This window comes from Antechinus flavipes, chromosome 3, assembly GCF_016432865.1.
Source record: "Antechinus flavipes isolate AdamAnt ecotype Samford, QLD, Australia chromosome 3, AdamAnt_v2, whole genome shotgun sequence".
Taxonomy (NCBI): Eukaryota; Metazoa; Chordata; class Mammalia; order Dasyuromorphia; family Dasyuridae; genus Antechinus; species Antechinus flavipes.
In genome coordinates, this window is record NC_067400.1 from 157,071,502 (window position 1) to 157,210,307 (window position 138,806).

Here is a 138,806-nt window from a genome sequence, read left to right on the forward strand (position 1 = left end):
TTTTCCTGTCATCTTAGTCAATCTGAGCGGTGTATAATGATATCTCAGAGTTCATAAATACATTCAATAAACTACAGTGACTATTTATTACCTGCAGGATCAAATATACATTTCTCAGTTTTAAATACCAATCTGACAAGCCATTCTATTTCCTCTGTCCATGCCTCTGTACAGACTGTTCATGGAAGACTCTCATCTCTATCTTCCTGGAAGATTCGATTCAAATGTCTTCATTTTCAGGGTACTTCTTTGGTGTCTCCCAGATACTCAAACCTTCTCCTCTAAAATTACGTTGTTGAGATACATAATGATCTCCTGGTTCTGCTCATTTCACTTAGGATCAGTTCATGTAAGTCTCTCCAGTCCTCTCTGTATTCATCCTGCTGGTCATTTCTTACAGAAAAATAATATTCCATAACATTCATATGCCACAATTTACCCAACCATCCTCCAATTAATGGGCATCCATTCATTTTCCAGTTTCTATGTGGCAGCCCTTCAACAAGGAGAGGATCCAAATCAATTCCAATTGATTAGTAATGAACAGAACCAGCTACACGCAGCAAAAGAACACTGGGAAATGAGTGTAAACCACAACATAGCATTTACACTCCTTCTGTTATTGTTTACTTGCATTTTTGTTTTTCTTCCCAGGCTATTTTTACCTTCTTTCTAAATCTGATTTTTCTTGTGTAGCAAGAATGTGTATACATATATTGTATTTAACATATGCTTTAACACATTTAATATGTATGGGACTACCTGCCATCTTAGGGGAGGGGGTGGAGGGAAGGAGAGAAAAAGTTGGAACAGAAGTTTTTGCAAGAGTCAATGTTGAAAAATTACCCATACATATGTTTTGTCAATAAAAAGCTATAATAAAAAAGAAAAAAACCACAGCTCTAAATTCTATGATCTGACTGTAATAACCTCTAGCAAGGAGTTGGTTGGCCAGAAAAGCAGCAACTAAAATTAAAAAAAGACAAAACTTGGCATTTATAATTCTTCTCAATTTGAGAAGAGTAGAAACTAAGATAAGATTAGCCCTCAGACAGGAAGCACAGGCTTTTCACCGGTATAACAGGAGTTTGGGGGTATTCTTGAGGAGAGGAGAAAGGAGAAGTGGTCACCTCCTACTGCTTTGTGAGCTATAGTAGCCAATGCCCACGAAGGCAAAAGTAGTTTTTGTTCGTTGGTTTTTTTTTAGTAACATTTCATCTACCATAGTATACTAGAACAAAATCAGCATTGAAAAAACCTTAAAAGATGAGTCTTATCATTTAACTTTAGATGAAGAAACTCAAACTCAAAGAGCTAAAATGATTTACCTTCCAAATATTCTTTCAAACTCTTATTCTTCTGATTTGTAGCCTAAGAATGTAGTCAGCAAACTATTAGCTTTCTTTCATGAGAATAGAATCACTCTTTGTGCATGATCTATCTACCTTGTGATGAACAATTATGAAAGACTTGGTTCTTCTCTGTTTCAGTGATCCAAGGCAATCCCAATAAACTTTGCACAGAAAACATCAAATGCATCCAGAGAAAGAACTAGGGAGACTGAATATGAATTAACACATGCTGTTTACTTTTCTTCTTCTTTTTTTTTTTTTTAACCTATCGTGGTTTTCCCCTTTTGTTCTGATTTTTCTCTCCCAACGTGATTTATAAAGAAATGTGTATTTTAAAAAATCAATGTACATTTAACCAGAAAAAAAATAAATTTAAAAAATGTAAAATATTTATGAAATGTTTTATGCCAGATAAGCTCCTAGGCACAATGTCTTTTTATTTCTTATATTAATGTTTTAATTTGAATTAATTTCAGTTTATATTTCTGAAGAAAAGACTCTTATAAAAAATGAAAAGGAACAATAGCTCCCCCTTCTGCTTAGAGATCTATTTTTACATAAGGGTAAATTGAAATCAGTTCTCCAGTATTGTTTCAGATGTTTATGATGTCCCTAAAATTCCACACTATTGGGGGTTTTTTTTTAATAGCTTTTTATTTACAAGCTATATGCATGGGTAATTTTTCAGCATTGACCCTTGCAAAACCTTTTGTTCCAATTTTTCCCCTCCTTCCCCCCATCCCCTCTCCCAGATGGCAGTTAGACCAATTCATGTTAAATATGTTAAAGTATATATTAAATACAATATATGTATACATATCCATACAGTTGGAGTTTAAAGTAAGTTTTATGGGAGCCTTTATTTTTATATCACAGAAATTTTTGCATATATACCCACTCTTCCCTAAAACCATGGTTTTACCAAAAGCATTCATAACAAAGATAGGATAGCTGGGTGGCTCAATGGATAGAATATTGAGCAAGAAGTCAGGAAGACTCACCTTCTTACAGACACTTACTAGCTCTGTGACCCTGAGCGAGTCACTTAACCTTGTTTGCTTCTATTCCTCATCTTTAAATGAGCTAGAGAAGGCAATAGTAAAGCACTCCAAGAAAACTGCAAATGGAGTCATGAAAAGTCAGACACAAATGAAATAAGTGAACAATGAGTCACAAAGGTAATTGGCAAAGCCAAACAAAATGATATGTAAAAATGTAATATGCAGTTCCATATTCCCTTGACTATCAAAGAAGGAGCTCTCATTATCTGCTTGCTAGGATCAATTTATTATAAATTATTTAGATTGATTTTTCTTGTACAGCATGAAAAATATGGAAATAAGTTTATTAGAATTGTACATGTTTAAGCTATCTTGGATTGGTAGCTATCTAGGGAAGAGGGAGAGAGAGAAAAGTTTAGAACACAAGGTTTTGCAAAGGTGAATTTTGAAAGCTATTTTTGCATGCATTTGGAAAAAACAAATTTTTAAAAATTATTCAGATTTTGAATTTTTAATGCTGTTTTAATGCTGTTCATAATTTTCTGCTTTTATCTTCTTTATTCTGCATCACTTCATATAAACCTTATCCTATTTCTCTAAATTCTTATTCATGAAAATACTTTAATGCAATAGCATAGTAAGAAAAGTAGCGATGAAATATTTCCCCCAAAATTGGACACATTCTCCACAGATAAATTATGCTATTTCTAAAAAGGGGAGACATATAGGTAGAGAGCACTTATAGCCAGGTATAACCTGGGCACACACATCTGGAACACAGGTGGTTGAAAGGAGCCACATGACTGCTGATGTCTATTCTGGATGGGCTTCCTCCACCAATAATCACAAGAGTCATGCCGCCTATTGGTCCTATCATTCATGTAGTATCATTTACCAGGTGTGGCTTCTTATACTGTGCTTTCATAGACACTGTTTGATGATGCTCACGGGTCCTATGATTGCTGCCAGGAACAGATTAACATGAAGGTATGTAGTTTTTTTTCCAGCTTTTAGTTTTAGTTGCCATCTTCAACTAAAATGCTACCCTACCATCAGAGAGAGAATAGTTTCCTTCTTTTAAAGCCCAGGTGCTTTTTGTTAGCAGGTGTTCTAGTTGAGTATTCATGAGCCACAAAGTAGAATGGGGCGGGGGGCAGAACTTTTAGGGACTTTTCTCAACAGATATGAGTAGAAGAAATAAGAGCAGAGAGGGGCAGCAGTATCCCTTCTCAGAGCTTTAACAGTAAGGGGTATTTTCTCTTCAAGAGACACTCCATACAGCAAACAAACTCAGGAACATATAGCAGCCCCAGCTAAGTAATGCCCACAAGCTTAGATCTCTAAAAGCAGGGTCTTTTGTCAAAAATCTCACTTTGAGACTTGAAGTGACGCTGACTGAAGTGAACGGAACCAAGAGAACCTTGTACACAGAAATAAGATTATGGGATGATCAACTGTGATAAATTTTCAACAATGAGGTGATTTGAGGCAATTCCAATAAACTTGGGATGTAAAATGCCATCTACATGCAGAGAGAGAACTAAGACGAACTGAAAGTGGATCAAAGCATAGTGATTTTGCCTTTTGTTTTTTGCTTGTTTTTTCCTTTCTCATGGTTTTTTCCTTTTGATCTGATTTTTCTTGCACAACATGACAAATATAGAAGTACGTTTAAAATAATTCCACACATTTAACCTTTATCAGATTACTTACAATCTTGGGGAGGATGGAGGGGAGGGAAAGAAAAAAAATGGAACACATTTTACAAAAATTAATGTTGAAAACTTTACATGTATTTAGAAAAATATTGAAAATCTCACTTGTCATCAAAATTTTTTTTGCAGCTTCCTCCACATCTTATTGCCAGTGTAACCAGGAAACAATGGAATCTATGGGAGTGTTTAGGAAGGACTAGCACTTCTGGTGTGAGGGCTTGCCAGTCCCTTTGTAGGGCTGTTCATCTATCTTTGGGGTCCATTTGCCAACTCTTAGCTGTGGCTCCAAGTGGGAAATATGTTTGACAGCCACACCCTGGTAAAATGAATTTGACAAATAGGTTAAAAGATTGAAGGTAACCAATGACCTCAAAACCATCAATAAATTAAGGGGATGCCCACTACAAACATGTAGGGACTTCTCCCAGTGGGTGGAAAGGGCTGATGAGAACAAATTGTTCCAACTGCCATTATGGTGACTGAAGCAAGTGGGGAGCTTCAAGCTTGGTCAGACATTGAAAACATCAAAATCACCTGTTACATCCCAGGACATTCCCATTATCTTTACTTTTATCTTGCCTTTGGACTTCAATGATTCTGGAAGGCATAGGTCAATGCCTTGTGTAACTCTGCTTTATTTAAATTTAAGTCAAGGGCAAATGAAGACATCACCCCCATGATGTCATTCGTTCTCTTAAAAAATGGAGGAACAATAGCCAGTAAGCATCATTTGGGAGGTTGCCCTTAGTGCAATCTTCCAAGGTCTCCTTTGGGGTGGGATCCTCAAGTGTCTCAATTCTAAAATTCTTTTTTGATTTCCTAGGCAAATAAAAGAGGGAAGGGCATAGGAACAAACATTAAATCCAATGGCAAAACTAGTCATTCTTCTTTTATATATAAACTATATTTTATAACATATGTTTATTATATATGGTCAAAGGCCATCACTTCTAATCTTATCATGCAAACCCAAGCCTTGACTGACACCATTTCCCTCTGGTTGGAAGATTCAAAGATGAGTACTTTTTCTTCACATTTCCTCTGTCCACTTCAATCTTCCTCCCCTATTCCTTGTACACGAGGGTCCCCCATCATTATATTTTAACTCTTGGAGGACAGGGTGTGTTTTTTCTTTTTATTAATTGTATTGTCTCAGCTTGTTTTGTCACTCAAGATTCACTCTTGCTAAGGCAAAAGGTAAACCACAAAATGGCTACTTGTGATTTAAATCAGTTTTTAAAGATCATAAACTTCAAAAATAATGCACTTTGGAGAGCAGCTAGAGGGTGCAGTGGATTTGAGTGCCAGGTCTGGTGTCAACTTCAGAGACTTACTAGCTGTGATCCTGGGGAAAAAACTGTCAACACGCCTCCATTTCCTCATCTGTAAAATGAAAATAGCATCTTCCTCCCAGGATTGTAGTGAGGATTAAATCAGGCAATTGTAAAGCTTTTAGTAAGCACTATACAGTTATCCCTTCCACATCATGATTTTCCCCATTGTAGTTTCATTGTGTCATGGTCAGTTTAAGAAATCAAATGGGAATTTTGTAGATGTTTTGTGGAAGCTGCAAATGACACTTGAATGCCAGCAGATGCCACAGAAAATTTAGTAACTTAAAAATGCATAAAATTTATGTATCATACTTTATATCAACATATTTTATCTTTTAATACCATAGTTAATTCAGGCTTCTCTTCTGGTACAAAGGGAAGGCTGCCAACTTTTTCTTGGATTTTTCAAATCCAGGGGGTGCCAGACCCCTACTCCCACAATGTAGGACAGATATTAACTATTATTAACCCTGATAATGAATGCTCATCAAATTGATATGAATATTCACACATATTTGAATTATGTACCTCATCTCCCTTCCACCATTCCCCACCAATCTCTAAACCCTTTTGGTCTTATATTGTATTTAACTACCTCCATATAACAGTATGAGGACCCTCCCAAGAGAGAAAGTTTGGTTGGGAAGCTCCCCAGAACAGCAACAGCTCTACTGTTTTGTTTTTTTCCTCCCCAAGTTATGAGCTCATAGCAAAACAGAATATCAGAGTCAAAAGGGACAATTGATACATAACCAAACATCTCCTTTCAAATATACCCAAGTGGTCATTCAGTCTTCTCTTCAGGGAACTAGGGAAAGAGAACGTCTTCTGGAACAGCCATTCCAATTTATAGTAAATTATAGAGCTAAAATCCGATTCTCTGTAACTTACATCTCGCCATCCACATCCAGAGGGAGAACCTTGGAGACTGAATGTGGACAGACGCATAGTATGTTCCACTTATTTGCTTTTTTTCCCTCCTTTTTCTCCTTCTCTTTGGTCTGATTTTTCTTGCATGTGTCAAATATGGATATATATTTACAAATATTATACACGTATAATCTATAGCAGATTGCTTGATGTCTTGGGATAGGGAGAAAAAATTTGGAACACAAAATCTTACAAAATGAAATGTTGAAAAACCTATCTTTACATGTACTTGGAAAAACGAGGGGGGAAAACAACAACAACAAAAAAAAGCCCTTTCAAATTCTTGAATGCAATTGTCATGGTCTTGCAAAATCTCCTTAAGTTCTTTAAAATAATCCTCAGAGGGAAAAATCTGAAGGGAGGTCTTACACCATTTTTGGTTGCTTTCCAGAGGGCATTCTAGAGCTTTTCAATGTCTTTTCTAAAAGAAGGCATTGAAAATATTCCCAGATGTGAGCTACTTAGGAAAGAAAATGAAAGGATTATCATGTTTTTATTTATTGGACATCGTGCTTGTCTTAGAAGATTTTTAGCTGCCATATCATGCTTCCTCAAATTGTACTGAATAATACACGATGAATGACTATTTAGTCATATTTCGTGTTTGTGAAGGTAATTTTTAACCTAAATAGAAAACTTTAGGTTGGTTTCTTTTGCTTATAGTTTTTGGTATAAAAGTATAAATTTGGTCTAAATTTTTGGTATAAAGCTATAGCTGTTGGCATCTTGAATGAGGAAGTGGAGTCATTAAAAATTGAGTGATATGAAAAAGAGCATGAAATAAATCTTAAATTTTCTTTATCTCTGAACTCAGTCTAACAAGATTTAATATCAGCCTATCTGGATCTTCTGGAATCCTGTTTAATCCAAACCGATAGCTATAATTCATAGTTTTGTGCCATTTGCAAATTTTATAAGCTTGTAATTTATACCTTTATTCAAGTCACTGATAAAAGTTAATTCACTTTGGAATTGTAAATATCTTTAGTTTTTCACTTTGAAGAAATGTAGTCACTATATTATCATTGTAATGTCTATTTATTGTAGGGATAAATAAAAGGTGACAAACATTTACAGGGCAATTTTTTTTTATATGTTAAGTAATATGAAAGTGACTGCTTTTTTCTTCCTCTATCAGAGAAAGTATTAGTTATATGCTTACATGACTGGCTTGCTTTATTTGTCCAACCATGTAATTTCACCAATATAAGGTGCCAGACTAAAGGATAATTTTATTTACTCTAAACAGCAATACACCAAATGTACTATTGTAGTTCAGAAAAAAAAAAGAAAAAGATATTTCTGAAGAAATATTTGGCAATTATCAAATTATTTAACAATAGCATAAGTGAGAAAAAATAATTTTTTGAAAAAGTAGATTTGCCTAAAGCTACTTAAATTATTATAATTAGTTTCATATTTCCTTTTTAAACAAGGTTAACATTTGCTTTCAAAGCATATTCATAAAGATATATTAAACAGGTCTAACATGCTCACAATTCGAGAGATTTGCTGTTTTTCTTATCAAATCAAATATACAAATTCCAAATGACACATGGCTTTTAATCAATGAATTATTTCTTGTCCAGCTCAATGATTTCTTGGATCCAAGAAAGAACATGTGAGTTGATTTCCTTCAAAACATCTTCTGCAGATCGTCCTTTCACGGTCATGGAATGACTGGCTTTTTTAACCCAGTGTATTTTAGTAGGGGCTTTCATTGTCTTTGCTACTTTCTCCAGCAATTTCTAAAAAATAAAAATAAAAAAGAAGGAAAACAGATTCAATACTAATTTGCAATTATGCTATCTTTTATCATCTTATCTACCAAGTGTTACTAGGCCATTCCCCACTATTCCTCTCTTATGCAAATTTATTTATCGGATGTCTAAGACAGTTTCTCTCAGATCCAGAGGAACAATTTTCTGAGTATTTATTATTGATAATTGTTCTATGAGTTATGGGGTCAGTTGAATTGTGTATGGGTAGTATGTTATTGCAGCACCATTTTATATTTTCAATTAATAAACATTTTCTTTCCCTCTAACCTAACCCACTCTCCCTGAAAAAAAGAAAAAGTCAAAACAAAAATAAATTATTGCATTGGAATATCTAAAAACTTGTCTCTTATTCTTCACCATGAATCTATCATCTGTCATAAAATGGGTCAAATTCTTCATCATTGGTCTTATAATTATTATAATTAATATAATCCACCATGAGTCTATAAGTCCTTTAAAAAGATCCATTTTTACAATGTAATAGGATAAAATCAGTATATTCAATAGTTAACATCTTGTCAAAGTATATTATGGTGTGAATAAATTTTACAAAGAATATATCTCAATACTAAAAAGTTGAAATAGCTTATCAAACTAATACAGCGGCTATAATAGTAAGAGAAAAAAGCTCTCCACAGACTCAAGATTTAATTTTTCTTGTTCCTGTATGTCAATGTTCTACTCGGTTAATTGGCTCTTACCTCACCTATAAAATGGGGCAGTGTAACTATGGGATCTATGCTCTCTATTTCTCTCAAGTCTAAGGTATCAACAGAACATCAAGTCCAATAAACAAGGTCAGCTCTTCTGAACCAATTCTGAATTTTCCAAGTAAGTTGATTTCTTCCTAAAGAACCTCACCAAGTAATGCTCTAAAACCATGGTTTTTACCTTTTCACACATCTCATCTGCTGAGCCTGAGACAAAGAGCACAGGGCCTTTGATAAGCAGCAAATTTTCATTCCTGAGCTTATGCTGCTGCTTTGGACGGTGCAAGGGATAAGAAAAGCAAATGAGACCTCGGATAAAGTCATCAACATCTTCTGGTTCAATCTGACACATCACAGAGGCGGCAGCTCTAGAACCCATTGAACGACCTAGAACCATTTTTTAAAAAAATCAAAAGTTACCCAATAGTAGTCACTACTGATGTATATAGTCTATTTTTTTTTAAGAAGGTCTAACTTTAAAACTAATCTCCCACACATGGGAAATCATACATTTTTTACTTTGTTCTACATATTGAATGTGGCAGTTAGATAAGGAGATGCCTTGAAGAGTCTAGAAGAAATGATAAAAAGTTAACAACAAATCATTCCCATACAAATATCAAGCTGTCATGATTTTCTGAAGGTGTGGGGCTCACATATTGAAAGCTGGAAGGGAAGAAGTTATCTCCTCTAATCTTTTCATTTTATAAATGAGGAAATTAAGGCCTTAAAAGTTGTTAAATTGACTTGCCCAAAGCCACATAGATTAGCAGTAGGCAGTAAAGCTGGAATATGAAACGCAGATGTTCCTTCTTTAAATTGTGTATACTCTTTTTACTGATTATCTTTTAAGGACAATACTATCAAAAGGATCTCTGAACAATAATGGATTAGGGAAGATGTCTCATTTTCTTCGTGTTATTTTCTAATATAGACAGCAAATGCAAAGTTAAAGTCAGAAAAGTGCTTTATGATCCTATTAAGTTATCTTTCAAAAAAAATTTTTTTAAAGATCCTAACATTGGCATTCTATTCAAAGAAATTTTATTTCTCTTCTATATTTCACCAATATTTTAAAGAAATCTTTACTTTTTTTCAATGGAAGCTTCCTTCCATAAAAAGAGAAAGAAAGAAAGAAAGATCCAAGCACCTCTATGCTTTTAAAAATTTCTTGATGAGCTCCTATTATCACTCCAGTAACAGACTGCATTTGTGTTAAAAAGAAAAAAAAAAAAAAGAGGGGGAGCTCTTTCAATCACAACAAAATTCAAAGACCAGCAACTTACCTCCAAGGAAAATACCTGCAAGTCTGTATTCATCTGAAGTCTTTAGGTATTCCTAAGAAAAAAGAATCCAAAATGGAGGAAAAAATTAAGGCTAAAATTGTTTCTTGTTAAATAAAGTATTTAGTGTACTTCTGAACTTGAGAATAATTGGTATTTGCTGAACAGTATTTAAATGTGTAACTAAAAAACTTTAGCTTAAGTCTGGTAATTGATCACTACTGGAGATAAAAATTGGATGGTTACTTGTTGAAAATGTTGTAAAGAGCTATCTTATTATCAAATATGTTGTATATCATTTATATCAAATACATGTATATGTAACATACAATATCAAATACATGTGGGAACCAATGAGTAGTTATATTTAGACAGAACATAAAGCAAACAGTCAGAACTAAAGTTGGAGAAGTAAAAGGCAACTAATTAGATGTGGGTAAACTAATGAATTTAGATTTTATTTAACTGGCAATAGGATCCTACTGAAAGTTTTGGAGTAGGGGACTGACAAATAGCTGTTCCTTATTTAGAAGCACAATCTGACAAATAGTCCGAAAAAGAGTAGAAAATGCACAGAAGCAGGGCCTTCAACCCCCATACTCAAATATCAGATGAGAATTCCAGGCTATACCAATACTTCCATGAGAATGAGACTCCATGCAAAGGGCATAGGGCTGTAATTGTGAGTCTGGTTATCACCATGGAAACAACTCTCCCACTAGCAAACAGAAGAATCTGATAAAAGTTTTAATTTGCTCCCCAAAAAGTTATTTGTAAGGCTATATATCTTCCATGGCCCTCCATTTTCTACTCAGTGAGTCCCAAACTCCTAACCCAAATGTTCTTTTGGGCTTTCTCAACAATATTCCACACTCTCACTATTCAGCCACTTCCCTCACATCCTTCCCTGATTCACCTCTGGCCTGAAATGATAATTCCCTCCAGAATCTCCACAATATTTTGCTTACACTTCTCAGATAACACATAGCAATTCTGTATTTCAGTGACTGGCATATTCTTCATTATTATTCTTAATTTTAAAAATAGTGAATATTTGAACAGTACTCAAGTTTCACAATATGCCCAATTTACATGCAGTTATTTCATTTGATTCTTCCTTAACTTAATGAAGTATTATTGTTATCTTCTTTTTACCGATAAGGAAACTGAGGCTGAGAGTAAATGATTTGTCAAAATGATTTACCACTAATAGCTACCTGAGGTAGATGTCTGAAGCAGGACTTGAAAGCTTTCCTGACTCTCTTGATTGCAGCCCTCTCATCTATACCAAATGCCCACATTTGACCATATTTTATTTATCTTTGATTGCCTTGCCTAAAAGTAGGTTTTCTATAAGTGTTTGTTGAATAAATGCCCCAGAAATGCTTGGTTTATAAAACCTAAACCAAATGAATATATTCCTTTTTACTTCATTTTCTTCAACTTTTTTTTTTTTAAATGAAACACAGCACATGATTTATCTTACCAAAACAGCTTTATATGCCTTTATCCTGTGTGTAATATTGAGGCCTTTGCAAGTAAACCTCAGGCACAAGATGCCATGAGTTGCAAGATGGCTTGCCAGTGATTTCAATTGAGGAAAATTCATATCTCCTGCAGCTCCATGAGTAAGAATAACTGCGTATATTAACACTTGGTCAGTTAATATCTTGTCAGGGACAGAACAAACAGCATCCAGGCTCTTATTTCCAAAAGGTATTTTCACTTTAACCTACAAAGGAACAGACCAAAAGGTTAAAATAATTACTTCTTAGACCGAGTAATACTAAATATTTTATTATTATATATCATAATTAAAAGCAGTAGTATTGTTTAGCTCTGAGTAATACTAATTTATTTTATTATTATAAGTAGTAGTATTGTTTAGCTCTGAGTAATACTAGTTTGTTATATTATTATACATCATTATTAAAAGTAGTAGTATTGTTTAACTCTGAGTAATACTAGTTTGTTACTTTATTATTATACATCATTAAAAGTAAAAGTATTGTTTAGCTCTAAGAGATAGCCCAAGATCTGCCAAAAGATTACAATGTCAAAACTCAAAAGAGAACAAAGATATGAACAAGAAAGATTATTACTGGAGGCTGAAATTGGAAGGAAAATATGGCCTGAAGTTAAATATCTTGGGGTGGCAGAATATAGAAGTACATATTGAACACATACATTACCTCTGAATAATTACTCATTTTCAGGATCAATTTAGAAACTCAGCATGTATTTCTTCGACACAAACACCTCTGACCTGAAATCAGAAAAAAAATATACTGAAGTGAACACGTTAGACACAAACACATTAAAAGCCACTTGTCATTCTGAATAGATTGTGATCACGTTGAATCTTAAGTTTTGAAGATTCTTTTTATCATTTTCCATGGTTCCCATGGATATTCGTTATTGGTTCTATGACCACGGGGAATAAATGAATGACAAATAGAAGAGAGTATGATACCAAGGCAACATAGCACAATGGGGAAAATTCAGGTTTTGCTAGTGACCTTCAACCTGTGAGAACTTGCTGATGCAAATTGTTTTAAATTGCTTCTCATTTGTAATAACTACCACAATGACAATGTTGGTATAGCACTGACCCTGTAAGAGTGAGGGCACTAAAATTATCCTCTGAGGGTACATTATCCTCATTTTACAGAAGACAAAAATGAGGTTGTAAGAGATGTCAAGTAATTTATCCAATGTCACACAACTAGCAAAGTTGTGAATTCGGGTCTTCCTTTATTTCCAGTTCAGCCAAGCTGCCAGCAAAATGAGGGAAGTGACTTTGATAGCTTTCAAGGTACTTTCCAAGGCCAAAACCATGATCCTATGTTATACTGTTTTGAAAAATCAACATGGAGGCTTAGATCAGATGGGCCAGCTGGAAGAGGCCGCTGCTTTTCGAGAAGAGGAAGCAGAATCCCAGAGAAGTGAGAACAGGTCTCTCCCAAAAAGAACCTTAGACTCTAGTGAAAGCTCAAGACAAATGTAATGAAACTGGTACCAGAGAGAATCCTACATAAGTGCTGCCATCTTAACATTATAGAACTAGAGATCTAGAGATGGAAAGGGCCATCTTTCCCCTCAGAGGCCAACTAGTCCAAACACCTATTACTTTTAAGTGAGGTCCAATAAGGTTGGATGACATGTCTAAAGTCATAAGAGTCAGGGAAAACTTTTATTTTTAAACTACATCCTCCAAATACAGAACCATATTCTTTTCATAGTAATGCACAGTATATTTCTTCTCCAATCTTTGACTTTTGGAATCCTTCACTTTCTCCTCAGCAATTTAATACATTAAGAATCTAATTTATCACAGGCACCACACTCAACCAGGGGCAATCACAGTTGAATAAAATGGGGCCCCTTCTCTCAAGGAACTTCAAACTACCTTCTCCAGGAAGCCTTTCCTAAACAATCTCTTGTCTTGGGTTTAAAATATTCTCTTTCTTCCTCAAATTTTCCTTAGAAAGAATCTGCCATCTGGTTTCCTTTGGCCCCATCACTCCCAACCTCGTATTATACTTAATTCCCTACAGCTTATAAAACCTACCTCAAAACAGAATATAAGCTCTGAGATCAGAAACAATGTAATTTTTTAAAAGTCTTAATATTTCTACCAGTTACACTATGCCTTGAGTGTAATATAATGAATGGTTGCTAAACTGAAATGAATAGGATTCTATATTATTATTCCCAGACACAGCCAATCCTGACATAGGGTTACACTATCTTAACTCCATTACTCCATCACTCTCCTACCTGTCAAAGCCTTGTATTATTCATACCATAATTGTGCCGTCAAGATCCCTACTGCTCCCTGGCTGATCTAGCTCTTATCTTTTCCAGAAATTTAGACAGTTCCTTTCTCTTATTCTCCCCACTCCCATCCCCACCCCCACCCCCCAGCCTTTGAGAACTCACTATTTGCTGTGACAACGGTTAAAAGAAACATTCTAGAACATTTCAGGAATGATGTTAACTGTAGGTAGGCAAAGAGAGTCTGTACAATCTTTAAATTACAACACTGGTCTAGTTGGCAGAAAGTTAACAGGTATTCACACAATTAACCAATAATCACGGAGACAGACCAAGAAGACCAGTCAGTACATAGATTTTGGGGAAGGGAAACTGGGCTTCAGGGGAAAAAAAAAAAAAGACATGTTATATCCAAGGTCATACATTGTTCATATAGATACACAGGAAGGGGTAGCTGGCTAGATGGCCCAGTGGACAGAGCACTAGTCCTAGTCAGGAAGACTCATTCCTGAGAGCAAACCTGATTTCAGACATTTAACTAGTCACCTAATCCCATCTGCCTCAGTTTCCTCGTCTGTAAAGTGAGCTGGAGAAGGAAATGGCAAACCACTCTAGTATCTTTGCCAAGAAAATCCTAAATAAAGTCAACTGAAGTGGCTCAATAACTCATAAATAAAAAGGAAAAAAGTTTAGAATGTAGTCAACAAGCATTCTTTAAATATTAGGTGACAGGCCCCAATGCTAGATGCCTAAAACACACCAAAAGGCAAAAATAATCTCTGCCTTAAGTACCTTACATTCACAGAGAGAAAACAATTTTTAAGTTAATTTAATATTTTCCCAGTTACATTCAAATTTTTTTTTTATATTTGTTTTTAAAATTTTTGAATTCTAGGTTCTTCTGCATCCCCACCATTAAGAAACCACATGTGAAGTTATGTAAAACATTTCCATAAAAGTTGTGAAAGAAAAAGTATATCTCCCACCCTAATGAAAATAAAAACCCTCAAGAAAAATTATGTTAAAAAAAAAGAGAAAAGGAACAAAACATATCTTCTACAAATATATATGCTGCAGAAAGAAGATGGAAATTTCACTAAATTTCTCCCTTTATGACGCTGGGCCAAAAAATGGAAGACTCAGTTGAACTGTCCCAAATTTCCCTCCAAATAACTTTCAAATAACACTTCAAATAGAATTCTCAATTAGAACTAATTTAGAACATAAGGTTGTAGTACAATAATTTTTTTAGCCCCAAACTTAACATAGGAGATTGGCAGGAAAGTTCTATTTCTCATTGGCGTGATGGTTGGGTCTGTAGCAAAGTACAACACTGGTCTGATAAGCCAGCATTGGTCTCAGAAGTGGCCATATAGGCAGCAATAGCCTATACACAATTCCAGGTCACCATCCCAGGACAAAAGTGCTTCCTGCTACAGGGAATCAAGGGCTCTGGTCACAGTTCTACAGCAGAGAAAAGTTTCTGGGGTCACTTATAAAGGTGCAGGGCCCTGATCTCAGATCCATGGTGAACACAACACCAGCTCTTGCAGGAGAGCAGGAACATAAGGAGAAATGTTCCCACAGGGGAGCAAGGGCCCTGGTCAGAGGTCTTGGTGAAGAATGCTTTTGGTTGCTCATAGACTGGCCAAGGGAACAGTGGCTACATCTTTCCTTAGATCATACCTCCTTGGAAGAACCAAAAAATGTATAAGCCTCCCTGAACTAGTTCTGAAAACAGAAGCACAAAAGTCCCTGAACCTCGGGACATTGTCCCCTTCAATTGGGAGCAGAGCCCAGTTTTAATGTAAAGTTAACAATCAAGAAATAGGCTAGAAAAATGAACAAACAATAAATATATTCATATTAGAGAGAAACCCTGTCAATATAATAAGTGTGGAAAAGGCTTTAGCCAGAAGGGAGACCTTCATAAGAGAATTCATATCAGAGAAAAATCCTGGAAATGCAAGGAATGTCAAGAAGCATAAAGAAATTCATACTGGAGAGAAATTCTTTGAATGTATTGATGTTGGAAGTTAAGCATAATTTTAAAAAAAGAACTCTCTTGAATGTCATGAAAGTAAGAAAACTTTCTTTAAAAGCTCTAATCTTAAGAAATATCAGATAATTCATACTGGAGAGAAATCATCTAAATGTAAGAACTGTGAGAAAGCTTTCAACCAGCAGGAGCATTTTAATAGATCTAGTAGAATTCATACTGGACATAAACTTTTTTCAATGCTATTTTACATGAAAATAGCTTCATGGGCTCAAGCAGAAACAAGGCATAAGACAGTCCTACTGAATGAGCAATAGATTCCTGGAACATAATCTTTTATGGCTGGGGGACACAGAAGGGTGGGGTCAGGATCTAGGGAAAAATGGATTGATATGTTGAAACTGCCTGGATAAAAGATGTTTAAATATAAAGGCTGGACAACATCAGAGGGTGGAGACAGGATGAATTAGAAAATTGTTTAGAAAAACAATTAAATATCTGTTTGGAAAAACAGGTGAAGAAGTCCTATCAAATTCCTTTTTTTGGACACAAATAGGTGCTGATAACTAATCCAGGAAGAACAAAAACAGAAAAAGAAAATTATAGACCTATTCCTTAATGAATACTGATGCAAATTTTTAAATAAAATATTAAATAAAATAATTACAACGTATCACAAGGATCATATACTATGACCAGATAAAATTTGTACCAGGAATGCAGGCTTGGTTAGATATGAAAACTATCAGCATAATTAACTGTATTAGTAACAAATCAACAGAAATTATATGATTATATCAATAGATGCAGAAAAAGACTTCCTATTGAAAACACTAGAAAGCATAGAAATAAATTAAGCTTAAGTGATAAGGAATATTTGTCTACAACTCAGCAAACATTAGCTGTAATGGATATAGCTCAAACTCTTCTCAATAAGATTAGGCAAGCAAAAATGCTCATTACCGCCTTTATTATTCAATATTATACTAGAAATCTTAGCTGTAGCTGTGAAGAAAAAGAAATCAAAGGAATTGGAACAGGAAATAAGGGGGGCGGGGAAACCTAGCCTCTTTGAGAACGAAAGACTACTAACAATAACCCTCAGAGGAAGCAAACAGCAAATTTTGCTTTTAAACAGATTTACCAAATACTCAGCACGATGGCACAGTGGACAGAAAAGGCTTCAATACCCGGAAGAACTGGGTTCAATTCCTACCTCAGACACACTTTTCCTGTATGATCGTTGGCAACTTACTATCTCTCAGCATTCAAAAACCAATAGTTCCCCAACTTTTTGGTCTCAGGATCACTTTGTATGCTTTAAAATTACTGAGATTATAACGCACTTTTGTTTATATGGGTTATAGCAACTAATATTTACATTATTAGAAATTAAAACCAATAATTTTAATAAATTATAGCAATTCATTTTAAAATAATGAATCAAATGCCAGTTCCAATGATCTTGTGATAAAGAGAGCCATCTCCAAAGTAATGGGAACTGAATGTGAATCACAACATAACATTCTCACTCTTTTTTTTGTTCACTTGCATTTTGTTTTCTTACTCTATCCTTTTTGATCTGATTTTTCTTGTGCAACAAGAGAATTGTATAAATAAGCTTACACATATTGGATTTAAAATATATTTTAACATGTATAACATATTAGATTGCTTGCCATTTAGGAGAGAGGATGGGAGGAAGGAGGGGAAAATCTGAAATACAAGGTTATGCAAAGGTCAATGTTGAAAAATTATCAATGCATATGTTTTGAAAATAAAAAAAAACTTTTAAAATAAAATGAATCAATGATGCAGTAACATAATAATGCATATTTTAAAAAATAATTGTTTTATACATTTTATAAAATATTTTATGTTTATTAACATATTTTATATAAAACAGAAAGGAGAATGGCATTTTTACATATTTTTGCAAATCTCTCATTTCTAACTTAATTATAGAAAGTAACCTTATTCTCCTATCTGCGTTTGCATTCAATATATTGTTTTGGTTAAAGTAAATAAAGAAAATTCTGACCTCCCCCCTCCCCCCACATATATGTGGCTGTTACAATATATCAGTCTTATTATGAAAATAGTTTTGACCTCAAAATGGAACTCTTTGAAAGGTTTACATGCCGCCTGGGGATTGTTAAATAAAGTGCTGACTTGAACCTGACAGTTAACTCAATTAGGAATTCTAATTTTAATGAAATCAGAAGCCCAATCTTATCACCAAATGTTTGTCATCTGATTTTTTTTCTTGTATTTCAGTCACTCACATGATTTGTGCTATAGCCAAACTGGCCTAGTGCTGTCCTCTATCTAAAACGATCTTTACATGTAACAGGAAAAAAAATACTATTGACATAAGAAAGAAAGAGATCCCAAAATGAAAATTCTTGGAATGTCCATCTGGGTTATTTCCATTCTTTAAAATAGAACAAACCATAAATGAATTTCCAAAGGAAAAAAACAAAAGAGGATAATATTAGAACAAGATGAATTCACAAGTGAATTCTATCAAATACTCAAAACACAATTTCAATATCACATAAACTGTTGGCAGAAATAGCGAAAGAAGAATACTACCAAATTCCTTCTATGACACAGATTTGCTTGTCAACCAGACCAGATGACTCTCTAACCCATGATGGGTTAGGGAGCAACACAAAGCAGGCTAAAGCCTAGATTGTCAGAACAAAATTGAAGTTTAATTAATTTCAGAGTGAAGAAACCAAATTCTGCAGGCTGAATCAAGGAGGATTTAACCTGCTGGACCAAAGGCAGGTCTTATAATACCTTAGCACCTTAAACTTTGGTTTGTGACTCATGTGGGAGTCACAAAATTATGATTCATTCTCAGTAATTGTTTGATTTGTATGCCTATTTTATGTACCTATCTACACAAAAATTTCTCTAGAGAAAAGGGCTCTAGAGTGGAAAAAGTTTCAGAAGTTCTGTTACATACCACAAATAGACTAGATCATGACAATCATTTTTAGGTCTTGAGACCCTGTGACTTTAATCCAGAGGGACTAAGGGAACAATATTGTCTGAAGTCTTAGACTTCATACCTATCTGGTGGGGCAGAGAACTAAAGTTCCCTGCCAGAAGAGGAACAGAGTCAGTGACAAGGATGAGGGACTAAATATGTGATAGATGGCCCTGGGAAATTAGGGAAGCTAAATCCCCAGTGAATCCAAACTAGACTTTGCTAGAGTGATAGCATCCTGAGGGCAAAGGATTATTGTTAAACCAAGCTCAGACAGCAGAGGCTCTATGCTGCGAAAGCACTAGCTTTTGATATTTTGAAATTCTTATATCCAGGGAGAGTGGAAACAAAAAGAAAACTATAGACCAATATCCCCAATAAACAATGAAGCAAAAAATTTTAATTATTAGCAAAGAAGTAAATATAGCAAACCCAAAGATTATATACTATAACCAAACTAAATTTACACCAGGAACACAAGATTAGTTTAATATTAGGAAAATAATCAATGTAACTATTGATATCAATAATAAAAATAACAAAAATAATGATTTTATCAATAAATTTGGAAAAAGTTTGACAAACTTTTATATAGTATAAAAAATAAAATGAAGGGATTAGAATTAAAAAAAAAAAAACTAGAAAACATAGAAATGAACCTTTTCTCAAAATGATAAACAGTATATATTAAAACCAAGCTACCATTATAGGTAAGAGGGATAAGCTAGATTTCTAATAAAGTTAGAGGTGAAATAGGGCTGTCCCTTGTCAACATTTTATAATACCATGGTACTAGAAATTCTGGCTGTAGCAATAAGAAATGAGGAAAGAAAAAAACAAAAACAAAAAACTATGGCTTTTTACAGATAAAACAATGATGTACTTGTAGAATCTTAAAGAGTCAACTAAAAATTAATTAGAACAACTTCAGCAAAATACAGAATATAAAATAAATCCACACAAATCAACATTTCTACACAATACCAAAAAAACTCAGCAGTAACTGAGACGGTAAATGAAATTTCATTAATAACCACAAAACTCATAAAATATTTGAGTTGATAAACCAAGTTCTGTATAATAGCATAAATACAATTGCATACCACCATTTGCCAAAATATTGACCTAAATAATTGGGAAGATGCTAATTGCTCATGGGTAGGAAAAGTCAATGTAATAAAAATGACATTACTACCTAAATTAATTTCCTTATTCAAAAGCCACATCAGTCAACTAAATGATTTTTACAGAACTTAAAAAAAAATCATAAAAAAATTATGGGTAGGACAAAAGATCAAGAATCTTAAGGGAAATAGTGGAAAAGCTTGGGAACAAAAGTACCAGATCTTTAACTGTGTATACTATTAAGTATTAAAACAATGCGGGGGGAGGAGGAGAGATTAGAGGAAAATTAGATTTTATCACTAAATTTAAAATAAAAAAACATCAAAAGTCTACTAACAGTGAGTGCTAACTAGAGGGCCCAAGTTCAAATCCTCCTCTATGATTTCCTTATCTGTAAAATGACGACCTTGGATTACTTGACAACTACAGTTACGAGACAGCTATAGGGCCCTTCTGATGCTTTTCTTCTGTCTTGAAACTGTCTTCTGTCCCTTCGCCTCCACTTCTGCCCTCCCAGAGGGTTCCCCACTCCAATCCAAACAAACAAGACCAAGACAGCAAAACAAGCTAAACGCCAAGATATTTTGGAGGGCGCAGTATGGGGGTGGAGGCAGCGGATGGCTGGAACGCAGAGCCGATAAGCGGTCTCAGGTGACTATTGGACCCCCCTCTCCGCCCAGTAAACCAATCCCTGAGCTACAACTACTGACCAGCCACAGATCAGGGCACTGAGGATGGAAATAGCTAAGAACTACCCATTCCTGCCCTAAGGAAGCTTACAGTCTAGCTGGGGAAAGCAGATTACAGTATGGAATGAAACGTAGTTATCTAACGGCTCTTACTCTGCGAGCCACAAAATGAGTTGCAATTAAGCGCCGAGAACTTACTCCCAGATGACAATTCCTCCAATCAGAGTGCGATACGCAGCACCTAGCGCACGGGCTCAGCAACTCACACATCAGCAGGAAGGGGTGAAGGGCGGGAAGACGCGCTTAGGGAATTGGTTAATTGAATATGAATGCACCAATCAAGCTAGCGTGGGGGCGCGGGGCGGGGAGGAGGATTCCTTTCAACGTTAGCACGCTGGTGCAGAAACGTGCACGTAAGGACGAAGGACGGGAAGACGCGCCTAAGTGAATCTGAATGCACCAATCTCGTTCCTTTCTCCGTTTGCACGCTGGTCCAATTGTGTGCACGTTGAGGTGAAGGACGGGAAGACGTGTCTAGGCTATTGGTTAATTGAATTCAGATGCACCAATCTAGCTAGCGTGAAGGTTGCTTTCTCCATTTGCACACTGGTCCAGTTTTGAGCATGCAGGGGTAGAGAGCGGGAAGATGTGCCTCGGGGAGGCTCCTTTTTACCTTTGCACGCAAGTGCAGCTGTGTGCACGTAATGGGATGAAGGGCGGGAAGATGTATTACCTTTGCACGCAAGTGCAGCTGTGTGCACGTAGTGGGATGAAGGGCGGGAAGATGTACGCTGGGAATTGGTTAATTGAATTCAGATGCACTAACCAAGCTTGTATGCAGATTCCTTTCTACGTTTGCATGCAAGCGTAATTGTGTGCAGGGAGGGGTGAAGGCCGGAAAGACACGCCTAGGGAATTGATTAGTTGAAACTGGATGCACTAATTTAGCTAGTGTGGAGGTTCCTTTCTACGTTTGCAAGCTGGTGCAAAAAGGTGCAGTTGAGTACTGGAGCGGGATGGATGTCCCTTGCTTTGCTTCAAAGCTTGCTTACTTGGAAAAGCCTGGAGTCTACGGACGGGGTTTTTGCCGCCTCAAAACCCTTCCCTTCCCGAAGCTAGAACCCGGGTCCGATAGCTTGTGTCCCAAGATAAAAAAAGTGTTGCTTTTCTGTTCTTTTAAAAGTAATTCTCAATTGGCCAATTTTAATTGTTTACTTTGAGGGAGGAAATTCCAGAGGTAACATTTGAGACAACAATCTTCATGACTTAGATGATACAGCCTCTCTTACTACTGCTTAGGTTAAGTGCTCCAACAAGTTAAAATTCTATGTACCAGATTACAACAAAATTCTCATACCATTACAAATATAAATTCTTTATTACAAAAAACCCCACAACCTCAAGATTGGCAATCTACTGTACAGAGGAATTACATTTTCAAAATATGTCCTCATCATAAACATTTGCTATTGTCATAACTCCTTTTGTATTCTTTAGCTATCTGTCTTGACAATTAAATGCATCTCCTTCCCCATGGCCATGTGTCATGCAACACACTGGGATTTTGGAAAAAGAAGCCTGAAATATTTAAACTACAGTTGCAAGATATTTTAATTAAAAAAAAAAAAAGCTGAAATAGCCAACTTTATCTATTATTCTGATGCTTACTCTGTTAACCAATTAAAGCAATCTAAAATTACAATGCTATACTTGTTAGTCACTGCTTAAAACAAAAGCTAAGACGATCAAACTTACACAAGAGATGGGCTGCTTAGGTTTTGGTTTTTTTTCTTTATGCTTAATTAAGTACAATAAGTGATGTTTCAAAGCCTAATCTATTTGGGGAAATGGCATAAAAACCACTATGTAACTTTAATACACTTGCAGTAATGATTATCTCTGGAAGCCTACTTATTTGAGTAATTAATATTTTTCTGCAGTGTTTACTGGTAGCTAAATTTAGTGAACACAAGATAACTTGGCATGTTATTCTGAAGTAAAGCAATAAGGTGACTTAATGCACTGAAAATGTAAATATGGAGGCTTCTATTTACTAATATCTCTAAATAAGCAGTACAGTTAACATTTAGTGTTTGCTAACAGATCTATTAAAATAGTTCACTATAAATCAAAACAAATATATTTCCTTTTAGTTACTTAAGGCTGGAGTTAATTTTCTAGTAAAGGTTTTAAAAACCTTTTAAAGGATGTTTAGTAGTGTTGATAGGGTTACAAATGATAATTTCTGATTATATTCCCATATAATTCAAGCATACCTCTAGAATGCCAACTGATTCAGTCTTGAGTTCAATGCCTCGTTGGTACTGTTTAGTATGAAATGTAATGTATTTTTAATCGGCAAAAGGAAATGTTTCTAGATTTGAAGAGTAAATCTCTCATTGGATTAAAAAAAGGGGGGGGAGGGGAAGGGAATGCATTTATTAAGCACCTACAATGTGTCAGGCACTGGTGCAAACCACTCCACGATGATGAAGGGATGAATCTCATTTGGAGGTTGAGAAAACGCACTTCAAGAGGTTCGGTGCTCTATTCTAGCACAGACATCTGAGCTCATGCTCACTGCTGCCTTCCCCAAAGTCTGATATACATAGCACGCCCCTTCCTTGCAGGCCTTCCCCTACCCCATAAGGTGTCGCTTTGGATCTTAATACACACACACATATACACACGTATATATATGGGGGAAAACGTATTTCTTAAGAGAGATGGTTTTGTACTGTCGTGTTTGCTTTTGTGACCTTATCGACTTTTGCACATTGTGTTTTCTTGCCATTTCCTTCTCTAGCCTGTCAGAATTTTACAGATGAGGAATTGAGGCACATAAGGGGTTAAGTAACATGCCCAAGGTCACACAGCTAGTAAGTGTCCTGAGTTTGAATATGAATTCAGAACTGCCCACCACAACATCTATCTGTCCTCGTAAGATCTATTAGAGATCATCGAATCCAAAGCTTCTCAACCTGGAGTCCGTGAATTTTAAAAAATATTTTGATAACAGCATTTCCTTTATTGTCATACATTTTATTTTAAAAATATCATTCTGAGAAGGGGCTCCATAAGTTTCACTAAAGAGATCTGTGACACCCACAAAAAAGGTTAAGGATTCTAACTAAAATCTATCATTTTGCAGATAAAAGAACCTGTTTTCTCAAAGCAGGGAGAGGGTAAATAGGCAGTCATCCAAGTAATCCATAGCAGAGCCAAGGATCCAGGTTGGGGGGCCATCTTACTCTCTAAACTCAAATTGATGTGTTTTTTTTTTTTTCTTCCCCATATCCCCATGTCTCCTAGTAGAAATGTCCTATTCTCTAAGCAAACAAAACTACCTTTCCTCCTGTTTCCTGGCCCAGGTCCAAATCTCTTTTCTGTTGCATGCAGTATATATAAAGAAGAACAACATTGCCAAAACATTTTGTTACCAGACTTTTTTCCTCTTCAAATAGCACTCTGGAAAGTGACACATGATTCCAGAGTATAAATTTGGAAGCACACTGAGAAGCATTCATTAGTCTCCTTTAAGCATGTGCTAATTGCCTTGATAAGTGCTTCCTTTTAAAAATTTCCTCAAAAACTTGCTAATGAAATTTCACAACAGGGAAAATTTCACAGTAATCAAAAGGTAAAAAGAGTTCATTTTTTTCTTTCATGAGACTCTCCAAGCCTGTTTCAATTTGTAAAGGATTTGGGGCAAAACAATGAGAACATTTTCAGCATTTGGTAACATTTAGTAGGTTAAATGTTCTTTAGCTACTCAGTAATCTCTCTTGAGCTTCTTGACGCTTAATTGTACATAAAATAACCGTAAATCAAAAAAATTAATAATAATGTTGCTGAAGGTTTCAAGAGAGATTGCTTTATCTGTCAAGGTTATAAGAGTTAGTCCTTAGATAATGTGGTACAGACTGTACATAGTCCTTCTTTCACATCAGTATCATTGGAAGAGATCAGAAAATCTCAAAAACAAAGATCAAAAAGCACCAAATAATCTAAAATGGTTTTTATGGGACTATGGAATGAAATAATTGCTACTTTTTTATGGTATTTAGAACAGTGTGTGACACATAGTAGATATTTAACATTGGCACTTTAACAATTTTTTTTTATCCATTTACTTATTCATTCTCTTTTTCATCCCACTTTCTTCAATTCCCCAATAAATTTATTTTCCTAGTTATGTTTGAGTTGTTTAAGATGAGTCTGTTTTCTTTGATGCTGACAACCATACCATATGTTACAAAATTGCTTTGGATAACTCATTTTTATAAGCAGTAATGCACATGATAAATAATTGACTATATTTAAATGTCTTTATACATATTTTTTTAATGAATAGGCAGCTCTCAAAGAAAGATACCAGGTTATTGACAATTACATAAAAAAGATGCTGCAAAACACCAATAGAGAAAAGTAAATTTCAAGCAACTTTGAGGTTCTAACTCATGCCTATCATGAGTTGGCAGAATTGACAAAAAAAGAAAAAGAAAATTGACAAAAAAAGAAAATGGCAAGTGTTGAAGGAGCTGCAGAGGAAACAAACACCTTAATAAATTATTGGTGGAAAAAATGAATAGGAATAACCATTCCAAAAATTATTCTCCAAAAGTCACTAAAATGACTGCACTCCTGTTTCTCTAGATGTTATCTCCCATTTCTCTTTATCTTGAAAGCTCACTGTACACATGAATTTCAAAGATGGAAATACCATCCATCCCTCCAATTGTCTGTTACCTCTCATGGTCTCTATTTTAAGGGGGATTCCCAAGTCAGTCATTTCTTCATTTCTCTCCAAGATGTATTCCTAAATATTTGCCATTCAACAATCATGTATCTTTATCTCTCCCCTATACTTGCTTTTCAGCTTCCTTTTTATGTTGTATCTCACCATTAGAATGTAAACTTCTTGAAGGCAGGTATTGAATTTCTTTTTGTATTTCCTGCCCTTAGCATAGTAAGTATTTAATAAATGCATTTTGATTTGATTTATTTTAATACAGTATCATTTCTATTAAGCCTATAGTCCAAAGAGGTCAAAAGAAGAAGAAAAGGATCCACTTGCATAAAAATATTAAGAGCAGATCTTTTTTTTGTGTTGGCAAAGAACTGGAAAATAAGGAAATACCTATGAATGGAAGAATGGCTGAACAAATTATATTATAGAAATGTAATAGAATACTTTTGTTGTCTAATTGTGTTCAACTCTTCATGATTCCATGGACCAAAATGTCTTTTTTTTTTTTTTTGACAAAGATACTGGAAGGTTTTTGCCATTTCCTTTTCCAATAGATTAAAACAAACAGAGGTTGTGACAGCTATTAAGTTTCTGAGGCCACATTTGAATTCAGGTCTCCCTGACTTCAGGCCCAGTGTACTAGCCACTGAATCATGGAGCTACTGGAATGGAATACTGTTATATTATTTTATAAAAAATGGTCAAAGGAATGAGAAGGAAAGAGGGTTTTATGAACTGGTACAGAGTGAAGAGAAGAAAACCAAGAAAATAGTTTTTACAATAATCACAACATTGTAAAGACAAGCAATTTTGATGGACCTACTCAAGAATTCTGACCAATTAAGTACATATGGATTGAGACTTTTTTTGGATACGGCTAATTTTTTGCTTAACTATATATATATTTGTGACCAGAGTTTTATTTTTCTTGTTTTCTCAATCTGGGGTTGGAGAAGAAGGTCGAAAGAGAATACAGATTTGAAAATTAAGTAAAAATAAAAAGAACTCTGACCAATTCAGCAATCAATTATGATTTTAGAGAATTAATGATCAGCTATGCTGCCTGTTTCTTGACAGAAAAGGGATAGACTCAAGGCATAGAATGAAAGATATATGTTTAGAAAGTAATACTTTAAGAATAGTTTTCTGTTTGATTATGCATATTAAAAAAAAAAAACAGAAATGCATTCTATTTTTTCCCTCTTTTAAATTAGTGGTATAAGGTGGGACATACATACATATTCCTTAGGATGTGAGGACAGGAAAACTTTGTGTTGTTGTTCAAAGAGAGCAGATGTCATTTTTGTTCTCATATTTTCTCTGAACCTTATATTATCTCTTTAATCAATTTGATCAGTCACTTAAAAAGCATTTATTAAAGATCTCTCTTCAATGCTTTTATGGATCTGTGATGTCATTATTATAGATCAGGGACCAAAGTCTCTTAAGTATACATCACATTAATGACTTATTGTATGGGATTCTTATCTTTGAAATATGATTTAATGGAAAGATCCCTGCATTAGTATTTCAAAAAATGCTACATTCAAGTCTTACCTTACCTGTCTGATACTTTTCTAACTGGATTTTTAATTAATGATTTTGATGGAAAATGTTATATCTCCAAAAAAGAAATACATTTCTCTACAAAATCAAGGCTATCAAGGGAATAATTTAATCATGGCAACAAAAAAAAATTGTATAATCATCTGAGAAAGGAGACATGGAGAGGGAGGGAGAGAAAAGAGAGAGACAGAGACAAAGGGACGGAGGGAGAGAAAAAAGGTGGGAAGGAGAGGACAGAGAAAGAAAGCAGGCTTGGTACAATTACCGACCTCCCCCCTTTCTCCCCCCCCTCCCCACTCACACAATGAGGAACATATATAATGATTCTGTAAAGAACAGGAGATACCAGTGACACTGGTAATTTTGTAAGGAAAGAATATGCAGGGATGGGTTGGTCCCTAGTATCAACTGATGCTAAGGACAAGAGTTGATAAAAGGCAGAAGTCAATTTGTCAATGATAATCTGGTACTTTTAGGAAAGATAGTCTGTTTTAAATAATACAATTAACATTTCTGGGTAAATTCAAATGTATTTGCTTTTCCCCAAAGAATGATTCAAAATTCCATTTCTTATTTATATAGGTGGTATCCATATTCAGCCTGTTGCTTCCTTATATTGAAGTATTCAAGGCCTAAAGTTTTTATTAAACTAACAAATGGTTGGACTAAAGCAATTAACAGGATTAATTGGGATACTGAAGTAGGGCAATATGATGGCATTGAGAAGTCTAAGGAGAAGGTAAAAGAAATTATATAGGAAAAAATTATTCAATCTTCCTTTCTAGGATTATTTCTTTATTTTTCTCTTTCAGATATTATAGATTGTAGCCAAATTGAATTACTGGCTATTCTCTGTCTCTGATATTTCATTTTTGCATTTATACAAGTCATCCTTCCTCCCCCCAATACCTGAAATCCTCTTGTTTATCTCTCAGATTTCATCACTTTCTTTAAAGTGTAGCTCAGTGTCCATCTCTGCCAGGAAGCCTTGATCCTACCTGCTCAGCTGTTTGTAGCCTTGCTTTCTTCAAGTTACCTTGTAAGCATTTCCCCTCCAATCCATTCTATAGCTGCCATTGTGACATTCCTAAAATCCAGTCTATACATGTCACTACCTTGCAGGATAACCCCAGCTTTATATATATATATATATATATATATATATATATATATTCCCTATTACATTTGGATTAAATGCAAATACCTCTGTTTATCATTTAAAGCCGTTCACAATCAGGGTCCAACCTACCTTTCAGGCTTAATATACGTAAAAAGCTCTGAGGGGGATGTGAGTACCAAGTTATAGATTTAAAAAGATCCTTATTTGGTAGAACCATTGAAAGTCAGGAGAGCTAGGCAGAAGATAGGAAAGACTCAGAACAGAACACAGAGATAGCATAGTTTGAACAGTTAATGCATCTCTGGATTGTCTTTGCAACAGTAACAGAAGCAGCCTGAGACTTGGAAAGGCATATAGGTGGAAGGTAGGAGGAGGAATATAGGTGCAGGGTTAGTCTAATTGTTCTGAACTTCTCTGTTAGAAAGAATTGCTACCAGAAACAGATTAATATATACCTCCTTGCTTCCCACCCCACTCACTCTTCTCTCCTTAGAGTAAAATCAAGTCTCTCCATTCTCTAAAGTTTACCTTTATGTATAATTAGTTTGGGATGAAGGCTCAAGATAAAAATTTGATTGTAGCCCACTTCTAGTTGATGTATTCACTTTGTGAAATGGAAAGCCAGAAAGAGGAACAGTGATAATATAGACTGTTACAAAAATGTTTCCCTGGATAGGGTTCTAAGCTATATGAGAAAGAAACTTGCAGATTAAAAAAAACCAAACACAAATTGTGTGTATATATACACACAATTATTTACGTAAAAATAAACAAGCATTTTGAAAATTTGCTTTGTCTTTAATAAATGGTAAAATTCCATGGATATAAAAGAATTTTTTATTATAAATTTCTTTATGATTTATTATCAGTAAATGCTTTATTATAATAAAATGCTATTTTATATACCTATGTGCCTGGGGTCACATAAAAATTGCTTGGATGAAAAGGGGTTGAGAATGGGAAAAATTTAAGAAGCCCTGCTTTATACATATCTCTCTGTATAAATATTATCTTCATTTTGGAGGAAAGTAATTGTTTATTTTTTGTTCCACCAAAGTGTTAGATATATAGTAGAAATTTAAGAGATTTATCTGGGTCTCTATTTTATTCGGCCATTAGGCCATAGTTCCTTAAGAGTAAAAACTATTTTCTTTGTGTCTTTATGAACTCAGGATCCAGCACAGGGCCATAATTCTGTGTACTGGGAGGCTTAATAAAAGTTTGTTGAATTGAGTTAAAGTGGTCATTGTTCTAGAAGAAGAGGAGGTACAAGCTAGTTAAACAGAAACTTCCAACCCCATCTCTAAAACAGGGAACAAAGTAGAATTCTCTCTATTCTTCTTCCTTCCCCCCATCAATTACTCTGAATTTTCACCTGCCATTGTGGGATGACTTACTAATAAAGATAGAAAAACTTGGGGACATTTTGCAGAAATGGACTCAGAAATAGATTGTATGCTGGGAGGGGAAAGCTTAGTGATGTTATATTTAACATTTGTCCTTTATGTCCTGCTTTTTTTTTTTTTTCTTCTGACCTCTTGGTACTCCTAGTGTCTATGTCTAGCCAAACTGGGTTTCCTGCTGTCCTCCCTGAATAATATTCCAAACCCTATCTCTATGGCTCTGCCTTGACCATTCTCCATGTTTGAATATATATATCTTCCTCACTTCCATCTTGTAGATTCCCTTGTATCCTTGAAAACTGCTCAAGAAGCAAAAAGCCTTTCCTAAAACCATCTTCTCAATTACTAGTACCTATACTCCATTCCATTCCTCCTCTCCCCTTCCCCCCCCCCCCCCTTGTTTTTATTTTATTTGAATGGGAATTCAGGCAACTTCTGTCATGTACCCGTGTTTCCCTGATACTAAGACACTGTCTTATTAATTTTTTGGACAGAAAATACACCAGAGGGCTTATTTTCAGGGGAGGGCTTATTTTAATGCTCTCAATGACGCCAGCAAGCAAATCACTGGGGAAGAACAGGATGACGCGCTCACTGCTGCAGCTCTGATTGGATGCAGCTCGGAGCGCGGCATGCATTTCACCTGGGGGGGTTAGGGGGAGACGGGGACGGTGCATACAGAGGGTACCGTAATGTAGTGTGTAGCGCAGGGGATCACCTTCACTACAGTAGCAATCTCAATAGGGCTTATTTTCGGGGGAGGGCTTATTTTAGAGGAATCTTACACAGTAAGGGGAGGGCTTATTTTTGGGATAGGTCTTATTATCGGAGAAACACGGCATATCCCTCCCTTGTGTTGAGATAGTTACATGAATCAAAAAGTAAATATCAGAAGTAATGAAGTATTCTGTTAACATTTGGAGATCTCGTTATGGATGAACACTTCTTTGAATTAAAGGGAAAAATTCAGTGGATAAACTAAGACACTGAGGTGTGTTTATCTGTAATTCTCTGTGCTTAATCCTGTGACCTGAGAAGAATTGAAAGGATTGTAGATATCAGCCCCAACTGAACAGTAAAATTTCCTGAAGCTACTCTTGCTCTTCAAAGTTCTGCTTGTATTAACTTCATTCAAGAATCCATGATGTAGATGAAAAGGGCAATACTTTCCATAGTACAACAGACAATCTTTACTATGGCTGGAAATGTTATAATATGGTGGGTAACCTTAAGTGAAGATCCACTTTAGGATAAATCCTTAGACAATATAGACACAGACTATTTCTAAGCTCACGTATTAAGTCTTCTCTGCTTGGTAGGACCTCACAAAGCTTAGATTCCACTAGCATAGCTTTTGAGATCCCAAGCTCACTTGTAAGGCATGGTGAGACATGGACAATGGAGATTTTAACTGGGTTTCCTTTTTTAAAAAATAAAAATAATAGAAATCTCAAATTAGAGAAGGTCATAGAGATCATCTATTTCAGCTTTCTTCATAATGGAAGAATTCCCTCTACAAAACTCCCTTGAGTATCATCTGAGCCAGCAAACTCGTTCTCATTCTATTTTTTAAAAGCCAGTATTACAGTGTCTGGAGTATTATTAATGCTTGAAGCCAATTCAGGCTTCAAAGCAAGATAGAATGGGAGGTGAAAGAATCAACTAAGAGATGTGAACCAGATTAAAATGTAATTGAGAAATGTTAAAAAAAAAATTAATAAGAATACAAGCACAATTTTAAAAATTAAATGAGTGAATCCATTTAAGTTTGGAAAAAAATTATTGTGGATATTCTACTTATCCTACCCTAAGATCAATAAGAAATTGGGGGGGGAGGGGCAGAGAAGAAAGACATTTCCATTATCATTCAAATGGACTTATTGACTGATTAACACTTTATAGCCCCTCAGATTACAGAGGTCCTCTTTAACGGGGATATTGATCATTGAGCATTTGTTAAGTATCTGTGATGTTCCAGGGACTGTTGCAAGTATTGGGGATGCAAAGACAAAAAAGAAAGAGCTCTAAAGTACCATACATTTAATCAAAGAAACATGTAACCATTTAAATAGATTAAAAATATATGTGTATGTATATGTGTGTGTATATATATATACACACACATATACATATACATATATGTATATGCTAATTTTGGAAGGGAAAAGCACTAGCAGTTTTGATGTGAAGTAGGAATTGAGGATGATGATGGAAGTAGATAGAATTAAAGAGAAATGCATTTAGTCCTTATTTTTTATAAGAGTTCCCTCCTCTTGAAGCAATTAGTGGATAGAACACTGCTCTTAGAGTCAGGAAGACCTGAGTTCAAATCCTACCTCAGACACTTACTAGATGCGTGATTCTGAGAAAGCCATTTAACCTTTCTTAAATTCAGGTTTTTCAAATATAAAATGAAGATAATAACAGCACCTATTTCCTGACATTATGATGAACATGAAGGGAGATAATACTTGCTAAGCACTTTATCATAGTGCCTGACATAGTAGATGTTTAATAAATGTTTGTTTCCTTTCTTTCTTCTCTCTCTGTCCCTGCACTTTTTTTTTTATAAAATGAGTGTAATAGATTTCTAAAGGTTTTTCTATCCCTAAAATAGTATGATTGTATAATCATACTGTTATAAACAACCAACAACTAATTATAACAGGGACTTATTATCACCTATAGAAAATAAAATATATTTTCAGAAATTCAGTTTATAACACTAGTCTTAACTTTAAAAACAACGAGCTAAATTTTCCTAGTAATTACTTACAGGTACTAGATTAAGAATTTCTAGATAATAGATTAATTCTCTTAACCCACTGAGATGCTATTAAGTAGGCATGAATTTAGTAAATTACTTCTTTCTTATATTAAATGCCAACCCAATAATGGGAAACCAACATAGCTTCTAAAGTTGTCCAAGATAACAATTTGGTAAACCATATTTATTTGTTAGAGGAGATATTTTCTTTTCTTTTCTTTTTTCTTGGAGCTGTGGTGATATTGGATAAGAGAGTAACTACAAGAATGTAGTGACATAAGAAAAAAAAGAATATATTAAAATATTTAAAAAATACATAGAAGAGAACAGTAAGAAATTTAGAAGGAAACACAGGAAAATACAACAGTGTTGGAACTAATGTGTTTAATATGTACTTAAAAACATAATTAGAAATATATAACAGATATTTTCAATTATTTTGTTCTCAGAACTTAGTATATTCTTAAAACTGGAGGACTCTAAAGAGCCTGTATTTATGTAAGTTACATCTACTGATATTTCCTACGTGTGTGTGTGTGTGTGTGTGTGTGTGTGTGTGTGTGTGTGTGTTTTAGTGCCTGGCTTAATGGAAGATAGCTAGATTCTTATAGCCTTTTAATTTTATTTGTGGTGATATGCTGTTTTGTTTGAAGTACAAAAATATCTGGCTTCACACAGAGATAGATGTATTGCATATATCCACTTCTATATATCTGTACACACAATATATATCCTTGGGGGTCCCTAGATCACATATATAATGAAATTTCACAATGTCATACAATTCAAATTTCCTCTTCTTTCTATAAAGAAAGCTTGTTTAGTAATTATTAATATCTCAGAGAAGTTAAATAAGATCACACAGCTAGCACATAGTGGAGCTAATATTAAATACAAATCTTCTGACCCCAAGTTCAGCGTTCTTTTCACTCTGGCATTTTCTTTTTTTTGAAAAGAAATGTGCCACATATCAGTGGCACAGTGTATAAGCAATTCCTTGCCATTACATCAAAACTCCTCAATAACAAATATTGTTTCCTGATAAATACAAAAAAATGTCTTCCCAAAATACACCAAGGGTGTCTCAGTCATGCATGCTTTGCAGTTACATTTAGACATGGGGAGCACCTGGTTTATTTAACAGCAAACACGTTTAATGGTAATACCCGAGACACACAAAGTTCCCCATTCATACAATTATATTAACCCAGGTACATAGTATCCTATTAAAAAAGGTTAAGAGATTAATGACCAAGGCAACTGAAGAAGTTTCAGTGAGGTTTAACTGAAATGTGAAAGTTCATGAACCTGTCTCCAGCAGACCATGACTTTCAATTACAAAATAAAAACAAAACAAAATGTATTAAGTAAATACTGTGTGGCACTAGAGGGCAAAACTTGAGCTAATGGATAGTAACAGGAAATCAAAAAAGGAATATTAAAGGGATAGAAGAGCTATAAGAAAACCCCAAATCAACAAAATGTGTATATCCTTTTACCTATTATTATACCGAACAAATCATGACATATGTGACATAAGTGACAAAAAGGTTGATTAAGAGAAATCTGGGGAAAACTGTATGACCCGATACAAAATGGAGTGAGAAAAACAAGAATAATTTAAACAATATCAACATTATAAAGAAACAACTTTGAAAGACTATAATCAACACAATGATCAAGAATGATTCCAGGGGGATCTCTAATGCATTCTATTACCCACCCCGTGACAGAGAATTTAAGAACTCAAAGTGCAAAATCAGATATATATATATATATATATATATATATATATATTTGGACATGGCCAATAAAGAAATTTGTTTTACTCAATGATACATATTTATTACAAGGCCTTATTAAAAATTTTTTTCCCATTTATTTTCTTTAACTAATGTAAGGACTGTGAGGTTTGAGAGGAAGAAAAAAATGAATGTTAATTGAAAAAATTAAATCTGATTTAAAAATATTTCTTTCAATTCTAAGATTCTATTGTTTAATTATCTTTTAATATTTGACATTATATGAATCACTAGTGACTTGAAAGAATGAGTGTATCTCCTGAAATGACAAATTCATTTTGAGCAAAACTCTGAATTTATTCTTTGAAAATGTTATCTAGGAAAAAAAAAACTTTCATTTTATAGATATAATAAATAATTCACTCCATGTAACACAAGACTTTAACATAATGATGATTTTATTCTTTTATTACAAAACCTGTAAAAATGTGTTTTAAACAAAATTCTGGGATAACACTGCATAATAAAAAAAGTGTCTTTTCATAATTTGAAATATTGCACTGCAATGTACTTTTTGTTCACTTAAGTGTTAAAATAAAAATAATCTTTTTTTTTTTCTTTAAGGAACTAGCTAAGCACCAACATTCCAAGAAAAGACATTTCTTAACTTCAGAGTTCATCTTTGGCCTGAAATTATAAAGAACAAAGTTATTAATATCTATATAATATTTTATTGCTATTACTGTATTTTTAAAAATTATTTCTTAGTATATAAAATAGAAAGAAGAGATAGAGCTGTCACTATAGGTTTTCTAGACCCAAAGTAAATAATGTTGTGGGCTCTCCTACATTTTATATAGGAGATGTTGGGTGAAAATGAATACTAAGAACACTCACTAAGGAGAAGAGAATATAGCAGAAAGAAAGAAGAGAAAGAAAAGGGATTAAGAGTAAGCTTTTAGTGCTGTCTTTAATTATAATCTTGTCAAATACTTCAATATGAGATTTTAGGCAAATAAAACTCTATAGGATTCCTTTTTCCCACCTGAAAAAAAAAAGGTCTCATGCCTGATAATCTCTAAGATTTTCTGTATTTACTTCAAATCATAAAAAAAAGCAGATTATGGGAGAGAGGCAGCTCTACTATCTAGTCCTTACTTTACCTAAGTGATGTGATGCACAGAGGGTATAATTATAGCCTGATTATGTAGAATAGCTAATGCCTTTCTTCTTTTCCTTCATTGCAGTAAGCTATCTTCTTTCCTACCAATTATCTCCTGGCTCTTTGCCTAGTTATCCACTAGGGTAAACTAGGAAAGGGTGGGGTGGGTGGTAGGATAGTTTATTCAGTAATAGTTACCAATTTTAAGTAATGGATTTCAATAATCTTACATCTTAAAGTCATAACCCCCTCTCCCAATACTGAATCCATTATGCTAGAGTAGAGAGATGATTGACTAGTCAACATGAATGTGGGTACCATAATTTTTTTATATTATTATTACACTAGGGGAGCTAATGGGAAACTAATATTATCCACATAAAAAATGGAAGACTCATTCATAAGCCACCGTGGCTTTTTCAAACATAGGTTCTAATTCTATTATTATTCCTAACATCTTGTCCAACTCTTTCCCCTGCAGACAGATGCACTTCCCTAAGAATGAGGCCATCTATCATGAACATTTTTATTGCCTTTCATCTACCTCTCATCTTCATTTATTCTCTTCTTCTTTTCTCTGGTGTCTGAGATTAAAGTATGCCTTTTCTCTACCAACATTACCCTTCCACTTGTGCCTTTCAATATCTTGCATTATCAATCATCATTCTATCTTGCTTTAAATACCTCTAATCTCTCTCTTTTTTCTGGTTTCCTTTCTATATTTTTTTTTTCTTGGAAAGAGGCAATCTCAGCTCATGAATCCTTTAAAACACACAAATATTTTCTTTGACCACACCATGTTCTCAAGTTATCTTATTTTTCTTCAGAGAGATCTCTGTAATTAACTAGTTAAAAATGAACCTGAACAGATTTCTCTCCACAACATCCCTTACAAATAATTAGCCAGTAGCTTGATAATATAATGGATAGAATCTGAAAGACCTAAGTAAGAATCCCATACCAGACATATTAATTGTGTGACTCCAGATAAGTAAATCATTAACCTCTCCGAGTTTCAATTTCCTCAATTATCAAATGGGTAAAATAAACGCATCTACCTCACAGGGTTATCCAGAGAATTCAAGAGAATGACATATGTATTTTGCCATTCTTAAAGCTGGTTGTTATTATGTCATAGCTATTGTAGTCATTAAACTTCTTTAAAATCTGGAGTGATAAGAAACCCATCATTTTCCCCAAACAGCCAATTATGCTTTTAGACAGATCTATTGAAAAGACTTTTCTCTCTCATCTGAGAGATGCCCTTTTGGGAACAAGAAACCAAAGCTAAACTTCTTCTACATGACTTTTATGCCATACTAACATTATAGGGTTACTAAGACAGATAGTAGGGGAATGCTATAAGCATGATATAACTGAATTTCTACACAGTATTTGACAAGGCATCTCATTCTGCTATTTCCTAGATGATCATTTACTTAGGGCAAATTCTGAACCAGGTCTTAATAGTAATTAAAATGTAATGATTAACACATTGATACCAAACTAGAGAGTGAAGTGTTCTAAGGATTCATCTATGAAATCCCACACTAGGATAGTAACTGGAATAAAGAGGATGGGAAAGGTATGAGAAAATATTGTGGAGATATAATTGAAGGGGACTGGCACATTGGATTTGGGAATGAAGAGTCAAGAATATCACTAATGTTTCAAACACAGAAGACTAAATGAATGGTAGTATCAGTAATAGTAAAAGAGTAAAGTTAGAAGCAAAAGTTTGGTGAAAGAGAATACTAGCCAGACTCACCTTTTTTCTATGGCAGTTACAGGGAAAGAGATCCTCTTCAGACTGAGATTCCACCTTTTCCATGCCATCTCGAACTTTGGGTTCAGTCACTTGTAAACTAGCATATTCCTAGTTAAAGAAGAAAACTTAATTTCCATTCTCAGATAAAGAACTTCCAATACCTCATAAAGAACTGAAAATGCTAGAGTTTTATTTTTATACAATAAATGTGTGCCAAATTGGATCAAATATATCCTAACAAGACCTGTCACAAATTTCTGATATGGCAAGATACCTCACCCTCCTTAGCCAGTGTGAGAGGTGCCAAATGTTCTGGTGACGCCAACAGTACTAGTTTCCAATTCCTTGTCACTCTGTATAGCTAACACCTGATTTGCATTATTCTTTGTTTACCTCTCTGTATGTTTTATTACAACCCCCTTCTCTCCCCCCACCCCCCAACTACAGAATAGATTCCATGAGGGCAAAGATAGTACTTTATCTAAACTTTGTATCTTTCTTAGCTGCTAGCACAGTGCTTTGTACATAGTGGGGAATTAATTTGACTTGTGTAATAGCTAAGTGTTTATCTCCCCTGTTTGAGTATAAGTTCTTTGAGGGCAAGCACACCAGTTCATGTGTATTTGAATCCTACATAGTAAATAGAAACATGTCTTGTATCATATCTATGAATGAATGTTTTGCTCTGGCATCAAAGCTAGGTTAGAGACAGAAGAAATACAAGCACCAGTTTTTCACAAGCCATAATAATTGGAACAATGCAAATACAGTGGCTCCTTGACCCCACAGGTGTGATATGCTATCTTCCAAGGATGTTGGAAAGCATATTGTTACCGACCTTTGCTATGTCAAGATTTATGCTATACCAGGGCACATTAGAGTGAAGCTACATTGAATTTTTCTTTTTCTTTTTTTTAAATAATAGTTTTTTATTTTTAAAATATGTGCAAAGTTTTCAACATTCACTCTTGAAAAAATTTGTGTTGGAATTTTTTCTCCTTCCCTTCCCCCACTCCCTGCCCTAGATAGCAAATAATGAAATAGTATATTGAATTTTTCAATCCTAAAACATTATTTCAATATTTCAATCCTAAAAATTATGAACACACACTTCCTAGCTGTGTGACGCTGGACAAGTCACCCTCAATTGCCTCAACAAATAAAAAAAAATTTGAACACAGAGATCCATTAAATTCAAATTATTATTTCTTTGTTCTACAGAAAGCTTTTCGTACTGTCAGTTTTTATTTTCAGTTATGTTTGGATTAGTAAGGCTAAGAAAACATGTGTGGCAACAATTTCCTAAATTCCTTCCTGATTTTTTTTACAGAAGCTAGCCACAGTTCAAAACATAATTTGTAATGTTAAAAAAAAGAAACCTTACTATAACAAATATTTCATAAGGAACACATGAATCTATGCACAGTACTGCATGATTATAGACCAACTTGCTGACAAATTGACCACCACCTATCTATAAAAGTTGCTACATATTATCAACTCATAGTGAACTTTTCCATTATTTGTTCTTTGGTTTTTGTTTATTTACATTGTGTCTATGATTTTTTTTATCATTCACAATTACAAAAAGCTATATTTACACAATTATGTATGTATACGTGTGTGTTCACAAATTATATAGCAAAGCATCATCTATATCATGGAGGCATTTATATCCACAAGTTATGCTTACATCACCTTAGCAAATACTGACCTGGAAAAGCTTGAAATAATAGCAAAATATGTTATCACCCATGAGGTTGTTTCTTGCAAATTCTTGCCCTGCTTTTGCTATTGCCTTTGCCTGGGGAAGAAATGACACGCTTCAGTATTATATAACTTTATAATGGGGCTTTTAAAAAAAAGAATAAAATCCTCCAATTTCTGAATGTGATATGGCAGTAGGGTATTGAAGTCAGAAAAACAGAATATGACATGGATGGGGGTTCTTATCTGGTAAGGGAGACTTTTAATGGAGGCCAAGTAAAAGCGTATTATAGCAAGGTGATTTGGGAATTCAAATTCCAGAAGAAAGAAAAGTACAAAAAAAAAAAAATTGAAAGAAATAAGTAAGTATCCTCCTTATTGATTTCAATCCTAAAAAAAGTATAACAGCCCAAGGATGTATAAAATAAATGAGGAGACAATAGTCTCATGACATGAATAAGAACCCAATTTCAATTTTATACCTTTCAATGAGTAATTATTTTAGAGACTGTTTTCTAAAACCCTTCATTTCAATGAAAAGTACAATTATCCCCCTAAGAAAAGAGGAGTACCTATTGACCCCTTCATTTTCTTATTGACGCTGGCAGTGATTCATTTGCAATATTAAGTAGCATAGCTGCTACTGGTTATGACAGTCACTGATAGGTAGAAGAACATACAATTTAAGCCAAGTTTTTCAGCTTCAAATATATAACAGGGAGTTAAACTGAGCATCTTCTTCTGTGAAAACTCTGTGGCTGGAAGAGGAAGAAAATTAAAGTGGCTTCCATGGGGGAAAATTGTTGTTTTTTTCCCTAGAGTAAGTCTATACAATATGATCTTAAAGTCTTGCCAGATTCAGATTATTTAAATAACCAATTTTGTAGACATTACCTTTGGACTTCTCTATCGGGCTCCTCTGCCAGGACATTTCCTTCTCTCCATCTCTCCCTGCTCTTTCTTTTTAGCTTTCTTTTGCGTGTTGTCTTCCCTCATTAAGTTGTAAGCTCCCTGAGGTCATGAGCTGTCTTTCTTTTTCATCTGTGTATCCTTAGTACTCAGCACTGTGCCTGGCACATATTAGGCTCTTAATAAATGTTAAGTGACTGACATCTTAAGGACATTTCAAATCACCACCTCCTCACCTACCACACTGTTCTGCATTCAGTCAATGCTTAGTACAAATTGTGTTGATGAAAGTTTTGCCTTACCTCTTCATCATGATCTTTAGCCCATTGAAGTTTTTCCAAGATATCACTCAGGTTGCTTTTCACTGGTATGTAATGTTTCCAGGGCTGCAGTTCTTTGTAAAAGTGTTCATAATAAATAGAGTCTTGCTTTAGTACAACACTGTTGCCAACTAGTAGATAAGGCAGCCGGTATGCTGCAACAGTACCATCGATATTAATCTGATATTTGTGCTGTAAAACAATATACACCAGTCAGAATTGCAATTAGGTTTCCTTCTCATCCCCTGAGATAGTTTGGGCAGCTGGTTTTCTCCCCAGCTTTCAACATTTAGTTAATGTTATTGTGTTAATGTTCAATTGTTCCATGCAAACTGAATGGGAACTAAATGTTCAATTTAGTCCTGGAGATCAAAAATCAGCAACAAGGCTAATTTTCAAAGAATTTTTTTAAACTGAAGATTTTATTCTGAAGGTGACAGCATAAGGAACACTGTGTTTATTTGTGAAAGTGTAATGGCTGTGGTCCTTTATTTACTTCACTTGTATTCCTAATGAGATCACGTTCTGTACCATGTTAACTCTCTTTTTTAAACACCAGATGGCTACACAAATGTCTTCTGGGAATAACAAGCCTTGGGACAAAAGAGCTTGAAAACTGCAACATTTGTAGAACTGTTATTCTTGGTAGCTTCTAATATGTAGAAAATGCTTTGGATTAAAAAAAAAAAGAAAAATGTAATGCAAAAATAGCAAAGACCTTTGACAACATCAGAAGGAAAGTAAGTATACCAATATGCTACTGTAGAACTGTGAGTTGGTTTGATCATTTTGGGTCAAAGAGACTATACAGTTAGTGGCTTTTTAAAAAAATTTAGTATAGTTACTTTTTTTCTATATTAAAAAAAAAGCCACTAAATGTATAGCCTTTGATCCAGAAATACTAATTATAGGGGTACATTTCTGAGATCAACAATAGAGAGAAAACATCTATATATACGAGCATGTATTCAACAACATTTTTTGGCATAAAAAATTTGGAAAATAGAAGCTCATCAACTGGAAAATGAACAGAATAAAAAAAGTTGCAGCCATAGGAATTGACAAACATGAATTCAGAAAAACAGGAAATTTGTAAAAACTCTTTGTATTTTCAGCACTTAGCATATACTTTAATCTAAAATGCCTCACAAATGTTTTGTATAGCTGCCCAAGGTAGGAGATATGCAACAAACATTTAATGATTAATATATGTAGAACTAAAAAAGCAAATAAAAAAACCAAATCTATTTTTAATTATGAAAATGAACTGAAGTGAAGTGAAATGAGCAAAACAAAAGAACATTTTACATAATGGAAACAAAAATAATGTCAAGGAAAACAACTTATGGAAGGGTGTTCTACTGGGTTTAGTTGACTAGTAGGTAGTGATAGATATTTAAAAAAAGAAATGCCAGCAAAACATTTTTAAAAAAATGCACAAAATAAAATACAAAAAGTGCAGAAAGGGATACAAAAAATGTTTATTACCTTGTTAAATTTAATATATATCAAAACAAACTGTTTTAATTTAGTTTCTTATGTTTCAAATGTTTTAAATGTTGTGTTTATTGATGACTGATAATTTCACATACTGAAAGAAATCTGATAAGACCTAAGACCTGCTGAGTTAGAAAATTCAGTATGCATGCAAGGTTTACCTTGGCTCACCTGCTTCCCCACATCTACCACAACCACAGAATTTTCAAAGATTACTCAGAGATGGAAAAAGGGTTCAATGGTCAAGGACTATTCCCCAGATAGTAAGAGCAATTCACATAAAAAGCCCCCTAAGATCTTAGGAAAACAGAGGAAAAGTAGCATTTGGCCAGAAGCTACCCATTGGATGGCTTAGGAATAGTCGTGTGAATACCAAATATTCTTGTCCTGAACCAGTGATAAACAATATCTATAACTTTTGGGGGAAAAAAGGATGGGTTAAATGCTTTATGGAAAAAATGCTTTAATTAAACAAAATATAACATTTAAATAAGGGCAAACACTTGGAAGTATACCAGTTAGTTACAAAAATTAAAACCCTGAAGAAAAATTATAAAAACCACTGATATCTTACCTTAAAGAAGTCAAAAAATGAAATGTGTTTCACAATGGGGCCATATAAGCTTTCATCATGTTTAAAAAAGAAAAAGTTGGTAAAAGCAGCATCTATGAGTTCTGGGTGTTTTCTACTAAGTTTTACAAGCTCAAGTCTTTCTTTCCGGCTGTCTCGCCCTCTCCAGAGTGCTGTAGTATTTTTGCTCTCCCATGGGGGTCCTGTGTTAGCTTGCACAGACATCATATCCAAACTCACTCTGTAGAAGATAAAAAAAACCAAAAGATTTCCCCCTCTAAAACTGTCATATCATGGATTCACAGGTTTTACATATTAGAAATCATATCATTACATAATCCTAAGTAATTATAAAATTGATGGCTCATAGGTCATAATTTTATTTGTATAAAAGCCAGCAGAGAAACCAAACTCTCGCTCTGAGTTTATAAGTGACTTCTTACCGGCCCATAGTTTCTAAAACAGAGTCAGTCAAGTCATAAGTTGGCATCACAATATCTTTGGAATCAGTAGATCCACACCAGGAAAATATTGGATGGAGGTTTGCATTGGATTTCCTTTTCTCCAAAGGCCAGTCTCCTAAATTAACAAAAAACTCAACATCTGGCATTTTCACCTAAAAAAAACCAAAAAATATTTCTGATGATTGGCTTGCCATTAGAATAGTTAGGTGTGTCTTCTTTCTTAGAATAATATTTATTGGTCAAATCAGAAATGAAAATCCAATTAAATGATGGATTGCCAGGCTAGGATGTGTGAGCCTAAGCAGGTTTAATAGCAGCAAGGATGATTATACCCAGCAAATATAATCTGTGAAAGTACTTTGAAAAGTGTCGCACACAAAAGAGTATATCTTTTGTTAGGTAGAATTATTCTTATTATTAAACTTGCTTCAGCCCATATATCATAGTCTTGGGGGCAGAAAGGCCCATCATTTCACTGAGTTTCCATTACTACTTTTAATTGATGAATGTTTCTCTAAAAGTGAGATACATTTTTTCTGCCAAAAAACCCCCAAACAAACGAGAGTAGTACAACAAAGTAAATTGTAAGAGCATTTGTAGAGGGAAAAAGAGAGAGAAGGATAGAGAAAGAAGCAAGAAAAAAAGAAAAGACAAAGCAGAAGGAAAAAAGGAAAGAGGAGGAAAAGGAATAAGTAGAGAGGGAAAGAGAGACTATGATGGGAAGAGAAGTACTGAACCCATAAGTATCCCTTTGAAAACAAGTTAAAACTTTAGTTTTTGAACTAGAGTTTATCTTGAAATCATGAAAAATACAACCAGTTGATATTTTTCTACTGAATGAAAAATAAGTCACACTTGTTGAATCACATAAAACCTATTTTCTCTACCTAAATAATAATAATGAGGCAGAACAAAATGAAGAACTTGGATCACAAGCATCTTGAAATCTCTTCAAAACTGAACTCTTTCACTTAGCTTTGTAATCTTAGACAAGGCAATTAACTTCTTGTGACTCTCAAGCAAGTCTCTCAGACTTACATACCAAATTTTAGAGGGATTGCTGTTTACATTAACGACAAATTTAGAGGTTCTTGCTCTTTTGATTTTTCTTAATAATAAACATAGTTTACCTTTATATAATGTTTACTTATATAATGAGATAATGTTATCTCATTAGTTCCATAACACAGCTTTGTGGGATTGATAGGACAGATATTATTATTCCATTTTCAGTAGATCAGGAAACTGAGACTCAGAAATCTAAATAATACATCTAATTACCTGCTTATGTAATTTGTAAAGAAAGTTAATTTCTTAAACAAGATCTGCATTGAGTTAGTAGGAAGGAACAATTGAAACTCAACCCTGTGTTCAATGCAAGGAAATAGAATATTGGAGTTATGGGTATTGTTTTGTCTCTGTTTCTGTCTCTCTGGCTGATTCTCTTATTGTGCAAATAATTTACATTGTTTCTTCTATAAAAAAAGAGAGAGGAATTTTTCCTATAAGGCTCCATACATGCAAAATATTTTCAGAATGCTTGTAACCCTCTAATCTATTTGTCTAGCCCATATAAGGTGCTTCATAAATGGTTGCTGATTGATTATGTTTCATTTATATTCTGTATTATACAACAAGGAAATCAAACAGGACAGGTGTCTTTAACTCAAATACTTGTTAATATTGAACTGATTCATTAATTAATTGAACAAGCATCTATTAAATCTCTATTATCTTGTAGGCATAGTATAGGTACTAGAAATAAGGAGACAAAACAAAATGACTCTTGTCCTCAAAGAACTTATATGGGGAGGGGTGGGGGAGGAGAGTGGAGCATCATTCAACATAAAAGTGATACATTCCAAGGAGATACAAGATAATTTTGGGGGGATGCTAGCTGCTTAGGTGTTGTGCCATAGTTCTCTTTTATTGTCCTGACTCAGTTTACCTAATTGTTCTGCCTCAGTTTCCTGAATTGTTCTGCCTCAGTTCCTAATTGTTCTGTTCAATCCTGCAACACCACCCCTTCCTCCTCCTCATATGATCCAGATAAGGAGAAAGACCTTCTATCTTACACATCATCAGAATGTCTGCTGCCTCTCCCCCTTCTATAATCCCAATTTATCAGAATGTCCCCTGCCTCCCCCCCACATCAGAACTGGATAGTCCTGTTCCCTCTTTCAGTGCCCTGACTCCGCCCCTGGGTCTACCCCTGTAACTGAGCCACTGGTATGTGTAAGTCATAGAGAACTCACATTGGTTGCTAGATGCTTTGGACATCAGCCCTGGGGGCACCATGCCCCCAGCACAATCTCTCCCTTTCAAATAAAATATTAAAAATCAAATATTAACTCTCTTATCTCTATCTTGCCTCAGTTTCTCAGGCATTATAAGGGAATCAGCAGTGGTTTCTTGTGAGAAGTGGCTTTTTAGTTGAAAGAAGTTAATGATTCATAAAAAGGTGTTTGAAGTGAAGAGCCAGTTCATTTTAGCCCTGGGGGGATATTCTGCTCAAAGAGAAAGGAGATAGAAATGCATATAAAGAACAGCATGTAGGCCACTTTAGTTGGAACACGGAATATTGTAAGGAGAAAAAATGTATAATAAGCTTGAAAAGATTAGGCAGCAACTAGAATGTGAATAGTTTAAAATGTCACAGGCAATGTTGTTTTTATCCTGGTGTGAGAAATACTCAAAGTTGGGTTTCTACAAGCTGTTGCAAGTTTCAAGGAAATGTAGGAGAATAAGCATTACTGACCAGTCAGCTTTCAGAAGAAACTACCTTACCACAAAGTCTTGATAAAGGGGACTAAGCTAGAAACTGGCTTAAACTGGCTAGGTTCAAGGATGAGGAGCAGGCTTTTCTACATTGCGTTTGTTTAACAGGCTCTTTGCATGTTATCTGACACACCACAAGGACAGAGATAGTTGTCATTTTTGAATAGTGTATGTATGACCAGGGAGGGGGAATATGTCTGGAAGCAACATGTAAAGGGTGGATGAGCAAGGCTATAAACTGGAAATGATGAGGGGATCCTTGAAACACACACACTCACACACTCTCTCTCTCTCTCTCTCTGACTTTGGGGGGAAAGCTTGGGAAACTCCCTCAGAAAAGCTCTCCCTGAGACACCCGCCCCAGGGAATCAAGAAAAAGTGGTTTCATTCTATTATCTGGGTGGGATTAGTTGAGTCCAGCATCACTCCTACTAAGCCTGAGCTGGAGATTGAGATTTCTATCCAACTCTACTGAGTTGGAGATTAGTCCAGGGACACTCATTCAAATGGAAAATTTCTATTCAATTCCCAAAATCTTTGTCAGTTTCTAACTAAAACTGCATCCCCCAGCCTCCAGCCAAAATTTCAATTATAAAAAGAGGCAACTTGGGGCTCATTCCTTGCAGAGGACCTAATCATGCCCAACCTCTCTCTCCCCTTGGTTTAGCTGAAACCCTCTGCCCACTGAAAAGGTTCTCTTTTCAGCATCACTCTCTCTCACCTATTTCCCTAAAAGCACCCTATTTACCTCTCAGTCAGGATTTCTCGGATAGAAACTTTCTCTGCTAGATCTTTACTTCTCTGTCGGGACTTGCCACTAAGGAAGTCAGCTTGTAAAAGCTGACTCCTCAGTTCTAAAAATAAACTTCTTTTGCTAGTTTAACTTTTCAGGTTCATAAATTCATTTATGAAGGACCTGCGCTGACCAGAACGGGGTTCCCACAACTCCCTGCCCTGCACCGAACTTCATCATTTTTGGCTTCCCTGACTGGGAATCAAAGGGAGCCCAACCTCATCAGAAGGGCTCAGACCAACCAGAACTCTGAACAGAGGAATAAGCCTAACCTTAAGTATAAAAGCTTGTTCTCCTCTCTATATCAGTATGTGAACTCATATGGAGTTTTTATACCTGCTTCTGCAGGAGCATATTAAAAGTTTAAACTGTTCCACTCATTCTGAGGTCACACATTCATTGCATCCTTTTTGGGGTTCAGAATTTTATTTATAACACTGGATAAATTTGGTGTCACTGGAGCTTTCTGAACTGGAGAGTAACATGGTGATTGTGAATTTGAGTGATTAGACAAAATTTTCTTTTTCTTTTTTTTTTTTTAATAATGTCTCAATCTTAATTCAAACATATCAGTTCCTTTTCTGGATATGGGTAAGATTTTTAATCAAGTCCGTTAGAGTAGTCATGGATCATTGTTCTGCTAAGAATAACAAAGTCACTTACAGCTGATCATTCCAGAACATGTAAGCTTTACATACTGACATAACCAAAATGCTTTATTCTAAATTCTGTTTAATCTATCATGTTGTTTTCTGATTTGGACTCTAAAATGGCACTTAAACAATCCTATAAATAGAACATCACTGATGTTTAATAGAAATTATAAATACTGCATAGGAAGAAGCTTCAATTTGAGATGGGTATTAAGAGATAAAATATACTTACTTTTCTGGTCAAGGAAAGGAGTATGGCATCCATGAAAATCCTAAAACCTACATGTTCACCATGAGTCTTGATATAAATCTGAAAGAAAATTTGAATCATACCAATCAAAAAGTATTACCTTTGTTAAGAATAAGCAATAAGATCATTATTATGATTTTTGATAAAACTGTAACTAGTGATATATATGTATATATAATACATACATGTGTACACACACACACATACACACATATATATATATATATATATACATTTATGTATATAACATATAATGATGACAAAAAGAAAAATTGAAAACAATTAAAAATATTACTTTGGCTATTGTTGTACCATTAAAAAGTCAGTCACTAAGGTGAAGTCATTTTGGAGTGACTCCATAGTTTAACCTTGCTTGACTTTGGGGAGGATAGTCCTGCAGAAGAGGGCAATGTACATTAGTTCTAATAATATTTCCTTATTGCTAATTTCATCTTCTTATAATTATTAGTGGCAGGTAATACTCATGCTCAGTTATCCCACATCTTCATTAAAACCCTGGACTAATCAAAATACCCAGAGAAGAACTGAGACAGCACTAATCTTACCTCCTCACAATTGTGTGAGCCAGTCAAAATACCTTTGCTCTTATGTGGAAGATGTTTACTCCTGTCTATAAAAGCTGGTTGCCCCTTAAATCTTGATAGACTTAGTACTGATTCACTAAGCATTCTGCCTTGGTGTTAATAAATTCCTTTTAAATCTTTTCTTGCTAACTTTTGTCTTTTTTAATCAGAGTGAAGAACTGAACAAATAATTTTCCTTTTAACAGTACCTTGTTGTCTTTCAAGGTGTAGTGGCACAAACTCTGTCTTTGTCCAAACCTCTGTGGGATTTCCACAGCAATCTTATCTGGATCCACTGTGGGGAAAGGTGCAAGGTCTCTCTGGATCTGAGGAATGGTTTTGGGGCAGTTCATCTCCTCTAGCCAAGTAGCACTGTCTTCAATAGGACAGTTACAATTCTCATGGTAGACAGGCCCTAATTACATACATATCAGATATTAAAATGTAGCAGCAATAATGTCAGTATTTTCACATTCACAGTAGATTATTATCATTACATATAAAGTAAAAACTTTTGGGCAGATTAGAAAGGAATAAGAGACTATTAAGATATCTCATTATGCTAGAATATTTTTAGTCCCATTTCTTCTAGTATGATAGAAACCAAATTTATCTAGATGTCAGACTATATACTATACAATGTAATTGTATAACAATATACAATTTATAATTGTAACCGAATTTAGTATATGTCAGACTATATACTAAATTCGGTTACAATTATAAATTGTATATTGTTATACAATTAATATTGTTATACAATTAATATTGTTATACAATTAATATCCTGAACTGAATTTGATTCACAGAGTGACTGGAGAAATTAGAGATCTAAATTTATATAGTTGGCATACAAGGAGTAGAAAAATGAATCAATAGAAAAGCAGTATAACATAGCGAAAAGCATGGAAAACAAAGTCAGAAAACTTTGAAATTATCTTAGCTATATGACACATGAAAGGACTTTGTAAATTTTAAAATGCTTTTAAAAAGCTAAAGAATTACTGCTAAATATTAAAAATTCTCTTGCTGAGAATTTAAAGCCTTGTACTATCTCCATTTCTCCATTTCTTTGATCTCTTTTAAATTTATTTTTTAATTAACAAACATAAATTTTCTCTTTTCCCATTAAAAAGACAAGAAGAAAAAACCTTGTCCTTACTTCTTTTTTATGTAATCATCCAGCTTTGAATATTTACTTAATAAATTGTACCATCACCTCCATTTAACTACAATCTTATTTTGATATGTTATTAAGGCTTGAAAGTTACTCTATGTCCTAAAAGGCTACAAAAGGGTATCACAAACTCTGTTAGTTTCTACCAAGTTAGAAAAGCTTTGAGTACAAGCACAAGGACAAATTCCATTTCTATTGCCCAAGGAATTGCACAGATAAACTTGGAGCACAGGGACATACAGTTTTCTCCAGCTCACCCCAAGGTAACTACTTTTTTGGCCACAAGATTCAAGGTGATTGTCTACTAAGGTGTGGAAGGGCTGCCAATTGCATCAGCAAGAATATCCACATTAATGAAATAGAGATCCTTAAACTATTGAGGTAAATACTCTCTCCAACTTTCTGACTACAAACTTAGAGTCCTAGACTGTTATAGTTGACTGTTTTCCATTCTGAGCTTGAATTTCCCTCTGGGAAATACACCATTCTTTTCTTATTTTGTGTGTTAAAATAGATGTTGTATTTGTCTCAAGAACTGCCAATTGTACCAGCTCTGAGAACACAAAGTTTTGTAATTGTTCACTTTGTAGGTAGCCTTGACACTTTCCTCATAAGTTTAATATGATATTTTATTTCCCCAATATTGTTTAACCTCTACTAAGTGATGTGGATAAAATAAGTTGTAAATAGATTGTAATCTTCTGGGAGACAAGGAATCTTTTTTGTTTTTATTCTCTTTAGTATCTTATGTAATGCTCTGAATATCACTTAATAATGAATGAAATAGTAGGTAGAAGAAAAAAGTTACCACATTTATACTTTTCCATGAAAACTTTTTATTTAAAAATGATCAAATGTCTAAAAAGCTATCAAATTGTTTTGTAATCTATAAGCATGCCAAATTATTGCAAGAATATTTGGTTTTCCTCATTTGCCTGACAAGAACAGGCTAACTAGGTTTAGGGAAGGTTATCCACTCATCAAGTAGGGTTTTTTTTGGGAGAGTCACAAGATTCCATGAAGACATTCTGATAATAGGTGAAAGGCTTGTTATTTGAAAACTTAATAGTATCCACCCAAGAAATAAGAATGGATTGTCTAAGAAAAACAACATCATCAACAACTGCTTATATATCTAGTTTTTTCTAATAAGTTGTATTTTTTCCTATAAATATTTATTCCTCTTTATTGAAGCTATACATTCTTTTCTGGTCCAATGTTGAAACACTTTTTTCCTTTTTGTCAGGCTTCTGAATCACTTAGCTTCAATTTTCTCCTTAGTGTCCTTATCTCAATCAGGTTATGTATTACAAAGTCCTACACAGGCTTGATATCACTATTGACTAGCATGGGAATTTTCAACTACTCTGCCTCTAACTCGGGCCCATTTGTTAATCTAGTAGAGTTCCCTATCACAGGGCCCACCAAATGAATGCTGACTTAATACAGATACCCAGTTACCTATAGTCCAGGACTCTGAAGCTCAAGCAATTCACCAGTCTCAGCTTTTCCAGTAGCAGAAATTACAGAAAGTCATTGCCACACTCAACTTCTCCTTATTCCTTTACTCCCTTAGGGCCTTCAAAATATGATGTTTATGAACTGATGTAAATTTTTTTTTAATTAAAGAATGGGAAATTATTATTTGCTTCTGGGTTTTCAAGAAATATGCTATTCAAAAAGTGCCACAATTAACCATTTCTTAAATTACCTTTCAAAATATATGGAGATTTGGCCACATGTTGACCCTGTACTTTAACTTCTATCTTCAGATTTTTATAACTTGCATACATTCTGTATCTCACAATGAAGGATCCATCCTTCCGGTCCAAAACCTGTACTCCAACTCGTGTGAATTGTTCATCTGGTGCTGAAATCTTAACTTGGAATACTTTTTCACCTGGAGAGGAAGTGAACCTATAAGTGGAATTAGGAAAAGTTATAGGACATAAAAAATACATTTTAATAAAGTTCTCCAAATGTTCTCCAAATTGTGCTCACATGAAATTTGTAACCTGATGTGATCTATGTAAATAGCTCTTATTACTCCCCTTTGTCTTTTATTTGACATCTGCTTTTTTATTTTCTGCTATACATTTCTGGTATAGAGTGGCAAAGATATACTACAAAGGCAGAAAAATGAAGAAAAGGCAATTTTTGAGGTATCAGTGATAATACTTTCAGTAGAAAATTGTCCAAGAATATTGTTAGACATGTCTATGTGAACAGGATTAATTTTGTGCAAAACACATTTTAGTAAACTTGATATATTATTATATCCTATGATCTGTAACTTCCATGCATATACTATGCCCATCCCACTAACTATTTCAAATGAATAGAGGTGAACATCTTAAAAGAAACTGAGCTCTGTGCATATACATCAAGGCAACAATTTTCCTGAATGTTTGAACCCTAAAGTTATCTGATGACCAAAGTAATCATCATTTAATTTTAAAAACAGAAAGAGAATATTTGTTTCTATCTTAAAATAAACTTTTCCATGTCTGTATTGACTGTCCAGTTCCAAAGATTCTGCTTCTACAGAACAGTTAGTAGAGCATCCATTAATGGGGCAAGGCAGGAATCAGAAGTATTTTGTTTAAAATAGTACTTAAAGGTATTAATTAAAAACACTTTGGAAGAGTTGAATCTCTTACAATGCTAATATTTCTTTTTTAACAACCAACTCAGGGATTTTATATTTTACTACTTCTATGTAAGAAATAATGTTGTAGTTTTCCTTTGAACATTGTTACAAAATATGTTTTAACTTTTTTTGAATGGAAGGGAACAATTTAAGGAAGAAAAAGGGGAGACCACTAGATGGAGCTGAAATGTTGCCTGTAGTCTAGGATAAAAGTTGGGTTGAAATTGATTTCAGATGTTTAAAGCCCTCAAGGATCACATGGTCAAAAAGTATTAAGCACTCAAGCACTGTGGGTAAGCACTGGGGATACAAAGAACGGGACAAATCTGATCTCTATCTTCAAGAAGCTCACATTCTTATTGCTGAAAAAGTTAGAGATATGAATAAAAGCGACTCTCAAGCAAATGAGATATTGGAGGCCTGGGGCAGCACAGATGGTTTCCAACCTTTTGGTTGTTATTATCTATCCCATTTAAGAAAAAGTATCAATGAAAGGCTGGGTGATCAAACCTTCTTGATCAATAAAAGATAGAAGATGGGAGAACTGGCAGTTATAAGATAAACACCACTTGCAGTAGGAGAATTCAGCAAATTTCTTTTTAAAAAAAGGTTAGATTTTTAACCATGCTCAAAATTAGTATAATGAGAAGCTGTCTTACTTACTTCTGACCTGTGGAATCCACAGCCTGAATATAGAAATACCGGGCAGGCAGAACAACATTGGCTTTGAGGCCAGGACCCCATATCAAACACTTTTCTGGATTTACTCGTTGCTCTTCACCAGTCGCAGCAAAAGCTGGAGTTGTTCCCAGAAAGAGGTAGCAAAGCAACAAAATGCTAAACATTTACAAAATTTACTGGTGAAACAACACACTGACAATGAAGTTTCCAATGCAGCCAGCACCAGCAGGGAACGTGTCGCTTTGTCTGTAAAAATCTGTTCATTCACAAGTTATAGCTGCAAACACATCTGCAAATTGCAACAGCAAGTACATTTGAAATTGGTTTTCCTTAACAATAATAAATCCAAAGCTTGAATACCTCTACTTCCTCCAGCAGAGTTTCCAGTAGGAGATAGAAATTCTCTTTAAAGTATGCTAATTCTAGAGAGTATTCAACCAAGCACCACACTATTCGTTTTGCAATAGATAAAATGAACTTTTCTTTCACACTCTTGCAGCTAGAGCATCACCTCTGGGGAGTCGGCCTCCAAGACCAGCCAAAGATGAAAGCAAAAGTGATTGGTTCTTTTCTCAGAGACTTGCTAAATAATCTCTTTTCCAAATGGATGTAATTGTTAAATAGCTTTGGCTTCAGGGGCATTCTGGGATTTGTAGTTCATGTAAATGAAATAGCGGAAATCAGAATAAATTTCATTAATTCAACACATTACCTATTTTCATTGAGATGAAAAATTATCATTCATAGTAATTAATACACAGTATATAAAGCATTGTAGTTGGAGTCACAAGGAACCTTGTTAGCTTTCCCAAAATTCAATTCTCTCAGAAATTTATACCTTACTGGATATCTCTATCTTCACAGATCAGAATTTAAAGGTGAACAAAGCATCATTTTGAAATTTAATGATTCTTAACTGAGGTCTTGAACTCTTCGGGTATGAATATCTTTCCCTTCCCTTACTATTCTCAAAAAGGTGTGGGGGTGAGTATTGAAAGGAGAGGGTTTTTCTGGAGATAGGAAAAGAAACTTCAGTTCCCAGGGTCCTATAGGACAGAATTTGAGTGAGACGTTGAGAGAGGGAAGGAAGGAAAGGTTGCATTCTGGAAGTTGTAGTATTTCTAGACTGACTTGGGCTATTGTAGTGACCAGAGATCTCCATTAGACATGTTTGGGACTAAGGGAAAGAGCAGAGATCAGAGTTGGCCTTAAATATGTGTACTGCAGGCCCCCTCTCTCTGGATACAGACTAGGGATCATGGTTAAGGTATGTCTTTATATACTTAACTTCATGTTATAAGACCTCACAATAAACAAGAATCCTTAGTGGTACCAGACTGCTACTTACTTTAGAAGGGTAAAATCTGTAAGAGTTTATTGAAAAAAAAAAAGTTGTTTTTTTAATATAATAATTAACTTTGTTTCTTAAACAGTAGCCTAGAAGGTAGGCCTGTAATTTGAGCTCAGGGGATAAGAGAAGAAATGCTAGAGAAAACTAGATAATAGTTACATTCATCAGACTTTATGGAGGTTTTCCTTTAGCTGCTTTCTTTAGGATATTGTTTCTAGCTAAGTACAAAAAAAAAATAAGCCACATAGAATCTAGTTTGAGTTTTGAGGTTAGCATACTTTAAAGACAGTAATTGATTCTCCCATATAAAGGAGACAATGACATTGAGTATTATTGTGTTCCCACTTGGGTATCAGTCTCTTCATTAAATCAGGCTTTGTTATATATTTCCATATGTCCCTTTAAATCCCACATATAGCACTGTATTTGGCATTCCTAACATTTATTAAGCACCTACTATGTGCCAATACCATACAGGTTTTTCTAAGCAGCCTCCCTAAATACCTTCTTCACTATTTAAAATGGGAATGCAAAATTAGTATTAAAAAAAATAAAACTGCATCATGGTCTAGTGAAAAATCACAATGAACTTAGAATCATAAATTCCTAGGTCCAAGTCCCCACTTTACATATTAGGCAAATCACCTGATATCTATGCATCTCTATTTCCTCTTTTACTTTTATTTTGCTAGTTAGAAAGCATGGAATGATTGTTAGAGATGGTTAGAATCAGGAAAGATCAAGTCCTATCTTTGACACATATTAGATATGAGACCATGTATTCATCATTTAAGCTCTCAATATTCCCAGGCAACTTGTGAAATACATACAGGCTGGCTTTGAAAGAGGGAGTTTACATACTGGGTATCCCTGAAAGCATGATGAAGTGGAAAGAGTGATGTATTTAAAATCAAAGGATGTGAGTGAAATCCTGGATGTGCCATTTAGTACTTCTTTTGACCACAGGCAAGTCACTTTATTTTTTTTGAGCCTCTATTAAACTAGATGACAATGAATGTCATTAATCTTTAAATCTTTGATCTCATTTAAATGAAACTATATGTCTCATCTAAGAAAATATAACATTAGTACTTATATTGCCTGTTCCATTGGGAATATCAGAGTTGGAAAGGACCTTAAAGGCTATTTTGTCCAACACAAACTGAAGAAGAATCCCTACTATGACATTCCAAGAAAATTGTTATCTGAAGGATAACGATTAGATGCACAAGGCACAATAGTCAATGATTATAGTAATTTGATGTTTGATAAACCCAAAGATTCCAGCTTCTGGGATAAGTATCATTGGCAAAACTACTGGGAAAACTAGAAAATAGCATGGCAGAAACTAAGCATTGACCAACATCAGACATCGTATACCAAGATAAGATCAAAATGGATACATGATTTAGGCATAGAAGGGGATGCCATGAGCAAACTAGAAGAGCAAGTAATAGTTTATCTGTCAGATGAATGGAGAAGGGAAGATTTTTATAATGAAACAGAATATAGAGAATGTTATGAAATGCAAGATGAATAATTTTAATTATGTCTAATTAAAAATTTTTGCACAGAAAAAGCCAAAATGTAACCAAAATTCGAAGGGAAGCAGAAAGCTGGTATATAATTTTTACAGCTAGTGTTTCTGAAAAGACCTCATTTCTCAGATATGTAAAAAACTGAGCCAAATTTATAAGAACACAAGTAACTCTCCAATTGATAAATGCTCAAAGGATATGAACAGGCAATTTTCAGATGAAGTTAAAGCTTCTATGGTCATATGAAAAAAATACTTTAAATCACTACTGATTAGAGAAATACAAGGTAAAACAACTCTGAGATAAAACCTCACACTAGAAAAGAAAATTATAAATGTTAGCAAGGATATGGGAAAATTGGAACATTAATGTATTGTTGGTAGAGTTGTGAACTGATCCAACCATTCTGGAGAGCATTTTGTATCTATATCCAAAGGGCTATTAAATTGTGCATACCCTGTGATCTAGCAATACCACTACTTGGTCTTGTGTCCCAAAGAGATCATAAAAAGGGGGAAAGGATCCACATGTACAAAAATGTTTATAGCAGCTCTCTTTGTGAACTACCATGGAAATTGAGAGAATGGCCATCATTTGGGGAATAGCTGAACAAATTGTGGTATAGGAATATAACGTAACACTATTGTTTCGTAAGAAATGATCAGCAAACTTAGATGAACTGATGCTGAATGAAATAAGCAGAATCAAACAATGTACACAATTACAGCAATATTGTACAGATGATCAACTTTATTTTTTTATTAAAGCTTTTTATTTTCAAAACATATGCATGGATAATTTTTCAACATTAATCCTTACAAAACATTGTGTTCTAAGTCCCCCCTCCTTTCTCTTCACTCCCTCTTTTAGATGGCAAGTAATCCAATATATGTTAAACATGATAAAAATATGTGTTAGATCTAATATATGCATATATATTTATACAATTATCTTGCTGCACAAGAAAAATCAAATAAAAAGGGGGAAAATGAGAAAAAATAAAAGCAAGCAACAACAAAAAGTAAAAATGCTATGTTTGATCCACACTCAGTTCCCATAGTCCTCTCTCCGGGTGTAGATGGCTCTCTTCACAAGATCATTGAAACTGTCCTGAATCATCTCATTGTTGCAAAGAGTTACGTCCATCAGAATTGATCATTGTATAATCTTGTCATGTACAATGATCTCCTGATTCTGCTCATTTCACTTAGCATCAGTTCACATAAGTCTCTCCAGATCTCTCTGAAATCATACTACTGATAGTTTTTTTATAGAACAATAATATTTTATAACATTTATATATTATAGCATCCACTCAGTTTCCAGTTTGGATGATCAACTTTGATAGACTTATCCCTTCTCAGCAATACAATGATCTAAGATAATTCCAAAGGATTTTGTGTTGGAAAATGCTATTCATTTTCCAACTCTTAATGCAGATCAAAATATATTATTTTCCCCTTTTATTGTTGTTGTTGTCTTCCCCATTCTGATTCTTTTTTTTTTTTTACAACATAATAAATATGTTTAATATGATTGTATATGTATAACCTATGACATATTGCTTGCTGTCTTGAAGAAAGGGGAAGAGAAAGAGAGAGAAAATGGAAATCAGAATCTTATAAAAGTAAATGTTGAAAAACTTTCTTAAAAATAAAATATGAAAAAAAATTAAAAGAATGAAAAGAAGAAACAAGAAAAGTATTATCTGGTCTCCACTCCCCAAGAAATACCTGTTTTAAATCTAAACCTTCACAATTCTCGCAGCAAACTAAATCCAATTTAAACTTCCCATCTTTAGAATAAACCTAATCCAAATGTATTGTTCATATCAGTGATCTGTGGACTATATTGTTCATGGAGTTTTCCTGGCAAAGCTACTGAAGTGCTTTGCTATTTATTTCCTTCTCCAATGGATTAAGGCAAACAAAGTGATGTAATTTAAGAGCACCAGATCATATGTTTGGGTTTAGCCCCAGATGATGAGATTGAGGTTCAGGCATTCAATAGTGGGGTTCAGTCATGTGAAGAATTCACAAAGGCCAGTCTCTTTGGTAAAAGGTAGGGTTTTTTAGGAGAGGAGATTGTAGATAAAATTAAGAGATGCATTAGACACTAGAAATGCTAAATATGAAATAGAATTGGGAGAGCATATAACAATTAACAATGGGAAAGACAAGTTCCCTAGTAAAACTCACATTAATCAGGAGAAATCCGATCATGAAGCTAGAGTATGCCCTTGACTGTCAGGCTAAATCCATAGAAGAGTTTAAGCACTGTAAAACAGTTAGCTACAAGGAGAAAGACATGAGTCTTGGTGGGGAGGGATGAATGGAATGAGGGAAGACTGATGGGAAAACCACCTCTGCGAAGATAGAGTGCCTGGCAGGCTATAACTCACAAGTAGTTTAACAAAGATGGTGTGAGCCATGGACAGATTTGTAATGGAAATTTAACCTCAAGGATTTGGCATAACTCAGATTTCTGACTGGACATAACAAGGTGGGGGACCACATAACCTCCACAAAAGGTGGGACTATATTGTTGAACTGATCCCCATCAGTGCCCTTCCCTGCTTGCTTCAGGGAGTAATTCCCTAAATACTTCAGTTGTTCTCTTATCAATCCCACCTAGTTACTCAGGATCTCATCAAAAGGTTAAATGAATTGCCCTGAGATCAAATTTAACTCAGGTATTCTTGACTCCCTGCCCACCACAATATCCACTGCACGACCCAGTTGCTTCCTTTAATATTTAATCTCTGTCTCTGCATTCTTGGGAAGTGGCATATAATAAGTGTTTAATAAATAATTGCTAATTGAACAATTGATTGATTTTCCAATATTTTGAAATTTCATGTTGTTCGGCCATGTTTCACAACATGTGACTCCATTTGGTTTTTTTGGGCCAAGATAACGGAATGGTTTGCATTTCCATTGCACCACCAAACCTAAAACTTTGGGGAATTCTAAGGTGGGCCTGGCTGGCTAAATTTCCAAAAAGGTGTTCACAAAGAAGTGGGGTACCAGAAATTTATTTTTTAGGACAAAAATGACTTCAGTGGTTGATATTTATAGCTTGATCTTATTGGATCCAGTAACAATAGGGTCTTGATAATTTTTGTTAATGTAAGAAGTGCATAGAATTCCACCAGGGCCATTAAAGGCCTCCCTTAAGGATAACAAAAGGTCCATTTAAGGACTAGATAATTCTCTCGCTTCTCCTTGCTTGCCTCAGGCTTGGTCTCCAGATGCCATACAGTCTTTCAAGCTCTCTCCTGTTAATGGCTTTCCCAATAAAGCAACCTTATTCCCTACATTATGAGCAGATCAATTTATGAAGCAATGCTGGTCAATTGCCTACTATATCAGCCCTGAATTGAGGAAGGGAGTCTGGTCCCAATTTGTTAGGCCATTGGGCCTGCATTGCTTAATAAATCATTATGCTTTGAAGATGAAACCTTTGCTTTCCTCAGTTATTTATTCTTTCATGCACCATAAAAAAGGATCTTTTAAAAAAAAGCCATGAGGGCCTGCCCTATAAAATGAGCCTTTCTGTCATTAATATTGTAACATGAACTTCAAAACAGGAAAAGGGACATGATTTAAAATTCTTTGCAGTCTGACATGTCAGACTTCATGTCAATCCTAACTTCATAGCGCAGAGCTTCTCACATAGTAAAGGTCTAATAAATGCTTGCTGAATGGCTGACAGTTCCTTCGATCCCTTTAAGATCTCGGTTGCCCCATTCTGGGCTTGCTACAGCTACTTAAGTAAGAAATTGAGGAAAGGACTATAAATGCTACTCAGTTCTATTAACCCCTTTGGGGACTTTCCTCATTCCAGTCTGCTCTGGCCTCCTACATTTCATTTGTCCACGTCTCTTTTCAGGCTCAGTCCCAGAAACCGGCTGCTACTTTTGTCTCTCGCCTCCTCTCTGGCTGCCACTAGGCTTTTAGACATGATTGGAGAGTAGGGTAACCGGCCCCTTCGAAGCAAGGCCAGAATTCATTTTTGCTTTAGTGAATAAATGAATACGACGCGTACAATCTTTCCTGCGGCAGCTACTGTGACCTTTCCCCCAGGACACAGAAGCTGGCAGAAAAAATAAATGCGAATCCACGGTAAAAGACCGCACATCGTCCTCCCTCCCGCTCTCCCGCCACCCTTTTGGGATGGGAGCCCAGAGCTTCCGGTGCTGGGGACAGGGCGGTCTATCCCTGCATCCTCTGACAGGCTGTGCCTTTCTCCACCCCCTCTCTTACCTAGCCAACCCCGGGGAGGTAGAAACCACATCTCCGGAGGGGAGGGAGACGGGCTAGCCGGGGCTCGAAGCGCGAGGCTGCTCTGGCTCTGCTGCTGCCCGGGGTGAGTGAGTGAGTGAGTGATTTGCGTGCGTGCTTGCGGCCGGTCCCGGGGGTACCTCTCTAGCAGCTCGCTTCTTTCCCTCACCGAGGCCCTGCTGTGCAAACCCTTAGCCGCCGCCGGACCAGCAGGCAACACTGTCTTGTCGCTCCCCGCTTCTCCCGACCTGTCGCGGTGCTACTTCGACCCGGAGACAAGGTCTGAGAATGATGACCCTAAGTCTCCTACCCTCCTGCCCCACTTCCCTCCCCCGCTGCCGGCCTCCGAGCTGAGCCCAAGGAGCAAGGGACCAAGGGTCCCTGAGTTGCAGGAAAAGAGAGGGAAAGCAGTGTCGGGTCCTCAGGCCCCCTCCCTCTCCCCACAGCGCCCCAAGCAAGCAGGATGCTTCTGCCTTATGTACCCCTTAGCAGGAGCCTGGCGTTGGAAGAGACCTTAGAGGTCAGCTGGACAGTCCAGGCTTCCTCTTGGAGATCCTGAGCTCGGATTTTGAGTTAGGAGGGAGGAGGGGAAAGAAAGAATATGGCTTTAAGGATAGATGAAAACTGAGGTGTACCGACGGGGGAAGGGGAATGGAGGGGAGGAAGGCTAGGTGCAGTCCTGTGGTTCGTTGTTGTCTAATAAGACTAAAGCTATCGAGAGAGGTAATATACGATCTAGTCCTGGTTCTGCTGTTGACCGGATATTTGACCTTGATAAAGTCATTTAATTGCCTCAATGCCTCACTTTCTCCCTATGAAAAAACTGGTACACGACTGAAAGCTTGAGGGGTCAATATTGACTTTTGGAGCGCATCTCAGTGCATCTCCCTCTTTAAAATCGAGATCAAACAATCACAGCTCACAAAACAGCAGGGACAAACAAGTTAGGTGGTTTTCTGCTTTGTATAGTGTTTTTTGTTTTTACTGGTTTTAATGTGATTCTTTTAAACAGTAAATTTCTGCTTTTAAAATATTCATCTGAGGTTCAGTTTACACACAACTTTTCAGGAATGACTCTAATGCCTAAGGTGAGGAGCACTTGTTATAAATGTGTTTATAAATAAATTATGAAGGGCTTTCTTTTAGAAGAAACCAGAACTGAGCTCACGGTTTCAGGTGCATTTCATTAACTCTTAAACGGCAATGTCTCACATAACCAGGCAATCTGTCAGGAGTGCCTTTGATAAATAGAAGGGAAGAAGCTTCAGAAAAAAAGCCTAAATAGATATAATGAAGTTAATAATAACAATCCATTTATATAATGCTTTCTTATTTATAAAGAATGTCCCCCATAGCACTCCATTAGGTAAGTAGTGAAATTATTATCACTATGTAAAACATGAAGAAATTGAAGGTCATAGAAGTTAGGTGACATGCTCCCAGAGCTAGTCATTTATCAGATCCAGGATTTGAACCTAAGTTTTCTGACTTCGCTATAAGAAACACTTTATTCTTATTTTAGGTATAATTTGAAGAAGTTTAGTTATTTGTTTTCATAGTCTTTGTCAGATTTCAAACAGAAAATTAGGAGGTGCTTCTAGAGATATCAGAATGGAAATTATTACATGATTAATTAATTAATTCATTCAGTATCTATTAATGCCAGTTATGTTCAAGGTACTATATTGGTTAAAGAGGATACAAAGATAATAATTAAAACACCTATTCCTTTAAGGAAACACTCTATACTGGGGGTAAACAATATACAAAAAAATGCTAATATTAAATACAAGAATTAGAGTATCTGATTTGGATTTTATGTATAGTTGAAAAAAATTTACTTCTAAGTAGCATAATTCTACTTTTGGAGGGAGACTACCAAGACCTGGGGGATCAGGAAAAATCATAATTGTTCTTTAATTGAGAATGAGGAAAGATATTGAATATTATAAAAACAGACAAATTATATGTTCATATATAGCAAGTTATTCTACATACTTCAGTAGCCCCTGAAAGAATCACAATTTTATATTATTGTACAACACTTGATACTTAAATGTATGACCTTAAATGAATGGTGAAGAAAAGTTTCAATTATGTTCAATAGATTAATTTGAGAAGAAAGAGAAATATGTAATAAGTCTTAGAAAGTCTTCCATCAATGAACTGGGCAAGTTATTTTTTCTTTCTGACATTTAATCAAGGAAATTTTAATATCAGGAAAATAAAGCATTATGTTACTTGAACAGCATAACAATGTTAGGAAAGAGATAAAAGACTGACCTCCTTGTCTTCTAGATTGCTTTCTTTTAGACTTCAAATTACAAGAAAAAGTTGTTTAAATACATATGTACATATATGTATATATAAATAAATACATGTCTTTGTTTATGCTTGTATATGTGTATATGTATGTACATTTATATATTTACCTAAAGATTTAATCTCACAGTTGATTTTATATTATTTGTAATAAAGGAGAACGAGAACCGCATGGATAATAGAACTCTATACATAATATTTAAATCTTAGATAAACCAGAATTTTCATCTTTTTCCTGCTAGTCCAGAGCTGGTAACAAGTACAAACACGAGAAGATTGGTATTTAATACACTTCCCCAAGTGTATTGGAGCTGTCAATGAACAAGGCAAATATTGAGCATCCAAGCTCAATTAGAAGGCACCTCAGGAACCATCTTGTCCAACCAAACATCAACAGGAATCTTTTCTCCAATATCCTCACCAATGATTAGTATACTTCTAATTGAAGGTCTCTAGGGATGGGCACCATGGGCATCTGTTTGAGATTTTTATAGAGCTCTAATTATTACAAAACTGTTTCTTATACTTAAGTGAGATTGGAATGAAATAATTTGGAGGCAGAAGGAAGAGGAGAGAGGTCAGACAATTCATGGGCCTCTCAGGAGAAAGGTCAGAGAACAGCAACTGCCTCTCAGTCTCCTTGTATTATCATCATCTTCTCATGTGAAGAGATCCATACTACAGGTCTGGGTTAGACATCTAGCAGCTACTGGCAGGTGGCTCCCATGTCACAACATTTGCTTACATATGAATTATTTGACCCTGATGAAAAAATATATTACAGTGTTTTAGGGCACAGAGAAAATTATTATCTTTTTTACTTATTGGACCAGAGTACCTGTAGTTCCATTGCTAACTAGTTCTCATGGCTAACTATCATAGCTAACCACCATAGCAAACTTCTGGTCATTGGATAGGGAACTGACCAGTGGAGTTTCTGATTTGGATCTGTCTGTGGTAGAAAATTTTTCTCTGTAATTAGTATATAAATGTAAACAAAAGTTGCTATTATTGTATATGAGATTTTAAAAATCATTATTGATGAAACATCACATATATGCTAATGTATCCCATTACATGTGAACCATCCTTTACAATATGTAATGAGAAGAAAAAAAAGTTCAGCAAAACTATAATCATATTTTTATATATATAAAATATATATATATATAAATTTATATAAAAATATAAGCATATTTTTAAAAAGTTTGATATTATTTTAGGCAGTATTCCATACCCATGGATTCCAAACTCTGCAAAGAAGTTTCTTATATATCTTATTTGGGATCAAGATTGGTAATTATAATTTCCTAGTATTCAGTTTTGATTTTTTTTTACAGTAATGTTATGTTCATGAAATACTCTTTGCAAGGCTATTCTCCAATTGATGGCTATTTATTATTTTATTTCTTTGCTACTGCAAAAATTGCTACTGAGAATATTTTGGTATATATAATGGTCTTTATTTTTGTCATTGATCTCTTTTGACCATGGGCCTTGAAGTGGAATCTCTGAATCAAAAGTTAATGGCATTTTAATCACTCTTTACATAATTCCAAATATTAGACTTTTAATACATGATTGTTGACTTTTCTTAACTTTTTTGTGTATAAGATAGCTCTCTAAGACTATAAGATACAGAATAAGTCTGATCTGTTTCAGTAGAAGTAAATTCCATAGAGTTCCTGTACAAATGAAATCAAAATTTACTTCAAAACAATAACAACATATTTGCTTAAGAAATGCTAAGGTAAGAAAGTAGTTTTAAAATTCACTGTGATGGGTTTAAAGTGGATTAATTCTCTTCCATTGGATATAATTAAATAGTAGAATGGGTTTTGGAATCATTTAAAAATGAGATCTCATATAGGTATATGTGTTTGTATAATGAATGAATTTTGTTAGAAAGTTCTTAGTCTGAAAATAGGTATTTGCTTCTCTCCCACCCCCCACTTTCACCTGCCATTCTACCCACCTAGTCCAGTAAATAAGCAGTTTGCTCAAGGGCCTACAGCTAGTAAGGGGAAGATTCAGGAACTCAGGTTTTCTTATTCTGGGTCCATACTAGTTTCACTTTACTTTTTGGCCTCTCAGTAGATTTCATTAATCCTTTAAATACTTGTTATTTTCTATATGTTTTGATAAATTTCATAAAAACATTTTTCTTTCTACTTAGGATTGGGATGGGAGTTAGACTACATGACTGGTCAGGTTCCTTTTACCTCCAACATTCGGTGTTTCTATAAATAAGGAAATGGATGAAGGAGCTACCTGTTTTGTCAAGAGTTGGAAACATCAAAGAATGGTAGAACAGGGATTAAGTCATTTGAAAGTCTGTGCTCTGAAGTTGTGTGTCCCCTATAGAGCAAGGTTTTTTTTTCCTAGAGCTACTTTTGATTGTGTTCACCGGAGGTTCTCTGTTATACATTTTCTCCATCTCCAATTCCCAAATCTTTTATTCAATTACTTGTTTAAACTTTTCTTCATTTTCTTCCAAAGGTAACCTGTCTGGACTTGAAAACCACCCCTCTTCTTAAACTGTTAAGATGACTTCTCAATAGGTGACAGATTTCTATATAGGTTATTTATATTTTGATGATTGAGACTTTTTAGTAAAGTAATGTGAACTTCATCTTATATATTTTGAGTTTGTATAGCACCTCACCTTCAAAAAAACAAAGTTAATAATTTCCTGCCACCTAGCACAATGATTGTCACATAGTAAGCACTTAATAAATATTTGTTGATTGAGTTTCAAAAGATATGCTTCATTTTAAAGTAATATAAACAATGGTTGCCTATTGCTTCAGAGGCCATTTATAACAAGAGTCGAATATCATTTACTAATTAACATTTCATTTTTCTTTGGGGCATGTGTTTGCTTGCTGATCTGTTTCTCTTTATTCCTTCCCCTTTATTTAGGTGTTCCAGATAACCCCATGTAAATCTTTGGAGGATGCTGTAGGGCTGTTGAAGTTGTAAGAAGTCTTTCTGGAAACAACATTTTGCCATTTCATTCAATGCCTAACATTGCAGACACAGAAAGATCAAATGATTCTGCAAACAGTGACCATAAGCCTGAAAGAAAGTCTCCAGAGCAGAATTTGAAAGTTACTGTCAAATCCTTCTGCTCCACCGATGCCCCAACAACACCACTGGGTTCTGGTGGAGATGGTCGTTATCCATGGAGTTGTCCAGTGACTCATACTCGGGAAAAAATCTATGCCATTTGTTCAGATTATGCCTTTCTCAACCAGGCAACCTCAATCTATAAAACTCCAAATTCTACTCTTTCTTCTTGCCTTACCAATAGCACTTCTGTAACTGTTGGAAATAATTCAGCCAGATACATTGGTATCCCAACTAGTTCCTCAGAGATCCTCTACAATGAAGATAGTAACTTGGAAAGCTTATCTAATAGTTTTGGCAAGCTGCCACTTGCCTGGGAAATCGATAAGTCTGAATTTAATGGAGTGACAGCAAACTTGAAAAATAAATCAGGTAAGGAATTCAATTTAAAAAAAAATGCTGGCTTTTAGTGAGCACATACTTAGAGAAATAAATGGTTTAAATATTTCTTTCCCCCAGTTACAAAGATTAAAATTGTAACTTAAAAAAAATAAGCCTCTCTATTTTATTTTGGAAGCAGCTCTGTGTACTATTTTGATAACTTAAAGTTAATACCTTTTTAAAAGAATCAGTGTACTTCGTTGATGTATTTCCTTTGTACATTCAGGAATATACAATTTTGTATAACACCACCCTCTGTATTATATGTTTATTTTCACAGAGCTTTACATATATTGATAATGGGGGTGATGTATAGAATATATAGTTTTATGATCAGGGTACAAATGATCAAACTGGGACTAAGGAAGTTAAATGAAATGTCTCACTTCACTCTGAAAACCAGTGGCGAAGGTCTACCAACCTGATAGTTATTTTGGGAAAAGTGTTTCTAAATCTTAAAGTGATTTATAAATGCCTCAGTTCCTTCTTCCTTTCTTCAGTAGTCAGGTGGTTGGGTTGGGAGTGAGTGATACAGGTGGAGGGAGGAAAGTAGAGATGATATGTTCTTGGGATTAGCTTGTGGTAAACTTTATACATCTTTTCTCCCACAGTCCTCTACCCCAATTGCACCCTAAGAATATCTAGTAAGCTAAATGATCTGCCTTCTACACCACTAAATGAGATTGAGGCTTTGAGCTTGCTTACTATTAAGTTAGAATGCTTGGTTTTCATGGCACATGCATATTTGTAATGTATGATAGACATATATCTTATTAGAATTATAGGAGTTAAATGCTAAGCAAGAGAGAGAATGAACAGATGAACGCTAACAATTATATAAGCTATTTGAGCTATGATTAGGGGAGTTGGGGTGAGATTGGCTTTGTACAACCCTGAGCTTGAGTTTCAGATCTCTTTCTTGTCAGGTCCCAGATCCATTTTTTAAGTGACTTAAAGTGTCACTTAAAGTGACTTAGAAATCCAGGAAGCTTGGCAGGAGATAGGTTTTCTTAACTTTGTTCTGGAAACCAAGTCTCACAGCTAAAAGGGGGGAAAACATTCTTTGAATCTAGGCTATGATGAGTGAAAGGGACCTTGGAACTGATGTAATTCATTGCCCACTTTTTTTCATATGAAGGAATCAAGAAATCAGGGAGCTAAGTATCCTGTTTGGCATAAGAAGCTTTGATAATGTTTTGCCAGAAGTGGTTAAGTCCTATGAAAAATTAGATTGTATCAGAGAAGGATCAGAAGAAGTGATTCAAGGGGAAAATATGTTTCTATACTTAAAGTTTTCATTGCCACAGAATTTCATCTAGAATAATGAAATTCCCTTTTTAACAATAAAATATATGATATTACTCAATAGATGGCTGCATTATGGATGGTTACAATGTAGAGCAAGTTTGCTAATATGGATTAAAGTAGATGCCCAGTGTTTTACTGGTATTTCTCTTATAACATAGCTGAATATTTACATTTCAGGATTGCTAACAAAAATGAAAGATGTAGCATGAGGGGTAGAATTATGTAGTCATGAAGCCTTAGATTTATATCCTCTGTTACACATTAACTATATAACTACATATTAGATTTTTCTAAATACTGAAGATAAACATGAGCTGCTGATCTAAATTAATGGAGAAAATTCTATACTAGAAATCTCTTAAAATCTCTAGTGCAATCCTTGTTCTGTACTTGCTGTACTCATAAACTCTTGAAAAGACTCATGATAAGAGAAAGTACTAGTTTTTAGTTAATTCATATCAATAAAATAATGCATATTTTATTTAAAGAAAAACACAAGATGTAACCAAATATTTTAAAATATTTAATCTAGTCAATCATTTCAATTTACTTATTTTTAAATAAATACATAAAGTACTAAGCTTGCACTCCAGAAGACCTAAGTTCATAACCTGTTTCTGATGCTAATTTTGTGAGCATATGTAAGTAAATCATGGATCTTCTTTCAATCTCAGGGTTCTCATTAATAAAACGGAGACAATAATATCTGTTATACATAACTCACAAGTTATTATAAGGCCCAAATGAAATATTGTTTGTAAAGTGCTTTGTAATCTTTAGAGTGGAGTATAAATGTCTGTTATTATAATTAATTTAGTGAAATTTCAAAGAAATTACGATTTCATTGTCTCTGTAAAGGTTACAGATGTTTTTGGCTCTAGTCCTGGAGCCATTGATGTTTTTAAACACTGTGTATATGTAATTATTTTTAAAAGTCTGTGTTCTGAAGTTTCAAATATGGTATAATTTTTCAGTATTAACTTAGTGCTTTTAATGGTTTTATTACAAAATATAATGTTATGGTCATGTGAATGAAATTATTTTTAAAAGACTACTTAATTATTCTTCCATATTGTTATCTCACTTTCCAGATGTGAGTAAAGTTTGGTAGATAATTTATAAGCCAAGTGACAGAAATATGATGCTCTGAAAAAGATACATTTTTAATATTTCAGCTAGAAATTTCTTTTTATAGCAAAAGTACATTCCAAGAATTAAAATAGTTATTTAAATATGCTTGAGGGTATCATTTTTAATAATTTTGTCAAAATCCCTCTTAGATTTTACTGTACATTTGCAAGTGATTGTAATTTGAACATTATATGAAGTAGTTAGTAATTCCAAGATTTCCTTTTTCAGGCAATGTGAAGAAACAAGTTTCCAAAAAAAAGACTTCAGAAAAAAAGGGAAAACATAACAAGGAGTGTCCTCAGTATTCTACTCTTGAAGACATTAAGCAGCGGAAAGTGTTAGACCTCAGGCGATGGTAGTATTTTGATGGCAGATATCAAATAGTTAAAATCATAAACTTAAATATGTTTGTTACTCACTAATTCATATGAAATTTCAGTGCTAATATGGTCAATGCCTATTTTACATGTAGGGAGTGAATATAAAAAAAATATAAAATAGTACCTGTCCTTGTGAGGCTTGAAGCTTGATTATAGAGAGAGGAAATACACATAAAAGACACATAACAAAGTATATGCAGTTTCAAATTCTTTTGCTATTTTAGTCAAGTCACTTAATTTCTGGACTTCACTTTGATTTGCAAAATCAAAGGAATCGTTATTAACCTCTAAGGTCTTTTCTAGTGAAGTGGATATAGTCCTAGGCTTAGAATTTGAACTCGGTTATTTTTTTAAATTCTATCTCAGGCATGTACCAAAATTGTGATGCTGAGTAAGTCACCTAACCTCAATCTTAGTTTCTTCTTCATCTGGAAAATGAGAAGGTTGAATCTGAGAGTAGGGAGTGATCACTAAGGACAAGGTAATCCAGGAAGACCAATGGAGGAAACAATATTTAAACTTAACTTGATGGAAGGCTAGAATATAAATAAATTGAGATGAGGGAGAGGCCAGGAGAATGAGAGCAAAGATATCCAGGTGGGAATTTGTATGATACTTTGTAAAAAAGTAAAACAATTTGGTTTTGAGTAGGGCATTAGTGAGAAGAAAGTTTAGAGAGGTGGATGAAGAATATATTGTTAAGTGTCTTAAATATCAGTTAAAGGAGATGGGAGTTTGTTCTATAGGAAATAGAGAGTAATGTAAAGATTATATTCAATGGGTGAAGTGAATAATGCTGTCTTTGAGAATAAATCATTAACATCCCATATTGCATCATGATTTAGATCTCCTTGGCAATACCTATCTACTTGGTATCAAAGAATTAAAATACAGAGTAGATGTGAGATATGTTCTTTGAAAAATGTCTATATTTTTTTTCCCATTTTAAGCCAATTCTAGATATTCAGGGTAAAAATAATTTACATTAAATTTATCAAAGTCTCCTTTTTTCCTTTTCTCTATCTTTAGGGTAGAAAAGCAATTAATTAACTAGAAGAATATAACCAGGGAAAAAAAGATGAGTCAAATTCAGTATTTCATGAGTCTTTTTCATTATACTGAACTATTTAAGCAAATTTGTGTTTATGAAAATTGGGTTACAAATTCCTTAAGGTGTTGGGAAAAGGACATTGGAATAAGAACCCTGGTTTTTAGTTTTGTGTCTGGTACTAACAAGCTATGTGACCTTGGAAAAATCAGTTAACATTTCTGAGCCTCCCTTTTCTTTTCTTTTTTTTTTTTTTTAAATAAGATGCTCTCTGAGGACTCTTACCTCTAATGTTAACAGGGTATTGTTTTATCCTTCTTTTACAGTGCTATGAATTATAGCTCTGTGCCTTGAATAGATACAATTAATATTTTTCTTAAAGATCTCTTCTGCATATTGGTATACATATCTGCTCTATGACAACATTACTATATAAAGTTTTTTGAAGTATGGGAGAAAAGTATAATCTGCTGAAATATCAACTTAAAATAATTTGAAAAAACTTCAAATTCATATTGAAAAATATGGAAGGCCATTGATTAAAAATCTTACAGGATGAGATGTATAAAGATTATGATTGAAATAATCAGGGAGGGAATTGTTCCTTTAGAGATCTCAAGGGGCCATTGTAGAATTGAGAAGAATAGTTAAATAGAAAGATGATTGGACTCCAGAAATCTGAAGACTCAGATTTTAACCCCAGCTCCTTTACCTAGTGGTTGTGTGGTCTCAAGCAAGTCAGTTATTAAACATTTATTATGTACTTAGTACATGTCAGACATGATAAGTGCTGGGAATAGAAAGAAAGACGAAAACAGTCCTTGTTTTCAAGGAACTCATTCTAATGAGAAACAAAGAACCAAGTATGCACATATAAGTTGTGTAGAAAGTAGGTAGAAGATATCTCAGAAGGTACTAGCTGTGCCTTCTAGCAATGGGGATGAAGGTGGGGATGGAATGAACTGAGCCTCTTTCAGAAAGTGGTATCTGAGATGAATTGTGAAGAAAACTAAGAAAGTCAGGAAGTGAAGAAAATAAAATGAGGAAAGAGAATATATATGGGGAACAGCCACTGAAAAGGCTGATGGGAATGAAGTTATCTCTATACAGATTCTCATATTTATATATAAAATTCTAACTCCTGTCTTGACCTCTAGTCTTTCATCTTCACTTTCTGTATTTCTGCGTTGATTGTTTCTTATGCATAGAATGTCTTTTCTCCTTATCTTTGCCTCATAAAATTCTCTTCCTTCAAATACAGCTGAAGCAAGCTTCTATGTGAAACTTTTCCTGTTCTCCCAACTGCTCTTGCCCTCCCTCCCAAACTACTTTGTATTTAACAACTACTTTGTGCTTATTCTTTTTATATATTTATTCTGTAGATATTTACAGATACATTCCTCATTGGCTTTTAAGCTTCTTGAAAACAGAACTTAATTAATTCATTGTACCTCTAATACAGTATTTGGCAAATAGTAGGTGCTTAATAAATATTCATTGATTGATATTCACAAGCTGAAACCTGCAATTATCACATATACTTTGATAAACTATTCATTTACATAGCTTATGTTCAAATCACTAAAATAAGCTTTTCTCTTTTCAGGTACTGTATCAGTCGACCTCAGTATAAGACTTCCTGTGGTATCTCCTCATTGATATCTTGTTGGAATTTCTTATATAGCACAATGGGAGCTGGAAAGTAAGTCATACGTATTCCTTGATATACAGTATTCTCCAAATGGTTTTTGCACTTGACATTTACTTAGCATCTTCCCTTAATGTTTTTCCCTCCTTAATGCTGGCTGAAAGTGAAAGGACTTATAAGACCAATATCCGTACTTATTGGTAAAGGAATTTTGATCTATTCAATTTCTGACTTGTGCTTATCTGTGCCTCTTTGGCTACTTGGTAACCTCCAGTTTGGAGAGACTCACCTATTTGATGCTAGTGTTAGTGTGGACACCTGATTGGCTTAGCTCAGAACTCTCAAACTCAAGCTATCTGTCAGCTTCAGTCTTCCTGGAAGCAGGAACTATCGACAGTACTACCTCTCCCAACTTAGGCTTCTATTTTAAAGTTGTATTTCTGTGATAATTTGTTTTTGTCTTTGTTAAAGTATTTATTTTTGTTGTATAGGTATCTGTCTGTCTCTATATCTGTCTGGAATTGTGGTAAATCATTATACTGATCAGAGTTCTTTAGTCTTTCAAGGCTATTTGTCTTGACAATGTCGATGTTGTTATATAAATATGTGTATTAAAAATGATGCTTTTCTTGTAGCCTTCCACCTGTTACTCAAGAAGAGGCTTTACACATTTTGGGATTTCAGCCCCCATTTGAAGATATTCGTTTTGGTCCTTTTACAGGAAATACCACGTTAATGAGGTATGAAATAATCTTTGTTAAAAATTCAATATTATTGGGGCAGCTAGGTGGTGCAGTGGATGAGCCTGAAGTCAGGAAGACCTGAGTTCAAATCTGGTCTCAGACATTTAATATTTCCTAGCTGTGTGACCCTGGGCAAGTCACTTAACCCCAATTGCCTCAGCAAAAAAAAAAAAAAATCAATATTATTTTATTTTCAGGTTCAAATTCTCTATATATACCCTTACATCTCCCTCTATGAGCCCTATACCATACAAAGAAAGCAAGAAAAACAAAACTTGTTACAAATATGTATATTCAAGCAAAACAAATTCATGAGTTAATCATATCCCAAAAATATTCCACATTAGTGACATATAAAGCAGCCATAGTGAAAATTCAGTTTTATTTTATTTTCAGGTCTGAATCCCCTTCTCCTCATCTGTTCCCCCAGCCCCTCACCCCCACTGAGAAAACAAAAACAAAACCTGTTGCAAACATGTAATGTCAAGCAAAACAAATTTTCCTGTTGGCTATCTTATTCATGCATGTATATGCAACCACACATATGTGTAAATATACATGCACACTTCCTCATTTTATATTCATGAGTCTTTTACCTTACTAAGTGGAGGTGAGTAACATGTTTCATCATGGGATTTCTAGATCATTATATTGATCAGAGTGCTTCAACCTTTCAAAACTAGTTATCTTGACATGAAATCATATAAATTTTTCCTCTTGGTTCTGTTCACTTAACATTAGTTTTTACAAGTTAAAGCAACCTATATGTAACAGGATAACTTGTAACTTTCAATCATACATCCTAATTTTTGTATTTACTTGGTAAAGGTGTTAGTGCTGCTTTTTGTCTTTACATTATAGTCAGGTCACAGATTCTTCCCAGATTAAATCTTCCTTTATGAGAAAAAAATTGTTAAGCCAAGATACAGTAAACACATTTGACAATGTGAATGAATAGTGTTCTATTCTAGTAGACCTTTCCCTCCATTCTGAGGATAGAAATACAAGTTTTAATACTTTCTCTGAGATCTTCATTGCTTTTCTAGTTACTTAGAGTTCAATTTGTTTTTAATGATCTTTTCATTTATATTGTTATAGCTATTTTGTAGATTGTTCTCTCATATCACAGCATTAGTTCATAAAAATCTTCCCATGTTTTTCAGAATACTTTTTTTATTACCTATTCCCTTCTGTGTATGGCATTCCACATATTGTAGTTTTGCTATTACCCTATCAATGGAGTTTGTTTTGAGTTATATATTTATTTTTGGTATTTAATTGGGAATTAAAAAAAATTTTTTTTTCAAAGTAAGCATTTAGAGAGAGAAAATTTCCCCTAAATAAATGCTTTGGCTGAATCCTATAAATTTTGTTATGTTGTCTCATTATTGTCATTATCTTAGATGAAATTATTGATTGTGTCTATGATTTGTTGTTTTGCCCATTCATTCTTTAAGATTAGATTATTTAGTTTCCAATTAATTTTTGTTCTCTTTTTCCCCTGGCCTATTGCATGTAATTTTTATTGTATCATGATCTGAAAAAAATGCATTTACTATTTCTGCCTTTCTGCATTTGATTTTTATGTCCTAGTACATGGTCAGTTTTTGTATAGATTCCATGTACTGCTGAGAAAAAAGTATATTCCCTTTTGTCTCCATTCAGTTTTTTCCAAAGGTCTATCAAACCTAACTTTTCTAGAATTCTATCTACCTCCTTAACTTCTTTCTTATTTATTTTGTGGTTCTATTTATTTTTTCCCGAGAGAACAAGGTTGAGATCTTCCACTGGTATAATTTTGCTTTCTAATTCTTCTTACAGCTCTCTGAACTTCTATGGGAATCTGGATGTTATACCACTTGGTACATGATATATTTATTTTTAAGTACTACAAGATGTTTACTTGATGACAAGGCACATATTTTATTTGAGATTCCTATAAATATTATTATTTTACTAAATGTTATATTTTCAACTCTTAAAGTTTCATTTGAATTTGTGTTGGTTGCTTTCTTCAAAAAACTTTTCTATAATGTCTTCTTGCTTTTTCAGATGGTTTAGACAAATTAATGACCATTTCCATGTAAAAGGCTGTTCTTATGTTCTCTATAAACCTCATGGGAAGAATAAAACAGCAGGAGAAACTGGTAAGTATAACATTAAGACAATTGAAGTGGTTTTTTTTTTTTTTTCATTTTAGCACATTTTGAGTATAACTTCTTATGCTAGTCATTTAAGTTAAATTTAGTGATTTTTCTACAAACAAATTAGCATGTTGACTTTATTGAAAAAAGGGACCTTAGAAGTCATATAATCCAACTCTTATTTTTATAGGTGGGGAAACTAAGGCAACAAGAAATTAAGGGAGTTGTCCAGGATTAGAGAGTAAATGCCAAAGCTAGGATATGAACCCAGATTCTCTGACTTCTCATCTAGTAGTCTTGCCAATAAAGTGTGCCAGATCAAGTACTGTGTCTCTTAATTGAGTATTTTGAAGAAAGGGCCCAAAGGATTGTTGACCCAAAAAAGAGGTACAAAGTGCTGCTTATTTTTTTCTTAATAGTATTTTATTTTTTCCAATTATATGTAAAGATAATTCAACATTCATTTTTGTAAGATTTTGATTTCTATATTTTTTCCTTCCCTTCTTTACCTTTGACCTCCCCAGGACAGCAAGTAATCTGATATAGGCTGTTCATGTACAATGTTTTAAAACATATTTCCATATTATGGTGTGAATGAAAAATCAGAACAAAAAAGGAAAAAACAAGAAAGAAAAAGGAAACCAAAAAAAAAAGTGAAAATAATATGCTTCGATCCACATCCCTCTGGATGTGGTTGGCACTTTCTGTACTAAGTCTATTGAAATTGTCTTAGATCACTACATTGCAGAGAAGAGTTAAGTCTATCATAGTTGATCATCACATAATCTTACTGTTACTTTGTATAGTGTTCTCCTTAGGTCTGCTCACTTAGCTTCCATTCATATAAGTCTCTCCAGCTTTTCTGAAATCATCCTGCTCATCATTTCTTATAGAACAATAATATTCCATTGCATTCATATACCATAATTTATTTAGCCATTCCCCATCCATTCAGTTTCTAATTATTTGTCAACACAAAAAGAGCTGCTAAAAACATTTTTACACATATGGGTCCTTTTCTTTTTTATAATCTCTTTAGGATACAGACCCAGTAGTGACACTGCCAGATCAAAAGATATAGACAATTTTTCACCTCTTTGGGCATATTCCAAATTGCTTTTCAGAATGGCTGGATAAGTTCACAACACCACCAACAAAATGCATTAGTGTCCCAGTTTTCCTACATCTCCTCCAACATTTATCATTATCACAAAGTGCTGTTTAGACAAGCTTAAATGACATAGAATTGTTTGTACATATTGCATAGTTTAAAAAGAAAGTATCTTTTTTATTTTTACCTGTTCCACAATGGCAAAGAAATAAAAGTTTGAAATTGTTTTCTTTATTTGGCCAGCATAGGTGACCTGTGTGAATAATTTACTTATGTAGTTTTTTGTTGCTCTTCTGATAGGCTCCATATTTATACTCTGAAATTAAGTAGATAAATTCTTTGCTTTCCCCTCTAGACTTCCACTGTATTTCCTTAGTGCTTTATAAACCTATCATTTAAAACATGTAGAGGCTTATCATTTTCAGTTTGGCCAGATGGCAAAGCAAGGGAGGGATGGGAAAGAAATTTTATTAATTTTTATTTGGGGATCTAATATTTCTATAGGAATAACCACCTGAAGTTTGGAAGACAGAAAAGCTGAAAATCTTGTGATTGCCACTCAGTAGTCATAGATTGCCTTATCACATTGCCTCTGCCTTTTTTTTTTTTTTAAAACCATTTCATTTTACCCACATAGGTATTTAAATTTTGACAGGAGCAACTTTGTTTTGGTGAAAAGAATACTAACTACAGAATCATAAACTCTGGGGTTATAAGCCCTAACTACCATTTGCCAGCTAAATGGTCTTGGCAAGTCACTCAACATGAATGGGCCTTAGTTCCTAATTTATAAAAATGGGAATAATATGAAGATTAAATGAGATAATGTATATGAAATGCTATAGAAGTCTGCTGTTATTATGTCATCAGTAATTAGTCTGAATGTGATACCTGCTTAATTGTCCCAGGAAGCAGAGTTTCCTGAGGCATAAAAAGGCATCTTGAACTGCAGTGGCTAATGATATCCATTCTGTAAGCCATGGTGGGTAATAATAATAGTTTCCCTTTTGACCTTAGGTTTTCAAGATTGGTCCATTTCTCAGAATATAATCTCAGACAAATTAAAGAAAGGATGAAGGGGGCAGGTCTAAGTAATTTATATTCATCATAAATGTTTGAGTTTATACATCTTTATTCTAAAATTAATATTAACCATAGAATAAAATATACTGTATAACATTTTCAGTAAATTTTTCACATTAATTTTATGGGCAAACAGGAAAAAAGGAAGATATTTTAGAATTCAAATACATGTGATTATGGGTGGGCTTTTTCTCTGGAATGTAGGTTTGTGTGTGTGTGTGTGTGTGTGTGTGTTTGTACAAAAATATATATTCCCTTAGAACATATTTCTAGAGATAATAGATTTTACTATAGAGTACTTAGTCAGAACTGATCTTTTTTTTTTTCCTTCTGTTCACATCTAATTTTATTTCCTTTTATATTCACAATAAGTAATACTTTTGATGCTTCCTGTTTCTAACTATTTTTAGGTAGCTTATCAAGCCCCTCCTTATTTGTCTGATAGCCATCTGTCATTCACATCATATCACACTCCCTGGGAATACAAAATAGCTATTGATTTATTTAGAATACTGTCTAATGAATCAGTATCACTAGAGTACTCAAAATTTCACCTCCTGTTTGACAAATGATTTGTTATTGATTCTCAGAAATACTTCTTAATTCATCCTGATTCCCAGAGTATCACTTTATTTCACTCCTTTACCCCTTTTCCCAGTACCCCCAATACCCCCTTCCTCCATGCCTCCATCACAATTCATTGGTGAAGCTGCAAAAACTGATGTAGCATAAACTCAGGTTGTTAACTTCATTGTCCTTCTCTGGAGTGGTTTTTTATGATCTTATAATTACATTAAATTGCATTCATAGCATAGAAAAATATATATTTACATCAAAGAATTCCATAATTTGATGACTTAAAAATTTTAATTTCTTACATCATTGTCACTTGCCTCTGACATCTCCCATTCTCACTCAGAGAGGTCCCTTATGACACACATATAAATATACATGTCATATGACAAATAAATATAGTCAAGAAACAAATTAATAACTTGGTCATGTCTATAAATATGTTCTCTATGTCACATTGTTCTTCTGTTTCTTATTTTGCTCTGCAAAAGTTTATAAAAATTTCCCCAAATAATCAGACTTCCTCACATTTTCCCTGTCTTACAGCATGATAATATTCCTTTCCATTCAAATATCACAATTTGTTTAGTCATTCAATCATTTGGAAGTAAAAAAAAATCTATTTTTGTATAAACAATTTTTTTTCTTTCTTTAACCCCTTGGGAGTTAGTAGTTGTATCACTGGTCAGAGTATACACATTTTATTTTCTGTTGTGGTATTATTTGCTGTTGGGAAGCTACAGTATTGGACTTGTAGGCAGGTCGACCTGAATTCAAATCCAGCCTCTAACTTTTACTTGCTCTATTACGCTGGGCAAGGTACTTAAAGTTTCTCAGCCTGTTTCAGCCTCTGTAAAATAGAGATAATATTAAGACTTATCTCATAGGATTGATGAAAGAATCAATGAAGATACCATGTAAAAAGCTTTGAAAATTTTAAGGCACTAAATAAATGTTAGCTATTGATATTTTAACTAAAAATTATTTCCCACAATGATTGTTCAAATTTACAGCTCTACTAACAGTCCAAATGACATTCCTGTCTTCCTGAAGCCATCTTTGTCTTTTGGTGATCTGAAAGGCATACTGTAAAGCAGGGGTCCTCAAACTACGGCCTGCAGGCCAGATGCGGCAGCTGAGGACGTTGAAGGGCTATGAAGTTTCTTTATTTAAAGGCCCACAAAACAAAGTTTTTGTTTTTTACTATAGTCTGGCCCTCCAACAGTCTGAGGGACAGTGAACTGGCTCCCTATTTAAAAAGTTTTAGGACTCCTGCTAAAACCTTAGAGTTATTTGAATTTGTATCTTTTTTTTTTTTTTCTTTTTTAGCCAGGGTCACACAGCCAATCTATTCTAAAGATGGGACTTGAAACCAGGTCTGTTGACTCCAAAACCAGCTTTCTTTCCAATATGTCTTTCTGTTAATCTCTATTCTTTTATTATTTGTCATTTAAAACATTTTTGTTTTACAGCTTACATTGCTTCTTTTTACAATTAGCTTTTGATAACTATCGTTCTTTAACAAAAAGTTCTTATATATTGATTCCCTATAGTTTTCCACTCAGACCTTTAGCAGAGATATTCCTTACAATGAATTTCTCCTACTAATTTCTGTTCTAAATCTAACTGCATTAATTTTGTTTGTATAAAAGTTTTTGAATTTGTATAATCAAAGTTGTTAGTTTTTCTTCTTTGATCATCTCTATTCACTATTTAGTTATGAACTCTCCCCTTAGATAATTCTTTTCATTCTCTGCTAATTTTTTTGTGATAATTACCCTCTTACATTTATGCTGTGCTAACATTTGCAATTTATTTTGATAATATGATTAATGCATATGATTAATGTAAACCTAATTTTTGGTAAACTGTTTTTTTTTTTTAGTTTTTCATTCTTCCCATGCAGTCTTGGTCAAATAGGAAATTTTTACCACAATATTAACATGATTGGGCTTATCCAAAACTAGGCTACAGTGGGGGGTCTTGCTTATCTCATTCATTCAACTGAGAATCTTTTTTTTTTTTTTTAAACTGGATACAAAAAAATTTTGATAGTCATTACTTTGTCATATGACTTGAGATCTGATAATGGTAGACCCAGTCCTACTGTTTTTTCATTATTTCTTTTAAGATTCTTGACCTTTGGTGTCTTTAGAAGAATTTTATTCTCATATTGCTATTTTGTCCAGAACCAAAAAGTTCTATAAAGTTTCCCAATCTTTTTTCTTTACCACTGCTCTCAATATTTGTTGTTCATTTATTTTTCATTTGTGTCCTACTTTGTGTAACCCTTCAGGATTTAGCCTGATTTGATTTAGTTCAACATGACTGATGTGGTTTAAGAAACTAAATATTGTCCAACTGCATTTTTCAAGATGTGGCATAAAACATTTAAATGTTAGTGACCTATATAGTTAGTAGAAAAATATTAAAACTATTAAGATTATTTGGTAGTAGATATAAAATAAAATTATCTTATTTCCTGACACTGAGGTCAACATGCATAATTTGTTCATTGTTTTGATGGATTTTGCTAGTCATTTTAGTCAAGCAGAAAAACTGATCACGTAGATAGAAAAATTATGCTTCTGCATATGTAGTCCAGACTATCCATGTGACCACATATTTAATTTACTGTCAACTATTACCCTCAATTTTCCTGCCTTTTGAGTACCCACCTACCATTTTGAGTTTTTTAAAGGTATGTCTTTTCTAATCAACATGTCTATTATTAAAAATACCTCCTTCCCCACTATACACAGAGTTTTCACTGATTTAAAAAAAAGTTCCGTTTTGTTAAATTCACTATTGTGTTTTTGGCTTCAACAAGTAACTTTGTAACTAGATGACATTTTTCAAATAATATTTAGGTTTATATGTCTGTGTCTAGAGATATTTGTTACCAGGAAAAATACTTTAATTTTAGTGGTAAAAACTTAGTTTGGAATTCACATGTACTAGTGCAATATACAAAACATTATAGTAACCATCTCATTTTCAATGATAAACTAAGTTCAATATTGCCATTTTTTTTTAGAACATGTGACAGCACAACAATAACTTTTGGGGGAGGATTGGCTCATTTAAATATGAAATAATTTTTCACACACTTTCAACATTAAATCTCCATTATCTTTATGAATTCTCTAACTTACAGAAAACACATTTCAGTTAAAGAGAATTCTAAAACTGTGCAATTATTTTGCTAACACCTTTTCTAAAATGAATTAGTGTCATTAACTTCACCTAGAATCCCCAAAATATACAGATGATTTTTTTGTAAACACATTTTATCATCCTTAAATTCCTGACTTCAGTTTGCATTATCTTTTACAAAAGGGTAGAAGAATCATATTCAGTATTATTCTTCATTGACATAATAGTATCTTTGATATGGGTGCTTGCCAAGTAACCAATGGACTAGGACTGCCTTCTTGGTATTCAACATTCTTTCCAGAACCAGTGGTTTGATAAGAAAACACAAACTGATTTATGGGTCAAAAGTGGGAAGGGGGATGTCTATGGAGCATATGCTGAGCTTTGTAATATGTTTTGTGACTTCTTTAAGTCACAAAGATCAGAAATCTATCTTTAATGAGCTTTGTTACAGGGAGGTATATAAGGTTTGAGACCACCTTTCCTCCTATCATTTTGCTACATATTATATTTTTCTTTTCTCCATATATTGACTCTTTATTGTAATCTTTTGTTCCTTAATAAGAGATTTCCTCAGTAGGCTTACTGTCCTCCTTCTTTAGGTGCATTCTGACACATTTATAAATTTAAATTTTGAAGTAACTGATATAGATCAGCATTTTATGAAACCATGCACGATGGTTGCCAATGTAAATTTAAACTAATGGTCTTTATTCTTGGGTCAGAAGTTATTTCTGAAGGCAGAATAAGAAATTAATGACTTAAGTGGAATTACTCATGAGTTCAAAAAGAAAAGGAAAATGGAGAAAGCCAGAGATAAAAATAAATGGTACTGAAGAGACTAGCATGTTTACTAAAGAATTAAAGATATCTGGTACACTAATAGACAATTCAAATGTTGTCTTACAAGCTGTATCCCAAAAGTATGTGATCAGTGGGAAAGACTGATATAACTCCTAGACTACTCTTTGTTACTCTAGCTGTGGCCACCTTTGACTTAAGAGAAATCTTACCAATCAATTGCTATTTTGGATAGCAGCAGCAATTACAGTTCAAGAAATAGGGCAGAGCTTTAGAGTCAAGTTAACAGACTTGGGATGAACTAGAATCATCATATACAATCAAATACTGTTAAAAAAAAAAAAAGAAGAAGAAGCAAAGCTTGTTATGAATTATGATGAACCAGAGAAGTCAGATGTAAACATTTCATCAGGTGCCATGTGTTGGGGGAAAGGGACAATCCTTAAGATGTAATAAATTGATAGAAGGGTCCTGGATCAGAGAAAGTTTACGAGGCAACATTACAGAATTCCAGTTTTTCTCTGAAATGTATATGACCTCTTAAGGTCCATTCCAACTCTAAGATTCTATTCCATTATTTTAATAGGGATTGACGTTAGACTTACTGGATGGTAACTTCCAGCATCACTTCTCTTCCTCTTTTGAAGATCAGTACTGCATTTGCTTTTTTCCAATATTCTGGTACCTCCCCAGTTCTTCATGACTTTTCAAAAATAAATATTTATGGTTCGGTAAGTTTATTAGCAAATTCCCTTAACACTTTAGGATGCATGTCTTTTGGTTTGACTGACATTTATATGTTTAAAATTACCCTCAGTATATTCATTTGCTTCCTCCTTTCCTAATAACTATCATCTTTTTTTTTCCCCCTGGGCAGTGGGCAAACACCTGAATTTCCATTTTTCCTATTTCCTTGTTTAAAAGTGGATAAAAAAAAAACCCTTGATTTTTCCTTTTTAGTTATTGTTCTTTCTTCATAAAAGTTTTAATATCTTGTGATTTTCTGTTTTCTTTACTTTTTCATTTCAGTTTTATACTTCTTCCACCTCAACATTTCTTGTTCTTTTGTGTACTCCTGAAAAGGCTTATCTGTTCCAATTTAATTTTGATTTCTTAAAAGATAGTACAACCTGTTCCACATTTGTGACTTTCTTTAGGTTTCCTGATTCATTATATTTTGTCTTCTTGATGTCTAGTATCATTGCCTCACCAATTCCCTTTCTTATAAAGGTACATTCAGAGAGGTTGAAAACTCTTTAATACCAAGATTCTTAAATTCAATTGTATAATATGCAGTACTATTTTGCTACTATCTGTTGTAAAAGTGTCTTCTATTTGTTTGGTTTCTTCTCCTTCTTTTGTGAATCCTCTTGAATCTTCTTCTCTACCCTTCCCCCGATCTTGTGCTTTGTCCTCCTTAATAATTGGTAGAGAAATGTTGGGCCCAAGATTAGTATTCAAGAAATATTATTGACTTAAAATTGGCTATGTTAGCATTCAGGTCTTCAGAGTATAATCTTTAGGTTTTATTAGTTTGAGTTGCTACAGAAAGTGTATATTTTTTCCTCTCAACTCTCACTTCCAAACAGTTTCACTCCTATAGCTCTTTTAAAATTTTTTTTCTTGTCATGGAGCTTCACATTCATTGCAAAAATACATCCATGATTATTTATACCTATATCCATAAAGACACATACACACACAATACATATGTGTGTGAACACACATCCACATACATATGTACATGTCTATGTACATATATATTTATAAATGTGTAGACACATATGTATGTATACTTTCATGTAGTATTCTGTATATTTGTGTATATGTAGATATATATATATATATACATGTCTATTGCACATGTATATATATATATATATATATATGATATAAATTATTTTTCACCAAAATATTTGCTATTTAATGAAAGTAGATAGTAAAATCTAATTTTATTTTCCTTTAATTTAATTGTAACATCTTGGACAAATCATTTAACACATTTATGACTGTCTTCAAAATATGATAACATTTGCTTCCCATATCACAGATTGACTGAAACATAAGATATTTTGAAATGAGAAAATATTTATAAATGGTATTATGGCATATTTAGGAGTAATTTTATATTTTTATTTTTTTCCTGAATCACCTGCCTTTAAATTACTTGCAGGCAAACAAATTTTCAAGTCAACAATGAAATAATTCTGTATTTTAGGGGAAAAATTGGATGATTTTGGTTGAATGGATATTCTTCCATCCCACTCTCCTTTTTGAATACATCTTATACATTTTGACATTTTCAAATCTCAGAGACTTCTAAGTCATTTTTAGCATAAACAAAGAAATACTTTGATTCAACTAAATCGATTCTGTTGATTGCTATTGTGTTAGCAGTATGTTAGCAAAAATGTGTTAGAGTTAAAACCTCTATCTTGTGTATTATTCAAGAGAGTATTTAAAAGCAAACAGATGCTTTTGTCATCTTGGAACATATAAAAGTAGAGAGACAGCATTAGACAATACAAGTAATGTGCCTAAATTCTAGGAATGTAGATTTCAGAATTTTCTTATCTTAAGAAACCTAAATGTGGTTAATTCTTAATGATCAAACAGTTCAAAATAAATGATTGTGGAAAAAGATGGCTACTCAAATATTACTAATGAAAAGAACTAGCATAAAACATTTGGGCATCCTCATAAGAGGATCATTGATCCTCATAGATCAATATCTATTTACCATATGGCAGCACTTTTTAGCATTAAAAGTAGGATTAACTTATAAAAACGTAATATTAATCTATGTTCTTATTTGTACTCTTTGTCTCTAGTCTCAATTGTTCTAATAAGGAGGATTGAGGGTATTCAGCTAAAGAAGCTGATGTGTCTGTACATAGTACATACTGGCTGGACTCTCTCATATGAAAAGTATCGAAGTCCATAAAAGATAGGATTTGTGCATAACCAAGAACAGTGAGGGTAGTCCAAAGGTGACATACATTTAGAGAATAAAGAATGCTCAAGCTTAGCTTTTAGATTTGAGAAAACATATTAAAGCAAGGGCAGTTTTCTATGAAAAATTCTGCTTAGAATAAAAAAAAAAAACAAGGGAAGGAAAGTAGTAGTATTTAGGAAGATGGTAAATTGTGAACAGTTGGGCTTTTAAAAATTATTATGTGACATATTATGACAGAAGACATTTTGTTCTTGTCTTCTCTATTAATAAGTAAATGGTAGAACAAACATCAAAAAGAAGAAATAAAGAGAGAGGGCAGAGACTAGCTATCCTAGTTGTTTTAAGTAAGTTCAAAAATTTTAAGCAAAACAAATTATATCATGATACTGAAAGAATTTGTAGATATAATCTCTTGTGAAGTCATATATAGGAGAGACACCAAAAAGCTTAATAAGGAAACAGGGAAAACAGGGAAAGTATTAGCTTCCTTTCTAAAAAAAGTGATTCTGGAAACTAAATCCCAATGAATTTGGTATTGATCACAGAAAGGATTCTAAATTACTTAGAAAAGAATTGGTTTAATATTTATATAAGTTTACTTAAAAGAAATACAGGGTTAAGTTATTGTTTTCTTTCCTGTAAAGTATAGAGATTGGACTATACTTACTCTGTGCCATGTAGTGTGTTTGTCTGTAATATGTGTGTATATCTATATACATATATATTTGTATCTATATATATTTCTATATTATACGTGTAATATGTATATTCACATATTCAGATGGATAGTTTTATCTGACATAAAAGGATGTTATATAAGTGTGTGTGTGTGTGTGTGTGTGTGTGTGTGTGTACAATATATATATGCATATAAATTCATAATATCCTTTTAAGTCTTTGACAAAACCATCTGAATATGTAGACAATATATAATGGAATGTAATATCCTTTTAAATCTTTGACAAAACCATCTGAATACGTAGACAATATATAATGGATATATTTTAATGTAAATGGATAAATAATAATGGCTGGTTTTGTCATCTGAATATATATATATTGGATATATTTTATCCATAGGATATCCATAGGATATATCCATTGGATATATTTTATCCATATATAATGGATATATTTTAATATAAATGGATAAATAATAATGGATGGTTTTGTCATCTGAATATATAGACGATATATCCAGTATATATTGTCTATGTATTCAGATGGTTTTGTCAAAGACTTGAAAGGATATTATGAATTTATTATATTCATATATCAGTGTATTATTTTAATATGATATATAATCACACATGTGATTATTATGATTGTATATTATACATAAATGAATCAAACACATATAGTAAATATAATTATGTAAATGTAACATTTACATAATTATATTCTATATCATATACATATATTATATGTCTAATGATAATAAATATATAATTCTTTTAACTTTTATAAAACCATCCCAATATACATATTCTATGTAAATAAATAACAGATAATATTATTGTATCAATCTGTCTTTTAAGTATTTAACAAAACAATCCATCTGAATTGCTTTCATGTAAGATTATAGGATTATAAACCTAAATCTGAAAGAGGCCATGAAGCTAATTCTCTCTTTTATAACAGAGGAAACTGAAGCTCATGGAAGTTAAGTGTCTTTCTCCAGATCACATAGCAAAATGTCAGAGGCAAGATCTGAAGTGAGCTCTTCTGATTCTCACCAATGCTGTTTTTGTCAGATTTATGTCAGTGATTTTATGATTTGAATACTTGATTGACTTTAAACTTTTTCTGGAAATGAGTACTTTATTTCTTTCTAGGAATTAATTTCAAACTCTAGTAAGTTGATATCATTTAATATTGTATAACTGTGTTCAATTTTGCTATTCTAAATTTTTTTTGTCAGTTTAAAAACATGATACATAGGAATCAGCGATCTATCTTTACTTATTTTATTTATATTAAATTTGGTCATATTTCCTTCTCATTTTTTTTTACTTATTAATTTATTTCTTTTTTTCCCTTTCAAACTTTGCCTATAAGATTTTGAATCAAGATACTTTTCATATGATAGAGTCCAGCCTAAGTGATTCAATATACTGATGTTGCTATGAATTCTAGAAATTATTGATTGTTATTCATGTGATATCTAGGAATTTCAGGAGCATATGCAGTAATTTGTTTTGCATGAAACACTTTTTTAATGATTAAAAAAAACCCCAATTAATCGAACATAAAGAATTTTGCTTCTTGGATTTTTCAAACTTTCTTCCTTAGCACTGTATGAAAGACCTATTTTCACTTTTTAAATGGTATTTCACTACTTTTTCAATATAACTGGCAAGTAGAATCTACCTTTTTCTAACAAAAAACAGGATTTGTAGTCAGAATATGATAGTGATCCAATATTTTAGAAGAGAATAAACCAAGGTAAAGATTTATGAGTGTCAGTAGCTTAGCAGAAAAAGAGGTTTCAACCTTTGTCCATCTTTTATTTCAAATTACCTGTTTAATCAGTAGATAATTGAAGCAAAGATGTTAAATTATGTTAAAAGCTATCATATAATCTCAGTGTTCCATTTTTCTTTTGCATATGCAGATATAGGTATTTGCATCTGTATGAAATTTCTACTCTACTGTCACTTTGTATTATAGAAGTAACCCTGGGTGTTTGAAATTTACATGAAAAGAGCATTAACTTCCAGGATAAACTTTGTTGGGTCCTGGAAGTCTGGAAAGTCTTTGATTATAGATTTAGCTAAATACTCTGTATCCAAGGCTTAATTTAGCTAAAGATAGCTTTTTTACCTAGTTAGCTTCAGATAGCAAATTCTAGCTGCTGAGACTCTCTGATAACCCACAGAAATCATAGTAGAAGGGAGCATGCTACAATATTTGTGGAAGGAGATCCTCACTAAAATCTTGGAATTTTTGGATGGAGTATGTGATACTCCATATTCTGCTTTGATGAATTGTCATGGAGGGCAAGTCACCCACTGTCTCAAAGGCTATGCTAATTGAATTAAACCTCCAGCAAGTCCTACAAATCTGGAAAGACTTTTGAGTATAGGACTGGTGATGGATTGTATATCTTTAATTCCAGTACCTGCAAAGTTCTGAGAAGATCTTAGATTTGTTGTTTGTTCTCAGAGAGAACCAATGACATCAGAAGGGTGGTGTGTTGACTTGCAAGTGAATTGGATTTAAGTGAGGCAGAGCTATGCAAAATTATCAACCTATTCTCTTCTACAGAGTCACCATAGGAGTGTCTAGTGGAAAGACATAGATCAAGATTACTGGCAATGGCTCAGGATGCAGTGGGGGACAGTGGTCTTTTTAAGCTAACATTTTGCTCAGTTACATCATAGACTTAGAACTTGAAGGGACAGAATTCAATTGTCTTGTTTTGCAGATAAAGAAACTGAATCTCAGAGAAGTTGCTTGGGGTCACATAGAACATATTTGAGGTTTGTGACTCTATCTGCTGTTTTTTCATGCTGTTTTTTCACCAAAGGATCAATCAATAGGTGACCAATTTTTTTTTTTTGACTATAAAAACTCGCCAAATCATCTTAAGCCATAGTTTCATTACTTTTACATTTATTCTGCATCAATGGAGAAAGCATATGCAACAATCAAGTAATGGATGTTTGAAGTATTTCTATCATGTCCTATTAGACCACAGATTTTATAAAGGCCAGGATAGTCTTTTACCTAAACTTTGCACTTCCCTTAGTACTCAACACAGCGTTGCAAATAGTATATGCTTACTGATTTTTTGTTAAACTATTTTTTTGAATTAAATACAGTGTTATGTAAATGTTTTTTAAGCTTTGGAGTCAGATAAAGTCAGTAATTATTTACTAAGCACCTATTTGTGTCAGTCACTGTGTTAAGTGTTGAGATTACAGAGAAAGTAAAAAAAAATTTAGTTCCTGTCCTCAAGGAGTTTACAATGTAATAGGAAGAGATATTATACAACCATGTAAAAACAATATACGGATGAGATAAATCAGAGATAATCTCAGAGGTAAATTAATGTTAAGGACTACTGGGAATGACTTTTTTTGTAGAAAGTGGAACTATAACTGTGGTTGCTAGGAAGTATGGGAAGTTAGGAGGTGAAGATGAGGAGGCATAGAAAGGACAAAGAGGGAATTTGGGAAATGGAGCTATGTGAGGAATAGCAAGGAGGCCAGAATCACTGAATCATAGAGTTCATGGAGGAGAGTAAGGTATAAGAAGAGTGGAAGGGTTAAGAAATTATTAAGAGTTCTAAAAGTCAAACAGATCTTTATAGTTGATTCTGGAGTTTATTGAATGGGGAATGACATGGTCAGATCTGTTCTTTAGACAGTGGTCCTCAAAGTGTAGTCCAAAGAACTGTTGGGGTCTCTGAAACCTTTTCAGAGGGTCTACTAATTCAAAATCATTTTTATTTCTAATATAGTAAATAGCTATAAATATAACTCATGTGAACAAAAACTCTTTGAACAGATCCTCGATAGTTTTTTTTTTTTTTTAAACAACATGAAGATATTGAGAACAAAAGTTTGAGAACCACTGTTTAAGAAGATCACTTTGATGGCTAAATGGAAGATCACCTGGAGTTGAGTAACAGAGATCAATTAGAAGCTCAACCACTGAAGAGATGTTTTGAAGGTAGAATAGACAGGATTTGACAACAGATGGGTTATAGAGATGGTGAGAGGGAGAGGGAGAGAGAAGAGTTGAAGATAACACTAAGGATATAAGCCTGGATATCTTAATGGTAATAGGAACAATTAGGAAATTTGAATCTTGAGTTCTGTATAAGCAGGTTATTTTTCCTTCCTTCTCTTACCCCCAGTGTTTTTTTTTTTTTTCTCTAGTTCCTATCTAGGTTAAAGTAAAAGAATGAATTTCTCTAAGTTTAGCATCATTCCTGCAACATAGTAGGTATTTAATAAATGCTTGTTGATTGGCTATTGCATAAAAAAACCAAGATGCAACTTAATGTCTGTGTCAAATTTTTTGACTTGAAAACATGACCAGTGGATACTTTTCAAATGTAAAGAAGTGTGTTTCCTAGTTAAGGCAAATGTTTACCTATAAAGGTTGATATGAATGATTTGGAAATGAAGCATTCAGTCATACTCTTGTCTTCTAGCCTCTTAATAGCAATAATAGAGCTGAAGTATATAGAAAATCCTTTTGTGTTTATGGAAAATTTTTCTTTTTCTAAGCAATAATGCTTCTTTCCATAAACTAAAGAGTTGTTTTTTTGAAGGATACTTCATTTGAACTGTATTAGCATGTAGTAGAGCTTTATGGCAAAAATACTGAGGCAGCTGAATTACATGTAGCATTTCTTTATTTTGCTAACACATCTATAATCTTTTAATATAACAACAGAATAAATTTTATATTCCTTTAATGTAATTAAACTTAACAAATGTATTAACTATTTATTTATATATAGACACTTGAAGAAATAAGATGATAAATGATACCATACCTCTCCTTGTAAAGCTTTTAGTTTAGTTGTAGCATTTAATATATATACAAATACAAAAATGTATACAAATGATTATAATGTAAAATGGTTCCTGATAAATGCATAAAAAAATCTAAACAAAGTGCTCTGAAAATTTGGAGGCTTCATGAAATCTTAAAAGGCTTCATGTAACAATATGACATTTGAGTTAGGCTTTATAGGATGATATGGATTATAAGTGGATAAGAGAGTATAGAAGGAGTGAGGACATTTCAGGCACAGAATAAAGGTGCAGAGGTGAAAAAACAGGAAATGTGAGCTGTCAGTTACCTTAATGATAATATATTGTACTTTATAATTTACAAAGAACTCTGGACAAGCATTTAACCTTTCTAGCCTTCAGTTTCCTTATCTGTGAAGTAATAATTTACAATTTTATGTACTTTCTAAAGATTAACTTTGACTATGTCGTTGCCTGGCTCAAGAACCTTCAGTGACTCCCTATTCCTTTTGTGATAAAATACAAACTTCTAAGCTTGGCATTTAAAATCATTAAAATCACTACCTTTCCAGGTTAATTTCACATTATTCTACTTTCATCTTCCAGAACTCTCCATTTTAGCAAAATGTTCTTACATTTCCCCTCAAATTTGTCATTCTACCTCCTGTCTTTATGACTTTGTGTATAGCTGCCTTGGTTTCTTGAATGTCCTTCCTCCTAATCTCTAGCTCTCATCTTTCTTCTAGAATCATCTTTCATCTTATGTAAATCTTTTCTTGATGCCTTTGGTCATTAGTGCTTACTTGTCTCCCAATTGTTATGAATTTATTTATCTGTGTTCTATCTTTACACTTTAGTGCCTAATATAATACTTTCTACCTAGTAGAGACTTAGAAAGAATTTTGGAATTATGTGATGGGGGAGTTGCTGGCAAAAGACCACTTAGCATGCCCTGTGAATGAAGTAGAATTGCAGTAGCTCAAAAAACAAAACACAAACAAAAAAGTAATGCATAAATTTAGAGATATATTCATCCCAAATATTCTTATGGACTGTTTATAACCAACTTGTGGTAGAGGACTCCGAGTTCTGATTGGTCTGATTAGCCAAAGTTGAACACATTTTAACTTGACCCAACATAATGATATCATTTTGGTCCTCTTGGAGCACCAATAACAATAAGAAACCAATCAACCAAAAGGGACTTAAGTGATCTAATTCAATCCAATAAGCATTTATTAAGAGTAGGTTTACACAGTACTTTGTTTTCTTGGGTTATTATTCTCCTGATTTTAAAGATGAGGAATGAATTACATCAATTGAACTTTTAATATACCTTCCAATTTTAAAATCCTTGAGGTAGTTAGCTATAGAACACTAAGCCTGAAAGCAAGAAGACCTGAATTCAAATGTGGTCTCAGCTACTCTAGCTCTGTGATCCTGGGCAAGTCATTTAACCTCTGTTTTCTTCAATTTCCTCATCTGTGAAATGGGGGTATTAGCGTCTACCTCTCAGGTTGTTGTGATAATCAAATGACACTCAATTTCTTCCATGTTAAGTGAATACATATTTAAGTTCTTATGCATTTATGTTTATATTCCTATAATATGTCACTTTTTATATTTTGGGACTTAAAATAAAATTTATAAAATTTTTCCTTTGGTATTTTAAAGGATACATAATTTTATTGGTGTGGAAACTTCCTCTACTAATCTAGACAACAATTATTTCACACTTCATTTTGCACAAGAGCAATTTTTTATACATAGATTTCCACAAATTCTATATAGGGCATCTACCAAATGTATTGCTAGTATTACTAGATTCTTTTAATATTTTGAGGGATACTGATGTAACACTTGAGCTATCAACCTGGTGTTTCTTATTATCAGTATCTGACTAGTTTTCCTTCTTCCTGATCTTCATATATCATCAATTGTGTCTTTTATTTCATTCCTATTTAAGTCACCTGCAATTTGGACTCTCCTAAGATTTTAGTATTCAATTATTAATAATATCTCATAAAGAGATAGAATTTTGTTTCAGCAAGCAGTTTGGGAGCATTGAAAATAATGTTAATATTCCCAAATGTAATATACCTTGATTTTATCTACTTACTCAATTCTAAATCCAGTTCATTGTCCAGTTGTAGTGAATGTTTAAGCTTTGAGTGTATATGTGTATATAAGTAAAAAAATTGTGATTTAGATGCAAATAAATAACTTGATGGCCTACTTGTATAACTTGTCATAATCTGGGCAATGTATTTTTAAAAAATATTTCATTTGTGTGTGAATTGTTAAATTTTTTGACTTACTGTGAATTTAACTTATATTTTTAGGTATTTATAATACTTAATAATATTAGTATTTTAGTATATTTAATATAATAATTAATGTTTAGTAATTAGTATGATGTTATCTTCAAATGGGGCATTTGGAAAACCTTATCATTAATAGGGAAGGCTTCCTTCACAATTGTAATTATGAAGTATCAAATCTGTAGGAAAGAGAGACACCTTGTATAATATAGTGATTCACTTGGTGGAATTTACACTCATTAACAAAGACCTATAGAAGAGGTTGCCCTTGGAAAATGGTATGTAGGCATAAGATCTAGAAGGTCTGTGTAGTGCTGAGAACTAAAAGTAAGCACCCCTTGTCTCCTTAGTTCTGTGCTGCAGTTATTAAATAAGCTTTTTTTTTTTAAAGCTATCTTCAGATATTTTAGCAACCACAAAATCAATTAACTGTCATACTTATTATTATTTTGATTCAGAAGCTTATTATCCACTTCAGTTATTGTTAGTATTTCTGCCTTAATGGGCTTTTGGGTTAATGAATAATTTAGTTTTTTACTGGAAATACAAGTTAATCGAACTTCAGTTGGTGGTCTCAGTTCTGAGGCTTGCTAAGAACTATTTTTTGGCATAATATGCCTCTATGTTATTTGACAGATAAATGACAGAAACACATAAGTAAAAAAATCAAGAAAGTGAGAAGTTTACTGCCGCTTCTAATAGAAAGATGGACTATTTCCCTAAAGAGGGTTTTGAGTGCCACCATTTAAAATCTGAGAAGTTTACTTTTGAAAAACTATATAGCTCTTGAAAAACATTATAATTTCTCTTTACTTAAAGTAGGAGTTTGCATGTTGGGAAGAATCTGTTGATTTATAAAATTTACATTGACTTGTAAATTGGGTGGAATAAGCACAGAGTTGATAAGTTCATGAACTGTTGGAACATGTACTACTCAAAATTTGTTGGGAAGAAAGAAATTCAGTATTTTATATTTTCAGTGTAAAATTATACGGAAATACTTTTCTCTGAAGTGGAAGTTAAAATGTGAAAATTTTAGCAACCTATCCTTTGCTAATGCATGTAGCATTTTTCTTTGTGTACCAAGTGATATTTTCTCATAAAAATTTCTGTAACATGTTGTCACTCATTTTCTTGAGACTCAGGCATTTATCTCTTTGTAGCTTCAGGGGCATTGTCAAAATTAACACATGGACTGAAAGATGAATCACTGGCTTACATTTACCATTGCCAGAATCATTATTTTTGTCCAATTGGATTTGAAGCAACACCAATTAAGGCTAATAAAGCATATAGGTAAGCATTATCAATGGGAATTTTTCAGCAGTGAAAATTTTTTCTCTTATAAAAAGCCATTTGTTTTTTGGTTTGGTTCAACTGGAAGTAAAGTTTTATGTTTTGCTAGATCATCAAAACAGTAGCAAATATGACTTTTGTTGACACATTATTATTTAATCTGTTTACAATATTTTTCATTTTTCATTTGTTCTTAAATATTGTTGAAACCTTAGTTGGAGAAAATAATCTTAAAAGTAATTTTTGGAACTTAAAGAAAAAAGTACCCCAGACATGATTCAGACAAACCTCCAAGGAGTTCATCAGCAAAGAAAAGTTAGACATCTCAGTCCTAGTTTTATATTTAAATTGCTTTCATTATGATAACTATGTTGGCATAGTTAAAAATATCACTGAAATATTATGCTATAGGTCCTGGTGAGGATAGAGCAAATATTATTGATAAATAACAAATCCTCGGGGAATGACATCCATATCAATAAATTTATCTTGGATAGAAAAGGTTTCTGAGGGATAATCTGCATTTTTTAGGGTTGATGGAAATGACTGGCAATGAAAAGCAAATAGGTCCTGGAAATAACTGAGGGGAGAATCAATTGAGTGGCCTGAAATAACATATCTTGGGAAACATATATAATCCAGGACTAAATATCGTTCATTATCAAAATATTTTTCTGAGGATTTTAGCATATCTTCCTAAGAAAAGCAGCAAGTTATGGCCTTCTCAATGGGAAGTATCTGATGAAGATGAGGGAGGGAAAAAATCCATAATCTAGAACAAACTCCTTTGTTACCCATTTTTACTTTGATAGGAAGTTTCTGGCAATGAATGAAGTGTGTTGTTGGAAGGCATCTTTATCATTAATAGAATTATTGATAGGGGGTTTCTATTGTTTCAATGAGATCTTATAATTTTACTTTATTTCAGAGAGCCTCTATAATTGTGTAATATGAATTCCCTTTGTAATATCTTGCCCTTTACTGGCTATTACTTTCATTGTATTTTTTGAAATTTGTAGTAGTCTTCAGTAAATGATCCACAATGATATTTTCTCTTCTTCCAAGTCTGAGAATGGTATACATCAATTCTCTTAATTCCTGTCTTTAGGAGCATGAGATGAGACTAAGCATTATGCCCCATTTTTGTAATGGTTGTCAGAAATTTTACTATGCCTAAATTCTTATAGCTTTCCTATTTTTTAATACCTCCTATAGTAGGAGGCACATACACACACACACACACACACACACACACACACACAATTTTCCCCCATCGGAACCAAATTATCATCTTGCTATAGTTAACATATAAATATTAAGGAAATTAAAGACCTTCATTTTGATTAAGGCATTGGTGCTACTGTGACCTGACTTAATTTTGAATGCATTTTTTATTTAGCAGAAGTCATTTCTTGCAGCAAGAAGTAGAATATTGGATCCTAATTGGAGAGCCAAGTAGAAAACATCCTACTATTCACTGTAAAAAGTAAGTTAAGGTACTGTTGAATTATATTTAATTCTTTATTTGAGTTTGCCTGCAATTAAAGAAAAATATACGGTTTTTGTGCATTAGCCCATTGTGTCTTTATCATTAGGTATATATGCCATGCAATACATACACACACACATACACACACACATTTTTGGAGTCATTGTGGTACAATGTAAAGAGTGCTGGAACTGAAGTCAGGAAGCATGAGTATGCTTCTTGTTTTTGCCACTTAATTCTTTTGTGATGGCGAACATTTCACTTAGCTTCTCTGTGCCCAGTTTCCTTAAATGTTAAATGATAAGGTTGGACTAGATTACTATTAAAGTCTCTTCCAACTCTAAATCTGTGATCTTTCATTTAGTAAACATCTATTAAAGACTTTTGAATAAAAAGGTAAAGATGAAATCATTCTTGCTTTCAAAGCCAATAACACTTAACCTTGTAGCAATTTGCCTAAATGAAAAAAATCATTAAAATTTTACTCTTAATTTTTTAAAAAAAAATAAAAACAAATTCCTAAATTTTCTTCTTGACTCTAGATGGGCAGATATTGTTGTTGACCTTAACACTCAAAATCCAGAGTACCTCGATATTCGACACCTGGAAAGGGGATTACAGTACAGAAAAACAAAGAAGGTAAGACAAGAGTCTACCTGACAATTCATTTTTCCAATTCACCAGAGTGCCATCCATGCTAAAATTCTTTGATACTGTGCCTTTTCTCCCCCTAGTCCTTTAAACTACTGCTTACAAAAAAGTAGAGGTAATTAGAACAAATGAGAAAAAAACACAGAATCTATGGAGAGAATTAAATAAGATGTGAAAAGTTCCTTTAAATAAGGGGATTGAGGGAGAGACCAGAACATCTGAGGTATCATTGTTGAGGGCACTGTACTGCTCAAGGAAAGGAGTGAAGTTGAGAAGTGCTCAAATTTCAAGAAAGAAGAAAGGCAAATAGTAAGAATAGAGACAAGAAAATTTGGGAAGAATATTGTACTTTTGAGGCAAGTAGGAAGAAAGAAAAAGGAATTATAAAGGGAGTGTAGGACTTTAATCAATCACTCACTAAGCATTTATTAAGTGCGTATGTGCTAGACACTGATCATACAATGAACCAATCATTGAACCACAATGAACCAGGCTCCCTTAAGGAGCGTAGGTAGAATATTGAATGGAATGTTGGATTTAAGAATTAAAAAAGCCCAAATTAAAATCCTGTCTTAGACACTCATGAGCTATGTGATCTATACAGCCATTTAATGCCTCAGTTTCCTTAGATGTCTAAGGAGGATAATAATAATACTACCTTCCAGGTATCTCAGGATCAAATGAGATAATATATGTAAAATATTTAAAAATGCTATTATTTTTATTACATTTTATTAAAAGACATACAAATTTGTGCCTATAATTTTCCTTCTTTGTCTTAACAGAATGTGGCCCAAATATTCAAGGCCTTTTTATGTTACTTACTGTATTCTATTTTGTATTATCATTTGTTTATTTTTATATCTTCTCATTTATTGATAGACAGAATTGTGTAGTTGATAGATAGTCTAGGCAGCAGGAAGTTTGGATTCTTTCTTTACTACATACTACCAATGTGACTCAGTGAGATGTTTAAGCTAAATAGTCCAGACAAAGTTCTAAAATCCTACATGGCTGATCATCATTGGAGAAATTTCCACACTGGGAATTTGCTACTTAGATGTAATCACAGGTCCACAGGTCCCTCTCCCTCAAAAAATATATATATATATATATAATATATATATATATATATATATATATATATATATATATATATATATATATCTTTCCAACTAGATTGTGAGTTTCTTGAGGGTTGGGACTGAATTTTATTTATCTGTCCCTTTGAGCACTTAGCATAGGAACTAGATGCTCAATGCCTATTTGTTGAATTGAATATTTGTCTTCTAGGTAGGGGGGAATCTACATTGCATCATAGCCTTTCAGAGACTTAATTGGCAAAGATTTGGCCTTTGGAACTTTCCATTTGGAAACATTCGACAAGAAACACAACCTCCAGCACATTCACAGGGACTTGCTAAATCTGAGAGTGAAGACAACATCTCTAAGAAGCATCATGGGCGTTTGGGTCGGTCTTTGAGTGCTAGTTTTCATCAGGAGTCAACATGGAAAAAGATGTCCAGTATTAATGAAAGAAGAAATAGTGCCTATTTGGGTTATAATGATTATGATGATGATTAAATGGGTTGGAGTAATGCACAGTTGTGTAAGAAAACTTTGGAAAAAAAAAGAAAATGGAGTAATAGGGAATTTTACTAAGTTTGTGTTATGTATGACTAGATCTCATTGTGTGGGATAAAATAGTCTTGTAGTTTTTTAGTACATAAGCTTGTATATGATTGTGATGGTGATCTCAGATAAGCACAGAGTATTATACTTGTAAAATTAAAGAAAATAAGCAATCAAAATGGAAAGCAATTTTTTAAAAAACCAAAATGAAACTGTTTACTTTTTAAACATGTTGAAGATAAAGTATGCTTAACAGTATCAAGATATGAATTACTTAACTGAGCATGAAATTTTAAAATAACTTTTCTCAGATGAACATTGAAGATTATTCTGCATATAAGATTAAAATATAGGTCTTCATCTTCCTTTTTTTAAAAAAAGTAGCTGATAGAGCTACCAGTTACTAATTTCAGCTAAGATTTATAATGATAAAGGCTCATCTGAAATTGTCCAGTGTGCTTTGGTAACTCTATATAATTTTATTGATATCACTACTACCAAACTTGACTTTTTGCTTGTTAACCTTTGTCAGAAAATTCAATTAGTAGACAAATCAAACATCTTGGAACTGGGCATACCATTGCTTGGTTATGGATAATTTAGTTCACTGACTCAATATACTCTTGCCTTTTTTCACCTGGTAAATTTCTGTGAAACATAGATTAGAAATCTGGATCCTATTTGTAAATCATGGAATTTATAGATTTTTAAATTTAATTTGGGGGAGGGATGGATTAGGTGTCTGGAACTTCAAACCTACTACATAGTGATATGGAATGGGATTTCCTAGGGCTTGATTGGTTCTACTTTAGGATGGAGGCATAAGTTAATACAAACATTAAGGAATTTTTAAGCTACTGAGTGCAAAGGCTATTGCTTTAATTGTCCTCCTGATTCAGTTTTGCTGTGAGATCCATGAATCTAATGCTGAATCTTTGAATCCAATCCACATAATCAACTGATACATAATGGAAGTGTTAAAGACAAAAATAAAAACTTGAGAGGTGGATTTTGCATGTTCTCACTGAGGAAATTCTGAACCCTACTCTCATTGTTGCCAATTTGTGAATTATAGAAACTGAGGTTTTTTTATTCTTTGTTTTCAAGAGTCTTTTGTGGGGGTATTCAAACAAATATCTTCATTAATGCAGAGTGGTGAGATTTTGGCAGTTTCTCTGAAATATACCTCTAATAAAACATGATTATTAGTTTATTTTTTAAATTCCATATCCATTATCCACTTGTGTAGTCTACAAATGACAATATGGTAATAGAAGGCTCATTTCTTTTTTTCCTAAAGGAAACACAACTATGTTTAAATAAAAGGGATTAGGATTTGTAGGTTGCTGATTTTGTTAACTAAGACTGGAACTTTTAGAAAACTTTGTTCTTCAAATAAAGCTTTGGTTTGATTTTTTTTTTACTTACATTTATTTGGACATTTATTGTTCAATAACCCTTAAGTTTAGTGTAGTAGGTAGACAGTGAACTGGCTGGAGTTAGGAAGACCTGGGTTCAAGCTCAGACATTAATACAAATTGGTTAGATGCTCTTGGGCAAGTAACAACCTTTTAGTGCTCCAGGCAGATTTCTAAGACCCTAAATTTATATAAACACTCATTTCACTGGGATAGAAAGGACCATACTTTATAGTGGAAAGAGTAGTAAATTTGAAATCAAAGGTGTGGAGTTCAAGTCTCAATTACCATTTATGTGACCATGAGCTTACCAAGACCATGGTTTCCTCATTTGTTAAGTGATTGGAGTGTATTAAATTATCTTTTCAATTGGTTATTTTTTTGGGCCTCAATTTCATTGGTTGACATGCATTAGTGGTGGGAATTAGCTCAAATTTCTCAATCCCTAAAAAGACAAAAGCAATGATTGATGTTACAAATGGAAGCCTGAATCAGATATTAGTTGTCTAGTGATTATAAACCAAAGAATGTATCATTACTTTAAAAAACTGATCTATTCTTAAAATAAGTAAATTAATTCATGTTAAATACATAATCTTTTATAGAGTCTTAATTCAGATTAATTAGCACTTTTGGGGGCAATTATAGATAGCTGTAGAGTTTGTAGGACTTAATATTTTGATAAGTGAAATTAAGGAATACTTGTTTAATATTAATCAGAAGCTCTTTGATATGGTCTAGTACTTAAAAGGGTTTTTAGCATAATTCAGGATTCCATAATTTAAAAATATACCACATTGGAAAGACTGAAGGTGATTAGAGTAGTGGAAAATGTGCTGAATTTTGAATCAAAAGACTTGGATCTGAATCCTGACTGCAATAGTGCAGGTTACTTAACTTGCTGAGCTTTGTAAGGTGAGAGGTTTGCACTAGATGACCACTAAGATTCTAGGTTTAAATCTATGGTTATATGATGTAACCTAGCCATATAGCATATTGACAAGGGACTCTTTCTTCATTGGTTGTATAAACTGAATATTCTTTTTAGGGAATTGAGACTCTTGCACCAAGAGGAAGATGCCTGGAGAACATAAAAACCAATTCTTGAGCTCTAAATCCCCCTTTCTCCCAAAGAGAAAAAAAAAAAAAAGCAAAACTCCAACAGCAGAGGAAGACAATACCTGTGAAATTAAAGAGGGTTTTTTATTAAGCAGAGAAAAAAAAATGCCCTGGGAACTGCCTATCTTATACTGAATGGAACACCAAATAATGTATGGGGAGAGTTTATATCTCTTTCAAAAAAAAGGAAGTGAGGAATTTCAGATGTCATAGTCAAGGTTCTTTGGATGTAAGAGGAGTCTTTAGTCCTTTGATCTTAGGGCCTTCTGTTTTCACAGTAGGTAAAGAAATCCTCAGTCTTCAGGCTTTCAAGTCTGCCTTAGGAAATTCTCAATGTATCTGACTCTGACCCACTTTAGTTTCTCTCAGGAAATTTCTATGCCCAGTATCACCCTTAATTCATTTGGAAATTGCTCCCTAGCTACCACCCTTAATTCATCTGGAATCAACTTGTCAACGATAGACTCCTTAGCTTTAGGCTATGGGAGACTGGATAAAGCTGTTCTCTATCTCAGCTATTTGCCATTTCCAATTTGGAATCTAGCCCACTGATCAATAAACCCTTTTTTGCCAACTTAACTTGGAAGACAAGGATTGTGAATTCTTTTCAGTTCTTTTGCAATACCTGCGACACCTACCTGGGGACCCCAAACGTTGTTCCTGTGTCTTAATCCTCAACACTTTGATTGGAGATAAGACATGTTTCAAAAAATAGATATGTCAAAGAGCCCCATAACCAAAGTTAGGAGAATCTTTGAAGATAAGGGTGTCTCGTGAAGGTCCATAAACAATGGAATGGCTCAGGGTCTACTTCAAAGTTGGTATAGCCTTATTTGGCTTCAGGGTTGCTGGTTCTTTGTACATCCAACTGCCTTTATTTGCCATCTTGCAAAGGATTATTGGCAATCCAAGCCATTCTGCTTTAGTCCTTAACACAGCCCTTCTTCCTTACCTGGATAATTGGGGAGCTCAAACAAGTCAAACGTTAGTATACTCATTTACAGATGCATTCAAACAAGATCAATGACCAGGAGAGGATGAAGAAATTGATGAATGGGAATGATTGAATGAAGTATTTCTCATATTGAGTCCCATGATACCTGTTTTCCAGAAGTGAGACCTTGGGGAGGTCATTTACTCTTTGGAGGAATGAACTTTTTTTTTTTTTTTTTTTTTTTATCATAATAACTTTTTATTGACAGGACCCATGCCAGAGTAATTTTTTACAACATTATCCCTTGCACTCGCTTCTGTTCCGATTTTTCCCCTTTCTCCCTCCACCCTCTCCCCTAGATGGCAAGCAGTCCTATATATGTTAAATATGTCGCAGTATATCCTAGATACAATATATGTGTGCAGAACCGAACAGTTCTCTTGTTGCACAGGGAGGAATGAACTTTGAATCTGAGATACAGGAAGTTGCAGGAAGTGAGATGACCTGTGGGAGGCAGCCAGCATTGGTGATTATTGGTCAAGGATAGTTATGTCCTTTTAGTCTATCCAATGAGAAGGCTCAAGTCCTTTGCCTTTTAAACCCTAGACAAGCCAGAAGCTGGCCAGATTCCAGGTGGGAGTGGGATGGCTCCTGGGTTTGTGTCTGGGTCTCTCCTTGCAGGGATTAAATAAATGTTTTTTCTTTGTACCTGATGAGGTCTACTGATTAGTTTATTGGATTGGGAAGGGGGGTCTGGCACCCAACCCCTCCCACACATTGATTTTTGATTTTTTTTTTTTTCTTATAAAAGCCCTAAGGCCAGGAAGATAAATTTTTTTGTTCAGTTGTGGCCAACTCTTCATGATACCATTTGAGATTTTCTTGACAAAGACACAGAAGTGTTTTGCCATTTTCTTCTCCATCTCATTCTATAGCTGGAGAAACTTGAGGCAAATAGGTTTAAGGTTGGCCAGTCACACAGCTTAGTTTCTGAGGCCAGATTTGAACTTGGGAAGATGAGTCTTCTGGCTTCCATGCCCAGCATTCCATTCATTGTGCTACTAGGCTGCCCAATTAGATAAATCTATAACCAAAAAAGTCTAATTTTTTTTAATTTTAAAATTTACAAAAAGTGCCACTTTTTGTTTTTACATTGTCTTCCAAATAGCACACAAGATAGATTGCAAACAAATTGGGGGTAAATGGCACATAAGAAATGTTTCTTAATGCAGAAATATAATGATAGCATATGTGAACTCTTTAAAATGACATTGTAAGAAACAGTACTTAAACTATTTAAATCCAAAAAATTTTGTTAAGAGAAAATTTCCAACTAGATAAAAGAGATTAAATATTTTTTTTTCTTTTAAAACAGTAAAAAACAAAAAACAAGAAAACCCCCCCAAAAAACCTTTCATTGCTATCTTGTGTTTTTACATCAACTTTCCCCCCAATATAATGCCCTCTTCTTTAAAAAAGGGGAAAAAAGCTTTTTTTCAATACATCATCATAATATTAATGTAAATCTCTATAAAAGATTCTTTTGCGAAAATCCTGACTTAAAACACACACACACACACACACACAAAATCATCCTTCCGTTTCAGCTTAAATTTAAAGAACTTTGGAAGCTATCCTCTCCCTAGAGTGCTACATTATGTTTAAACGAATGATACAACTATTCATTTAAACATACTGCTCGCCTACTAGATTGGTGAAAGATGCCAAATGTGACGTATGAGGAGAGAGAGTTGGGGCAAAATTGAATGAAACAGCGCCCCGACCTAGAGAAACAGAGAAATCAGTTTGATAATTTTACTAAAATAGCCTGGGGAGGGTATGCGATGAAGGGGAAATGTAAATTTTTTTTTGGGAGAAGGTGGTATAGTACTGAAATAACGAAGAAGAACAGAAGGATTGCGGTGGGAAAGGAAGCTGAGGATGACAAGCAGCAGGAAGGGTCCGGGGATGACTCTTTGGGGAAATGTGAAACGACATTGGTTAAATCCATTATTAATGTCAATCTTCATGCCTTCAGTTTAGAAGTTGGGCACTTTAGTGACAAAGGGAGGACAGGATTAGGCAAAATCCACATTTTACGCCACACAATAGATACACGGGAGGTGTGTCCGCAATTTTTCCGGAAGTGTCGGCCGGTAGGACGGCTCCTGCGTTAGCTGCGTGTGTAGTGAAGTATCCTGCGACGCAGGTGGTGATTGGACTGGTGGAGGTAGTGAGGCGGGACTTCCTGAACAGAGAAGGGAAGGACTTTTTTGTGGAAGCCGGAAGCTGTGGTGCGAAATCGGAAGCTGTGGTGCGAAGTCGGGTTCCGGTCTCTGGTATTGGGTCTCTGGCGGCCACCTGGAAGGTGAGCTGCTGGAGACACCTGGTGGTCACTGGGTCCTTCTCAATCCTAAACTAACTCTTTTACGGAAGAATGAGGGGGAGATTACGACTCGCTCTTGTTTGCTACTAGGAAGCAATTGCTCCATTTCTTAGGCCTGAGGATTTCTCTCTCTTTTTTTGTGAACCGGTAACTTCACGATTAGGAATGGGTTTGGAAGTTAGTCTCGGTTGGCCACGGCATTCTTCCTTTCTCCTTCCTGCTTCAGGAGTCCACTTCCTTAAGAGCGAATTAATCTGCTAGAAAGAAGCTATAAACATCCAAACTCTGCTTCTCTGTCATCCTGGGGAAACAGACTTGTAGGTTGCTTCCCACAGGTCGGGCTCCGTTACGGTGATTTGAGAAAACAACGGCGCAATGGGAGTCCAGGGACTTTGGAAACTGCTTGAGTGCTCGGGAAGACAGATAAATCCAGAAACACTGGAAGGAAAAATTCTTGCTGTTGGTATCCTTAAAATTATCATTGTGCTATTGTGAGGCAGGGAATGTTCTACATAATTTATAAAATAAGTTTAAATTAGATCTTTTCCCAGTCTTAAATCCTACAATTCTGTTTTTTCCATCCTGATTTAGCTGGCTCTTTGTATCCCTACTGCTGGCCTATAATGGATACTTAATAAATGTTAATTGATTTTTATCTTTTGGACAAATAATATGTTGCTGAATGATGGATGTTATTTCTGACTTTTAAGGATTATAGTTATTCTTTACATCCTGATAACAGATTGCTGCTTTCCATTTGTAAGAGTCATTGATCTAGAGCTGAAATGGAACGTCATTGAATTCATATCTGGGTGAGAGACCCAGAGAAGTTAAATATCTTGTCCTGGTTACACAGAAAGAAGTGGAAGAAAACTGGTTTTAAATTTCATTCCTAAAACATATATAGAGTTAGAATTCTTTTCACTGCACCAATATCTTAGATAATTCTAAATTTGTTCAACTATCTCTGCTGAATCATAGGATCATTACTCCGTAGCTTCAAGGGATATCAGGAGTTAAATTATTTGGAACTCCCGCATTTTAAAGATGAAGAAATGAGAGTCATGGAGGTTAAAGTAACTGTCTGACATAATGTCAAAGGGGGGATTTGAACCCAGGCCTTATTGCTTTACAGCCACTACTTTCTCTTCAAAAAATCTTGGGGAGAGGAAGACATAATAGGGCACTGGTATTAAATTGAGAAGGCTGAAATGTGAGTGCTGTTGTCACTTCTGGTGGATTTTGTTTAGTACTGCAGATTAGAAGTGGGAAAATTCCTTAAAAGCTAAAAATGGCAAATCTTATTGCCACTCCAAAAAAATGGTCTATTTGGGAATGTTCATCTTTCATTTTAGTTCATTAGTACAAGTCAGTATATTAACAATGGAAACATAAAGAACACATTCTGATTGCCTGAAAAACAAATTGTCAGATTAAGAATAAAACTAAAGCAACTAGCATAGTCAAGTTATTGATCATTGAATTGCTTAGGACTTCCCTTGTGAAAAGATAGCCAATTTTACCAAATTTGTCAGTTTAAAAAACTAGGAGGATTGGGTGAAAGTTGCACAGAGGCAGGTTTAAGTTTAGTATAACTCTAATAGGAATTATTCAAGAATGCTCCTAAGATTTAATGGCTTCTTTTGTACTGAATGTCTTCTGTACCAACTGGATGAACCATTTGACAGAGAAGTTGTTGGGGTAATTTTTGTAAAAGCACAAGTGGGACAAGATGAATTCTGAGGCACTTTCAGATTTTGTGACTTAATTCACTTTCAGATGACATGTACATATATGTGTGTTTTTTAAATAGTGAAGGTGTTGGATTTGGATTTCACTTTTATTATCTTTGGACAAGTCTGGATAAGTCATTTAATATCTCTAGGTCTATTTGCTGTTTTATGAATGAATATTTGTAGCATCTACCTCACAGTTGTATTGTAAGGAAACTGGTTTTTAAGGCAGTAGGGTACTCCATAAGTACTCTATATACTTATAGGGTTCCATTCTTGTAGCCATCTGGTTGTCGAATTAAAAACATCTAATTTTTAGAGCAGTTAGATGGCTTAGTGGATAGAGAACTGGTCCTGAGTTCAAATCCAACCTCAGACACTTAAGTAGTTCCTGTTTGATGTTGGAAAGTCACTTAACCTCAATTGCCTTAGCAAAAAAAATTTTTTTTTTTAAAAATCTAGATTTTTTTTGCTTTCTCTTTAGAATTTCACATCTTATAAAACCCAGACTGATAATTATGGTACATTAATTTGCTACAAACACATACTTTTTCCAGCCTCAAATAGAAGTTCTGCTTTTTAAGTCTTGGTGTAATTAGAAACATTTGCTAGCTCAAAATCTTTCAGCTCATTTAATTTTATTGATCTTCTGCACCGCCCCCTTCTCTTCTCCCCCCTCCCTAGTTAGGCTTTCTTTCACAGTGAAGTAAGTTGTAAAGCTTAAAATTGATGTGGTTTGTATTTATTGAGTGCTTCCTGTGAGAATTTAGGTGCAAGTCATTCTGTGCTTCATTTGCCTTAATAAAGTGAGAGGAGTTAGATCAGGTAAACTCTAATGTCCCTTTTTATTCTGAGTCTTAGTAACTTTTTTTGTTACTTTTATTGACTGTAGTTGACATGTTGCAGTGCAGCATTTTGTGAACTGGCTTGAGAACCAGAACAACATCAATTAGTCTTTGACACATATTGTCTATGTGATGCTGGACAAATCACTTGACTTTTTAGTGTATTGAGCTATTTTCTGAGATGCTGAAAAGATGCTGACCTGCATATTAATGAAATTATAGGTCAGTCTTTTTCTCCATTACTTATTTCTTCAACACTAATTTGTATAAGTTCCTTTTTTTTTATATAGCATTAGCAAATTAATGAATTATTAGAATAAATTGAACTAGATTTTCAGAGGTCAGATAGTGAACATAAAGTTACTTAGAGTCCTACAAGTTATCAGTATGTGAGTTACATAGTAAATGTTGGTTTTATCCAGCTTCTGTACTAGTGCAACTCCTCTTTTCTTATACATCTGGGAGTTACAGTAGTACCTTTAATGTAAGGGTTTACTGAGCCTTTCAGGATGCTTTGCTATTCATCTATCGTCCAACTCCCACCTGTGGTTCTAAGAAGCTGTAGCATGGTTACACCCTGCTAAAACTGGCTCAACAGAAAGGCTAAATCAGGTTGAAAGTAACCAACAGACTTTCGACCACGGCTGTGAGTTAGGAGCATAGTGAAGACTTTACCTGGTAGAATGTGTGAATGAGAACAGTTTATTCCAATGACCATGAAGGTTCCTGAAACAGGTGCTTTAGAGACCTTAGAGTTTGGTTAGACATTGAAGGTGTCGAGGTCATCTATTCTGAGCCATTGCCAGGAATCTTCACTTTTGTCCTGCCACTGAATTTTGTTGACTGGAAGAGAAAGTGAAACCTATGATTTTCGTCAATTCTATCTTACTTAAATCCAATTCATGATTTCACTGATCCGCTTTTAAAATGACAAAATATTTGTTGCTTTTGTAATACAAAATTGTATTTTAATTTGTTTACCAAAACACAAACAAATTGTTTTAAAACATCATCCTATAAGAATATAATTTAATTGATTAAAATTAGGTTTTTGGGTTCTGGTTTCATGAAGGATTAAAAAAATTTTTGGTGTATGGTAGCAAAAGGCTAAGCAGAATTAAAAGATTTTGTATTTAAAATAATTATGAATAAATGTTCAGATTGTAGTTGATTTCCCTTGAATGTTAAGTATATGTTTCAAAATTCCAAAAGTTTTTTCCATTAATGATTCTTACAGATATTAGCATTTGGTTGAATCAGGCACTTAAAGGAGTCAGAGACAGACATGGAAACTCAGTTGAAAATGCCCATCTTCTTACTTTGTTTCATCGACTTTGCAAGCTGTTGTTTTTCAGAATTCGTCCAATTTTTGTTTTTGATGGAGAAGCACCACTGTTGAAGAAACAGACCTTGGTATGTGCAATTTCTTTTATTCTTTAACTCTCTTTAACTTCTTTAACACTCCTGGCCTCCATTTCCATTCTACCATAACCATTCAAGGGTGGCCACATCTCTAGGCTTTATTATTACCTAATATTGAGGTTTAAGATGGTGAATTCTAAAATTCCTTTTTCTGATCACAGATCCATATCTATTTCTCCCATTGCTTTATTTTTTCCTGAACTCACTCTTTCTACCATCAGCTTCACTAACTATTCCAACTCTCTTCTTCTTGCCCTCTTCCTTACTTCTTTTGAAGTCAGTGAAAATGGTTGGCAGTGGTGGAGAAAAACAGAGAGGTGTGATTAAAAAGCAAAGCAACCAAAACCAATGATAAATAATTTTTTTCATTTCTATTTTGCAGAATGACACTGGAGACATTTTAGAGCCAATTTTTTTCTTTGCCATAAAACTCTATCTCTTTGTAGGCTAAGAGAAGACAAAGAAAAGATTTGGCATCTACTGACTCCAAGAAAACTACAGAAAAACTTTTGAAAACATTCTTAAAAAGACAAGCTATCAAAACTGCTTTGAGAGGCAAAAGGTAAGATGTTTGAGGTATTTGAAATTGGGTAAAATCATTATTTAACTGTTAAACTAGGTTTAACTTAACTTTATTACGTCTCCCAATTTGTATCAGACAGAAATCTATGTGCAAAACAGCATACTATATAATGGGAGTAGTATTGTGTGATAAGTTAAGAAAAACCCTGGGTTTTAGGGTCTCCATTCTGCAAGTCACTTTATTCTCTTCGAGGCTGTTTCCTCATGTTAGAGGGAGTAAAAATAATTATTGTGTCTGTTTAAAGTTTGTTTTTAGGGATCCAGTGAAATTATTTAGAGAGCATTTAATATAACATTTAAAATCACATTATTGGTTATGTGAAAAATTTCCTATTTTGAGGATCCTTGGACTTTCTGGGGTAATAGATGATAAGGAATGAAGGAAACCAGCACTTATTTAACACTTACTATGTGCCTGATACTATGCTTATTGCTGGGAATACAGATAAAGCAAAAAGAAATGCAAAAAGATAGGAATGCAAGGATGCTATCTTCCTTACTTTGTATCACTTTTCCTCTTTCTGTTCTCAGAAGCTATAGCAGAAGAGGCAACCTCTTGGAATATAATTTTAAAGAACAAATAGACTTTTGTTTCATAAATAGCTGTAGAAGATTAGGTCATTTATGGGAGAAATATGTTGCTTTTTTAATTTCTTCAAGAGATGTGAAAGTAAAGGTATTGGTTGGAAGGGTGGAGTTTTTGAATTTGAGATTCTGATTTTTTATCTTTTTAAATATTTTCTTTAAGAGATGAAGTACTTCCTAGTCTTACTCAGGTTCAAAGAGATGACATATATGTTTTGCCTTCATTACAAGAGGAGGAAAAAAATAGGTAAGCTTTTTTTTTTTAAACTTTAAAAAATAATAGCTTTAACTAATGCTGCAGTCTTAACAGGTATAAATCTAACTCTCTAACATAGACAAAGCCAGATAGGAATTATCATCTCTTTTTAGAACTACATTTACAAAGTGACTCATTTAGGAAATTTTCTCTTGTGATTTGTAATGTGTTATTTGTTTTCTTAGTGGAAAACTTGTTTTTTTGCCTTTGTAATCAAAGTGTGTATAGTTAGAACTTGCAATTTAATTTTAAAATTTTCCTTAAGCTTTGATTGGAGAATATTTAATTTTTGTGACTGATGTTCAAAAGGTCATACTTATAATTAAAAAGTCTTCTCACAAAATGAATTACTGTCTTGTAATTTGAACCTCAATAGAATAGAATTGTGATTGAATTTACTTAATTTTTCAACAGTTTCCAAATTTTATGAATTTTCAGGCTGTGTGTATTTGTTAGAGGGTTTATTTGGAATAGGATTTAACCACTTAAATAATTAACATGTAATGAATACATAATAATTGAAAAGATTTGATTTTATAGCATAGCAAACTCTGTAGCAAAATCTGCAATCGTCTAATGATTTTATATCATTCTGAGAAAACAAGTGTCATATGATATTTAGCATGTAAGAATTTTAATGGTTCTGCACTATTTCAGACCTTGTCATTGCTAAAAGTTCTCAATTCTGTCATCACATTAGAATTATTTCAAAACTTAAAAGTTATTTTGACTACTTTTCTCTCTTCCTCTTCTTCCCAATGATCATTCAATTCTGTCAATTCTTTAATAGTGTCTTCTGAGTCCATATCTTCTTTTTATTTACCATTGTCATGTCTTAAATCCAGACTCACATCACCTCAGACTTTGACTTTTTCAATAATGGTTCTTATGAAATCATACCCCTGTGAGATTAATTTTTCTTTGTCACCATTTTCATGGTGTCACACACTTCACTTATTCAAAAACCTTAAATGGACCCCCATTGTCAAACAATTAAAGCTCTTTATCCTGATATTCATTGATCTCTGCAGTCTGATCTCAGACTGTAAACTATTTTTCCAACATCATTTGGCACTATTAGTAAATATACTTGTGGTCTCACATATTACCCACTTTCAAAGTCCAGTTTGAACCTCACTTAATTCCACAAAACCTTTCTCTCCTTCCTTTGTTATTTATAACATTATATCATCACTCATTTATAATACATGGTCTTGACATCTATGTTTCTTGCATTGTTTCTTAGCTCTTGGATTTCTAACTTTTTATATTCTATGTCTTCTAGATAGATTATAAAGTCTTTGAAGGCATGAATCATGTATTGTCCACACCACATTATGTTGTACAGTATTATGTATATAATTACTCAAAAATATTTAATTAGAATTATAGTTAACTTAGTGTGTGCTTATAGAAAAATATTTTAATAGATACAAAAATTTCAATCCTTACTTCAAATTTTAGTTCAGAAGAGGAAGATGAAAAGGAATGGCAAATAAGAATGAGTCAAAAACAAGCATTACAGGTAATCAAAAATATATTTCAAAAGCTAGAAATATTTTTCCTGGAATGGGAAAATAATCAGCATATATAGCATGTATTTGTAAAAAAAAAATTTTTAAATAAAAACAAATCCTTTCTCTTTTTTAAGTAGAACAATATAATCCAGTGAATGGATTATATACAGTAGAACTTTTAAATTTATTAAGCAGAAATATTACTATTCTTTGGTAGTCCAATTGTTTCTATTTGTAATTCAAGAAGTTCTGATTTTATTAGTGATTTTATCACTTCATATAGGTTATAACCACTCTGTTTTCCATAAGTGATTTTTCTTTAGCTTCTGTGACTGAAAAAAAAAATCATCTTTTGGGAACCAACTTTATTTGTATTCACTTAAGTCTATTTCTTGGACCACAAACACACGGTTCATTATTAAGTCCTTTTCCTGCTTTGTGGGACTTATGAGAGTTTGTGCTCCTCTGGCAAAGTTTTTAAGAAGCCTGACTAGTAGGGAAGGTATGGATAGCATACATAACTACTTTATGGCAGTTCATTTTGGGTATATTTATATTTTTGTTTCTCATAAGAAAGAGTTTAAAAATTGAGAGAGATATGACCAGAGAAGGTGGTTTATTTATATTGTGAGATAACAAGAAACAGATTTATATGCTCTCTTGGTATCCATGTCCTATTAAGATCTAAAGATGAGTCCCTAGCACATTGAGGGGATACCTTTTCAAGGATTTATTGGAGGACATGGACAAGGATTGCATAGGAGTAGCTTTTGTTGGGTTGCAATCTGATTGTTGGAGTAATATTTCCATTAGTGGGTCAAAGTTTCATCAAAATGTTTCTTATAAAATGAGATAAAGATCAATAAAAACATTACTATTAATTTCTCAGAGTTAGGAAGTGCTTAAAAGTTAGTTTAAAAACATTTTATTATTTGACTAAAATTAATATGTCTTAGTGGATGCTTAGTAATAGAGTTAGCCTTGGAACAAGAAAGACCTTAAGTGACTTTGTGATCATGAGCAAGTAACAGCTTCTCACACTTTAGGCAATTCTTTGAGATTATATATTAGAGATAAGCTGCCAACTTGCATTAGAAGTTGTTTCTTCATTTGAAAGCTTTATCACTAAAATAAAAAGTGATTCAATTCCACAACAATGGAATTTAGTTCCTACCAATATTTGGAAAATGCTAAAGAATTTCAGTTTGAAATTTTTAAAAATTATTTTTGTGGTAGGTGCTATTTTTTCCTCTATACTCCTACAGCCAGAATTCCTAAATGGGGGTCCCAGCATAATAATAGGGATCCAAGTCTATCTTTTATATCTAAGTAAATATAAGAATTTATCATAATTAATGGTAGTTTGTTTTGACTTTGTGATTTTTTTTTCCTTTTTCCACATTTTATAAAATTCCAAAGATTGTACTAAAAATTAAACTTGTCCTTTGAGTCAGTATTATCCTCATATTATTATGTAGTCTTTACTTTAGAAGTGACAAAACATCCATGCATATGTTTTGAAAATAAAAAAAGCTTTTTTTTTTTAAAATTTAAATTTTATTTTATTTAATAATAACTTTGTATTGACAGAATCCATGCCAGGGTAATTTTTTACAACATTATCCCTTGCACTCGCTTATGTTTCGTTTTTTTCCCTTCTCTCCCTCCACCCCCCCCCCCCCGCCCCCCAAGATGGCAAGCAGTCCTATATATGTTAAATATGTTGCAGTATATCCTAGATACAATACATATTTGCAGAACCGAACAGTTCTCCTGTTGCACAGGGAGAATTGGATTCAGAAGGTAAAAATAACTCGGGAAGAAAATCAAAAATGCAAATAGTTCACATTCGATAAAAAAGCTTTAATAAAAAAAGGGGGAGGCAAAACTATTGAGATGACCTTAATTTTTTTTCTTGATCTCAGGAATTTTTTTTACTTTTTTTCATGTAACTTTCCTGGACTACTTTTTTTACTTTCCATGTTTGAATGTGAACAGTTATGAAATTGTGCAGAAGTGAATATGAATGAAGTAATTTAAAAAGCAAATAAAAGACTTATTTCTAAAAATTATAATTTCATCTCATGCTCTTGAGTATTAATTTAGACATAACCATGGACATTTGCAGCTTTACCATGTAGTACAGAAAAAAATATTTTTTCATAGAAACATTGTTATAAGCAATGTCTTTTTTTTAGAAAGCGATTTTACTTGTAGAAAGCAAGGTAAAGGCAAAACTAAAATTAAAAGGTTAATGATCATCATTATAAATACTATCAGGAGACACAATAGATGTACATGGTATTATTTATTTTAGATTTACATTTCTTGAAAATAATTTGCTGCAAAAATTTTAACTGCTTTTGAAAGTTCAAAATAGTCTATTTTGTGTCATGATACAAAGACCTGGTAATGACAACATGATACAAAGACTTGAGTTCAGATTGTTGTGTTACTTTTTATCACATTGCAATGGGCAAGTTTTTTTCTTAGAAAACTGTGCATATCTTTAAGACTGTAACATATAAGTGGCTTAGTTCTTTTGGTGGAGAAAATTTCTGTGCTGAGAATTCTCCACTGATGAAGCTATTGTTTTGGATCATTCTTGCCAAATTCCAGTCTCAATATATTTTATATTTACAGACACATATAGAGCATGTGCATCTATCTACACAAATATAATCATGTATCTATTTATTTATGTGTATGTATGCCTCTTTCCCTTCAGTACAATTCTATTTTGAGAACAAAAGAAAGTTCTCAATCTAACTTAGTTTTATGTTACTCTTGAATATTAAGAAAATTGCTTTGTAAATAATAGATACTGTTTTGTAGATACTTAATTTCACAATATTATATTTTAATACATATAGGAAGAGTTCTTTCATAATCCTCATGCTATAGATATTGAATCTGAAGACTTCAGCTGTCTACCACCAGAAATAAAGCATGAAATCTTGACTGATATGAAGGAATTTACTAAGCGAAGAAGAACATTGTTTGAAGCAATGCCTGAGGTAAAATACATAGTGTATTCATTCTTTGAATAATTTTATAATTATCCTAAAAGAAAACTAAATATCTCATATCTGAAAATTCCCATCTGTACTACTACTACTCAGAATCATAGAAACATTGGCATTACTTATGAAGCATTACATATAGAACTTCTCTGTTTCATAAAGGAAAATCTTTTAGAGGACAGTTTAACATAAGGAAACCTTCCAAACATTTAGATTTTTCCTGAAGTTGAATATGCTGCCATGAATTAACTCTCACCAGAAGTTTTCAAACAATGCTCATAAGATCATGAATCCTCCTTGAAATCTCTTTGTCCAATTTCTACTGTTTTAATGTGTTTTAAAAATAAATTGTATCTTCTTTCATGGAATCATAGGATCATAGATTTAGTGCTAAAATCATTTGAAGTAATTTAGGACTATTCCTTCTTTTCACAAATGAGTAAACTGAGGCTTTGAGTTTTGTACTTGCCCAAACTCAGCTGTGTAGTGTGGCACAGAGAGTCATTATTCTACTTCCTTGTTTTTAATTCCACATTTGATTAATTTAGTGAAATAGCACCATCAATAGAACAATGTAACTTATGATAAGAAATCACTTTTAGATTTTTTGGGAAATGCAGTCATATTATCCTAATTTAAATTATTTATTTTGCTTTAAGGAATCCAATGACTTTTCAGCATATCAACTCAAGGGCTTGCTTAAAAAAAACAACTTGAACCGACATATAGAAAGTGTACAAAAAGAGATGAATCAGCAGCATTCAGGCGAGATTCAAAAACAATATGAAAATGAAGGTGGATTTATGAAGGTGGTGGAGTCAAGGAAAGTAATTTCTGAAGATACTTCTCATTACATCTTGATAAAAGGTAACAGTCGTAAGTCCTTAATTTGATGGCAAGCTAAAATCGTAACAACAGAATCTGTCCTTCATCTGTGAATTCTGTAGATTTCAGTCCAGGAGAGTATAATTGATGTACTTAATATATTTTTATATATTAGTATAATTAGTAAATTATTTACAATTAGTAAAACTGTTAATGCATTTGATTTAGCAGACATATATAACTTAAGCTAGAAAGAAGAATGAGTAGGTTCATTAATTAAGATTAAAAAGTATATTTAAGAGTTAGCTACTACTTTTCTTATGTCAGTCTCCTTTGAAGTCATTGAAGATGGAATTCACATGTTTGTTACTGTTTTCATGAACAAAAACTCCTGTTTTTTATTCATTATATTAAATTGTGTTGTCATATTGTGACAGTATATATTAAAAATCTTTTAACTTTTTTTAAGGCAGTCAAGCTGAGAAAGCTGAAGAAATGGATACTAAATCAGTTCTTCCTTCTTCTAGTAAAATGTGTAGCCCACATCCTTTTGATGCAAAACCATCCTCATCATTTGAGAAGCTGAAGACAGAGAAAGACGTTAAGACTGATGCAGCAGCTCCTCCTTCCCCAAGGACTTTATTAGCTATCCAGGCTGCCATGATGGAAAGTAGCTCAGAAGAAGAGGTAGAGAATGAAAATACAAAGAAATTCAGTGTAAAAAAAGCATATTTTTCTGCATCAGTAGATGAAGGCTCTGTATCACCTAGATCTTTGCTAGCAATTCAAGGAGTTCTTGATGATGATGATGATGTGAAAGCAAATGATAGGAAAAACTCTCAGAATGGAGTGTTAGAGATTAAAGAGATTCTTACAAATAGATCAGAAGAAGAAGATGAATTCCTTAAAGTTAGAGAAAGCAAAGGAATACAGTTCACAACAATGTCTCATTCAGAAAATACAATATTTGAGCAAGGAGATGATTGCAACATTAAGAATGAGCACAAATCTGTAACTGCGATTCATTCATCAAATAATATCCTTTTAGAAAAGGATGAGTCTATTGTTATGGAAGACACAGCACCAGTAATTCACTCAGCAAATGCAGTCTTTGAACCAAGTGTTAAATCTATTTGTAAGGATAAAAAAGAATTAATATTTACAAGTCATTCCAAGAGCACAGTTAACGTAGATATTGTTGAATCTGGGGTTGAGGATAGAAAAGATTTCAAAATGACAACTAAGTTGACAAGTACAGTTTTTGTATCTGAAGAAAAAGAAAACCCTGAGATTCCTGAATTAGAAAAGGACATTTTCATATCCCCAACTAAGTGTGATTACTCTGTTTTGCCTATTTCAAACAATGAGATACAATATAAAAAAAAACAGTGTTTAGAAACTGAAACCAACTCTTATGCCCTGTCAATGATAGGAAGTCATATTCTTGCTTCAGCAAAAACTGTAGCAAATTGCAAGCCTCCTGAAAATGAGGATTCACAGAAACTTGTACAAGATGGTAAAAAAAATGAATCTTTAGGTCAAGAGTTAATATCAGTAACATCGGAGATTCTTAACAGAATGGACTCAGAAGAAGAAAGCGAATCTGATGGTAGGTACTGTCATTTTTTTTTTACCTTAGTAGTTCTTAATAGGGAGTTTGAAAGTATGTTGAAATAAACATCTTATAATTATGTTTATTTCAACATGTCCATATCTCTTGATAATATTAATTCAGTTCAGGAAACTTATTAACAATGTTCTAGACTCTGGGGATATGACATGTATACAACTAAGTAAATAGAAAGTAACTTAAGAGAAAGAACAGGCAACAGGTAGGCAACAGGCATTTATTAAGTGCTTGCTATGTTAGACACTGTGCTAAGCACTAAAGGGATCCAGAAAAGCTTGTTGTAGAGAAGGAGCCTGAGTTGAGCTTTGAAGGAATCAGTTCTAAGAAATAGAGGCATGGAGCATATATGTTCATGCCTAGGGATAGTCTGTGCCATGGAATACAAAACTTGGGGAACAGTTAACAAGCCTGTGTGGAGGGGAATAATAGAACTCTGGAAAACTAAATTGCAGCTGAGTTTTCTTTTTCAGAATGGAATTTTCAAAAAAATAGAGTATTGGTTAACTTAATTTTTCTATCTATATAGTACTAAAATTAATATTTGAAAATTAGATGAATTAAGTTTTAAATTCTTACCTAAAATATTTGATCCCAATTTGAAAACAGACAAATTTACAAAGTCTTTTCTATTAGTATGAGAGAAATTGGTATTCATTTCTCAAATTTAATGCTTTCTGATTAAACTTTTACTATTGAATTTCATTGCTTTTATTGATGGATTTGTACTTTGAATTTTTATGGTCACTTTATTAAAAAAAAAAAAAAATTGGAAAGGAACTTTGTCTAGAAGTGCCAAAGGGGTAAGTTCTTAATCAAATAAGAGATGGAGGTGATCACAAATGATAAAAGTAATTTCAGTTATATGAAATTGAAGAGCTTTTATGTGAACAAAATCAATACAAGTAATAAAGGAAGAAGGCTTTCAGTTGGGGAAAAGTATTTGTATCATATTTCTGAATAAAGTCTCATTCAAGACATTTAGGAAAGCAACTTAAATATGGAAGAGCAAGTATTTTCTTTTGAATAAGTATTTAAAAGGTATCAACAAACAATTCTCGAAAGAATTGCAAATTATTAACAGCTGTATGAATCAAAATGTATTAGATTTAAAAAAATATTTTGGGAAAACTTTTACAAGTAGTTTTTAAAATTATTTCTTTTGTCATCTATTAATGCTGCAAAAAATGACTCCTCATTTTGGAACAGGTAGTTTCATTGAAGTAGACAGTGAAAGTAATGGTGATGAACTTCAGGTGGAAGTATTCAGACCTCTCACTGAGCATGGAGAAAATTCAGTTACTGAAGAGGAGGCTGTAAATCCGGAGAGAAAAGAGGCTGTTGAGGCCCCTGAAAAGCTCCTAAAAGATTCTTCTGAAAGTATGGAGTCAGCCAAGCAGCCAGAGGAAGAGATTGAAAAAGGAACAGATGAAATGATTGATGAATGGCAAGATATTAACTTGGTAAATAGTTTAATTGTATTTTACCTTACTATTAAAACTTCAAGTAAGTACCAGTTGGTTTTCAATGACTTGTTGGAACAATACAATATGATATTTGTGTGTTTATTTCTTTTTGTTGATTATCTCCATTTAATGTAATGACTATGTCAGTGATAGGCTCAGCTTTTTCTTGTGCTTTATTTAGTGAAATTATGCCAGAAATATTGATTTTATTCCGAAAGTTAAGTGGAATTCCTTGTAAAGTGAAAAAACATGTTAGTCATTGTGGACATTTAAATTGTCCAACTTTCAGCAAAATAGACTGAGCTCGAGACAGAGCTCTTATTTAAGGGTCCATATGTCCCTCTAATGAATGGACGTCAGATCTTCCTCATGGTCCGAGATGCCCCCTTCTTCTAGGATCTTGTTTTTAGAGTTTGGTGCCCAAATATGCAAAAGCATAATGAAATACAGAATCTTATTGATTGATAGACCTTGATCTTGAGGGTCAAAAATGACATATCAGCAGGATAGGGACAATCACATGTTGGGGAAGCAAGGGGCACCTTCACTGACTATGTAGTCATTAGATGGTCACTTGCCCATATTGGGCAAGAAAGAAAGATCTAGAGGTATAAAAATAAGTTAGAGAACTTTCCATAAAATAGAGTCGTCTTTATCACACAGAGCTTGGATACCATGTCAAGGAAGAACAAGAATAGAGGGCCTCTAGTTAGCTTCTTATGATTAAGCAAGTAAATTTAGAAACTGGCGTTCACAGCTCTGGCACCAAATATACAGAACTTATAATCATCATAGAATCATATCTGATTATAGTAGAGTAGGGGCCCAAATGAATTATGTTTTGCATAATTTCATTTAAAAACATATATAATATATGATATATAAATATATATATGTAACATTTATATAGTGTTTATTATGTGTCAGGCACTGTGCTAAGCACTTTACAATTATTAAAATTTATTTAGTGCTCTAAGGTTTATGTTATTAATAAATATTAAATTTAATATTTAAATATTTTATCCTCACAACAACCTTAGGAGTAAATGGTATTATTATCTCTATTTTGCAGATGAGGAAACTGAGACAGGTTAAGTGATTGACCTCAGGTCAGCTATTAAGTATTTGAGTTTGGATTTGAACTCTATCTTCCTTATTCCAGGTCTAGCACTCTATGTATTTTACCACCTAGTTATGTTAAATTAGATTTATATTACTTAAAGTATAATTCATATGCAGGAGGAACTGGAAACACTGGAGAACAATCTTTTAGTTGAACAGAATTCTTTGAAAGCTCAGAAACAGCAACAAGAACGGATTGCTGCAACTGTAACAGGACAGATGTTCTTGGAAAGTCAGGTAAGTTTATTCTATTGTAAAGCTTCCTTTAACTTCTGGTATTTTTAGTTCAAACAGTAGGTATTTATTTAGCACCTGCTATATTACATTCATTGTGCTAAATGTTGGGCATATAATGGTTAGGCAGTACCTGATCTCAAAGAGTTTATGTTCTACTTTTACAACGCGCAGGGAAGTAGTGACTAGAGAAAGAATCTTTGTTCTACATGGTTACAAGCATGGTGAGTGGGGCCATAATACAGTGGATTGTCATGGCCTTTTCAATAGCAGTGGCATTATTGATTTGATTATTTCCTTAGTAGGAATTGAAAAGCTATGGCAACTTGGGATAGGTTTCTGAAACAGTGGCGAGGCAATTATTTAGATGTATATGCTGGCAAGGCCTTGATGTTTTGGTTGATAGTGGGATAAGGCATGTTCTGGAGGTCTGGGACTGATTAGAAATGGTTTAGGTTTTAGCATTACACCAAGTAAATTTGGGCTATAGTATACATTAAAGCTTAAGTAGGTTGGTGGAACCCAGAAATGTAGGTCCAGGGGCTCATGGAAATGAAATGATCTTAAATCACAATGGAAAACATTGTGGCAGGTAAAGTTCTGTTATCCCTGCTATATATTTTCTGAATAAAAATCCCCCAAAATGTTTTAAAATAATTACAGTAGAAGAAATTGAACTGATATTTGCTTATGAAAATTTCTCTTATAAATTGCATTTTTTGAAATATTCACATTTTCTTTAAAAAACAAAGTTATTACTAATAATAACATTTTCTTGCACAATTCTTATTGAGGTATAGATAGGTTTCTAAACTGGAGGCCATGGAATGAACCCAAGAGAACTCTCCTGGGGGCATGTGATCAACTCATTGCTTCTATTCCACTCACAGCTCCCATAGTCAGACATGGGCTTGTCCTCAACACAATTACAATATCCTTTTCAACACTTTTCACCCTCTCTGCTCCTACCAAAGGTTTTCTATTTGGCTCTTAGGCTTCAAAGGGAGATGATTACCTACCTGAATCCAAATATCTGAAGCAACTATGCAAACAAAATTAATCAAGTTTTATAATGTGATTATTGGTGTTGTACATGTATGTTATTTGTAAATAAATAAATATTAGGGGAGCATGCTCTTTTTTTTTTTTTAAACTGATAAAAGTGTACAATCAAAAAAGTTTAGAGGCAATTGGTGTAGATATCTAGCATTTATTAGGAGACACAGTTTGGGAAACTGTATTAAATTAAAATTTGGATTTCCCTGAGTACAAACCAAACTAGTATACTTTTTAATAAATCTCTACTGCATTCTTAATCTCAATAGGAACTTCTAAGATTATTTGGCATTCCTTACATCGAGGCTCCTATGGAAGCAGAGGCTCAGTGTGCCATTTTGGACTTGACTGATCAGACTTCTGGAACAATCACTGATGATAGTGATATTTGGCTTTTTGGAGCACGACATGTGTATAAAAACTTCTTTAGTAAAGACAAGTTTGTAGAATATTACCAGTATATAGACTTTCACAATCAACTAGGTAAGACCTTGATGGGTTATGTTTACATATTTGTTTGTTCATACTAATTAGGCATTCATACTAATACTTTGCAATGCACTGCTGTAGAAGGTTCAAAAGCTGAGATTAGTGTTTTATTTATCTTTGTAAGAAATACCTAGAGATGAAAGTTATACACAGGACTGCCTTTTAAAAAAGGTCTTCAGGCTTTAACTGTAGTATACTTTCTGGGAACTAATGTGATGACCAAGGGTTTATGATGGCATTGTATGTATAAGCTTTCATATAGTCATATATTCATGATCATAGTGTTTGGAACTATATTTAGGGAAAAAATTGGAAAATAAGAATATTCAGGCTCTCATTTCAGTTTAAATAATTGACTAATTAGATAGTATGAATTGTGGCAGTCATATTTAGAAAACGCACAGTTAGACCTTGGTGGAAGCCAGAGATAGAATTAGGTGAACAGGTTAATTATATTAATTTTCTTAGACCTCTGAACCCTGTATTTCTAAAGCTGGTATACCAGGAATTGATAGTTAAACTTTTTGTAAATAATATTAAAGTGCTTATTTGATCAATAAGTTCTGTTTTAAAACAGTAAATAAATTGATATGTTGAAGAAATATGATTGTGTTTAGCATAGTATCTTCCATGTAGTAGTTCATGATGAATAATTAATTGATTTCTGTTATTCTATAGGATTAGACCGGAGCAAACTGATTAATCTAGCCTATTTGCTTGGAAGTGATTACACAGAAGGGATACCAAGTGTTGGTTGTGTTACAGCTATGGAAATTCTCAATGAATTCCCTGGACGTGGCTTGGAGCCTCTCTTAAAATTTTCGTGAGTTCTTATTTATTGTGCTTTAAAAAAAGTGGCATTAAAGGTCTTTTTACTGATGATTTTTAGCTAAAAAAGAGACAGAGGGAACATGGAGAACATAAGCATAACTGGTGTTGCTTAATGAAATCTTCAAAGATTATTTTTATCCAGGTAAGAGGAGGTGTCCTTATTTGGAGTTATGGTCCCATTATCCTTGGGACTTGCTTGAATGGTTCCAGAGAGGTTTTGTTTATGTCATTCTTCATTTGTGTGTACATTCTGCGGGAGGGAGGGAAGGAAGTTGGATGAAGGTGGGCTCTCCAGTCTTTTACAATGTTCAAATTAGTGTCTGGTGTACAATCCTTAGAAAATTTCTCTCTCCATACAGGTTGCCTTACATTCCTTTTGCTGTATATCATTTGGGGAAGCTAATGTTTCAGTGGCATAATTTAATGTCTCCTAGACTGATAAGCCTCTAGTTTTTGGAGCAATATCAGGGTCTTTGTAGCACACAGAACCAAGAAAATATATGACTCAAGATTTGTACTAGGTAGCTATTGTGCCTAGCTAATTTTAAAGATTCATAATTAATATCACTTTATATCAACTCTCACCTTATCCTGAACCCAGCCTTTAAAATATATGAAGCTTTTTGGATTATTAGAAATAAATATCGAACCTGGAATATTTGACTAATAGACTTTAGATTTTTTTATTTACATAAAGAGTCATAGTGTTCCAGATAATCTTTAATATCTCATCCAGACTAAAATTCTAGAATTCTGTGTCCTACATAGAAGTTTTTACTTTCAGTTTGTCTGTTACTGAATATTTATAACATATTTTCATGACCAATTGTAATTTCATTTTCTTCAGTGTGTGGTGTAATCTAAAATAATATAAAGATCATTGGATTTAGAATCAAAAGGCCTAGAATCAAGTCCTAGTTCTGAAAATCTTAACTTGTTATAAATGGATCACAATTTCTCTAAATCCCTCATTCTGTAAATTGAGGTTAATTATGTGTCTTATTTCAATGTTTTTACAAGGTTGTTGTTTGTTACTATTATTTTATATTTTTATTCTTTGAGAATTCTAGCCTTTTAATATTATAGACAGGCTACATAATAGATTATTACAATTTAATGTCTCATTGACTATGTATACCTGTATGTCCCATTTAACTTAAAAAGTAAATATCTTTTAAGAAGTTTTTTAAAAGAAATTTAAAGATAGTTTTTATCTGATTTGTTTAAATTTCTCTGTCTTATGATTCTAATTTTCCATTTTTCTTCTGAAATTTTTAATCCATTAGATAAATAACTTAAAGGTTGATTAATTGTTTTGTAATGTGATCTTGACAGGATAATTATTGACTCCAATTTTTTTTCCTGCTTAAGTTGGGAGCTAATTGGATTATTCTTAAATTCCCTCTCATTCTCATGGTGGGGCTTCTGTTTAAAGCTCAACTATGCTAGAATGAAAGGCCCAGGAATCTTACAGTATCACTTTTCAAATTTTCTGACAATTGTTTGAGAAAATTTTTCTATTAACAGTAGACTGTATGTAAAAAGAATTTGAGTTTTTTTTGGTTATGTTTTAAAGTCTAACATGTATATTAATGTGTTTTTTTAAAAAATAGCTTTAGATTCATTTTTACCTTTTTTTTTTTAAATAACTTTTTATTGATAGAACTCATGCCAGGGTAATTTTTTACAGCATTATCCCTTGCATTCACTTCTGTTCCGATTTTTTCCCTCCCTCCCTCCACCCCCTCCCCCAGATGGCAAGCAGTCCTTTACATGTTGAATAGGTTACAGTATATCCTAGATATGATATATGTGTGCAGAACCGAACAGTTTTCTTGCTGCACAGAGAGAATTGAATTCAGAAGGTATAAATAATCCGGGAAGAAAAACAAAAATGCAAGCAGTTTATATTCATTTCCCAGTGTTCTTTCTTTGGGTGTAGCTGCTTCTGTCCATCTTTGATCAATTGAAACTGAATTAGCTCTCTTTATCGAAGAGATCCACTTCCATCAGAATACATCCTCAAACAGTATCATTGTTGAGGTATATAATGATCTCCTAGTTCTGCTCATTTCGCTTAGCATCAATTCATGTAAGTCTCGCCAGTCCTCTCTGTATTCATCCCACTGGTCATTCCTTACAGAACAATAATATTCCATAACGTTCATATACCACAATTTACTCAGCCATTCTCCAATTGATGAGCATCCATTCATTTTCCAGCTTCTAGCCACTACAAACAGGGCTGCCATAAACATTTTGGCACAGGTCCCTTTCCATTTTTACCTTAAAAGACACATTTTTTTGTATCATAACCTTATTTTTAGAAGTGTAATTTTCTGTTTTGCTTTTATAAAGGAAGACAGTAATTGCTCACCGTCACTTTAGCTTAGCTAGATTGAAAAAAAAAAAAAAACGGATCATATACTTTAGAGCTGGAAGGGACATTAGAAATCATTTAGGCCATTCCCATAATTTTATTGATGAGAAAAACAAGACCTGAAGGGTATGATTTGCATAAGACCTTAGAAGCAGTTAGTAGCAGTTAGTAGGCTTCAAGCCCATACACTCAAACTCGAAGGCCATGCCCTCTTTATTATACCATGCTGCTTTCACTCAGTTTTTCTTCCTTTATTATTTCTACTCTAATATGTTTTATTAGTGATTAAATTTTATAAGTGAGTGGGTTAAATTTCATTAGTAAATTTAAATACTTTTTATCTTCTTTCTGATTGAAAATCCCTTAAGCATTGAGCACATTAATGGAAATTTGTTATGAAGTTATCAGATCACATATACTGTCATGTTTCTAAGGAAGGCAGAGATTGACAGGGAGAGATAATTTGCAAAATTATTGAAATATTATTTTATGCTTTCCTTTTAGTCAGTAAATATTTCATTTGTGATTGCTACTTGTCTGTAGGTAAGCACTTTTATTTTAGGAAAAGAAAGGGTACCTCCTTATATTTAAATGGTACCTCATATTTTAGGTCCTCACCTTGCTGCAGAGTGTGAAATGTATTTGCTTTTTAAGCACTATCCAAAGTGAGAATAAATAAACTCTGAGATGGCAAAATGATTCAGTACATGCATTGTTTACAGATACAGTTTTCTTGATTTTTTTCTCCCTTAGTATTGTGGGGTAAAATAAATATATTATGAATGTTGAAATATATGTGTATGATGGGTATTATATTTTATTTCTTACCTTCTCAGTGGGGGAGCACTGGAATGAGAGAGAGAATTTGGAACTGGAAAGAAAAATAAAATAAAAAATGCTAATAAAAATAAATATGCTATGATTTATTGAGTGTTTTATGGATAGTGTTTTTCTTTATTCTTCAGAGAATGGTGGAATGAAGCTCAAAAGACTAAGAAAATAAGACCAAATCCCCATGACACCAAGGTGAAAAAGAAATTGCGACAGTTGCAACTTTCTCCTGGATTTCCTAACCCGGCTGTTGCAGAAGCTTACCTGAAACCTGTGGTAGATGACTCAAAAGGAGCATTCTTATGGGGAAAACCAGATCTTGAAAAAATTAGAGAATATCCTTTTGCTGCTTAAAATATAAATAACAGAACAAAATATCAAATTTTTAGATATTTTAAATCCATATAAAGTGAACTTAAATCAGGTTTTTTTTTTTTTTAATTTACTTAAGATCCTCATCTTACTGCAAAGTAGGCCCCTTCTATATTAAAAATTTGAAATGATATTACAGATGTCAATATGATTAGTCTCAGTACAGTTTATTCTAAAAAAAATAGAAAATAGTGCTAATTTTGTTCATATTACTACCAATATACTTCCCTGAGAAAAGGAATAGTGATAAATTTATTAGGGGCATACATGTTCACAAGACTGTTATGCTATTAGAAAGAAAATGGTAGCAAATGTTTACATTGGACTCATCTAGCATATTTATTTCTTATTTCTTCTAGGCATTGAGATTGTTCATAGAGTCATTGGTATAGAACTGAAAATATCCTCAGAATGTCATCCAGGTCAAGCACTTTCCTTTTTTATACATGAAGAAAGTAAAATCACTTGTTCAAGGTCACTCAGGTTTAAATACTAGAGTTTAAACCCAAGATCTTTGATTATGAACCCGACTACTGTGTAGGTTCATACTTCAAAATTGTCCTTCTTGACTAATGCCTTAAGTGTTGTTGAGTTAGCTACCTACAGAGAAAAGGCTTGAAAAAATATTTGTGGATAACTACATGTTTATAACTAAACATGAATATCTGTGCCATGTTTATTGAATTGTCAGTGTCAACCCAGCATATAGGCTGATGGCTATGACTCAGTGAAATATGTGAACAATTGTAAGGAAAAGTTTAGTATTCATTTCATTATCAGTTAAAAAGAATATGGTCACTGTGATTTATTAAATCAGAGTTGCACAAACCATAAAAAATGCCAACAATTTGTTTCTCTAGTATATTGTTTGTATTTGTAAAGCTTGCTTGGGCAGAGTTAAGGAAGTATTCCTCAAGGAGACAACTGGAAATTCAAAGGAAGCTTATTGTCAACCCTTGATTTTTAATACTTAACAGAAAGATTGGTATGAGTCCTTCATTCCTTTCAGAGAATTGTTTTGTTTTTTTGTTTTTTGCTTTTTTTAAATGGAAAATCTGTATTTTGATATAGTATTTTCAGTTAGATTTGTTTTATCTGGAAGGATATGAACTAGAAAATGATACCAAATACTTATATTTGGCATCATACTTAATTGGCTTATTTATTTCTTGAGCTTATTATTGTAGTTTTGTAAGCTATGGATTTTAAAATGTAATTGTGATTTTAGTTTTTAATAGTTTAAATTGAATATTTAGAGTATAATTGTGATTTTATGTTGTAGAGGTTCCTCTTGATCACTTTGGGGTAAAAAAAATTTTCTTCAAAGGAATTTTAAGCCTTAACAGACTGCATGTTTTGTCAGCGTTATTTTGGCTGGAACAAAACAAAGACAGATGAATCTTTGTTACCTGTACTAAAACAGCTGAATACACACCAGGTAATGATTATGATAGACTATTTGACTGGTTTGTAACTATGAGTAGAAAGATCAAATCAGTCCTAAAGAGATTTAATTTAACTTTTAAATTGATAAAAATATCACTTTACTATTCTACATTATTTCATTGACTACTTGAGACAATGTGGCATAAGAGATAGAGAATTGGACTTGGAACCAGGAAGACTTTCCTGCTTCTGATACATTTTAAATGATCTTAGACAAATCATTTAATCTTTCAGTGTTAAAATTCAGGCCATGTATAAAATAATGAATAAAGATAGAGTTTTACATATATGAGTTTTTTTGGTAGTTTTCTAAGTTAGTTTGTGGCTTGGCAGGAATTTATTTATTTATTTATTTTTCAAAATACACGCAAAGATAATTTTCAATATTCACCATTGCAAAACCTTGTGTTCCATATTTTTCTCTCTCTCTCCCCATCTCCCCACTCCCCTAGATATTAAGTAATCCAGTATAGGTTAAACATGTGCAATTCTTCTAAACATATTTCCACATTTATCATACTATATAAGAAAAATCAGATCCAAAAGGAAAAATATGAGAGAAAACAACAAGCAAACTAAACAACAATAACAACAACAAAGATGAAAATACTATGTTATGATCCATGTTCAGTCCTCATAATCCTCTGGGTGAAGATGGCTCTCTCCAATACAAATCCCTTGGAATTGGCCTGAATTACCTGAAAAGAGCCAAGTCCATCATAGTCGATCATCACATAATCTTGTTGGTGTATACAGTGTTCTTTTATACTTAGCATCAGTTCATGTAAGTCTCTTCAGGCCTTTCTAAAATCATCCTGCTAATTGTTTCTTGCAGGACAATAATATTCCATAACATTCATATACCATAATTTATTCAGCCATTGAATTTATATCTATAATAACAAGATTTATAACTTAAATATATTCTCATGATTTTCTGGTTCCGAATTCTGATCTAAAAATGAGCAAATTTAGGTTGAGAGAAGAGGAAATTTGTGTAGAGAAGGGGGTTCTTATCATCATCCCTAACATTATCCCATATAGATGTCTTATGAACCTCGTTTATAGGAGCTATTTATTAAAAATGAAGCTTTCTTTATGAGACTTTGTAATTTTACTGTGCTTAAAATCAATCCATAATTGTGACTTGATTCAATTAGATGTTATTTTCTATAATTCCTGCTTTTTTTAAAACCTTAACATTCATTTTTTAAAATTGTGGATTCCAAATTTTCTCCTCTCCCACCCTTCCCCCATACATAGAAAATTCAAATTCTTACAAAACATTTCCATATTAGTCAAGTTGCCCCCAAAAAAAAGAAAAGAAAAGAGAAAAAAGAAGCAAGGTAAATATAGAGAACACTCCAGTTTTGCATTCAATTTATCATTTTTTTTTGAAGGTTGTTTTTCTTGATGAATCCTTTGAAATTGTCTTGGATCAATGTCTTGATCAGAGTAGCTAAGTCTTTCACAATTGACCATTGTTACAATATTATTGTTACTATGTACAATGTTTTCCTGGTTCTGCTCACTTCACTTTCAATCAATTAGTATAGATCTTTTCAGACTTTTTTTTTTTTTTTTTTTGGCACTGCTTAACTTGTCATTTCTTATAAAACAGTGGTTTTCCTTTATACTTATATACCACTTGTTCATCCATCCTCCAATTTATGGACATACAGTTTCTAGTACTTTGCCACCACAAAAAGAGGTACTATAAATAATTTTGCACTTATCCTTTTCTCTTTGATCTTTTTGGAATATGAATCTAGTAGTGGTATTACTGGTCACAGAGCATAGCTTTTAAAAGTTTTTTTGGACAAATCATTCTTCTGAATGGTTGGACCAGTTCATAACTCTACTAACAGTGTACTAGTATTTCAGTTTTCCACATCCCGTCCATCATTAATCATGTTCTTTTTCTGTCATATTTGCCAATCTGATTGGTGTGAAATATCTTAGAATTGTTTTAATTTTTTTATTTTTATTTATTTAATCAATAAGTGATTTAGGGCATTTTTCATGTGACTATAGCTGGTTTGATTTCTTTTTCTGAAAACTTAATATACTTTATCATTTATCAATTGGGGAATGACTTATATTCTTATAAATTTACTCATTTTTCTATGTATTTGAGAAACTAAATCTTAATCTGAGAAAAATGATGTAAATTGCCCACTCCTCAATTTTCTGCTTTCCTTCTAGTCTTGCTTGCATTGATTTTGTTTGTGCACAACCTTTTTAATTTAATGTAATCAAAAGTATTCATTTTAGTTTCTGTGGTACTTTGTTTTTTTTGTATGGTCATAAACTTCCCTTATTCATAGGTAATAATTTTAGGTAAATTCTTTTCATGCTCACTTTACTTACGTTATTACTCTTTATTTCTAAATCACGTAACCATTTTGACCTTATTTTAGCATATGGTATGAGATGGTGGCTTTTGTCTAATTTCTGCCAAACTGTTTTCCAATTTTGTCATATTTTTTGTCAGATAGTGAATTTTTAACCCAAAAGCTTGGATCTTTTGGGTTTATCAAACACTAGATTAGTATGGTCATTTTCTACTGTGTATTCTGTATCTTCTTTGCAAGTAACAAATTGGTTTAATTACTGCTTTGTAATATAGTTTGAAATCTGGTACTGCTAAACCACTTTTGTTCACATTTTCTTAAACTGATCTCCTTGATATTCTTGATCTTTTGTACTTACAGAGGAATTTTATTATTACTTTTCCTGGCCTTATAACGTAATTCTTTGGTAATTTGATTGGTATGGCACTGAATAAGTAAATTAGTTTAGATAGAATTGTCATTTTTATTATATTGGCTCAGCCTACCATGAGTAATGGACATTTCTCCCAATTGTTTTAGATTTGTATTTCTGTGAATAGTATTTTATAAATGATTCTCTCAGCAGGTAAATCCCCAAGTATTTTATAATATATATAGTTATTTTTATTTTTTTATTTTTTTAAATTTTTATTTAATAATTACTTTATATTGACAGAATCCATGCCAGGGTAATTTTTTTTACAACATTATCCCTTGCACTCGTTTCTGTTTCGATTTTTCCCCTCCCTCCCTCCATCTCCTCCCCTAGATGGCAAACAGTTTTATATATGTTAGATATGTTGCAGTATATCCTAGATACAATATATGTTTGCAGAACCGAACAGTTCTCTTGTTGCACAGGGAGAATTGGATTCAGAAGGTATAAATAACCCGGGAAGAAAAACAAAAATGCAAATAGTTCACATTCGTTTCCCAGTGTTCTTTCTTTGGGTGTAGCTGCTTCTGTCCGTCATTTATCAATTGAAACTCAGTTAGGTCTCTTTGTCAAAGAAATCCACTTCCATCAAAATATGTCCTCATACAATATCGTTGTCGAAGTGTATAATGATCTCCTGGTTCTGCTCATTTTACTTAGCATCAGTTCATGTAAGTCTCGCCAGTCCTCTCTGTATTCATCCTGCTGGTCATTCCTTACAGAACAATAATATTCCATAACATTCATATACCACAATTTACCCAGCCATTCTCCAATTGATGGGCATCCATTCATTTTCCAGTTTCTAGCCACTACAAACAGGGCTGCTACAAACATTTTGGCACATACAGGTCCCTTTCCCTTCTTTAGTATTTCTTTGGGATATAAGCCCAATAGAAACACTGCTGGGTCAAAGGGTATGCACAATTTGATAACTTTTTGGGCATAATTCCAGATTGCTCTCCAGAATGGTTGGATTCGTTCACAACTCCACCAACAATGCATTAGTGTCCCAGTTTTCCCGCATTATATATAGTTATTTTTAATGTATTTTCTTTTCCAGTCTTTGCTGCTGGACTTTGTTGGTACTATAATGCTGGTGATTTGTATGTGTGTATTTTATATCTTGCAATTTTATTAAAGTTGTTAATTATTTCAATTAGTTTTTAAATTGATTTTTCTAGGGTTCTTTTAAATATACTTACTTTAATATTTTCTGTAATGATTGAAAATTTGTTTCTTCATTGTCTATTTTTATTTCTTCAATTTCTTTTTTCTTGTCAATGCCAGAACTGGTCTCCCTCCCTCCCTCCCTTCTTCCCTCCCTCCTTTCCCGCTTCCTCTCTTCCTCCCTCCCTTCCTTCCTTTCTTTTCCAGAGCTAGTTTTTCTAATACAATAATAGTGGTAATAATGAACATCCTTACTTCTTCACTGATCTTGTTGGAAAGGCTTCTAGCTTATCCCATTTCAGATAATACTCTTGGTTTTAGATAATTTATTCCTATTTATTTAAAAAAATGCATTCATTCTTATGTTTCTAGTATTTTTAATTGGAGTGTCACATTTTGTCAGAAGGTTTTCCTGTATCGATAAAATCATATGATTTTTATTGTTTTTATTATTGTCATATTTTTCTAATATTGAACCAATTCTGTATTCTGGGTATAAATCCCAACTGGCTATAATATATGATTTTTGTATATATTGCTGTAATTTCCTTTGCTAGTGTGTGTGTGTGTGTGTGTGTGTGTGTGTGTGTATTTCCTGAGGCAATTGGGGTTAAGTGACTTGCCCAGGGTCACACAGTTAGGAAGTGTTAAGTGTCTAAGCTCACATTTGAGCTTGGGTCTTCCTGACTTCAGGGCTGGTTCTCTATTCACTGTGCCATTTAGCTGCCCCATTTGCTAGTATTTTATTTAAAATTTTTGCATTGACATTCATTAAGGAAATTGGCCTATAATTTTCTTTCTGGTTTTGTGCTCTCTGATTTATGTATCCAAAATTTTATTTGTGTTATAAAAGAAATTTGGTAGGGCTCCCTTTTTTTTTTTCCACAAAGTTTGCATAGTATCAGGATTGATTATTCCTTAAATATTTGCTAGAATTTTCTTGTGAATTTATGTGGTTCTTTGGTTTTTTTCCTTAGGGAGCTCATTTGTGACTTGTTCAATTCCTTTTTTTCTAAAATATCTTTGAACCACTCATTCTCTAAGATTAGGTTTAGTTTCCAATGAATTTATTATTATAGTGGTTACTGCTCTCCAGGTCTGCACTCTGATCCATTTCCAGGAAGAGTCTTTGGTTCTTTATGATCAAAAGTGCTTCTCTCTACATTGGAATTGCAACTCAGAACTGCATATGGGCAAGGAAGTTGTCAAGTAGACACAGTTCTATGCCAAGTGCCTTGTCTACTCAAGGCCTTCTGTAATCTCTTTCTGACAAAGTGTCCAATGTCTCTACTGTTTCTGGCTTGAGAGCTCCTGAAGATGCTGCTGTTGCAGCTTCCAGAGCCCACAGCTCATGTAGCCATCACTCTGAGCCATCCTCCTTTCTGGCATCAAAGATCTCTCTTTACAACCACCTAAGTTGTCTTGGGCTGGACAACCACCTAAGTTGTCTTGGGCTGGAAAAATGTCTCATCTTCGTCTTTTTGTTGGTTTTCCCATTCTGGAATTGATTTAAGGCATTATTTTAAAGTTGTTTTTATTGGAGTGTGGAAAAGCTTGACTGTAGTGCTTCCTTTACTCTGTCATCTTGATTTTGCTCTGTATTAGATGTTATTTTCAAGAGGAGATTACATGTATTTCACAAGAAGATTATATGATAACTGGATAGAGTGTAGTTGAAATAACATCTAGTACTTCCCTACTTCTTGCTAAATTTGGGGACAGTTGTTATTATTGTTTTGAAAATGATTCTCCCTACTTCACCCAGGCCAGAAGTGCAGCAGGCATTCAGGGGCCATGTCTTGCCATCAATCAGTACCGAAGTTTTGACCTGCTCTATTTCTTATTTAGGCAGGTTCTCCCTTCCTTAAGCAGTTGGTGTTTTTATCTTCCCAGAGAGTTACTTTATTGGTACTGACTTAATGCAGATACACTATTGACTTAATATACTGCAGTTTAGAAATCTTTAACTGAACCAATCCAATGGTCTCAGTCTCCCTGGTAGCAAGGATTACAGGTGTATGCTACCATGTCCATTGGCAATGTGAGGGATGTAGAAGACCCTTACCCAAAATGACTACTCAGAGATCACTCAGTAGAAGGCAGAAAAGTTGTTTATTGAAAACCTCCAGAAGATGAGCCGTCCCATCACCAGATAAGAAAGAGAAAGCTTGCGGTAGGGAGGCTAAAGAAGTAATAAAGATACATAGCTTTTATACAAGAAATTACATCACAAGTAAGAGAACATTGAGAAGGGGAGGGGAAGGAAGGCATCTAATTGATTGTTGCTATTTGGGGAGATTGGAATGGAAGGTTTTTGTTTCCCTGAAATCTCCTGATTTCTAGGAAACAGAAACTCAGGCTTTGTAGATAGTAGTCTAGCTAATAGACTAAATATCGATAAATGTCAAATACTGATAAATGTCATCAGCTCAGGTTAAGTAAATATATGTTTATAGCTGGCCAAGGCTCAAGTAAATATGAGCCTGCACATATTATACAGATTATGAGGGAAACACAGAAATAAAAAAAATAAAATACAGAAAAAGAATTCATACATTCCTGTAAGTTCTTCACCTTATCTCTCTCTATTCCATACAGCAATATTTATTTTTTTTTAAAGCAGTAATCACGCAAATTCACAGAGAAACAATATAACCAATATAAATTGTTCCCAAAGGATATTTAACTTTATGTTCTTTGTGAGAGGAGGACTGCTTTGGTTTTTAGAAAATGTGCTTCTTGAATAATACTTGAGATAACATCCAAAGAAAGAGTGAATGGGAATACATCTGGTAGGTGATGTGTATATAAACAAAGGTCTTAATTAGCAGTCAGTGCAGGTGCTGTCAGTAAAACCTAGTAAGGAAGGTTTTTTTTTAATTTTATTTTTGTTTTTTTGTTTTTGATAATCAGGAAGACCTAGAAAACAAGATCTACTTTAGCGAATCTACCTATGATAGAATTGACTTCATTTGAGAGGCAACAAATTATTATTTTCTGAAATAGTAATCAGGTGTCTTTCACTAGTAGTCACATTATCTTTCTTTGGAATAGATAGTCATAAACTTTACCCCCTTCTCTGATTTTTTTTTTTTTGTTTCTTCTTTTTTTAGACACAGCTCCACATTGATTCTTTCTTTAGGCTGATACAACATGAGAAACAACATGTTAAAGGAATTAAGAGCCAGAGACTCAACAGAGCTGTGACATGTATGCTCAGGAAAGAAAGAGAAGAAGAAACTGATGAAATAGAAGCATCTACTGCTGCCATGGAGAGAGAATTTAAATCGCTTGAAAAAACAAAGGACAAAAATGGGAAGAAAAACATAGAAAGTAAATTGGAAAAACATCAACATTTAAAAAGAAAAGTATTTTCCACTGCCAGCCTGGAGAATAAATGTGGTGGAGGTGGCTTTGTTGGGGAAGCTTATTTGTCAGACTCATTTGATGTATCTTTAGGGGAGGATTCTGAAAGCACATCTTCAAACCAGGTCAAGAGGGGAAAACCTACTAAACAATCAAATATTGTCTCTTCAAGTTTTCAGGAAATAAGACAACATAATCCTGAGAAGAATGAAGAAGGGACTAGCAGCTCTAGTGATGAAGATGGAAAAGGACCACAAATGGTTATGGTGACTGCTAAATCTGTATTTGAGAAAAAAAAAGGGAAACAAAGAAATGTGAGGGGGAAGAAAAGAAAACCATAATCTACCTATCTTTCTATCTGTAGCTGTGAAAACCATTGGGGAAGAGATAAAGGGCTGGCCCCAGAGTCAAGATGACCTGGATTCCAATCTTGCCTCTGATACATATTGTGTGACTTTAGGCAACTTACTTGTTGGTACCTCAGGCAACTACTTAAGATTTGAGTTTTGGAATAGTTGCTGGTCTGCATTGGTAGAGGGATATATATATATTTTTTACCATGAAATCACAGGTCTGGATTTAGATACATGTATCTATTTATAAAGAGAGAAATCAGGTGTAATGAAATTTCATAATGAATTTGCTATAGAGACAAAATAAAATTCAACAAACTCTAATTTATGTTTTAATGTTTTTTTTTTTAATATTTTTAATGATACTAAAAATTTTCATGGCTTTGTTACATGCCATTTCTCTCTCTGGTCTGATGGAAATATGCCTTGATATATGTGTGTGTGTGTGTGTGTGTGTGTGTGTGTGTGTGTGTGTGTGTGTGTGTATGTATGTGTGTGTATGTGACTAAATTTTTTCCCCTGACATTGTCACTCCATGTTTTCATTCATCTCATTATTCTTAGATGTCCATGTTACACAAGACCTTAGCCTGGATTCACATTCTATTTGGACTGTCATTCTTGGACAGTGGAAAAGAGGAGAGCCTTAATAATTGTGCGAAAAATAGGATGCTTTCCCCCACTTGTATAAAGGTTCATTTAGAAGGAGAGAGGAAGCTCAGTGTAGAGTATTTGAGAACTGTCTTTTGGTCACAATAATATATTTTTTAATGGGCCAGAACTTTGGAGAAATGTACTTGAAACAAAGTGTCTTACAACAAGGTGTTAACTGAGTGGAATTGATAAGACAATGGTTATCTAGGTTAGCCTGTGAGTTGTCTAATTCAGTATGATTGATTTAATCTTACAACATGGTCCCCTAGTGATATAATGATTGCTTTATACTCAGTATGATGAATTGATTTAATTGTAATAGAGTATATAAACTGGGGACAAACTCAGCCACAGGGAGAAGACTTGACCACCATCCTGGTGACTCTCTTGCCTCTTGCATTCCTCCTTGAAACCAAGACCTATTCAGGAGGGTCTCCAGAAAGGTAGCCCAGCCTCAGACAAAGGAGACAGATTGTGAAGGAGTTAATAAAGACTTCGGACTTTATCCCTGACTATTCTCTTGGTTATTATTCTGTTGAGACCAAGGCTGGTCCGAAGGCCCTCCAGAAAGCTAACCAGAATATTACATATTTTATTTTATTTTATTTTTTTTTGCTGAGGCAATTGAGGTTAAGCGACTTGCCCAGGATCACACAGTTAGGAAGTATGAAGTGTCTGAGACCAGATTTGCGCTCTATCCACTGTGCCACCTAGCTGCTCTAATAATATATTTTAGAAAGTCCTTATGTAGCATATCATACTACTTACCTGAAAGCTCCACTAGAATGATTTGATTTTTAGTTCTTCAAAGGTGACTGACATTTATACAGTACTTTAATTCTTTATGTGCTTTATGTACATTATTTCATTAGATTCTCATAACAAATCTGTGAAATTGGGATTATTGTCCCCATGAGGAAATTGAGGCTTAAAGAAACCTAGAATTACATAGTAAGTGTCTGGTCTAATCTGGTTCTTCACTTTTCACTAGAATGCAGTTTTGACAGTGGGTTTTTTTAAGTGGGGTATATGGCTAAGGGTTATAGTTTATTAGTGATTATGGATTATATTATTTAGCATCTTATAAATAACTTTGGCAAATAATTTAAATTTTCAGATTTTATGAGCTGGAAGAAATAATATGTTGGATGGCAAAATCACGATTAAAAAAATATTTCAAGAGGCCAGTATGGAAAGTCAAAATGAAAATTATCAAAAAATTAGCAGTATCAAATGCAAAAAAACCTCAATTTAGCTTCCAAAAGAATCAGCTCTACAATCATAGATTGCTGATATACTTCATGTAAGATAAATTAGGGGTTTTTAATTTAATTCAAGTTAAAGATGGGTCAAAGTATTCACATTCTGTGTACCTGCGTCCTTGGGTTACCCTTCACATTTTTTCATTGTTTTCTTACTCTTGATGACTTCCTATACCATACCCAGTGCCTGGAATGGACTTATACTAATCCCTTCTCCACTGAGGAGGTTTCTGGTCCTGATTTAAGGTCCTTACTCTTGTATGAAAATTTCCTTAACCTTAACACTCCATCGAATATAGTCAGTTGCTTAAATTTCTCACCACTTTGCCTGGGCCTCTTTATCTACACATCTTTAACTTATATCCACCATTTCCCTCTATTTCTATTCATATGTTGCTGAACAAAGCTGGAAAAAAGTCAAAATCATGTTGACTGGATATATTTATATTATATAATCATAACTTCAGAACTTTGATAGCTAGATGGTGTAGTGGATAGAGTATAACACCTGGTGTGGGGAAGACTTGAGTTAAAATGGCCTCAGACAGATATTGAGCAAATTATTTAATCTCTGTTTCCTTTGATTTGCTCATCTGTAAAATGGGGATAAATACCTTATAGGATTGTGAGGATCAAATGAAATAATAGTGAGGTTCTTAGCAGATTGCCTGGAATATTCTCTATATGAATGTTAGCTATTAATTAACTTTCCTCTTCATTTAGGGACTATCCCAAATCTTTCCATTCCTTTCAAAACCTCTTAATCCTTTTAGCTGAGGATCTTGCCTCATTGAGGTAAGTGAGTTCTCCCTGAGATCTTCCCCTTCTCTTTTTTCTGATTTCATATCACATATCTTCCTTCATCATCTCTTTTACCCCGGTTTCATATATGGCATATATGGCCCTTCTCTTAGGCAAGGCAAACCCATCAAAAGATAATTCTTGATCTCATTTCTTCTCATCTTTTCTAGCAGATTGTCTTCTTTATTATCTCCATTATCTCTATTTTTTAAATCTTTGTATCTGCTACTATGAAATACTAGATCTGTGTTTGAGGAAAAAAAGGGGGGGTGAAATAGAAATGTGAGGAAGAAGAAAAGAAAAACATAATTTATCTGTCTGTAACTGTGAAAACCATAATGGGGATAGATAAGGGTCAAGAGTCCAGAGTCTAGATGACCTGGATTCCAATCCTGCCTCTGATACATATTGTATGACTTTAGGCTAGTTACTTTTTGGTATCTCAGGCTACTATTTAAGACTTGGGTTTTGGAATAGTTTCTGGTCTGCAGATCTCTCCCAGATTTAAAAAGACTTTAATTCATTTGACCATGCCCTCTCCCTACCTACCATTTTTTGTTTCTCTTCTTGCTAAACTTAGAAACTGTCTATCCTATGTTTTCATTTTTTCCCCTGTTCTAAACCCTGTTTCTGAGTAGGCTATCCATCTAAAAATGGTTTTCCCAAAGTTACCATTCCTCTCTTAATTGCCATATTGTAATGGATCTTTCCCCCTGTCTTCTTCCTTTTTGACTCCTTTGCAGCTCACGACACTGTCAATCATTTTCACCTCTTGGATTTTCTCTCCTTTCTAGGTTTTCTTGACATTGCCATTTCCTGCTTCTACTTCTATTGATCTATTTGTGTTTCCTTAATTGGATAGATCATGTCCTGTCCCTTAAGAGATATTTTACCTATATCACTGACATGGCAAACCCATTGAAGCTTCTCAAAGTAGCAAATGTGCAGCAATATGACTTATTTGAAAATAAAATATAACACTACTCTAAATGCTATGAAAGACTAAGGGGAGTTATTAACCATATTAAGCTTAATCCTGCCTTCTGAATTACCTTATAGAATAAAGTATCATTATTTTCCTTCTCCACAAATAATCAGACTTCAGCTATCTTTAATAAATTCTACAACAGAGAAAAATCCTTGTTTAATTCGGATGTTTGTAAATAATATTGTAATTCTCAAATATCTTGAATAAGAATTTATCAGCTAGAGTTTATTATACAATGTGATCACCAGATGGCACTGCTATCTAACAAATGGCAAATGGAGTTATCCACTGTGTTCGCAGATTCCTTCCCAAATGGCTGCATTATCATTGCTGATCACTAGAGAGTGCTCAGCTTTAAGCTTTGAAGATTGTTCTAGTCAGGACTTCTTTGCTCTATTGGATTTATCCAAAATTTAACATGGGAGAAAGAAACTGATTATTTGAAATATGAAAATTATGAAAATCTTGACATGGCTTTCTCAGGGGCACTGTCTCCCTCTACATCTGTGAAGTTTGATAACCTGATTTGTAGACTGAGATGATCAACTTTTTTTGTCACCATTTGATTCATTAAGATAACAGAGTAAAAAAAACAAAAACAAAAACAAAAAAAACTGTCCATTATATAGAAGAACTATAAAGAAACTGCTTCACTGCATTGCTCTACCTTATGGTGTATGCTGGAAACTATTTAACCACTCACTCTCCAGAAAAAAAAAATTAAATCATGATTCACTTTTAAGTTAAATCCGCATTATTAACATCTTTCCACCACATTCTTAAAGCTAGAAACAATACGATAAATTAATAAAACAATAAATGAAGCCCTGACTTGTAGTATTTGTTAATTTTCATCGTGTAAATGCTTACATTGAAAGTTTAACATTTACTTCTCTAGAACTAATTTGAACTGGCTTTAATACTCTCCTGTCACTTCTCCCCCCTAATCCTTCCTACTCCTAGGACATGGGAAGAAGAATTAGAGGAAGGAGTTGCATAAATGATGGGATGGTGGGAAGGAATGGCCTCTTGTCCATCTCTATTGGTAACTGTTGGTCCCATTCAGTTTCTTTCTTCAGCAGTGGTCTTTGATCTATCTCATATTCCCAGCTCCTTTGCCCCATGTGCACTACTGCTATCAGCCACCACAGTTCTTCAGGATATGTTTATGAATCATTAAACTAAGGCAGCATCAATATAGTCTCAGCAGCATCAACAGCAAGTGCTGGAGACAAAGGGCCAGTTATGACTAACCTTGGAAAGTAGCATGGAAAGAATTGTCTGAAATGGTGGATCAGAAATCTCTTAAAGGTCAAAAGGAAAGAATATCGAGGGGTTTATATAACTTCCCTTTTCTTCTCTGATGTGTCACTAATTACTCTGATTCAGAACTTATAGATGAGGGAGATACTAGATACTTATTATGGTATCACTATTCTATTCACTCAGGCCTATCTTCACAGTCATATCTATTTTTTAAACTGTTTTATTTTTTTTTTTTAAATTTGTTTTTAATAACTTTTTATTGACAGAACCCATGCCAGGGTAATTTTTTACAGCTTTATCCCTTGTACTCACTTCTGTTCCGATTTTTCCCCTTCCTCCCCCTACCCCCTCCCCCAGATGGCAAGCAGTCCTTTACATGTTAAATAGGTTAACTGTTTTATTTTTTAATGGTTACTCATGTATATTATTTTTTGTTGTTGTTGAGGCAATTGGGGTTAAGTGACTTGCCCAGGATCACACAGCTAGGAAGTGTTACGTGTCTGAGGTCAAATTTGAACTCAGGTCCTCCTGACTTCAGGGCTGGTGCTCTATCCACTGCACCATCTAGCTGTCCCATATATTAACTTTTAAAAATATACATTTTATGAATCATTTTGGGAGAAAACACAGAACAAAAGAGAAAAACCATGAGTGAGGAAAAAATAACAGTAAAAAGATGTGTTTATAGCATGTGTTGATTTACATTCAATCTCCATAGTTCTTTTTCTGGATGCAGATGGCATTTTCTATTCCAAGTTTATTGGGATTACTTTGGATCACTGAAACACTGAGAAGAACCACGTCTTTCATAGTTCATCATTACACAATCTTGCTCTTACTCAGTCATATCTATCACCTCTCCTTCCTTGTTCTCTCCCTCCAGCCACTATCATCAGTCACTATACCAATTATCCAAACTCCCTCTCAACTCTTCCCTCCTTTCTACTTCTACTGTCTTCACTTTGGCTCAGGCACATCTTATCTGCCATCTAGTCCCCTGATTTGTCTGCCCAATTTTGTCCTATTCAATCGATCATTCATACATTTGACAAAGTGTGTTTACTAAAGACCTTCTCAGATCAATTTCTTATTCAAAAACTTTTAGTGAATATAAATGCAAACATTGTACTAAGTGCCGGGATACAAATAGGAAAGTTGGACAATCCCTGCTTTCATAGAGCTTACAATCTAAAAGGGGGAGACAATAAGCATGGGAGGTTTCAGTTTCAAGTCAGATGAAAAAGGTCCCATACTCAGCAAAGAACAGCAGCAAACCAGATAGTAATAAGCTCTTTTTTAATATTACTTCCAATGATAAGTTCATCCCACTTTCTGATGTTGAACCATTTCACAGATTCAGACAAAATTTCTGGGTATTCAGTAGATGTGACTGTAGCACCCATAGGAGCTGTCAGGATTCATCTCTATCAGTCATGCTTCCCAGCACTGGAAACAACAGGTCCAGACATTGCCATTTCAGGCTTTCTCCATCAGAGTCTGAGTGGAGATGGTGTTCAAGTAGTGATGATGGTGGTAGTTTGAACTGGCTGCCACATACTGCCTACTTTCTGTCTCTCTGAAGCTTGCTGCTTCAGTTAGGCTAGCTTCCCTGTTCAGTTGGTTGGCAATTGGGTGGGAAATCTAGTCCCTTCTTTACAGGAATTTCATCCATGGATGATGGTTTATGAAGACTGTTCTGGAAGCAA

The 138,806-nt window shown here is 33.7% G+C and overlaps 4 protein-coding genes across 10 annotated transcripts; 2 read left to right on the forward strand and 2 right to left on the reverse strand.

The window, feature by feature from the left end:
- Window positions 1-7,351: 7,351 nt before the first annotated feature.
- Window positions 7,352-20,971, reverse strand: TEX30 (testis expressed 30). 4 transcript variants are annotated; one of them, XM_051984151.1, is made up of 6 exons: window positions 20,893-20,971; window positions 12,299-12,372; window positions 11,593-11,838; window positions 10,110-10,161; window positions 9,005-9,210; window positions 7,352-8,080 (listed from the first exon to the last, which is right to left on the reverse strand). In XM_051984151.1, exons 2-6 carry the CDS (start codon window positions 12,314-12,316, stop codon window positions 7,907-7,909), a joined length of 696 nt encoding a protein of 231 aa, XP_051840111.1. In that variant the 5' UTR covers window positions 12,317-12,372; window positions 20,893-20,971; the 3' UTR covers window positions 7,352-7,906. The 4 variants fall into 4 exon arrangements, with proteins under 4 accessions (XP_051840111.1, XP_051840113.1, XP_051840110.1 ...); XM_051984153.1 differs by lacking the exon at window positions 20,893-20,971 and adding an exon at window positions 20,786-20,847; XM_051984150.1 differs by lacking the exon at window positions 20,893-20,971 and adding an exon at window positions 20,343-20,541.
- A 13,511-nt stretch (window positions 20,972-34,482) lies between these two features.
- On the reverse strand, window positions 34,483-52,535 carry POGLUT2 (protein O-glucosyltransferase 2). The gene is made up of 10 exons (XM_051984154.1): window positions 51,989-52,535; window positions 50,387-50,592; window positions 47,708-47,913; window positions 46,897-46,974; window positions 42,420-42,592; window positions 41,980-42,217; window positions 39,891-40,100; window positions 38,687-38,776; window positions 36,973-37,080; window positions 34,483-34,729 (listed from the first exon to the last, which is right to left on the reverse strand). The coding sequence occupies exons 1-10, from the start codon at window positions 52,168-52,170 to the stop codon at window positions 34,712-34,714; spliced, it is 1,509 nt and encodes a 502-aa protein (XP_051840114.1). The 5' UTR covers window positions 52,171-52,535; the 3' UTR covers window positions 34,483-34,711.
- Window positions 52,536-53,172: 637 nt separating this feature from the next.
- On the forward strand, window positions 53,173-97,390 carry BIVM (basic, immunoglobulin-like variable motif containing). 4 transcript variants are annotated; one of them, XM_051984157.1, is made up of 10 exons: window positions 53,173-53,273; window positions 64,423-65,001; window positions 67,678-67,804; window positions 70,484-70,579; window positions 71,161-71,265; window positions 73,321-73,415; window positions 92,069-92,201; window positions 93,601-93,687; window positions 94,233-94,329; window positions 95,635-97,390. In XM_051984157.1, the coding sequence occupies exons 2-10, from the start codon at window positions 64,521-64,523 to the stop codon at window positions 95,923-95,925; spliced, it is 1,512 nt and encodes a 503-aa protein (XP_051840117.1). In that variant the 5' UTR covers window positions 53,173-53,273; window positions 64,423-64,520; the 3' UTR covers window positions 95,926-97,390. The 4 variants fall into 4 exon arrangements, with proteins under 4 accessions (XP_051840117.1, XP_051840116.1, XP_051840119.1 ...); XM_051984156.1 differs by lacking the exon at window positions 53,173-53,273 and adding an exon at window positions 59,172-59,263; XM_051984159.1 differs by lacking the exon at window positions 53,173-53,273 and adding an exon at window positions 59,172-59,263 and having other exon boundaries at window positions 93,604-93,687.
- Window positions 97,391-101,784: 4,394 nt separating this feature from the next.
- ERCC5 (ERCC excision repair 5, endonuclease) lies at window positions 101,785-132,454 on the forward strand. The gene is made up of 15 exons (XM_051984155.1): window positions 101,785-102,293; window positions 105,646-105,821; window positions 106,277-106,392; window positions 107,161-107,244; window positions 108,718-108,778; window positions 111,644-111,787; window positions 112,453-112,660; window positions 113,088-114,227; window positions 115,455-115,708; window positions 116,951-117,070; window positions 118,393-118,606; window positions 119,291-119,435; window positions 122,789-122,989; window positions 124,380-124,464; window positions 131,525-132,454. Exons 1-15 carry the CDS (start codon window positions 102,206-102,208, stop codon window positions 132,116-132,118), a joined length of 3,630 nt encoding a protein of 1,209 aa, XP_051840115.1. The 5' UTR covers window positions 101,785-102,205; the 3' UTR covers window positions 132,119-132,454.
- The last annotated feature ends 6,352 nt before the right edge of the window (window positions 132,455-138,806 follow it).

Bases quoted from the DNA above. Each gene is read 5' to 3' on its own strand.
- TEX30 (XM_051984151.1), bottom strand. The intron at 9,211-10,109 runs GTAAGTTGCTGG...AAATGGTTCTAG, and splicing joins TGCAGGTATTTTCCTTGGAG to GTCGTTCAATGGGTTCTAGA. The intron at 8,081-9,004 runs GTAAAAACCATG...TTTATTTTTTAG, and splicing joins CAGATGAGATGTGTGAAAAG to AAATTGCTGGAGAAAGTAGC.
- POGLUT2 (XM_051984154.1), bottom strand. From the start codon at position 52,170: ATGTTTAGCATTTTGTTGCTTTGCTACCTCTTTCTGGGAACAACTCCA. The intron at 42,593-46,896 runs GTAAGTATATTT...GGTTTTTTTTAG, and splicing joins TCCTTTCCTTGACCAGAAAA to GTGAAAATGCCAGATGTTGA. The intron at 37,081-38,686 runs GTCAGTATTTGC...TTCTTTAACTAG, and splicing joins ATTATTTCAAGCTTTTCCAG to GAATATGCTAGTTTACAAGT.
- BIVM (XM_051984157.1), top strand. From the start codon at position 64,521: ATGCCTAACATTGCAGACACAGAAAGATCAAATGATTCTGCAAACAGT. The intron at 70,580-71,160 runs GTAAGTCATACG...CTTTTCTTGTAG, and splicing joins AGCACAATGGGAGCTGGAAA to CCTTCCACCTGTTACTCAAG. The intron at 73,416-92,068 runs GTAAGTATAACA...ATCTCTTTGTAG, and splicing joins TAAAACAGCAGGAGAAACTG to CTTCAGGGGCATTGTCAAAA.
- ERCC5 (XM_051984155.1), top strand. From the start codon at position 102,206: ATGGGAGTCCAGGGACTTTGGAAACTGCTTGAGTGCTCGGGAAGACAG. The intron at 105,822-106,276 runs GTATGTGCAATT...ATCTCTTTGTAG, and splicing joins TGTTGAAGAAACAGACCTTG to GCTAAGAGAAGACAAAGAAA. The intron at 106,393-107,160 runs GTAAGATGTTTG...ATTTTCTTTAAG, and splicing joins ACTGCTTTGAGAGGCAAAAG to AGATGAAGTACTTCCTAGTC.